General features: G+C 38.5%; 2 long non-coding RNA genes across 3 annotated transcripts; one reads left to right on the top strand and one right to left on the bottom strand.

Annotated features, from left to right (window-relative positions):
* Positions 1-2,651: 2,651 nt before the first annotated feature.
* Positions 2,652-102,279, top strand: LOC114676281 (uncharacterized). 2 transcript variants are annotated; one of them, XR_013413598.1, is made up of 4 exons: positions 2,663-2,891; positions 19,597-19,742; positions 40,338-40,479; positions 100,322-102,279. It is a non-coding gene; the product is annotated as an uncharacterized LOC114676281 (long non-coding RNA). The 2 variants fall into 2 exon arrangements; XR_003727159.2 differs by lacking the exon at positions 40,338-40,479 and having other exon boundaries at positions 2,652-2,891.
* On the bottom strand, positions 17,111-49,257 carry LOC144339040 (uncharacterized). The gene is made up of 3 exons (XR_013413599.1): positions 49,120-49,257; positions 18,426-18,482; positions 17,111-17,364 (listed from the first exon to the last, which is right to left on the bottom strand). It is a non-coding gene; the product is annotated as an uncharacterized LOC144339040 (long non-coding RNA).
* Positions 102,280-144,179: the final 41,900 nt, after the last annotated feature.

Raw genomic sequence — 144,179 nt, forward strand, 5'->3', positions numbered from 1 at the left:
TAACATTCTTTCCATATTTCCTGACCTCAGCTATTCCCTTTCCTCCGCTGTGGTTAAGGGTAAAATTCAGGAATGGATAACTTTCAGAGAACCAGGGAGACAGGATTTTGCCTGTGGTCAGGAAAAAAAAAAAGAAAGAAAGAAAGAAAGAGAGAAATTTCAGTTGCTTCAAAGCTGGTTTGTGAGAGGTCAGGGGTGGGGAAGGCAGAGGGAGGAGGCCTCTCCAGGGGCCCAGCCGAGGCTCCAGCTCCCTTTTTGTTTTAATCTGGTTTGTGGTCCTGCTGGCCCAGGGAAAACATGGACTTGCACTAATGTAGCCCAGGAAAAATACTGGAAGGAAAAAAGCTTAGACACTTAGTATAAACTACAGAAAATAAAAGCAATAAACTGCACAAGCAGATGAGACTTTCCTGAAGGAAGTACTGTGATTTCTCAAAGCCAATAAAAGAGTCCTCAAATACATCCTCAAAGAAACTTGATTGTTTATTGTGGTGTCACATTTATGACCCACATAAGTAGCAGTCAACTAATATCTTTATAAAACTCTGATTTATAGGTATTTTGATTGGGCTTTTCTGCCTACTGGGACCCCAAATGTGACAGGACCACCTCCCTATTTGCATGAGGAATTCTTGTTGTTATTGAGGGCTGTGGATGTCCAGTAACCAAGATGGTTACTGTTGATGACAGTTTTACATATTCCAGTTTTCCAAGGGGCAAAAGTCACATGCATACGACTGAATTCTTGGTAGAAGTTCTTTTCATTTTCTTTATGGTGATAATGAGAGACAAAGAATTTCCTTAGGAAAAGATCTCTAATAAAATTATGAATAAATCACTTGGACTGATCCCAAATGGAGAAATCAATTTGATTTGTAGAAGCTAAACCCTTTAGATTCTTCCGCAACATTTTGGTAAACTCATTTTTTAAACACAGCAGCAAACCACAAATTGGTCCTATAAATCATGTAGATCACTAGATTTGGGAGACTAGAGGACTAGGAAAAAATGACGACAGTAATCCAGCAAATGTTTAATTTCTATCCCTACCCCCAAAAGGAACAACTACCCTTTCAGAGCCAAGTCCTGACTTCAGGGCTGCCCACAGTCTTGCTCTCTGAAAGCCCTGTAGAAAATTAGAGGGGCGGAAGGCAATCGTTTAAAATAGATCACATTCAGTTTTATTAAAAAACCAAAACAGCTGGGGTATTGATTTGCAAGCTCTGTAATGCCATTGGTATGCCCGACCTGGCCAAGATATTAAAAAGATATTTAAGGAAATGTCAGTAAGTGTCTCAGGCACAAGCTTTGGCATATTCAACCAGCATTGTGGAGCTGTGGGTAATTCGTCTTCCTTTATGTTTTGCTATGCAGCACAGAGGGGAGGGGGACATTTACAAAATGATTTACTGTGACACATCCATTATAATGAAAGCATGTGCCGCTTGCCAGCACTCCTGGCCCATCTTCTCCCTCCCAGATGCTCGGCCATATGTCCCATGCTTGGCGTGAGCGACAGTTGTGTTGGTAGAGAAGGATCTTGGTGTTTTTAACAGAAATCCCAGAAAGCTCTGAGGTTGCTGGCTCAGGTAAGAAAAGCAGCAGGAAAGGGCCCATCGTTTGGGACTAAGTATTTTTAAAGATGCTTCAGTGGTATAACCACAGGATGGAGTGAGATTTACTGTCTCCTCAAGGTCAGGAGGACTGCTGAGAGAGGAGCTCAAGCTTCACTTGGGGAGCTTTCCACCATTGCTGGCCTCCCAGCTCAAGTTCTCTTTCCTTCCTCACCCCTCCCCAAGATAGCTGGCTGCTCTCTGCTCTATCTTCCAACAGCAGCCCATCCCTCAGTTACCAGGACCTTGCATCCACATTCGAGAGGCACACATTACTGCCCTTGGTGAAAGCAGCTGCTATTTTGACCATGTGGACCTCCTGGCTCCCTAACTATTGCAACCCTAGCTTAATTGCCTCTGCTCCTGGAATAAAATCAGCACTTATTGAACACCTACGTATGGATGACATCATGCTAGGCCCTGTGAAAGAAAGAAAGAAATTTAGTATACAGTTGGTTTTGCCTTGAAAAGTTTACCATCTAGTTGTGAATTAGTACTCCCATCTATGTCCCGGCAAACCCTGGGCAAGCTTCTTAACCTCTTTGCGCCTTGATTTCTCCATCTGTAAAAGAGAGAACAATAGTATACAGAACTGATGTAAATAAATTAATATGTATAAGATGCTTAAACTAGTACATGACACATAATAATCACTCAGTAAATGTTAGCTAAATTTGGCCCCTAGTTGGAGGAAAAAAAGAGGGAAAAAAGAGGAATAAAATTATATTTATGTGCTGTACCTTGTAATAAAATTTTATATATGTTCACTGAATTCTCATGATACCATGTAAAGTAGATATTACTGTTACTCTTTAATTTTTAGTAAATTGAGTCTCTGCTAGGTTAATACTTTATCCAGGTGTTCAGTGTTGACAACGCTTACAGTCAAGGCCAAAACTACTTAGTGCCAAAGCCCATGATTTTGAAAAGACAAATAATTTAAAATTTAAATAACGTTTACAAGACACTAGAGGTTGTCTAGCAAAGGTCAATCTCTGATTGATTTCCCAATAAATTGCATGAGAAGACATTGCCTAAGAGTTCACTTTGATATGGAACTGGCAACCACAGGGAGCTCTTCCCACCACTAGACCTGAATGAAGCATTGAGGAGCCATTCTTGGAAGCCAGGGAGGGGAGTGGAATGGAAAAGACTGCCTGGCAGGAGTTGTATCTCTAGGTGGAGGGACACAGCCAACCTGCCGGAACCAGCAGAGAAGGGGCCAGGAACATACTCTGATCTTACCTCCTCCTTCCTCTCTCCTGCCAGTACCCTTGGGTAAGCAAGCCCTTTGCTGCTGTCTAAATAGGTCATCCTCCCTGGGCAGAGAACAGGATGCAGAAGAGTAGAGAGAGGACCTGGGGGTGCAAATGTAAGATATCCAACACAGGAAGTTTGTTATAAGATTAGATAACTTATATGGCACTGTGTCTGCTACACAGAAGATACTGATCACCTGACGGTTACTATTATTTCTTATTATTTGTCCTGCTTTGGCTGGGTTGGTATTTTATGTGTCCAGCTCAGATCCTCTGGCCTCACCACAAACAAAAGAGTTTTCTAATCCCTGTAGTAGCATGAGAAGTGACTCACTAAAAAGTCAATTCAGTTTCTTGCTTACAATCTTTTGCCTCTATTTTTTTTTAAAGGGAGCTTTAAAATGGGGTTGGGGGTGGGGAACTTGGAAATGATTTTTTTAAACACAAGCTTTGTGATTTGTCTTATTGGAAGTTCTTAACAGAGGAAAGGGGCCTGTTTGTTTAGATTGCTATGCAACAGGAGGCATTGAGTAAATGGTTTCCCAGTTTTTATTATTTTAAACTTCACCCAGGAGAAAATTGATCCAAGTTTAAGAAAGAGAGGAGGAATGGAATATAGACTCTAATGTTTCCAAAATTCTAAATGGCACTGCAAATAATGGAATCCTAAAACAAACATTCCCAAACAGAAAATTACCTTTGTATTTCTCACTTTCAAGGTAAAATCCATAGAAAATATGTCTTCATCTAGTCAAACAGACTTTTTTCCAGCTAATTTATACATTACATGCTAAATAATGACTGAAAGTTGAAAGTTCATCACTTTCTACCAAATATCAGCAAAAGGTTAAGTTGCTGTAGAATAATTACTTTTTAGCTCCGTTCTTCGCCCACAACATGCAGAAAGCACAACTAGGCAGAAGCCATCATTGACCAAGAGGAAAGAGAGGCAGATGCCTTCTAAAATTCTTTTCCTATCTCAAACTCCGTCACCAGTTTTTACGAAAGCTTCAGATTCCCCCATCAAGCTATTTTTTATTAGGTCAAGAGGTTTGGGGTTGATATTCACGATGGTGCTGGCTCTATCAGGCTGGCAGGCTTAAGGCAGTTTCTGAATTTCCTGTTCAAGTTAGAGGGGAAAATGCACATGCGTCAAGTGCCCTGAACTTGGTGAAATCAGACATCTGGAAGCCAATGGTGGGGAAAGAGAGCAAAGGTTACAAGAAAAATAACACTCAGTAGCAACCAGCAAAACAAACTTTTGTCTGGAGCAACAAGAAGGCACAGCAAACACATCAGCCCATGTGGCACCAGCTCATCTTCTTAAAAACAGTGTCTTAGTGCTTTTCCTAACGTCAGTAGTTCCAAAAACATAAAGAAGTAAATAAAAATAATTAAAATGCCTCTACCCAATAATTAAAATGCCACTACCCTAACACTGTGATATATTTCCTTCTAGTTTTTTACACATACATATTCTATAGGTATATGTACATAAGTAAGATTGCAAAGAAATACGAAGAATATTTTAAAACTAAAAAACAGAATTATTTTATACTTGCAGTTTTATGTGTTGCATTTTAAGTCTACATTATTGTTATACATTTCCTCATATCATTACTTATTGTCAGAATGGCTATTTTTAAAATTAGCTACGTAATAATTCATCCTACAGATGTAGCATAATTTGACCAAGCTCTCGTTGTTGGCATTCATGCTGTTTCCAACTTTTTTACTGTTATGAATAACATTTTGAAGAATATCTTTGTAATTCTGCCTGCAGAATCAGTTCCTAGAAGTGAAATGACTGGGTGAAAAACACTCACTTAAAACATAAAGCCCAATCTGTCATCTAGAAAAGTTATGTCAAGCCTTGGTCTTGTGAGTAGTTTAGCAAAATATCTATTTTATTACACCCTATCGATCCTGGGAATTGCCATCTCTAAAACTCTTGGCCTATTTGGGAGGTGGAAATGGTGCCTTAATATTTAAAATGTTTATTTTTCTTACTTAATAGTAGTCTGAACATGTATTGACCAGGCCAAATCAGTTTTTGTCATCTTTGAAAACATTGACTTCCTTTTGACTAGACTTTAAAGTGCCAGTTCCCGCAGAAAAGTCAACTTCCATGGACATGTGAACACAGCCCTCTTAATAGAAATATTACCAACTCCATATCAGCCTTAATTTTAATAATAACGCCAAACAATGGATTCTTTTCTGTCACGTTTTGCAATATAATCATGTCAGCTTTCAAAGGCTGGCACACCCTGGAATTACAAACACAGTCTGTAGCAAGAGATATTGGCAGCTCTCCAACCCAGAATGACAAGCAAGCATCCCTGTCATTCTGAGCCCACAGGATGATGGTGCTGGGACAGGGGACCTAGTAACATGGGTATCCATTGGCAACCTGACACTCGTTGACCCCTCACATGTCAGAGTTCCTAACTTTCATGCCAAGGATCCCTCTGACAGGTGAAGTCTACAGATCCCTTCTCAGAATAATGCCTTTAACTGCTTAAAATAAATACATACATAGAATTATTAAAAAATCCAATTATATTGAAATATTATTATCAAAACATTTATGAAAATCTGTGGTATAGTAATATAGGTGCTTATTAAACATTATTTAACAAAATCTAGCAGCAGATCTAAAAACTACCATCATAGCAAAGTGATAAAAAAGGTAAAGATATGTCAAGATGCCTGCAACAGCTAATATAATGTGAAACTGTTTATTTCTATTAGTGACAAAGTCCAAGGACTGCAAATACTGTTGTGGTTTTTTGCCTACCTTCATAATGAAGGTAATGACGCATTTCAGTGAGAGTTCAGTAAAAGATGTAATTTTTTTTTCCTGTCCTGGAATGCCTGAGTTCTCTCCATGGACCCTAGGTTAATAACCTGTGGTCACATGAAGTGTTCTGAAAGTAGAAAGTTATGTAAATGCATTTATCTCCACCTCCTCCCACTACTAAGAAATGTTACATTTTCTCTGGGCCCTATTTTTTTTCTTTGCTCTAATTACTACCATTCTGGGAAGCTGTTGGAACAGTGCAGTAGGGTTGGCTACAGTGGAAGAGCTTAGTCAAAGGGTTGAAGTCACCATGTTAAAAATACCTTACTTGATGAAGTTGCAGACCTGTGCTCTCTGATCACGTGTCACACGTAGCACCATTACACCACGCTGTGATTTAACAACCTATGCCTGAGAGTCAGAAACTCAGAGTTCTAGCTACAGCTTTGTCACTAAGCAGCTGTGTGACTGTGAAAAGGCCCCTTGACACTCCTGAGCCTTAGATTTTCATAACTCAAAAAAAAAAATTTTGGAAAAGACCATCTCCCCTTTCAAGCTCTCACAATATTTGACTTTAAAACTTTTTGACTTCCATTGTATTTTGATGATGAGTGTATCCTTCTAGAAGAGTTCTTTAGCATCCCTTTAGCATCCAGAACAGATAGGCTTACCTGTTTTCTAAAATACAGTTTCAATCCCCTTCTTTGTCCCTGCCAGTCCCTCTTTTCCATTTTTCCCTCATACTCTTTGTAAAACAAACATGTTCTTTTCCTTAAAGCAACAGAACCTGAATTCTTCTGTTGGTTCTAAAGTAGAACTTAAAGTTTCTCTGGATCTTCTGTTTGTCACACGACTTCTCCAGTCAAGTCTGAATGCCCAGGCCAGCCAGTGTCAATTTCAGTTTGGTTCCAATGTTCCCAGACCTCTGCTTATAGAGCATTCTTCCTTCCTCATTAGGTAATCTTTCCTAGGTCTTAGGCAGGAATTTCTTAACTTTCTATGTGTTGCTTCACTGAACAAGGTAAAGCATTCTGTTCTCCTACTCATATAGGGTTCACAGAGTAAATATTTCTCAGTGCTTTTCCTTCCTAATCACGCAACATTTTTAAACACTTGGCATTGTGCTCTGTTCAAGTGGTCGAGCCCAGATTCAGGGAGAGCCCTGAGCTTTTGGTGTCAGAGTGAACAGGAGTGCTGGTTGAATGAGGCGGCCTGGCAGGGACACCATAGGCGTGTTGGGCCCTAAGAATACTGACAAGGCTGAAGAGAAAGACACAGAGGCAGCCTGCTCTTGGCAAGCCCGGGCAGGGTTCCCTTTGATGTGAAGTCTTGCTTGATATTGCTTTGTATGTCTGCATTTGTCCTTGGCAGGCGGAAGGCAGTTCCTTTCCAACAATGAGGTGCCCTTGTGTATTGCTGCCATCCACCAAAACAGTGATGCATGCAAGCAGCTCCCAGGGTGATGAGGTAGGCAGAGTGAGGTTGAGGCTGGTGAAGGGGGTGGGGAGGACACTCAAGGAGAACTCAAGTGCCAAGGTGAAGATGTTAGCAAAGAAGCTGTGACAGGCCTGAAACTCTGCACCAGGGCTCTCAAAACATTTCACTGATTTCACCTTGAAGCAGGAACAATTTGAGAGGGATACAGAGTAATTAGAAGCAAAATGTTGAAAGTGATTTCTTTTGATTGAAATACAAAGAGGTTTAGAAATGCTGACTGCAATTGCCTCAAGTAAGTCTGGGTCAAATACTAGCCTGTGAATGTTAATCATTACAATTGGGTCTGTGGACATCATTAGTACTGTTCTCTAAATATTTCCAGTTCCCCTTCCTTTCAAACACAAGGTAGATTGTAATTCCTGGTCTCTTTGGACAGAACCATGTGACTAGTTCTAGCCAATGAGCAGAAGTGATGTGGGTCTCTTCCTGGCTGGAATAGTGAATTATTGATGCAAGATGCTCCAGAACTCTTCCTCTTTGGAATGAGGGTCACTGGTATGGGGACTCTATTATGTCAAAGTCCTCCTGCCAACCCACAAGGGCCAAGTAACATAAGCAAGAAATCAACATTTTGGTTTAAAGCCACTAAGATTTGACTGTTGTTCATTATAGCAGCATAACCTAGATTATTGTTAACTGCTACAGGCCCCAAAGACTCCTTTCCTTGTCCAATTGCACTAGCAGAGATTAGATAGTGAAATGATCCTTGACTTCCTTGAGAAAGCACCCCTGCTTTATTTAAGCAAGGAACTCTCACAGCTAGGGAATTTCTCCTAGGGAGTAGCATTGGAAGTCAACTGTCTATGGTCGTATCTCAAATCCTCAAGCTTTGGGAAACCCAAGATGTTGTAGAAAAGAACCATAATAGATCCCAAGAAAGAAGCAAGAAGATGCTCATTGAGTCTTGCTTAGCCTAAAAGAAGCCATGAGAGAAATTCACCAACAGACTGCATTAAGTGTCTATTTGCATATATTTCTGTGGTCAGAGGTTGTAGTCCCTAAGCAGCTTTTAATGTAAGAGTGGATTGGGAGGCCAAGGGGGGCGGATCACGAGGTCAGGAGATTGAGACCATCTTGGCTAACATGGTGAAACCCTGTCTCTACTAAAAATACAAAAAGTTAGCCGGGCGTGGTGGCGGGCGCCTGTAGTCCTAGCTACTTGGGAGGCTGAGGCAGGGGAATGGCGTGAACCTGGGAGGTGGAGCTTGCAGTGAGCCGTGATGGTGCCACTGCACTCCAGCCTGGGTGATGGAGTAAGACTCTGTCTCAAAAAAAAAAAAATAGTGGAAAAAGTGAAAAAAGAAGAATATGGTTAAACTCAGACTCTAAAGGACCCAGAAAGAATACTGGCTAAAAATCAGAAGAAACACAGTTTGTACTGAACAGAAAATAATTTGCAGCCCTGGAAATGCACAGAAGAAGGGACATTGATTGGCGCTTCCTGTGAGGAGCATGAGAGCTGCAATTAATCCAGAAATATTGTTTTAAAGAACAGCTTGACATTTAGAGGGAAAGATAGAATGGTGGGTCAGAGGAAGGACAGGCAATACAGCCTGCAGCCCTTCTTGGAAAAGGACTCAGATACAGGTCAAGGTGGCTTTACAAATGGTTTTTTTCTTTCTTTCTTTCTTTTTTTTTTTTTTTTTTTTTTGAGACATGGTCTCACTTTGTCACCCAGGCTGGAATGCAGTGGCGTGATCTCACTTCACTGCAGCCCCACCTCCCAGGTTTAAGCAATTTGCATGCCTCAGCCTCCCCAGTAGCTGGGATTACAAGTGGGTGTCACCACACCTAGCTAATTCTTGTATTTTTAGTAGAGATGGGGTTTCACCATGTTGGCCAGGCTGGTCTCGAACTCCTCGCCTCAAGTGATCTGCCTGCCTTGGCCTCCCAAAGTGCTGAGATTACAGGTTTGAGCCACCGTGCCTGGACAGATCAAACTTCTATAATGACCATTTGTAGGCTGGGCATGGTGACTAACACCTGTAATCCCAGCTCTTTGGGAGGCCGAGATGGCTGGATCACTTGAGGCCAGGAGTTCAAGACCAGCCTAGCCAACATGGTGAAACCCCATCTCTACTAAAAAATACAAACAATTAACCGAGTGTGGTGGCAGGCACCTGTAATCCCAGCTATTCAGGAGGCTGAGGCAGGAGAACCGCTTGAATCCGGGAGGCAGGGGTTGCAGTGAGCCAAGATTGCTCCATTGCACTCCAGCCTAGGCAACAAGGGTGAAACTCTGTCTCAAAAAAAAAAAAAAAAAAAAAAAAAAAGAAGTTTGATCTGAGGGACTCATTGGGGTGTTACATTTTCAGATAAGTTGAGAAGAGAAAGGTCCGGTGGCCTGGGGTCTGATAGAGAAAGAATTTTTAAAATAAATAATGCTGGCCGGATATGGTGGTTCACACCTGTAATCCCAACACTTTGGGAGGCTGAAGCAGGAGGATCATTTGAGACCAGAAGTTGTAGATCAGCCTGGGTAACACAGCAAGAGTCCGTCTCTAAAAAAATAATAATCATAAATGAGCCAGGTATGGTGGAGCACATCTGTAGTCCTAGCTGCTTGGGAGGCTGAGGCAAGTGAATTGCTTGAGCCCAGGATTTCAAGGCTGCCGTGAGCTATGATCACACCACTGTACTCCAGCCTGGACAACAGAGCAAGATCTCATCTCTAAAAATAAAAATAAAAAATAAAAGTAACTAATCTGAATAGAACTAGTCTGGGCAAAATGCTTCAGGAAAAGGCAACAGGCCAAAGTGACAAAATATGGTATCAGCAGAAACATTAAGATTAGTACCTGGAATGAGGGTGGCTTTGGGACCTGAGATGCCAAGAAAGAGAAAACTGCACGCTTCTGTATGAAGGAGGACTGGCTAGTTACAGTTAAGTGAGTGAGAGTGCTAACTGTCCTCCAATACCCATGTGCACCTTCTTCTTCGGGGGAAACCCCCAGCTTTCCCCTAAGTATACAGCTGCTCAGAATAAAGATTGCATTTCTCAGTTTTCTCTTCAAATAGGTATAACCACAGGGAACAAAGGGACACAGCAAAATTTCACATGTGACTTCTTTAAAAAGAGGGGATATGTTCTTACTTTTCTTTCTCCTGGCTGGAATGTAGTATGAGAGAGTAAGCTAGAGCAGTCATCTTGATTAAAGAAGTGTAAGCGTGTGTCAAGAATAGCAGAACTATAAGAGAGAAGGAGTCTGGATTCCTGATGGCCTTAGAGCTACTATCCCTGGACTACTTACTCCTGTACTTTTTTATGTGAGAAACAAAGAATGAAATCTCTACTTAAAAAAATTTTTTTTTTTTTTGAAACAGGATCTCGCTTTGTTGCCCAGGCTGGAGTGCAGTGGCACGATCACTGCTCACTGCAGCCTTGGCCTCCCAGGCTCAGATGATCCTCCCACCTCAGCCTTCCCAGTAGCTGGAACTACACGCACACGCCACCATGTCTGGCTAATTTTTGTGGGGTTTGTTTGTTTGTTTGTTGTAGAGACAGAGTTTTGCAATGTTGCTCGTTCTGGGAAATGTCTACTTAAGTTGCTTGCATGTTGAGTTTTCTGTCTCTTACAGCTTAACCTCATCTTTACTGATTCAAGAAGTTACCCCTCCCACTAGTAAAATTACAGATGCTTTTTATTTCCTTCTTTATAATTTTCTGTATTTCCTAAGTTTTCTACAATGAGTATATATATATACACACACACACATATATACATGTTTCTACTCATTGTAGAAAACTTAGGAAATACAGAAATATATATGTGTGTGTATATATATACATGTGTGTATATATATACATGTGTGTATATATATGTTTGTAAATTGGCAAAAAAAAAAAAGTTTCTTTTTTAGGTAAGTAAGGGAGAGGCTGGAGGACAAGGGCCTGCATTGACACAGACTGAAAAGCACTTTGACGCCCTCTGTAGTATAAAAGAGCCTTGGACTTGAAGTATTTTTCTTCGGTCCCACATTGACTCGCCTTTGAATGACTTTTACCCTCTGCCATGCAAATTTCCTCATCTTTTGTTCCTGTAAAGATTTGGTGCAGGAAATAGAAAAGGGTTTAGGTATCTCGAGTAGAAAGGAATTTAATACAGGGAATGGGGTGCCACAAAATCGTTGGAAGAGTTGTAGAAATGCATGTGAAGAGGTCCTGTTAGACAGATCATGCTGATCCTAGGTTATAAGGTTATAACCCTGAGGCTATGAACCAGAGGTCAGGAAATCATTGTCAACACGCAGAGGTCAAGAAACTGCTGCCAATTTCACAGTTGCTTCACATTCATGAAGCTGGTCACTGTAGAGTGATTGTGAAGACTGTCCACTACAAAATGCATTTCTGCCAGGGCTTACCACTACCATAGAAATAAAAACAGGCTCCACCAACATTTCACTTTCCACATCTCATGGGAGGGATCTTATTTCTTGGACTTCACCTCAGACCCTGGCAGCAAGGGAGCCTGAGAAATGTAGTTGTCAGCCTTCCAGCCCCTACGACACAAGAGTGTGCAGAAGGGGGTGGATGTGAACAGTGAGTGCCAAAAGAGCATGTCTGGCTTATCTCTAAGCTGTCAGATATTCTCAATACCTTGTTTGATGGCTCTCCTGCTTATGTATTTTTCTATAGCCAATTAAAAACTATTGTTGTACAGTTATTATGTGCTAACACTGTGTTAGGCACTTCAGAGTGTACAGAATGATAGCATGGTTTGGATCACCTGACACCTCATCCACTCAAAAAACTTATGTTTAATGTCTATCAGGTACTCAAAAAACCATCAATAGCTCCTCATTTTCTATCAAACAAAGTCCAAGGGCCTTAATTTAAACATAACAGACTCTCCATGTTTTCATGACCTCAACTCATGTTTTAAACCTTATCTCTCATTTCTCTGCTTACTGAGCTCTTGTGGAGCAGGAAAACTGGATGATTTTCCATTATTTATACATGAGCCTCTCTTTTCGGCCATCAGCACTTTAGTTACAACGTTTTTCCTCCCCAGAATGTCCTTCTTTCCATCTCCCTATGGTAAAGTACTGCTGGCCTCTTAGTGCCCAGCTCAGATGTCACCTCCGCTGTGAAGCCTTTCCTGACACAGGACAGCTGGAGATACTCTTTTCTTCCCAGAATCCTGGGAACTTGTTTTAATCTCCTGTGTGAGATTTAGAACAGTCTATCCTCTATAACAGGTTTTTTTTTTTTTTGTATAAACATTATTTCTTCCAAAGTAGACCATGTTCCACAGAGGAAAGGAAATTATTTCTTATTTATTTTTGATCCCCCACATAGTGCCATAGTGCTTATTGAATGAATAGATGTAAAACCAGAGGACAGGCTTTGCTCTCAAATAATTTATAATCTTATAGCAAAAATATAAAAAGCACCAATCACTCTCTGAGTAATATCTAAATTTCTTTGTCCAGAATTTCACATTTCACAGATAGCTGACATTCCAGTTCTTAATTCTTTAATTTTCTGTGAGAATAAATAAGCGTTTTTGTTATTGCCACATGTCAATCATCTTTCATTTCCTGTTATTCTTGCAATTAAGTGTGTAATTTGTGTCATGTAATTTTCCATTTGTTACTAAACCACCAATAAGATGAAAATGTCTCCTTATGTCTATAGCAATAAAAACAATTCGCAAATTGTGTTTCTGTGTTTCTAATGTAAACCAACAATTAGTGTAAAAGATGTAGCTTGAGTATAAATGATGAAGAACATATTCACAGATGCATTTAAAAATTTCACATAGGGAAACTCCATTCACCAACTCTCTTCATTTATGAACACCTCCAACTATAAAGCAAGTCATAAACCTTAGTTCTTTGTAATCAAGCAAATACCTTAAACATAGACTTGGACATAAAAGCATTATAATTAAATTGTACCTTTTTCTTCCAAAAGTAGAATTACCCTTTATTAAGACAACAGTGTTTATAAATGTTCTGGTTTCCTTTCTCAGATATGTTTTCTATGCTCTTCCAGTTCAGCTAGTTCATAGGTTCATCAAGGGAAGGCACATATGTTTCTTCCCTTGAGCTTTTAACCGCTAGTGTCTAGTCCATTACACCAAGTATTCTGGTCTTCAAGCAGTGAGAGTTTAAGTAATGCTTGATATTAGGTTGGTTCAAAAGTCATTGTGGTTTTTTTGGCCAATATTTTGATGTCAAATAATTAGTACTGAAAATAGAATGAAGTAAGTTGTCATTGATTTCTTTGTTCAAAGTTGTCCCTCCAAATATTACCTAAGCAACTACTATTCACTGTTCAATAAAATGATATTTTTTCCAAATATTTCTAAATTTAGACCCAAGTCTGTTATATAAAAGATAACATGATCAGGGGCTACAAAATGAGTAGGCTGATAGCCAGCAAACTACATAAATATGGGCTGTACATACTATCATGGAGATAGAGACAAACTCTAAGGGAAGATAGTGGAAAGAATAATTACTTCTTCTTGGTGCTCACCTCCACCAGTCTAACCACCAGTGATTGTTTGTCTAACAGGCACATGTCTTGGTTATGCTTCTGAATTTTTATAAGCAGCACTTAACTCTACTTTCTCCCTGGTTGGTTGTCAAAGCATATGTATCTGTCCTTATCAACAATGCAGGCTTTTGTGCTCCAGGTAGGATTGTGTTAGAGATTACAGCCTTTAACTCCCTGTGGACCCATTCTTATTCAATGTCCAGCTGTGATAAATAATATTTATGGAAAGGTGGTTCAAGGGCATTGGTGTTCATACATGACTCTAGATAAGCTAAATGTTACCGTTGGATTAAACTAGATCATAACAAGGCTTTGTACTTGAATACATTGTTTTGATTTCCTGTAGACCTGCCTTCTCCCAGTTTGTGCCTTGGTCTAAGCCATCAGCCTACAGAGAGAACCATGAAACTCCATGGTACATGATAGAACTCACTACTATATTTACTGTATAGGTTGACATTAGGGCATGGTGTAATGTATCACACAGGATCTTCATTTGATGACACCCAGGAATAAGGTTGCTCAATATCAGGAAAAACTGTTCATATCCTTTGTAAAAGATACTAATCCAATGCCATCCCCAAGACCCTCCTTTGCCCTCCTTGCTCTAAAAAAGCCAAAATGGCAGATACTAATTTAGCAGTCTCTCTTGTAGCCAAGGATGTTCATATGATCCCGTTCTGGCCATGAAACATAAAAGAAAGTCTACAAGGGGGCTTTGAGGGTGGCAATTGCTTCCTGATGAAAGCTACAGATGGACAAGACCTCTATAGTCTTCTCCCTGCCTTGCTCATGGATATGATGCCACAAGTTAGCAGTTCACTTGAGACAATGAAGCTACAAGTATGACAGAGACCAACAGCCTAAGGATAGCAGAGATGACAGATATGAAAACCCGCATCATTGATAATATGACTGAACAGCTGCCTACCTCTGGGCTTCTTGTGATATTAGAAAAAAATCCTAACAATGCCTGTAAGCCACTCCTAGTTAGGTGTTCTGTTACTTGCAACCTAATGTATCCTAACCAATAATCTAACAACCAGATTAGTTTTTATTTTATGGATTGTTATTAGTCTTGCAATTAAGCCTATTTCATCTTAACTTTAGCCACCAGAAAGTTACAAAATTGTAACCTATGTCTACCATGCCACTGTAAGTTCTGCTAGTTCAACTTTCTCAATCCTAAATATGTTTTGATGTTTATTTTCCTAAAATATTTGTTATGTTTTTTGTATTATATGTACTTTTATAAGTTAAAATTTTTCCAGAGCATGGCAAGGCATAAATAAACATATAAACAAACCCCCAAAATTTAGCTCCACTGGAGGATGGAGAAACTAGTTGGTTTATTAAAGTTTCACAGGAGGATGGCATCTGGGTCCCTCTCTTTAGTTCAATTCATGAATTCCAATCATTCCTAAGGTTTTAACTGAAGTGAATTTGTATGTAGTTTAAACAGTGGCCCGTTAAAAATTATGCATCTATTAAATTCAGCACTTACTATAGGATCTTAAACGAGGGGGCCCACAATTGAACTTGAGGAAATCTATAATCTCCATGACATAAGCAAAATTTTTATTTTGCACACAAATGTGTATTTTCCTGGGTGAAGCTCTGAGGCTTTCATCAGATTCACAAAGAAGTCTATTATCCCAAAAAAGTTATGACCTACTGGGCTAAGTTACTTTTGCCTTTTTTGAGTCCCTCTCCCCCAAATCACCATTTTATTCATCTGGGTTTTTGCTTTCTGTCAAGACCCTAAGGTCTATCAGAAGGCTGATGCCTCGTTATTCTGAGATTGCACACTCAATAAATGTTAGTTGACTTGTATAGATATTTAATTATTTACACTGCATTTGGTGTCTTTTGGAATAGCAGTGTCTGGTTGATCATTCTAAAGGCTCTGAATCCTCAGCTGCATCCCAGTGGGCTTAGCGTGTTGTAAACACACAAATCAAAGTAGTGTGCGGGAGGAGAAAAATCATTCCTTTCAAGGATAATGTGTTTTTCATGAGAAACAAGTCATTACAAAATCATCGCACCCATGCGTGCTCTCATTCTACCTCTTCATCTCTTCTCTCTTTTCAAATTATCTCACCTCCTCCTCCTTCCCTCACTGTGTTACCCTTCCACTTTATTATCCTGTATTTTATTATTTTACCGTCTCCTTCTTTAGTATATTTTAATGACTTCTACATAATATATGTCTTTGAACTACTTTCCTGTCTTTGAACTACCTGACTCTCTGTTCCCTTTTTCCTCATGTGGCACCTGTCTCTTCTTCAGCTGCTGTACATGATACTGTCATGCTCCAAGTGGATCCATTGCATATTTTCACAAATTTCAAGTTCCCGACACATAAAAAGACAGTATTCATACCCTGTTTTACCATGATATTTTGATTCTCCCTGAAGATTTAACTTTACTGCCATTTTAATCTTTTTCCTATTCCCTTTCGCATCTGTGAATACAGACCCAATAATTTACTTGTACCAATTTTCTAGTTATGCAAGTTCTGTGGAAACTTCCACCCAGTTGATATATGTGAAGTGATCGATTCATCACCTTTCATAGTTCAACTTTCTCTCCCTGGTTAAAATTAAAAGTGGGTTTAAGTAAGCCAGAGATTTTTGAAGATTTCTGTCGTGAGAGGGATGACTCTATGGGGGCAAAGTCTTGGTGAAAATTTCATGTGTCTGTTGAGAGTTTAGGGTTTTTTTTGTTTTTTTTTTAAATAGCAGCTAAGTTACAATTTTAACCAACATTTTATTACATGCAGAGAGTAAACATCTGGAAATCATCCTGGGTAATCAGTGTGAATTTTTGTGGTGAAATAGAGGCTTATATTATATACTACAGCTTAGCGATTACAGTCTTAATGATCTGTACATTATTCACAAAATACTTTGTTTTAAATCTGTCTTTAAAAAATAATTAGAATTCAAGTTATTTGTGAAACAGGAATCCTGCCACTTTTTTTTAACTTTACATACAACTCCCTAGGACAGTCTGGTTGCTAGAGAAGGGAGTTTAGTATTGGTTTGTTTTTGGTGTGTTTGCTTTTTTTCTTTAACTCACTATTTGTGAAATTTAAGGAGCAGTAAGGATCCTAAGTCAGGCAAGTAAGCTAGAAAACAATCAAACTCGAAAATCACCCAGGCATGAAATCCCCTTGAACTAAGGAATGCTTCCAACATTAAGTTCTCCATAAGCTTGAACTATAAACGATAACATTTCAAAAATACTTTCTAAAGGAAGATTCATATTAGGAAACTTGATCATCTAAAATTAGACAAACTTATCTTCTCTTACTATCCTAAAATAATAGCCTACACCCTTACCCAATATGATCTAAAAATAACAGATTGTATATCACCCCTAAAGTAACTTGGCTTGGGCCCAAGAACTAATACATACATGACACTCAGAATTGCATCCAAAAAAAAGAAATGGCATTTTCCTTCTTGTGAGTTCTCACAGCACAGTAAGCCTTCATGGCATTATAATCCTAATTAATGTTCATCTTCTTCACTGTGTTCAAGTGTGAAAAATGCAAAGCAGCAACACTCTTCACTGGTAATCAGGCTCCCAAGAGGCTGCAGTTTCAGAAGGTGTGTCTCAAACTCGATTTTAAGTCTTCTACTCTAACAGGGATTATGTGTCTTCACTCTGAAAGCTGATAACCTGAGAAATTAAAGACACAGGAAAGGAAAACCAATGCAAGGAAAATGCTAGTTTTTGTTATTTTATTTTTTCACTTAATATGAAGGAGTCATATGGATATAGGCCAAATAATGCTAGAAGTAGAAGAATGCTAGGAATTACAACAGTAAAGAGTGGGTTGAAGGCAAGGAGGAGATGAAGACGGAGAGAGTAACAAAGAGAGAAAAACAGAAACTCAAAGGGGAAAGGCAACAGGGCTGCATCCTGACTTTTGTGGGCTTTTTTCTCCATGAAAAAAAAATTGAAATTTCTATTTTACTACTGCATTGGAATGAAGATGAATACAATTACATTATGTATAAAAATATTTTCTTCAACCTGAAAGTTCATCTTTTTCTTCTGATTTTGAAAGAAATAAAAACATTTTTGTGTGCTCCTAAAAGTGCTGTGGGCCTAAGCACCAGGTCCACTGTGTCTAATGGTTAAGTTGTCCCTGGCAGATAGAAAGAGAGAGAGGGAGGGGGAACGTTCTGCTTGGAAGTGAGGGACAAATTAAAGCAAGCAGAAGAAAAATTAAATAAGCACATATGTTGGTGTATTTCCATCATTAGCTATAAATTATATATTAAATTATTCATAATCATGCCAGGTAACCTTTATTGAATACTATGTGCTAAGCACATTACATTATCTCACTCATTCCACACAATAACCTTCAAACTAAGTGGAAGAAGATGTGCCTTGATGCTTTAGGGCCTCTTGGGTCATAGGCTAGAATTCAGAATTGAATGCAATCACAAACATAAAGTGCACAGAACTCCATTCTCAACCTACCTTTCCCAGGCAGTCTCTGTAACATCCCTGGCTTTAGCAGTCACCCACTGGCCGGTGACTACCAAATGTATAGCTCCAGCTGTTTTCATTAGGATATTTTCAATTGTCAATAACAAGATGCTTATCCAAATGATACAGATAGCCAGTAAGCCATCAAGGCTAACCCCAGTATCCTTGGAATCGCCCTATTTCACCTGCTTATCACTCTACTTGAATTATTGCAATACCATCCTACAAGGCCTCCTTACCTCAAGTACCCTTTGACCCACGTCCCCATTGCTACCAGAATTATGCTTCCAGGTGGCCTAATGAGGGAAGAGAAAAAGCATGTCACTATGTTGTGTAACTTCCTGTAGTAGCTCCCCTTCACCTTCTGGATATGGTCCATGTATTTTTTTATTCGGCAAATACTTATTGGGATCTCCATGTCAGGTTTTGGTTTGGTGATATGAATGAAAGATGAACTAAATAGATGGGGTCCCTGCTTTCATGGGCATGTATAGTCTAGGGGACTCCGGAGGGAATGGATGGGAGTACCTAGGGTGAAATCCTGATCCAGAGAACAGAGCCACTAACCTGTTTTTAAGGAAAATCAGCTTCATGAGCTTGGAGGGGAAGGAGCTGCTAAAGAATCAAATAGTGATGTTCCCAGTGCTCTTCAGTGTCCTCAGAATTCCTTGACCTTATTAAATGGCTCACCATAGTGTCTTCATAACTGTTAATGTTCCAGCCTTTCCCCTGGGAAAGCTAACTTTTTTTCCTAATGCCTAAAACTTCTGTGCACATTATTTCATTTCATTTTTCTGCTTATGTATACCCTGCCTTGGTCCTCCTCCAGCCCCCACAAGAAAATATCTGGGATTTGGGATTGCTTGACCCGTAGTAGAAATTCAAAAATGACTGAACACCTTGACAAGTGAAAAAACTGAGACCCAGAAAAGTTAAACCTGTAACCCAAGGCCAAGCAAATAAATTTCCTCTGAAAGACATATAAAGGTGGAAGGCTTATCATGAAAGGTAAGTTCTGCATCATAGGCAGTGTCTGACAACAGAGTGGATGCTATGGGTCATAGATCATCCTGAAGTCCTCGTGGCCCTGTTCAAGCTGTGATTCTGCAAAGCACAGAGCAAGCTGGCAATTTACAACCCCTTACAGAACTTCCTAACTTTAAACAAATATTACAACAATTTTATCTAAGTTCAAGATTTTAGATATTTTAGAGAATTTTTGGATAGTGCCTACAAATCTTTTAAAGAAGTTTAATAGGTTCTAGACAAATATACATTCTAACGAGAACCCAAAATTATATCTATCTATATAATATAATTTAGCCTTTTAGAAAATCAGTGTGCTATAATAAAAGTATACCACATTTAATTCTTTTACTTATTCATTTATTTATTTTTCTCTCACCTTAGACCTAGAAACACATTTTGTCCACGAAAGCAGTTTCAAGTGAGTGAGTTACACTGAATGCCCAGAAAGAACAATGCAACTTCTGGAAATCCCGTGGTAGCAGCCAAAGTTGTCAATGAATCAAGAATCAACTTCGAGGAATGTTTTGGTATGTAGATGCTTCTAATGAATATGCTGAAATCATGTGAAATAGCCCTCATCAGCATCAACAAATATTTGTTAGGCTTATCGTGTGGATGGATTAATGAGGATATGAAAGCCTTAAATGTCCAAAACTGACATTGCCTCAGGATGCCCTCTTGGGTTCTTAAGCCTAGTTTTTATTTAACTAGAGCCCTTAGCTTTTTATTGGACAGTGTACCTTTGTACCTTCAAATTATAATAAAAGTAATTGTAAAAATATTATTATTCTTATTTTAACTGTGCAACCCAAATTTCTGGAATATACCTGGCATAGAGCAGGATGAAATCATACTTAGAAAAAAAAACCCAAAACTTTGAAGACATTTTGGTAGGATTCATCCCTCCTGAAAATTTGTTGGTCTATTCCATGACATCCGCTGACCAGTATTGCATACGTTCAATTCTATGATTTAATCAGTTATTTTTGACCTTAACACTGAACATTTTCCCACCTCCCTAGAAATGCCAGAGAGGAATCCAATCTTTTCTAAGCTCAATAAATGCATTAATAATTTTCTTATACCACCTAGTCAAATATCTTTTCTCCCAGACACGTTCTGCTTTGTATAAATGAGTTGCAAAGACCTGTCAATTCAACTGTCAATGACAAACAAAGCCTATTTGTCTTAAAATTTTGTCACGGCAGAATTTTATCTGTAAATTTCATTTCAAATTGTGCCTAGCAGATTGCCCTATGTTTGCAGAAAAAAATCAGTTTGTTAACAGTAGGACCCAAATACTAAACTTACAAAGATAGTCCAAGAGGAAGCATCCAAGACAAACAGAAACTTCCAAAAGTTGTAAATCACCAAAGGACACACAATTGATTTGTGTTTTACTGAGTTGTCACATCATAGGCTCATAGTAAATGAGTACAACATGGCTCGAAATCTATGGGTAGAGTTTCTCCCATTACTTAACGTGTGCACATGCATATCACATTCAGATCTTTGCCTTCACTAAAAAAAGTAAACAGTGTGATGACATCATTCACAGCCAATCAAAGCATAGCCCCATGGCAAAGGAAGTCCTGGGAGATCCTTCTGCAACTGAGCACGAGAGTGAACATGCAATATGTTTGATAAGCTGTCCTAATACATGTCCAGGGGTTCTAAGCTCTATTTACAAAATAGCACTTGTTTCTGCTTCAAAAACAGCTGAGGGTGGCCAGCAATATATCACATTTACAAGAGGAGCAATTGCAGTGATAGACACAGGATGACCAGGAACAACCTTTGTTCGTCGTTCCATCACATGGCTCAATAATAAATATTACTCATCCAGTGTACACATAGGATGTGGTGAGGCAAAACCCTCTCCCAGAGGTCAGAGTACACTCCCTTTTCCAGGCAGATCCCTTAATCAAATTTATTGTCTTTACTTTGGGGAACCACAATTTTCCCATCAAGTAGAAGCCAATCTCGGAACAGTAGATTGGGGCCTATTTATTATAGTCACTTTCAAGTTCCCCTTTTTTCCTTCTGAGTCCCAAACAGTTCATGGTCCCTTGGTCTTGACTAAACCAGTCTCATATTTTGAAGTTTTGCTTTCTCTCTTATCTAGCCTTCCGTAAGTTCCAAATGATCTCACTTTGTAGTTTCATTGACTAGAGATCACAAAAATCAGAAGTCACTGATAATGTACTTGGAGGCACAGGTCCATTGTATGAGATTCTATCATTTTGGTTCTTCATGAGAACACAGTCTTCTTTCAACACAGGGTTGTAGATCCATTACTAGGAGTCAGCAGAATTATAAAATAGTATTGTGCAATACACAATATAATCAGTTTAATAGAAAGTATTGTATTATTTTAAAAACACAAATATACTGTGGTTTGACTTTTTTCCTATAAAAAAATAGCCTTTTTTAAAGAAATTCAAAGTATATAGAAAACATCACACTCTACACCTTCGTATGAAGAAAAGTCATAAAGAAAGAAAACTGGCTGGGCATGCTGGCTCACGCCTATAATCCCTACAGTTTGGGAGGCCAAGGCGGGCAGATCACCTGAGGTCAGGAGTTCGAGATCAGCCTGACCAACATGGAGAAACCCCATCTCTACTAAAAACACAAAATTAGCCAGGTGTGGTGGCTCATGCCTATAATCCCAGCTACTTGGGAGGCTGAGGCAGGAGAATCGCTTGAACAGAGGTTGCAGTAAGCCAAGATCCTGCCATTGCACTCCAGCCTAGGCAACAAGAGTGAAACTCCACCAAAAAAAAAAAAAAAAAAAATGAAATGAAGAAAGAAAGAAAGAGAGTGAACTGATAGAAAGAAGTGACACTCAAATGCCTACCTTGGACTTACCAAAAAAACCCCAAACAAACAACATTTGGCACAGAGTACATCCTCTGAACATCTTTACCAACTAGCAATAAAATCATTTTATAAATACTGCCTCAATGAGGACTAAGTCTGAGCCAAGTTAGATACTGTCACTATGAATGATACCTTTCCAAGAAGGACTACAAAGATCAGAGAAAGACCAGTCCTCATCTGCATAGTCTGGTGTGTGAAGCAAGATTTTTTCTTAGTGCCCAACCCATGGCTCTAGTCAAGTACCTCACACTTGTTCTGATCCTCCTAGCTGGAGGAAAATATTTATCATTAGAACTCACTGGGCATCTGTATTATTCTGATGATATGGTTTGGCTGTGTCCCCACCCAAATCTCATGTTGAATTCCCACATGTTGTAGGAGGGACCTGGTGAGAAGTAATTGAATCATGGGGGCAGGTCTTTCCCGTGCTGTTCTCGTGATAGTGAATAAGTCTCACGAGACCCGATGTTTTTAAAAAGAGGAGTTCCCTGCACAAGCTCTCTCTTTTCTGCTGCCTCCCATGTAAGATGTGACTTGCTTCTCCTTGCCTTCTGCCATGATTGTGAGGCCTCCCCAACCATGTGGAACTGTAAGTTCATTAATCCCTTTTTCCTATATTAATTACCCAGTTTTTGGTATACCTTTATCATCAGTGTGAAAATGGACTAATACACTTGATATATTTTAAAATTCCTCCTCTTTCAATAAAAAGCTGTCTCAGAGACAATGGCACGTAATAAAGTCTACACCTGCCACACTACGAAAATCCAGGCTGCTTCTTGACCAGAAGTCACTTAAAAGGCTGAGCGGTTTCAAAGATCGTTGAGGGCTGGGCATGGACAATTCCAGTTTACCTCTACCTTAGTCCTCAAGCTACCTATCACTGTTTACTTACCTTTACTTGCCTACATCTCTCCAGTCTCTGGGACATCTTCCTACTTTACTGATATTCCTCTTTTCTCTGGAATGTAGAGACTGTATCTCAGATCCCCAACCATACATGCAGTTGCAGTCAGGACCAACATGAAGATGCTAAGATTCCCAGGTTCAACTCCCTCCCCTTGTGTTTTCCCCCACTAGGATAGCCATTCTGAGACCCTTGTAAATTTGCCCCGTGGATTTTATTTTGGTCCTAAAGTTCAGAGTTTAATGGTGGGAAGTTAAGGAAGTGTGGGGCTTTTCTCAAGCCTCAAACCCTATGACCCCCAATAAAAAGATTCCAGATAGCTTTCAATCTTTTCCATTTATACTGTCAATCCAAGAAGAGATTTTATCTGAGCATCATAAAAATAATGCCAAACAACAAGCCCTTCTCTGTTTTGGTCAGTTCAAATCAGTTAGTGATTTCTGCACTTCCTAATATTTTAAAGGACTGTTGAAAGAGTGTCCTAACATTTCTTTTGACATTGTTAAGAGAGTTTTTTTGGAACAATTCCAGAAAATATTCCAAGTTGAGGCTGGAGGAAAAGAGCCAAGGCATAATATGGTTTGTATTTAAAGTTTCTCCATATCAGATGAGATTATTGTGTTGAAAGTTCCTTTTTCCTATGTATATTTTTAAGCTACATTTTGCCTGCTGAAATGTAGCCAGTGGAATTATTGAAGCCCCAAACTTCTTTCTGAAAAGTAGCAGGAAATGCACTTCTTAGAGAGAAATGACATTTCTGAAGTGGAAGAATTGGTGGAAATTAAGTTCCTCAGAGGGAAATTTTTTTCTCACAAAGTTGGCGGCCCAGGCTCTGGTGAGCCTCAGGCCTAACCTTTGGCAAATTTGATAAATTGCCAAGCTGAGCTTGGGTGCAACCTCCTGCACATCCACACTGGCACACACAGCACTAAACACTTTAGGTCTTTGTCTGACCAATGTCAAGAAACCCCCAGAGAGTGCCCTACTGGACTTCTCTCTTCTCAGTGAAAATGTCCTCTTAGGAGGTTATCCTATTGTGAATAGAGAAAATAGGGTCAAATTACAGAATGTTGAATGCCACTGGAGGCAACAATTTTTTTAAAAATCTTGAAAATCATCCAGTAGGGTTATTTCCAGAACTGTTAATTTTTAATATTTTAGCTGAAAATCTCTTTCTCAAAAAAAAAAAAAGTTTCAAAAAGGCCTAAGGTATAAATAAGTGAACCAAGAGCTATACTGGTTTCAACCCCTTTTCTTTCCAGAGGGAGAGCCTGGAAATCCCCAGATATTTAAAAAGCCATTACTCTAATCCAGTCCCTTCAATTCACAGATGACAAACTTCAGCCCAAAAGTAAATCAACTTGTCCAACATTACCAAATGAAGTAATGACAAAAGTCAAAAGCTCCTCAAGGGCATGTCTTTACTGTCACTGGACCTGACACAGGCCCTCAAAAGCCCTGTAATAAATGCTAATTTCCTGAATTCCACAATTTATGCTATGGTGTTAACGACCGATACAATCTTTAAACATTACCCCTTTGAGGGGTGTTTGCTTTCATTTAAACAGGATTCAGTTCCTTAGATCAAAGAAGGAATATCTAAGAGCAAATATGTAGATGTTGTCAATAGTCTTGTTGGTACACTAGAAAATTGAGGGTAGTGTAACCAAACCTCCGGAAATAGACTATCTGTCATTTGACAATAATACACAATTATATAATTTAATTGTGTGCATGTTGGGTGAGGGGCAGGAGAGGAAGGGGATAAAAGAAGTATCTGTCATTATCATAAACGTACCTAAAATAAGAAAACCTAAACCAAATCACATAGACTGGTGCAGTATGCTGAAGTTTGAATGAGAACACATTGAGAGTTGGTCCTACATTAATTCAAGTCGGAGCATGTTTGTTGGCTACTTCTGATGTCATCATGCGTGTGTGTAATTCACACTGCTCTGTGTCTTACCATGAGCAGAATGTTTTCTGTTTTAAGATGAGTATAAGTTTTATTTTCATTTAAAGTTTGCCTTGATAAAGCAAAAATAGGGCTTTTAGGCCCTATCAAGTTATGCCTTGATAACATGATAATAGGAGCTTTTAGACTTTCAAAATGTATTTGTTTCTTCTTCTATTTCTTCTAGCCCATAAGTTGAATACATCGTGATTACAGAAATAAGTGGATTATTAAAGTAAATTTGTTTAGATTGGGTAATAGTGGCGCCAGGTATTATGCTGTGAGCCAATGTGTAAATGAAAAAAAAAAAAAAGAGTAATTCCATTTGTCAGAGATCTAAAAAGCTTGACTCCCTGGAAAAAACAACTACACCACCCATCACCACTATCACCTTCATTCATTGCTCAACCAGCCTGACCAGACACTTTCCCACAGTACTCCTCATGATTACATTATTATTATTTTGGGAGTTAGTTGATGATGACAGGGAAAAAAAAAAGGAACTCACATCAATTATGGTTTCACATTTACTGCAAAGGAAGAAGTTCGATTTTCCAACATGCTGTAAATCTCAATAGTCCAAAGTGGCACTGTAACTGTCATTTTGACAGACACATGAGTCAAAATCACAAATATCTAATTTTAAATGCTATGGAGTTGCTTATTTTTCAGAAAGGCATAAATGTTGGCAACACATGAAACTTAGTAATACCGAATTCATTAGGAATTCACAAGGGTGGTGAAAGTTTTCTATCTTGAAGTTAGGAGTAAAAAAAAAAAAAACCACTTTACATTCTGCATTCTGTCAAAACTATACTTGATGAGAAAATTGAGAGGAGATTCCAAAATATTTCCTTATCCAATTCTACCATCAAATGGCAAATATCTGATTTTGCCATCAATCAAATCATTGCCCTTTTCAGCCATTTTGGTGACTTCATCAAAGGATATTCTGCTCAACTGTTTGCGCATGTGCAATTGTGACTCAGGATGGTACGGAGGAAGAAATCCTGCTTTCTCACTTCTCAGAGACTATCATTAAAGATTACAATGTCTTTAAATTTGCCCATAAGAGCAGAAATGATTAGAATACCCATGGAAGGTTCTCTAACAGTCAGAATTCTTGTGGAAAATAAAACAACAAAAGTTACCTGTTGTTGCCAAGTGTCAACTTCCACATATGGCCTAGGCATCTGCAGAAAGACCTCAGTCTTGTTCTCAGAACACCAGATTGTCTGCCTTGCATTGTGAAGATCTGCATGCTTGTCACATAGTTCTAGCCTTTGTTGAGCTTTAGGTTTGTTGAGAAATATGGTGGGTTACATTCAAGACTTGAGAGATACAGCTGCTCTGTTTTGGAATACAGAGAAAGGACTAGGAATCATTCTTCAAAATATTTAATAACTAATATGGCACAGGCACAGACAAGTCAAGACTGACACTGGCACAAATAATAGGTATCACTGAGTTGGAGCATACTTACTGAGTACCAATTAATTCACCCTTCAAAAATAACAATGAGATCGCAACATAGGTATCAACATAGAAAGATGTCCAAGTTATAGCCAAGTGAGGAAACAAATTTGCGTAACACAAGGTACAACATGGTCCAATTTATAAATGTTTAGAAGAATCTGATGAGATTTACAGATTACTCCCACAGGATTCTGGCAAATATGTGCAGAATATCGAGCAAAGAGGTCTCCTGAGAGTCTTATTCCTGAGTTCTAGTCTTAAATCTACCACATTGCTTAACCCTTACATGCCTCGGGTTCTACGAAATCAAGGGGTTAAACTAGAAAATACTTATACTATTCCAGTTCTCATTTGCTATGAGTGTAAGAGGAATTCTTTCTTAGTTTCCTTTTGTGAAAGAAAGGTTTAGAAAACCTACTTCAAAGATTATTGTAAGGCTTAAAAAGAGCAGGTTTGTGAACACGCATTGTAAACTGTGACTATAGTATAATAACAATAATAATCCATAGCTTGAAAAAGCTATGTACTACTTAAATTGTAGCCTGTACTACAATTTATTAGTTGTTCATACTAGTTCTTCTTAACTTCAGTTCACTTGGGGATATTACATACACAAATTCTTCATCAAAAAGCCTAGAGCCTTATGTTTAAGGTTACTTTAGAGGCTAAACCATATGAAATATCCGCCTCAAGGGTAAAAAAAAATCTGTTGCAGCAAAGTTGACTTAATTAAACTTCTGAAAAGTGAATCCTATTTTCCCACTGATGTCCTTGATGAAATCAGAATCACGTCTCCTAGAAAATATTTCAGTGGATTAGGTTGCAAACTCATTTTCCTATTTAAAGAATTATAGAAGTTAGATAAATATCTTTGAAGGGTCTCTGTCAACTAAAATAGTCTATGGTTCTGATTCTGCTGGATTCAGTCCAGGAGTTGCCCTTTCTCAAACTGGGATGCCAGTGGGTGTGTCCTGCTCAGATTTTCACGGGGTCTTAGGAATGTGTCTCCCCTCTTGATGTCAATCTGGTAAAGCGGGGTTTACTCTAAATTTGTTTCTTTTTTAACTGTATGGCCACCAAGGACAGAAATGGAATTTGGACTGATGTCACTGAAGGAACCATTCAATGTAAAAACAACCAGAGCTGTCTAATAAAGAAGTAGCCAGTAATCAAAGGAACTGAGTTTCTGTGGCAAGAGAAAAGAAATAGGGGGAGCTCCCCGCTTACTGGGGATGAGCATCCATTTTAGGATTTTTTTGCTCATCTTTTATCCCTTCTAACTAATTGTAGGAGCCCTGAGGACAGCTTTCTAAATTTTATTGCTTTCTGCATCTCTGGACATATTGTGCATGTTTAACAAATATATTTTTAATGATTGAAGGAATAACACAGAGGGAAATCCTGCATTTATTGAGCAGGGCATTGGAACACAAAACTTTAAGATACTTTGTGAAATTCTTGGAAGTGTTCATTATCCTGTGGAAAGCTAAATTCAATGGTAAGTGTGCAATGTGTTAGTTAGCATTTTTCAATTTTTAAGAATCCTTTTCTATCTCCAGATTGTTTTCAGTTCCTTCTTGCAATTCTCTATTTAGAAGATTTTTCTGTCTTATCTAAGGCCCCAACTTTATATTAAGAGCCCCCAGAACTGAGAAGTCACTATTCTTCTCATTGCAAAATGTCTATTATTTAAAAGAGTTTTGCTGCCAAATCGTCTTTTACCAGCATAAGCCACATACTAATTGGAAGAATACCTGATTCTGAAAAATTTGAAGTTTTACATTATGACAAACAAAACACAAATTTGGTAACTTCTGGATTCTACCAGACTTGTTTGTTTCAAATCAAATATACTTGAATTTCATATTATTCTCGAGTACAACCAGCACCCTGATTTGTTTATGTTTGTGATTCTGACTCATACTCTGAGTCTCAATTCTTTCGTAGGTGGTAAAATCAATTTAATGGATTAGAACCCAGAATTAAAAAAAAAAAATACAGTGAAATGGAAAAATATCAAAATGCATCACGCCTAGTAAGGAAAAGTATTTTTTTGTTAGTTTTTTTGTTTGTTTATGTTTTTTTTTGTTTTTTTGAGATGGAATTCCATTCTTGTTGCCCAGGCTGGAGTGCAATGGCACGATCTCAGCTCACTGCAACCTCCGCCTCCCGGGTTCAAGGGATTCTTCAGCCTCAGCCTCCCAAGTAGCTGGGATTACAGGCATATGCCACCTCGCCTGGCTGATTTTTGTACTTTTAGTAGAGATGGGGCTTCTCCATGTTGGTCAGGCTGGTTTTGAACTCCCGACAGGTGATCCGCCCGCCTCGGCCTCCCAAAGTACTGGGATTACAGGTATCAGCCACCGCCCCCAGCCGGGAAAGTATTTTTTAAATGAAACTTCCATTTCAGTAATTTAGATTTACATGTATGCATATGTGTGTTGTGATATAAAATGTATTTCTTACAGTGGATCGTGTGCAAAGAAAAGTTCTGAGGCCCTTTAAAATAATATCTACAGTATGTCAATAGTATTATGTATAAATAATATCCACAGTATATCACTATCCAATTTTTTCAGGAAATCATTTTGATAGATAATTCAGCTCATACATGTGAAATTACTCAGTTCAAAATTTCTCATTAGCACTAAGGGGAAAGATGACCCAGTTGTCAAGTTTCATGCACTTAGGTTAACTGGAATTAAAATAAAAAGAGGCGGATGCTCTTTATTTCACATCGTCCACAGAGAAACTGAAGGTCAAGTGCTTCGCAACTCAAGGGTCCAGACGATACGCCCCTGCTTCCTTCCCCAGGGTCAGTGCACAGGCATTGTTCCTTTCCTGGAGTTATCTTTGTTGTCTTCCTTCCACCTTTATAGCCCACTATTATTACTGTCTCCTTTACTCTTTTTTTTTTTTTTTTTTTTAAGCACTTGGCAAATATGTGAGGCAAAGTTTATAGGAGTTAAATATTTCTAAGAATATTGCTCTTAAAAGGTTTGTTAGAAAGGAGTCCTTTCTTCTACCCTCCTTACTTTCCTCCCCTCCCCTCCCTTTTCTCCACTCTTCCCAAGACCACAAGATAAGTGTTTAAAGCCACTTTTGTTCTACAAAGTGGTCTCTGTCTCCTTTAGAATGGGAAAGTTTCTATGTATGGTGGCAATGGTTGGAATAAGTCAAAATGAAAAAGGTTAAGAGAAAGTAAACACTTTTAAATTACCTTTTTCAATTTTCTTTTAATAGCTTTAAATAGCTATAAATAATATACACTTCATACACAGACGAAAGTTAATTCTTATAAATATTCTTTCAGGAGAGATAAAATGTTAGATGCATTTCACTTGGTAATATATTCTCCATTTACTGATTCTTTTCTAAAAGACTCCCCCTGCCCCCAATTTCTGTCTTATCAGTATAGTGCATAGAGAATATTTGACTTGAAGCTGAATCTATTTTCTCAATTTTTGAGTGACTATTCTCTAAAGAGAGTGTTATTAAAAGCAGATTTCCCCCAAATTGACTTTAACAGCAATTATTTTCTTTGAATATGAGAACGATATTTTGATTTCCCAAACGCACGTTAACTGAATTTTTGAACTGGAACCTTTATGGCTGAGTTTTCTCTATTTTTTTCTGTAATAGAAACATTACATTACATTGTCTCCCTGAGAACCCTAAAGCTGGAGGTTCCATGGTATGTGTCTTGCATAAAACAAAACAGCAGATGACAGCAAATTCATTTTTCTACTCTGCCATAGCTCCTATGGCTCACTAACTTTTGAACTATGGCTGTGCTGAGTGAATTTTTTTGTCAGGCCCTGTAAAACTGCTTTTCAGAGAGAGCAAAAACAAAAAAAAAGTTTTCTCAAAGGGACCTGTGATAGTGACAAGTCACATTGCTTTTCTGGGCATCAGTAACTTCTATTGCATAAATAAGAACTTTCAGATAGAATAATCTCCAGGGTTTGTTTTTTTAAGTCTTTCTAGCAATAAAAAAGTATTGACTCTTTTAACCAATATTTAATCATTTTAAGTCAAACAAAACAAATTTTTACATCATTGTAGTGTTACAAATGTATTTGGTTTCTTTTATACTGCCTAGAGATAACTTCTTAAATATATATTGGATTTCAGTGTTCTATATATAAATTTGAGCATTTCTTAATGAGGAAAAAAAGATTAAAACTCATATTGGCTCAATTATACTGGAGCAGGGTGAGAACATCTCACAAGGCAAGAGCAAAGACAGCCCCGAATATCTCCTCTCCTTTGTTGAAATATTACCAGCAAAACCCGAGTGATCAAAAAAGACTCACAAATTATATGGCAGTCCATGCCCACAAAACATAATACAATTCCGTCAAGGTACACTAGGTCAGTTGCTAAGAACCTTGTGTTTCTTCTAGTAGTTACATAAACAGATGTGTTTGCTTTTTTTTTCAAAGACTGAGGAAAAGGGAAAATTGCCAACACAAGTACCAAAATAATCAATTAAAAGTCAGCCCAGTCAGCAACAGCTGGTTTCAGTTGTCTGGAGTGTGCCCTGAGGCAACAGCACCTTGCAACTCCTTTCTCAGGCAAGGAATGCTGCCATTATCTCTTTCTCAATGGAAAACCACCTCCCCTGTCACATCCTTGTAAATTGTTGAACCTAAAGGGCTTTTTTCTCCACCCAGAAAAGAAGGTAATGGAAACTAAAGTAGGCTGTTCAACCATAAGTGTTGGGAAGCTTCCAAAAGCCTTCATTCCTGTCCAGAAGCTTCTAAAGAGGAGGCCTAGGATTAGGGAGATAAGCAATACTATCAAATTTTTGGAGCCTGGAAATGCTCTCCCCAACCTCATTTGTCTTTTAAGTAAGGGACCCAGAATGAGAAATAAATATTTGGGAAAGACACAGGAACTACATTTCAATCTTATAAATCCTTTTTTAACCTTACGTATTGAAAAGTTATATACATATATATATATAAAACTTCATATATATGTATGTGTAGAGAGGATAATATAACGCACTCCCGTGTATGAATCATTCAGCTTCAACAATGATGAACTTATAGCCCATCTTGTTCATTATTTTGAAGCTAATCCCAGACATCACATTATTTTAAAGGGTTTCTTTCTTTCTTTCTTTCTTTTTGTGACAGGGTCTTGTTCTGTCACTCAGGCTGCAGTGCAGTGGAGAGATCACAGCTCACTGCAGCCTTGACCTCCAGGCTCAGGTGATCCTCCTACCTTAGCCTCCTGCATAGCTGGGACTATAAGCATGTGCCACCATACCCAGCTAATTAAAAAAAAATTTTTTGTGTGTAGAGAGAGGATCTTGCTATATTGCCCAGGCTGGTCTCAAACTCCTGGGCTCAAGTAATCCTCCTGGCTTGGCCTCAAAGTGCTGGGATTACAGGCATGAGCCATCATGCCTGGCCTAGAGATAATTTTGTTAATATAAAATTGTCTTCCACTTTTCAGAGGTCAGGAAATCCAAATGAAGGAAGAACAATGAAAACTTCAGCTAAAATCATTACCGTGGTTAAGATAAGTTATATAAACTTCTTATACTCTAAGTGGACTTTTCATTTTAGCCTCAAAATTGATACTTGTCAATCATGAGTCAACAAATATTTATTGAATGTCCCTTAGGTGCCAGGCTCTGTCACCACAAAGCCTAAAAATAGATCAATGGGGAATCTAGTTTTTAAGTCTTTCTACCAATAAAAAACTTTTGATTCTGTTAACTAATATTCAATCATTTTAGATCAAAACCAATTTTCACATTGATAGGGACAGGAGACAGGAAAATTCTGGGCAGAAGAGGGCAGGTCCCCAGTGAGGGCCTCACCTTCAAGCCTGGAACTGTGGCCCAAAGTGAGAACATACATCCCTGTTTTCCCACTTGAATGTTGCCTTTTCCAAAACCACCCATGATCCCCCTGCCCCTCATCATGTGCCCATAAAAACCCCAAGCTCAGCCAGCAGAGAGAGGAGAAGAGGAGATGCAGTTGGATGTCAGAAACTACAGTTGGAGAGAAGCGGCTTGACTTCAGAGGGACAGCTTGATGGCACAGCTTTGGAGAGGAGTTTGGTCATCCCCAGCCAGACTCCAGAGGAAGCTTACCTTCCCCCAATCTGTCCGCTTTTCAGCTCCCCTTTCTGCTGAGAGCCACCATCATTGGCAATAAAATCCCCCATATTGACCATCCTTCAAATTCATTTATGCAACATTCTTCCTGGATGCCAGATAAGAACCCAGGTGTGGGTGCAAAAGGCAGTCACACTGACTCTCTACTGAGCTGTTAACACTTAAGCTGTCCATGGATGGCAAAGCTAAAAGAGCACTGACTGTAACACTCCTTCTGGGGCTTCAGGGGTCATGGACATCCCCAAAACACTGCCACAGGACCGGTACAAAGTTTGTTCCTGTTGGCACTCCAAAACACTCTCCCCAGCTCGTGCACCTCCTCACCTGCATGCTCCCTTCAGTAACGGGTTAAGCGCTGTGGGTTCGAGTGAGTAGAGCTTGCCCCTTCTGGTGCTGAAGCAGCCAACTAGTTCCAGTTCTTGCCCACAGAGGGGTCAGGGAAATTTCCTGCTTCAACATCATTGTAGTGCTACAAATGTACTAGGTTTATTAATAGTGCCCCACAAATTAAAAATAAAGTTATGCCTGTTTTTCCTATTTTTTTTAAAAGTCCAATGGCCCTGCTATATGAATACACAGTTATTTTTCTAGGAGCAGGCGTAAAAATGGGAATGCATATGCATTTCTAGAAAAACAAATTTTTGTTGTTACAAAGTAAACAAGCTTATATTATTTGTCAGAGCTCAGAAACAACATGATAACTTTATCATACATTTAAAAAAGAACTAAACCAATTCTATTGAAACTACTCTGAATAATAGAAGAGGGAATACTTCCAAATTCATTCTATGAAGCCAGTATTACCATAATACCAAACCAGACAAAGACACATCAAAAAAAGAAAAGAAAAACATAGGCCAAACCCCTGATGAACATTGATGCAAAAATCCTCAACAAAATACTAGCAAACTGAATTCAACAACACATTAAAAAGATCATTCATCATGACTGAATTGAATTTATCCCAGGGATGGAAGGATGGTTCAACATACACAAATTAATGAATGTGATACATCATATCAACAGAATGAAAGACAAAAATTACATGATCATTTCAATTGATACTGAAAAAGCATTTGATAAAATTTAGCATCTCTTCATGATTAATAAACCTTCAAAAAACTGGTATAAAGGAATATACTTCAACACAATAAAAGCTAAATATGACAGACCCACAGTTAGTATCACATTGAATGAAGCAAAAATGAAAACTTTTCCTCTAGGATCTGTGACATGACAAGGATGACTACTTTCACCACTGTTATTCAGCATAGTACTGGAAGTACTAACTACAGAAATCAAACAAGAGAAAGATATAAAGGCCATCCAAACTGGAAAGGAAGAAGTCAAATTATTCTTGTTTGTAGATGATATAATCTTATATTTGGAAAAATCTAAAGACTCCACACACAAAAAAACTATTCAAACTGATAAATTTGGCAAAGTTTCAGGATTAAAAAATCAATGTACAAAAATTAGTAGCATTTCTATATGCCAACAGCAAACAATCTGAAAAAAATTTAAGAAAATAATCCCATTTACAGTAACTACAAAAAAAACTAAGAATTAGCCTCACCAAAGAAGTGAAAGAGCTCTATAATGAAAACTATGAAACACTGATAAAAGAAGTTGAAGAAAATACACAAAAAATGAAAAGATATTTCATGTTCATAGATTAAAAGAATCAATATTATTAAAATGTCCATACATCTAAAGCATTCTTCAGATTCAGTGCAACCCCTATCAAAATACCAATGACATTCTTCAAAGAAATAGAAAAAATAATTCTAAAATTTATATGGAACCACAAAAGACCCAGAATAGCCAAAAGCTATCCTGAGCAAAACAAACAAAACTGGAGCAATCACAGTACCTGACCTCAAATAATACTAAAGAACTGTGGAAACCAAAACAGCATGGTACTGACTGGCATAAAAACAGACACATAGACCAATGGATCAGAATAGAGAATCCAGAAACAAATCTATACACCTCGGTGAACTCATTTTTGACAAAGGTGCCAAGAACATACACTGGGGAAAGGACAGTCTCTCAAAAAACAGTGCTGGGAAAACTGAATATCCAGATGCAGAAGAATGAAACTAGACCCCTATCTCTCACAGTATACAAAAATCAAATAAAAATGGATTACAGACTTACATATAAGACCTAAAACTAAGAAACTACCAAAAAAAAAAAAAAAAAAAAAGAACATTGGAGAAACTCTCCTGGACATTGGACTGGACAACGATATCTTGAATAATGCCCCATGAGCATATGCAACCAAAGCAAAAATGGGTAAATGGAATCACATCAAGCTGAAAAGCTTCTGCACAGCAAAGGATACAATCAACAAAGTGAAGAGACAGCCCATAGCATGGGAGAAAATATTTGCAAGTTACCTATCTGACAAAGGATTAATACCCAGAACATATAGGGAACTCAAACAACTCTATAGGGAAAAACTCCAATAATCCTATTCTAAAATGGGCAAAAGATCTGAATAGACATTTCTCAAAAGAAGACATACAAATGACAGACATATGAAAACGTGCTCAACATCACTGATTAACAGAGAAATGCAAATCGAAACTACAATGAGATATCATCTCACGTAAGTTAAAATGGCTTATATCCAAAGACAGGCAATAACAAATGCTGACAAGGTTGTGGACAAAAGGCAACGCTTGTACACTGCTGGTGGGACTGTAAATTAGTACAACCACCACGGAGAACAGTTTGGAGGTTCCTCAGAAAACCGAAAATAGAGCTACCATATGATCTAGCAATCCCACTGCTGGTATATACCCAAAAGAAAGGAAATCAGTATATCAAAGAGATGTCTGCACTTCTATGTTTGTTGCAGCACTGTTTACAATATCTAAAATTTGAAAGCAACCTAAGCATCCATCAACAGATGAATGGAGAAAGAAAATGTACATATACGCAATGGAGTACTATTCAGTCATTACAAGAATAATATCCTGTCATTTGCAACAACATGGATGGAACTGGAGGTCATTATGTTAAGTGAAACAAGCCAGGAACAGAAAGACAAACTTGCATGTTCTCACTCATCTGTGGGATTTAAAAATAAAAACAATTGAACTCATGGAGATAGTAGAATGATGGTTACCAGAGACTGAAAAGGATAGTTTGGCAGTGGGGGTGAGGGGTAAGTGGGAATGGTTAATGGGTACAAAAATATAATTAGATAGAATGAATAAAATTTAGTATTTGATAGCATGGCAGAGTGACTACAATCAACAATAATTTATTGTACATTTAAAGATAACTAAAAGACTATAATTGGATTGTTTGAAACACAAAGAAGGATAAATGCTTGAGATGATGGATACCCTATTTACCCCGATGTGATTATTATGCATTGTATGCCTATATCAAAATATTTCATGTACCCTATAAATATATAGATGTATGATGTACTCACAAAAATTTAAAACGAAACAAATAAATAAATGAAAACATGAATTCAGTTTATTAGAATTCCCAAACACGAATAGAAGATCTGAGATAACTCTTTTTGCCATCCTTAGACATTTGGCAAGGTTTTCTGGTAGATTTTCTACATAGAAAAAAAAAATACCTTTTGAAGGAAAAGAAGAGCCTTTATGACTTTAACAGGACACCCCTTTCCCAGAGTCTCTCAGAGGCTAACATAATCCTTTACATACAGATTAACCTGTGCCTACATTCCTGAAAAGACTGCAGTAAAGGCAAATACAGGCCTCATTATGGGGTCATTTTACATTTCAAACTACAGTTTTCTTTTTCTTTTTTTGAGATGGAGTTTTGCTTTTGTTGCCCAGACTGGAGTGCAATGGCGCGATCTCGGCTCACGTCAACCTCCGCCTCTCGGGTTCAAGCAATTCTCCTGCCTCAACCTCCCAAGTAGCTGGGATTACAGCATGTGCCACCACGCCCGGCTAATATTGTATTTTTTAGTAGAGATGGGATTTCTCCAGGTTGGTCAGGCTTGCCTCGAACTCTTGACCTCAGGTGATCCGCCCACCTCGGCCTCCCAAAGTGCTGGGATTACAGGTGTGAGCCACAATGCCTGGCCTGCAGTTTTCTTTATAATCAAAGAGTCCCTCTTTACAAACTAGCAGTAAGTTTCAAAAAACAACAACACAAACACACCCAAAAAATATTGCTTAGCAACAAACATCCTGGTATCTACAAGATTTATTTTTCTTCCCTTTACTTAAAATTCTATTTTCTGACCAGTTGCAGATTCCTCCTGTCCTAACTTAGTTCATTAAAAATATCAATTTCTTTCCATGGCCTCCAAAACATTTTTTTTTAATTTGAAAAATTTTTACCTCAGTTCTGAAAGGACTGTCTCCTGCGAACATTCCCACTTCTGAGTGCTTCCTACTTTAGAGGAACAAAAGTTCCAGCTGTCAGTATCCTTAGAGCACACCACTCTCTCTGCCTCCAATAGACCCAAATTCTCACAGAAACAAAACAGAGACGTGGGATAAGACAATGAATTCTCACTTTGCCTCATTGCCAGACTTGTATACAATCCTCTCTGATGTCTTCTAGATCTTAGGCAGTTTGAACACTTTCTTTATGGTGTATATTTAAGATGTACAGCACGATGTTTTGATACACACATATATGATAAAGTGATTACTATAGTCAAGTGAACTAACACATCCATCCTCTCACATACTCACTTTTGTGTGTGTGGTAAAAGTACCAAAAATCTCTCTTAGCAAATTTCCAGTATGTAATATTTTTAGCTGTCTTCCTCATGTTATTCATTAGATCTCTAGATTAATTCATCCTATATAACTGCAACTTTGTCCCCTTTAACCTACCTCTGCCCATTTCCCCCGTCCTCCCACTCCAATCACCATTATACTCTCCATTTCTATTTATTCAATGTTTTAAAAGATTTCATATATAAGTGAGATCGTGCAGTATTTTTCTTCTTGTGGTCTAGTTCACTTCACTTAGCATAGTGTCCTCTCCATTCATCCATGTTGTGTCAAATGACAGAATCTTTTTTAAGGCTGAATACTATTCCATCATACTATATATATCACAGTTTATCCATTCATCGGTTGACAGTGCTTTGGTTGTTTCCATATCTTGTCTATTGTGAGTAATGCCTCAATCAACATGAAAGTGCAGCTATCTTTATGAGGTGGTGATTTCATTTCCTTTGGATATATGCCCAGAAGGGAGATCGCCAGGTCATGCGGTAGTTTCGTAGTTTTTCTTTTGATTTCCTTAGAAACCTCCATACTTGCTGCATCCATCTACGTTCCCACCAACAGTGTACAAACGTTCCCCTTTCTCCACACCCTTGCCAACACTTGTATCCATTATCTTTTTGAGAAAAGTCTGGACAAAGTTTTGTTTTATGGCAGAGTCTGTATTAAGTATTACTATTCTTAGATTCACAGTCATATACATTTTTCAATGTTTACTCATTGAATCAACATAGAAATTTAAACCATGTTGGGGGAAGCTTAGTAATTTTTTCTTCCTGTTTTTATTTTCCTCAAATGTCTTGAACACAAACTGTATATTTGCTAAATAATGCTTTGCGGTCCTGAGTCAAATATTATTAAAACTTGATATGTTGGGAACTCCAAGCCAAGAGGAGGAAATACTTCTAGACCTCTCCATAAGCTGGTATGTCTTGAAATGAAATAAAAAATATAAATAAAAACTTATTTGAGGTCTATATGGAATAGATGATTTTCTTTGGAAAATAATCATTCAGACAATTACTTATGAAGAAATCTCTTCAATGCTATCTTTGCTAGTAACTACTGGGCTGTTTTCCATTCCCACCTCCAATATTAACATACCATGACATACAATTGCATAGAGTCAAAAAGATTCAAAAGTCCCCAAATAAAAGAACTTCAAAGTCAAGGCCAGGTGCGGTGGCTCACGCCTGTAATCTCAGCACTTTGGGAAGCCAAGGCGGGTGGATCACGAGGTCAGGAGATCAAGACCAACCTGGCTAACACGGTGAAACTCCGTCTCTACTAAAAATACAAAAAATTAGCCCAACGTCGTGGTGGCGGGCACCTGTAGTCCCAGTTACTCGGGAGGCTGAGGCAGGAGAATGACATGAACCCGGGAAGTGGAGGTTGCAGTGAGCCGAGATCGCACCACTGCACTCCAGCCTAGGTGACAGAGCGGGACTCCATCTCAAAAAAAAAATAACTTGAAAGTCAAAAGGGGACCAATTCTTACAGAATATTTTGATAATAAATGTAATTCCAGACACACAGACTCTTTAGGGACTTAAAGTCCTCAATCCCTAATAAAATAAATGAGAAAATTGCAACCTGAGATATTATACCAATTGTCTGAAGTTTTTAGTGGCAAGAACCACTTATTTATTTCAACAAACATTTATTGAACATCTACTCCATAGCTGGCAAAAGAAGACATTTTGGAATAAAGAAATGCAAGGCACAGTTCCTGCCCCCACCTCCAGTTGTTCACAGTCCACTGGGGACTAGGGACTAGTGAGCAGAGACACAGAGTGATAGGCTCTTTGATAGAGGTAGTCACAAGTTGAGGCCTCAAACTCACAGAGCAAGAAACCAGAACAAACTTTCTGGAAGGGGTTGGTCCTGAGCTGAGTCTTGATGAAGGTGAAGGAGCTGCTTAGGAAAGAAAGAGATCAAGAGAAAAGGGCCTGGCTCTCTAGGTCTTCCCGCATTCACATTAGTCTAGTCCACTCTTAAAATGTTTTGGTTTTGAGTTTGGTTTTGTCCGTGAATTATTTTATCTCTAGGTCAGAACATAGTGCTAAAGGAGTGAAAGCCACACCAGCCACCTTAAAATGTCTCACACTAACCACAAGGGGGAGTAGGTTAAAGATGGCTGAATTCAGGTAAATCACTCATCACCATCATTAAAGCCCACCAGTAAGTAGCCTAGTGTTGCGGGACATGGTCCGAACCTCCCTATAAAGGCAGCTTTGCTTACTGCGTTATTCATTTTATCAATCTGTGTGCTTTTCAACAATCCCTTTAACTTGTAAGCAGAAAATAAGAAATATTCCATAAAAATATGTAAAACAAATTTATTAATTCAAGTATTTATTGAGTTCCTATTATTTGCCATATAGATATTACAGTAATATTCTAATCATACATTTAAGCCTTTGTAAAGCGGTTTGGGGATTTCATTTTTTCCCCATTTACTCATTTGTTACTCTAAGCCTGAATATGGAAGTGTTCAAAGACTAGAAAGATAGGCATAGACAAGAGTATATCAATGTATAGAGGATGGGAGAAGGAGGGAGAAGGAATGGTTTGAAAGTATCTTCAGAACAGGCCGCATAAGTGACTGGAAAGTTTTCAGAAGTGGGGCTTGTGGATATCTTAAATTTGTGTGTAGTGCCACAGTTTGTAGAGTTGGAGAACGATGGTCAGAACTCATCATTTATTCATTCATGGTAGCTGTGGGTTCTTACCTCTCCTCTAGGCTGTAAATAATTGGCTATCTTTGGGACCTCTGAAAGAAAGATCACATTTCTGATCAAAATTTGGGATCCATGGTCTGCCACATATAAGTGTTTTTATAAGGAAAATGGGATAAACATTTAAAAGCAGGATTGTCACTTTTTTGGCCCAAGTGTTAAAGATGTCAAAATAAGAACATCTTGGTGAGTCCTCTGCTGAGATCTCTCTTTCTCTCTTTCTCTCTCTCTCTCTCTCTCGCCCCCCTTCTCTTTCTCTCTCTTTTTCCCTCCTGGCTCCCAGGACTAAGAAAAGGATAGATCAAAGGGACAGGAAATACAGCCTATGCCTGGAAGACTTAATATTTTAGCTATTTGCTGGGAATGGAATCTGGAGGCAATTGCAATAGAGTAAAAAGAAAAATGATCTAGGAGTCAAGACACAGGTAAAATTTCTGGCTTTGCTGCTAAATATCTGGATGTGTTGGGCAAGTCATTTAGTCAACCTAGGCCTCAATTTCTCTATCTGTAGGAAATAATGATGACTGAAATTTGTTAAACATGTATTATGAATCTATCAACAGTTCTTAGAGGCTTATTTGGAGGGGGATGAATAGATCAGTGATTTTCAAACTTAACTTTTGTGCAAGGGAATCCTTTCATAAAATGAAGTCTTGTATGGCTCCCTAATACATAGCACAGATAAAAGTAGTATACCTATTTCATAAGGTACCATGTATAGCATTTCCTCATGAGATATTTGAAGATTATCATGATCTGTGATTTCCACCATGTCAAGCTTTGATCTGTAACATATTTGAGTAGTAAGCATTTTTTAACTTAGTTTTTCAAATAATAAAATAAATGTAATGAAATGTGTGTGGATCCCTAGAACACAGTTTAAAAGCCACTGAATGAGTTTATCTTTCAGGTCTCTTCTGAATCTGATATTCTCCCCAACTGAGCCTGGCTCAGATGGCAAAAACTCCTGCCAAGAACACATACACACCAGTCACTTTTCTCCCCCATGAAGGAAGATGCCTCTTTTATTTCCCAGCAGAATCAATGCATAATATTAAAAACATGTCAGTGTGACTAGTTCTAATTTAGTCTCTCCTTCAACAAGTTTTGGGGCCAAAGGTATTGCTACATCTGTGACAGTCGTAACTGCTTTGGGATTCTACTTGGACTCACAGTGTGTACATCTGAATATTCCCAGAGGTACCTAGTCAAGCTCAATAAAACTTTGAATGTCAGTAGACCTGAAATCCAGTATATAAGAAACCTGAACTAATATTACATAGTGAATTTCAACAATGCTGCTTGGATGGTAAGAGAAGTTCTCATCAGTCTTTACCTGTGTGACCCTGGCCACTTTTCATTTGGGACCTAGTTTCTTGAACTAGAGATCAACATTATTTCCTTTCCAGCTGAAGTATTCTTTATTCTCTAGTTAGTTAACATCCTTCTGTGATCAGCTGTACTGCCTGTATCTCCACCACTTCTCATTTATCAGCTGGGCTGTTTTCATGCACATACATTCTGTACAGATTTTCCACTGTGTAATTCTGGTGATTCTACATATGAATTAAATGTTTTATGTTTGCGCTTAAAACTGGAATTGCATGATATGAGATGAATGGTAAAATTTACATTTTAATTTTTACACTCAGAACAACATTAAATAGCAAATAAAAGATATAAAATATTTATGTATAAATTTAACAAAATCTATAAGATTTCATGTGTATATGAAGAAAACTACAAAACTCTAATGAAATAAATCAAAGTAGATCACAAATAAATGAAGAGATATTCCATGTTCATGGATAAGAAGACTCAATGTTGTTAAAATATCAGTTCTTCCCAAGCTGATCTACAGATTCAATGCAATTTCAATAAAGTAGCCCAGAAGGTTACTCTGTGGTGAACAACAAACTGATTCTGAAGTTTGCATTGGGAGGCAAAAGACCCAGAATAACCAACAAAATATTGAAGAAGAACAAAGTCAGAGGACTGACACTATACTTCCTCAAGAGTTACTACAAACCACAGTAATCAAGACAATGTGGTATTGGTGAAAGAACAGACAAATAGAGCAGAGGAACAGAATAGAGAATCTGGAAAAAGACCCACACAGTATTGTCAATTGATCTTTGACAAAGCAAAGTGAATTCACTGGAGTAAGGATAGTATTTTCAATAAATGATACTGGAACAATTAGACATCCACATGCAAAAAATGAATATAGAATCTAACCTTATACTACACAAAAATTAACTTAGAATGAATCACAAACCTAAATGGAAAACTATAAAACTTCTAGAAGAAAACATTGATGTTAGATTCCATTACAATAAAAAATTTCTGCTCTGTGAAAAACTTCATTAAGATGATGAAAAGATGAGGCACAGACAGAAAAAATATTTGCAAAGGACATATCTGAGAAAGGACTGTTACCCAGGATATACAAAGAACTCTTAAAACTCAACAACAAAAAACAAACAATCCAATTAGAAAGAGAGCAAAAGATCTGAACAGACACCTCTGCAAAGAAGATATACAGATGGCAAGTAAGCATATAAAAAAATGTTCCACGTCATATGCTGTTACAAATTTGCAGATTAAAACAAAAATGAGATACCACCGCATACCTATTAGAATGGCCAAAATCAAAATGAGTTAAAAACTTATGCCCACACAAAAAAGAACTACACATGAATGTTTATAGCAAATTTATTCATAGTTGTCAAAAATTGGAAGTAACCAAGAAGTCTTTTGGCAGATGAATGAATAAACTGTGGCATATCCATACAATGAAATTCAGCAATAAAAATAAACTATCAAGCCATAAAAAATCATGGAAGAGAAAGCTTAAATGCATATTGCTAATTAAAAGAAGCTAGTCTGAAAAAGCTACATATTATATAATTCCAACTATATGACATCTGAAAAGGCAGAAGAGACAATGCAAAGATCAGTGGTTTCCAGGGACTGGGGGAAATAGTGGGGAAAGGATGCAGAAGCGAAGCACAAGGAATCTTTTTTGTTTTTTCAACTTTTTTTTTTTTTTTTTGAGTCAGGGTCTCACTCTGTCACCCAGGCTGCAGTGCAGTGGTGCAACCTTAACTTACTGCAACCTCCACCTCCTGGGCTCAAGTGATCCTCCCAACTCAGCCTCAGTAGTAGCTGGGACTACAGGTGCACCCACCAGGCCCAGCTAAGTTTTTTGTATTTTTTTGTAGAGACAGGGTTTCGCCAGGGTTACACAGGCTGGTCTCAAACTCCTGGACTCAAGTGATCCACCCTTTCAGCCTCCCAAAGTGCCAGGATTACAGGCGTGAGCCACCACGCCCGGCTCCAACTTTTATTTTAGACTCAGAGGTACATGTGCAAGTTTGTTCCCTGATTATATTGTATGATGCTGGGGTTGGGGGTACAAATGATCCTGTCACACAGATACAGAATAGTACCCAATTGTTAGTTTTTCAACCCCTCCTCAACTCTTTAATAGTCCTCAGTGTCTATTGTTGCCACCTTTATGTCCATGAGTTCTCAATGTTTAGCTCCCACTTATAAGTGAGAATATGTGGTATTCGGTTTTCTGTCCCTGCATTAATTTGCTTAGGATAATGGCCTCCAGCTCCATCCATGTCGCTGCAAAGAACACAATTTTGTTCCTTTTTTTTTTTTTTTTTTTTTTTTTTTTTGAGACAGAGTCTCGCTCTTGTCACCCAGGCTGGAGTGCAATGGCGCAATCTCGGCTCACTGCAACCTCTGCCTCCCAGGTTCAAGTGATTCTCCTGCCTCAGCCTCCTGAGTAGCTGGGATTACAGGCACCTGCCACCATGCCAAGCTAATTTTTTTGTTTGTTTGTTTGTTTTTTTAGTTGAGATGGGGTTTCACCATGTTGGCCAGGTGATTTTGCTCTATTTTATGACTGTGTAGTATTCCGTGGTATATATGTACCAAATTTCCTTTATTCAACCCTTCACTGATGGGCACCTAGGTTGGTTCTATGTCTTTGCTATTGTGAATAGTGCTGCAGTGAACATGCAAGTACAAGTGTCCCTTTGGTAGCACAATTTGTGTTCTTTTGGATATATACCCAGTAATGGGATTACTAGATCAAATGGTAGTTGTTTTAAGTTCTTTGAGAAATCTCCAAACTGCTTTCCACAGTGTCTGAACTAATTTACATTCCCACCAAAGTTTATAAGCATTCCCTTTTTTTGCACAATCTCACCAACATCTGTTGTTTTTTGACATTTTAATAATAGTTATTTCCACTGGTATGAGATGATATCTCATTGTGGTTTTGATTTGCATTTCTCTGATGACTAGTGATGAGAAGCATTTTTTCATGTTTGTTGGTGACTTGTATGTCATCTTTTGACAAGTGTTTGCTCATGTCTTTTGCCCATTTTTTAATGGAGTTGTTTGTTTTTTGCTTGTTCAATTCTTTAAGTTCCTTATAGACTCCAGATATTAGATCTTTGTTGAATGCATAGTGTGTGAATATTTTCTCTTATTCTGCAGGTTGTCTATTTACTCTGTTGATAGTTTCTTTTGCTGTACAGAAGCCCTTTAGTTTAACCAGGTCCTACTTGTCAATTTTTGTTTTTCTTGCAATTGCTTTTGAGGATGTAGTCATAAATTCTTTCCCAAAGCTATGTCCAGAATGGTGTTTCCAAGGTTTTCTTCTAGGATTTTTATAGTTTAAGGTCTTACAATTAAGTCTTTAATTCATCTGGAGTTAATTTTTGTATGTGGTGAAAGATAGGGATCCAGTTTCATTTTTTTGCATATGATTAACCAGCTATCAAAGGATATTTTTGATCAGTGAAACTATTCTGTATGATACTGTAATGGTAGATATATGACATTATGCATTTTTCAAAACATGTAGAACTATACACATTAAGAGTGAATTCTAATATAAACTATGAATTTTAGTTAGTAATTATGTGTCAATATTGGTTTGTCAAGTATAACAAATGTACCACACTAATGCAAGATGCTAATAATTGTGGAAACCTGGAGGGAGTAATATGAGAACTCCACTTTCCATTTTCTTCTTTTTCCTTCTCTCTTTTTTTTTTGTAAATCTGAAAAGTCTAGTAATTACATATAATATCACCATCACAAGCTGAGAGAGAGCATGAACGAGAATAAAAAGCTTTTTTTAAGTACCTTTAACAGCACTTTTTTTTTTTTTTTTTTTTTTTGCTTTGCTTTCTGAACAAAGGGTTCCACATTTTCATTTTGCTGTGGGGCTAGAAAATTATGTAGCCCTGTTTATCACTTTGTATAAATAATAGCTAATGTTTATTTAGCACATATTATGCAACAGGTATTATGGTAAGTACTTTCACATATTACTTCATTTAAAACTCACAACCATATGGTATTTTATATATTTTATAATGATTTGTTTTACACATTTTAAAATATTTTATAATGATATAATTAACCCCATGATAATATTTTCATGCCTATTTACAAATGAGGAAATCAAGATTTAGAGAAGTTGAGTGTGTTGATCGAAGTCACTTAGCTGATAGGAGAAAGGGTCAGATTTGAACCCAACCATCTGATTCCCAGCTCCTAACCACCAGCTATAACCACCACCATGTTAGATTTCAAGCTGTCTGAGGTACTTCTTTAGCTATGCTACTGACCACTAAATATAAACCTCACTGATTACAATGCTCAGGCATGTGCCCAAAGGGTAGCCCTGCGATTTTAATCATCCTGCGTGTAATGTGAAATATTCCCAGCCAGCAGATACTTTTAACAAAACCCCTCAAATTCTTTAGATGATGCAAGCGGCATAAATGCACAAGAGTCATATGAACATTATAAACTATACTTCTTTAGAGACTTATAAATTATGAAGAATTAATTTTCTCTTAAAAATATGCACTATGTATGTATGCTTTTATAAAGCAGACCTGGGTAATCAATTTTGAACTGAGAAGGCACACACTAGATTTGAACATCAACAGCAAAAAATCAAAATTAATCCTCTTAAGCTTCTTTGGCTAAGTTCTTTGCCATACTTGTTCCTGCTTTCTTTCTGACTTGCTCAGCACATAGCTATGGGGTTAAGCAAAGGAGACCTTTTCATCTGTGCGGGTTATGAGGCACAGTTGTCTGTACAAAGTTTAGGGCTCTCTGCCAATCCCATAGGCCTCAGCTCTGCAGCGCAGATGTATGCCTCAACTTACCAGATAAACTAGGCTCCAGTCTCTCTCACATTAACAATTGATCTTAAAAGGAATCTGAAGGAACATATCTGCCAAAGTTGGCTCTGCACTTCTGACTGAAAACCACATCTCACTGAGTGGTTGAGTCTGTCGTGGAGGGACTCGGGTCTTGGGAGGTTTGAAGTACAGTAGGGGGTTTTAGTCCTGCTGTGACGAAGCTAGCTAGTCCAAGCATCTCTTCTTCTTTGGCGCATGGTGGAAGCATGAGGGATATGTTATGATAAAAATCCCAATTATGCCTTCCACCATCTGTTAATAGCATGTGCTTGTGTACACGTTGCCAGGAAATATCGAGAACAAAGGAATGAGAGGCCCTCATTCCAGAGACATGGCTCTCAGCTCCCACTGAGGTTCACTGATTTGGTTACAGATGTGTCGATGTCCTCAGCACCCAGCCCCACATAACATGGAAGTCCACGGTCCTGGGCAAAGCTAGACTCATCCAGGTCTGTTTGGGAAGAGGGATCCAGTGGAATGCAACATTGATGTTTTTCTTATAATGTCTCAAAAATACAATTAAAATGGAGATAACCAATTAGCTCCAACATCATATGTGTACATGAGACTGACTTACAAAGTCATTTAAAAAATACAGATCTCCTTGAAAAAAAGGCACACATGGCATGCATTAAATCAAGTTTTATAAAAAGATTAAAGTTTAAACTTTAATTACATTGTAAATATGTGAGTTGGAACCATTGTACTTACATCAGGGGATTTTTTTTCTTCAAGATGAGTGAGAATAACTACAATAGACATGAAACTATTGTAGAAATAAGCAACAACTTTGTATAGATAATTGGAACCCACAGATAAAGTAATATACTGAGCCATTAGTTTCTACCTCTTTCTAACTACATTAGTGTCAGCGTTAACAACTAATAAAAACTCTACTAGGCTGGGTGCTGTGGCTCACACCTGTAATCCTAGCACTTTGGGAAACCAAGGTGGGTGGACAACTTGAGCTCATGAGTTCAAGACCAGCCTGAGTAAAATGATGAGACCACGTCTCTGTGAAAAATACAAAAATTAGCTGGCTTGGTGGTATGCGCCAGTAGTCCCAGCTACTTGGGGTGGGCAGGAGTGATCGCTTGAGGTCAAGGGGGTTGAGGCTACAGTGAGCAGGGATCACCCCATTGCACTCCAGCCTGGGTGACAAAATGTGACCCCATCTCAAAAAAAAAAAATTCTACTGTATTTTTAAGATCTTTTTTATAATGTGATCCTAGAAAATAATCTGGACCTTAAGAGATGTGTTTAAAACATTACTAAACAAAATTTATTCAGTTGCAGAGTAACTTTCTAATGAAGATTCCTGATTTTCTCATTATAACACATAATCAGGGATCTTATCATACAGACTACATTCAGAAATTCCTTGGTAGAAGTTAGAAATTTGTCTGTGAGGAGCAAGAGTTCTTTATCTACATATAAAATAAAACAAATGTGGAGTCATATTTTTGTCCCCAAACATCCCTTTGATACTACCATTGAGGTTTTACAATTAGGACAGTTTTCTTCCAGCACCCTCACTAAACGACATCCCTCTACTCTCATCTTGCACAATTCCCTTCCTTCCTCTCCAGCAAACATTCCTCTACTTTCCTTTGCCAGGTGAGTCTCATGCTGCCGCACACCTACCCTGAGAGCTGGCTGCCCTTAAGAGGAAGTTCACTTAGAACATCTTGATTAAAATGAAATTTGTGCATTGTTTTCTAGTGTGGCCTGCACACGTTGGAGATGAAACAATTGATGCTCAAAAAGTGAAATGACTATGACATGGCTTCTTTATATAGCTGCTAGGGATACAGTTTCTGATCCCTGTTTTAGTATTCCCTTTTCCTGCCTCTCTCTATTCGTCTTTTGCTTCTCTACTCATTCCCTCTGTGACCCTAGCCCAACTCCTAGCTCCAATTCAATCATAATGGTTTCTCCTCAATCCTTTTCTCACAGGACTGAATGTGTTAAGAAGAGAAAGTCCTCCTCTTCCAACCTCTCTTCCTGTAAACCCTCCCTCTGTCATTCCTGTACACAAAATTTAAAAAGGTTAATACTTAGGTACATTATTGTGAATGGTTTTTAATTAAGAAAGCAATGCTTATAGAATACTTGAAAGATATAATGCATGAAACAACAGTTACTCGTAAATCTACAGCCCAAAGATAACCACTGTGCAGACATTGATACATTTTCTTTCTTATAATTTTGTACATATAGCTATATGTTTTAGCATTTTGGGGACTATATTGGAGCTATACTTTTGCTTCCAGATTTGTTTCTCGTGTCACTAAAAATTATTGAAAAGCATAAATGTAATGAACGTGTTATAGTTTATCACACACTCTAAAGAATTTTGGACTACTGGCTAATCATTTTTAATTGATTCTGTCTTAGTGGTGTGCTGGCAAACTGGCTGTCTTAAAAAAGAGCCCTGACTTATTCTATTTGCTAGATTCCACGGTGTAAATGCTCCTATCATGGCAAAGTTCAACAATCGGCTCACAAAAATTCCTAAAAATGTAATCAGTTGTTGCAAGCTGGTATGCCCCAGTCCCAACAAACCACTGGCTATCAAATATTATAAAGGTGACATATTTTGGCTCTCAGGCAGCCTACATTTAAGTAGAGCCCTTGATAAACAAGGAAATGACCTTTAAATCCATAGTTGCCTCCATTTTCACCATACTGTATTTCATCTAGCTGTGTTCCTAGTTGACAGCCTTCACTTGAGAGTGACCCATCTCCAGTAACGACCTTGAGAATGTATGATAATGGCAGACAACTTGGAATATGCTTAGTTTTCTTTACATTCCTTACTCTGGTTGTTCAAAACCACTTTCCATAGTCTTGTGTTTCCTGCCTTTCATTGCTATTCAATCCTAACAGTTTCCAGATGTTTAACTTCCATTCAGTTACAGTTACATATGGTTTGAACATGGAAGAGGACAGTTAATCTGAAATGAAAAAACAAAGTAAAACACTAATGTGTAACTAACTTTGCAGGTAGGCAGGATGAGCTTTCATGCCATCTCTTCACTGACTGCTAACGACTTGCTCCTTAAAGGAAAGTCCTAGAACTGTGACATAAAGATCAAACAAATAGCTTTTCTGAAGGTTTTGCTACCTAAAATGGGATTCTGTAGGCCACCACCTTCAGAGTAAATGTGTCAAATTTTAATTTACAATATTTCATCCATCATCACATTATAATAACCCTTGGTCTTCTTAGCTAAGTAAAAAGTTAAGTAAAATTTTCAGATTCCATCTAAATTATATCTCTTGTTTCCCCACAAAGCTTAGTGCAGTGCTTACCTGTGGTGACAATTGTCAGTACACTTTTTTTGAGTTAATGAAGACTGACATGGGCATAAAATGTATTGCAATAGAGTAAAGGCTGAATATTATGGGGCTACTGTATCACAAATAAAGCTTAGGAATTGAAAGGACCTGGGTTGAAATCCGAGCTCCTTATTTGCCAGCTGTGTGAACTTCAGTGCGTTATTTAATCTTTCTGAGCTTCCATTTCCTCATCCAAATATCTGCATAACATCTTCCTTTGTAGGATGGTTGTAAGGTGTTTCAGTTATTTCTTGCTATGTAACAAACTACTCAAAACTTAATGCCTTAAAACAGTCATTTATTTTGCTTTTGCTATTGTTGATCAGGAATTTGGGAAGGGCTCAGCTGGGTAATTTGTCTCTGTTCCACGTGGCATCAGTTAAATTGGCTGGAGGCGGAAGGTTTGAGATACATGGCGTATTTATATACTTATATGTATTAGCTCCTTGATGTTTCCTGGCCTCTCCCTCTTATCCTCTGAGGCTGGGGGTTGGCAGACTTTTCCTGTAAAGGTCCAGATAGTAAATATTTTAGGCTTCAAGGGTCATATGATGTCTGTCACAGCTATTCAACTCTGCCATTGTAGCATGAAAGCAGCCACAGACAATAAGTAAATAAATAAGTGTGATAGTTTCAATAACATTTTATTTAAGTTTCATATACTTTTTACGTATCACAGACTGTTGTTATTCTTTTGGCTGCCCCTCCCTGCCATTCTTAGCTAGAAAGAATGTGACGAGCCAGATTTGGCCTACAGGCTATAGTTTGATGACCCTTACTCTTGCGCCTTTCCATACAGCTTGGGTTTCTCATGACATGGTGGTCCCAGAGTAGTCATATTTCTTACACAGTATCTAGGTCCCCACAGCAAATATTCTGTGAGGCAGGAAGTGGAAGCAGGTAAAATCTTAAGGCCTAGGTCTTGAAACTGGCATAATGTCACTTCTGCTGTATTCTCTTGGTCAAAGCAGTCATAGGGCCCACCCTTATTGGAGGGGGTGGAGAAATTGAGGGAGTGGAGATTGGAGGGGCTTGATGGGAGATTGGCTAGGTCACATTGCAGAGGAGCATGTGGAAAGGAGAGATTATTGTAGCTACAAATACAATCTACCATGTGACGATTAAGAATAATATTTATAAAGTACCTGCTTCTCATGATATGTACCCAATGAATGATGACTCATATTGCTATTAATAGTGTGATTATTAACTTTAAGGGGGGAGCAATTAGCACCAAGATTCATATTCACCTTCTTAGAGGAAAAAGGTAGTGAAAAATTAGGCTTTTAAGAAATTCTCACTTGGGTTTCCCTCATCTGCAGTAATGGGGCCTATAATAGTAACTGGTTTTGGGTTGTTTTAAGAAGTTTATTGAAATAAAATATGAAAAGTGCTCAAGTAGAGCACACTTGGCATGAATGTCATAACTGTCCATTATTGCTATTTTACGTCATGGTTTAGAAATAATTTATTGTTTTTGATTATCATAAGCTTTTCTAGGACTTCCAAAACCTAGACTCTAAAATGCATTGGCTGGGCACGGTGGCTCATGACTGTAACCTCAGCACTTTGGGAGGCCGAGGTGGGTGGATCACCTGGGGTCAGGAGTTCGAGACCAGCCTGGCCAACATGGTGAAACTCCATCTCTACTAAAAATACAAAAATTGGCCAGGGGTAGTAGTAGGCACCTGTAATCCCAGCTACTTGGGAGGCTGAGGCAGGATAGTTATTTGAACCCAGGAGGCAGAGGTTGCAGTGACCCCAAGATCATACCACTGCACTCTAACCTGGGTAATAGAGCAAGACTTCATCTCAAAAAAAAAAAAAAAAAAAAAAACACACACACACATAAGATGCCACGTCACAGGATTTAATAACTTTAGGCATTTTATAACTGATATACTCAAGAGAAAAATGTTTTTAAAAATTGGAACTTGCATTATTAAAAATTACATATATAACAATATAATAGATATAGGAAAATACGTTCATTCACGTTCACATCACAGTCAAATTTTGAGGTAAATTTTCTATTGAATTTACATTTTTAAACAACTAATGAACATGTCTTAGTTGCATTTTGCAGAAATAAGTGCTAGCCAAATATGATATATTGATATTGACCACTATAGGAACAATCCCATAGAAGAGAAGCACTAAAACAGAAAAGAAACTGATTCAGAATTGTAAATAGGGTGCAAACTGGGGTTTTGTTGATTGATATTGGCTTCAACTGATGAGTTTCTAAAATAAGGCAGCAAATGGATAAAAGGATCAGGACACCAATGAAAGCTCTAAACAACTGCAAATAAATTAGATTCCTGAGTAATAAATCTTGAATCTTGCTGTTTGATCACCCTTATCAGGCAGAAGCCTGAGAAAATAGAAGAGCTTTCCATCCTGCCTAGAAGGTCAAGGACACACTTGGCATCATCAGCTCCACATTCCTAAGGGGAGGACCCTCCACCGAGAATGCAAAGAATGACTTCTTGGTCTGGATGAAACCACTACTTCTGGGGCTGTATTCCCGCTGGTCCATGGCAAGGCAGCATGCAGCAATTTAAGAATAACACACTTTGATGCTATTTAGCCATTTAACGGAATCTTTGCTGACATGGGAAAACAGCCCCCAGTATGTTGTTAAGAGAAAAACAGGTTCAAAGCTGTAAATATAATGTGATACAATTTTTGTCAAGCAACATAAGACACATGAAAAAAACATTATAAGGCTTTGCCAAACATAATGGAAGCCACCCACGTGCGACAGGATTTGGGGTAACTTATTTTCCTGTTTCTTTTGAGTTTTTATTGGTTTTCCAAATTTTCTGCTGTATGTGTTATTGCTGAAGTACAGAACAGTTATTTTAAGACATAACTGAAGTAGAAGGAAGTAAGGCAACAATAAAGTGATACTGAGAGTAAATAAAACATAATATAGGCCGGGCGCGGTGGCTCACGCCTGTAATCCCAGCACTTTGGGAGGCCGAGGCGGGCGGATCACAAGGTCAGGAGATCGAGACCACGGTGAAACCCCGTCTCTACTAAAAATACAAAAAATTAGCCGGGCGCGGTTGTGGGCACCTGTAGTCCCAGCTACTCGGGAGGCTGAGGCAGGAGAATGGCGTGAACCCGGGAGGCGGAGCTTGCAGTGAGCCAAGATCGCGCCACTGCACTCCAGCCTGGGCGACAGAGCGAGACTCCGTCTCAAAAAAAAAAAAAAAAAAAAAAAAAAAAAAAAAAAAAAAAAAAACATAATATGTTTGTCAGTGCTTAGTAAATCCGTGCCCTACCTCAGCACATAATATTTCAAAGTAACCACAACATGCTATGTTAAATATTTAATTTAAATTTTTATATGAGGCTGAATTACGAGGTATTATAAATATTAGGTATTGCTATACTTCATTAGCTAATCAAACTTTATCAAGCAAAATACACATGAAATTGCATTTGCCAACATATAGACTTATTTAAAAGTCTTTTAAAAAAATACTGTCATGTTAGAGACCATGACATTATCATGTCTGAATTATGGGGTCTATTCAAAGAGGCTGTGGTGGAATCAGGTGGCAAGGTGGGGGAAGGAAATCCATTCAAATCAACCAATATACAGTAATCCCCTGTTATCTCTGGGGAATACATTCCAAGACCCTCAGTGGATACCTGAAACTGCAGATATTAATAGTACTAAATTCTATATATGCCATGTTTTTCCTATACATTAATAGTTATTATGAAGTTTAATTGATAAATTAGCCACAGTAAGAAATCAACAGTAAGGAATAATAAAGTAGAACAATTATAACAATATGCCAGCATCTCTGCTCTTGTACTTTAAGGTCATTATTAAGAAATATAGGAGTTACCTGGACTCTGCAATACCATGACAGTCCATCTGATCACCAACGTGGCTACTAAGTGACCCACAGGCAGGTAGCTTATACAGCGTGGATGTGGATACCCTAGACAAAGGGGTGATTCATGTCCCATGCAGGGCTGAGTGGAACGGTGAGAGATTTCATCACCGCAAAACAATGGGCAATTTAAAATTTATGAATTGTTTATTTCTGGAATTCTCCATTTGATATTTTTTGTCCTCAACTGACGACAGCTAAGAAACCACAAATAAGGGGGAACTACTGTATGTGTTATGCTTTTAGGGGAAAAAAAAGCCATTGAGGATGGAATTTCTGAGCTTACCTTAGGTTGTGTTGGCATGACGAAACCCCCCTTCCACAAGGCAGTTGCTACCTCCTTGATTTATTTATCTCCAGTGCCTAGTATGTGCGGCAAGGTATTGCCCAGTAAATATCCGTGCCATGAAGAGGGCCAAAGTCTTGCTTACAAGGTGGTGAATGTGCTAAAAGTAATCCCAAGGTCCATATGATAGAAATGCTACTTTGAATTAGAGTCTTGCCAACACACAGCACACTTATTTACTATTAAACTGATACAATTATCAGTATCGATAAGAAATAATTATCATTTCCTTACACTTACTCTACACTTGCTTACTCACTAACTAGTCATCAGTCACAGGCTGTAAAGTCGGAAGGAAAAACGAACTGCTGGTTCCTGCTGTAAATTCTCTAACAATACTTATGAAGTCTTTTCATTTTGTCTCCTTTAACATTTAGAAACCCCACTTTGTCCAATCAACTAAAATAAGACAGGCTTTTGGTTTAGCTTAGTATTCCCTGAATTTATGGGAAAGAGAATGGCTTTGTGTCTAACTAGATCTGTATGCCAACTTGGGAATATCAATTCTCAGAAAGCATTATTGCAGTCTCCTCACATTTGATTTTGTTTGAATCTCCTGTGCTGCCTCACCTATATGATTACTTAACAAGGGCTGCTCTGAGCTCCCAGTTTGGTTGCTGAAGGTGATTGATAAGTGATACACTTTTGTTGTTACAGAGTTTGTCCATCAAACTGTTTCCACACACTCTGTAAATTGGGAACTTGGCTTGTAATTTCCAATCCCCATGAATCCTCAAGAACAAGGAGCTGACCCTGTTGTTCCTATATTAAAAGTGAATCCAGGTAGAAAGAAACCTTCGTGTGCACTTGTCCATTTACCTCATTCCGGATGGAGAAGCACATGCTGATCACTTGGGGTCCCTTCCAACTTCACCGAAATTTGCTATTTATTCTTTTGTGCATTGTTTCAACAAGTATTTGTTAAGTGCTAACAATGTACAGAGGTCTGCAGTAGGTTCTCCTGGGATATACAGTTGTAAAAGACACACCTCTAACCCTCAATAAATTTACATTACATGCCGATTTCCAACCTAGTTAGCTCAGGCAAATTCTCTTCCAAATAAATAATACACGTAGGAACAATTCCATCCCAAGCCAGTGGCCTACCTATTTAAAAATTATTAGAAACTGCCTAATTTCGGTGAGTTTTTAAAAAGATGTATCTGCAGAGTCACATACAGGAAAAATTCAAATTGTTAATTCCTAAGTACAAAGTAAAGTTCCTGCTGTTCTTCCTTAGGAGACTAGGTTTTGGGAACCTGAGGTCAGATTTTTAAAAAGGAAGATTGACCCACGTGAATGGTGTAACGTGGCTTCACTACAGTAAATAGTAATTCATCAAAGTGACAGGTGAAGTGATATAACACAGCTTCTAGGACATTCACAGACATAAGCTTTGTGTTTCTTATCCATACTGAGATTTTCCTTAACCAATTGAACATTCCAGTTCTTTCTTTGTTTCTTAATCCCTTAGCCCACTCTCCATGATATTCCTACTCTTCTGCTTAGTTCTCTGATATTTTTGGCAACACTGACTAATTTCCTTCAGTGACCATTGAAGGCTATTAAATGTCTATTCCAGAAACTCCTCCAATGCACATGTCATCAAGGCATAGAGAGGCATATTTGCAGTGGACAGCCCCTCCACCCCCTCAAACAAAAGGAGAGAGTCCTCTAACAAACCGAAATATTGGTGGCTGATAATCTCAGCCCAATTTTTTTTACCATCTGGGTTTTTTCCCCTATTCTCTTAATTAGATTGAGCCACACATTATGGCATGTCGTAAAAGAGTTTCTGAAGGGCAGAATTTGTGGCACAGAGAGAGAGTTCCAAACTGGAAGACTCAAGAAATAAACAAAGATACCACAAATGAGAGCAGATAAAATGTTCACATTCTAACTCTTTTTTTAAAAAGAAAGCAGCAATCCTCAGAAGTAAAAATAATTATCATCGGTGGCAAAAAGCAAAACATACACACACAACAGATGAAGGAGATTAGACACTAAAACTGGGAGCAAAAAGGCAGTGGAAATAAGTACAAAAGTGCACACAGAAAATGTTGTAGTAGGCCGGGCGCGGTGGCTCACGCCTGTAATCCCAGCACTTTGGGAGGCTGAGACGGGTGGATCACGAGGTCAGGAGATCGAGACCATCCTGGCTAACACGGTGAAACCCCGTCTCTACTAAAAAATACAAAAAACTAGCCGGGCGACTACTCGGGAGACTGAGGCAGGAGAATGGCGTAAACCCGGGAGGCGGAGCTTGCAGTGAGCTGAGATCCGGCCACTGCACTCCAGCCTGGGCTACAGAGCGAGATTCCGTCTCAAAAAAAAAAAAAAAAAAAAAAAAAGAAAATGCTGTAGTAAACAGAATGAAATAAGAAAGGCATCAGATTGAACCAAAAGAAAAGCAGTGAAAGGAGGATTATGAAAAACTAGAAACACAAGTCAGAAACAAAAGGGAATTGAAAACTTCAAAATATAGGGACTTAGAAGATGAAAGGATAACTAGAAGAAATGTAAAGACCGTGGGAGTGGTTTAATGGTGTCTAAAATAATTCTTAATCTCACCTCCGCATCATATATAAAAAGAAAAAACAATATTTTGCATAGAATAATACTTGCAGTGGAAGTTTCAGAGTTACACCTCCTATATGTTTGCATACTCACTGAGCTACTTCTTTCCTTAATTGAAGTTTCACAGAAAAATTATTCCCTTCTGAAGCAATCTTTGACAAGAGATTATGGCGGTATCTACTATTTACATCAGGAAAATTATGCTACTTTTAGGAAAACCAAGGATTATCTATTTTGGGGGCTGGGGAGGGGAAAAATCTCACCACAGCTGCCTGGAATGAGACAAAAAAAAAAAAATTGCTTTTGCCAGAGTTCAGCACATGCTAATCCCATCATCGATTTAGTCTGTCTTTCTGTAGCAACATTCACTCTGAGGCATCTGCATAGGGTCTTGGTGTCATCAGTGTAACTAGGGTTGGTATTACTAGTTGTTGTTTGGATATGCCCTGTATGTCTCTAAGGTCTGAAGTTAGGGGGACAGGACAAACTCTATAGTTTAGGTTAGGACATTAGAAGAGTACAGAAGCCAATCATTGGCATGCATGGGACACTAAGGGAAATGCTTCTTTAGATAAATGTCTTCCTTCTTTCCCACTCATTTCAAGATCCAGGATATAGGGCATTTCTGGCCTACATACTTGACCCATTCTACACACTAAAACTCAGGGTACTGCGGCAGTTTGAACCTGCTTACAAGATGAATAACTGGAATGCATAATCGTTGAGCAAAACCAATCATGTCACATTTGGGGAAGCTGTAGCCTCAGTTTAAGGTTCATACTCAAAGTTTTGATGATGCCAGCATAGGTCTAGTGACTATACGGTAAATGGTGGCCTCTGGGGGCAGTGGAATGGCCAGGATGTTAGGCTTCACTAGTTCAAGTTTTACGTTGTTTTCCACTGTGGAAATGGGAGGCTTATGGGAAATCCCTAAGGCTCTGGCCAACAGCAGGGCTTAATAAAATTTGGCTAGTGAAATGAATAAATGAATATATGATTTTTATAACCTCTCTCAAAACATCAGCTAATTGCAGTCACCTCCCTCATCTCCTAACCACTCCCAGTCCACTATAGCAGAGTCAGCATAGGCAGTAATCTAAAGACAGTAATATTTTTACTTACTACTCCTGCATTTATCACTTTCTCTTACCATTTGATAAAATCATTTGATATGAAGTATGAAGGACTTACGTGCATCCTTCATGTATCCATTTTAAAAGCAGTTTTAAGTTCATAGCAATATTGAGCAAAAGATACAGAGCATTCTCATATGCCCCCCACACATGTACAGCCTCCCCAACTATCAAAATCCTGCACCACAGTGGCACATTTATTATAATCAATGAACCTCCATTGGCACATCATTACTACCCAGTCTACAATTTACACTAGGGTTCACTCTTGGTGCTGTAGAGTCTATGGCTTTTAACAAGTGTATAATGGTATGTATACACTGTTATAGTATCATACAGAATAATCTCACTGCCTTAAAAACCCTCTGTGCTCTGCCTATTCATCACTTCCTCCTCCTAACCTCTGGCAACCACTGATCATTTTACTGTCTCCATCATTTTGCCTTTTCAAACAAGTGACATGGATGGAATTGTACAATATGTAGCCTTTTCAGATTGGCTTCCTTCACTTAACAATATGCACTTAATGTTCCTCCTTGTCTTTTCATGGCTTGATAGCTCACTTCCTTTTAGTACCGAATACTATTTCATTGCCTGGATGTACCACAGTTTATTTTTCTATTTACCTACTGAAGGACATCTTGGTTGCTTCCAAGTTTGGGCAATTATAAATAAAACTTGTATAAATTTTAACTTCTTTGGGTAAATACCAAGGGGTGCAATTCCTAGATCTACGGTAAAAATGTTTGGTACTGTAAGAAACTGCCAGACTGTCTTCCAAAGCAGCTGTATCATTTTGTATTCCCAGCAGCAATGCATGAGAGTTCCTGTTGTTCCACATCCTTTCCAGCATTTGGTGTTGTCAGTGTTCTGGATTTTGGCTGTTGCGATAGGTGTGTAATAGTATCATTGTTGTTTTTATTTGCAATTCCCTAGTGACATATGATGTTAAGCATTTTCTCATATGCTTATTTTCCATCTGTAGCTCTTCATTGGTGAGGTGTCTGTCCGTGTCTTTTACCTATTTTTTTATTCATGTTGTTTTCTTATTGTTGAGTTTTAAGAGTTCTTTGTATGTTTTGGATAATTGTTACAGATTTTTCTCAGATATTTCTTTTGCAAATATTTTCTCCCAGACTGTGACTTGTCGTATCATTCTCTTGACCTTCATGTATCTTCAAATGGGAGCAACAGAAGAGACTGCGTAATCCAAAGCAGGGTTCCCAAACCTCAGTCTGCCCTATGGGCACTTTGGGCTCGATAATTTCTTCTTTGTTGGGGACTGTTCTGAGCATTGTAGTATGTTTAGCAGCATCCCTGTTCTCTATCCATTAGATGCCAGTGACAGCCCCCATCCCAGTCATGACAATGAAAAATATCATTATGCAAATATCCCCTGGTGGCAAAATTATCCCTGGTTGACAACTTCTAATCCAAAGCAATGAATCTGTAATGGCGAAATTTAAGTCATCAGTAAGGAAAGGGAGGTGCAGAAATATTTTGGCTCAACATCCTTTTCAGCCCACCAGCAATTACAATGGTAGATTTGAAATAATCTGAGCCTGTTAGGTATGGTGATTACGCATCCTAATTTGTCTAGTATATATTTACACCTATAGTCCTGGAAAAATTATTAATTGTGCCTTCTTTTTCTCTCAAAGCTATCTCAGTTTAGATCATAAATGAAAAGTCCATCTGGAACCTCTAAGAACTGTAATTTGAATTTGTGCTCCCCTTGGTGGTCCTCTGGACTGGGGTGTCTGAGATAGTAAGCAGTTGATGGGTGCAGCCACAGATCTGGTCATTCGTATGCTTTATATTCATGTGCGTTTCCATGAAGCAGTGGAGAATCAGAAACTTCCAGAAAGTCTTGGCTGTATATTTTACATGGCACTAGAGTAAAACACAAAAGAAAAAGAGTGCATCAAAGTATTTTGTGTATATATGTGTCTGATTTAATGAGTACTCATCAATGTCTAGATTCTGATTTCCTTCCTTGCATATGAGCAGCAAATTCACCATGGTGTAACTCTACACAGTGTGAAGGAACAATTACTGTGTGATTTTAACAGCTGTTGAAATCTGTAACATTAGACTATGTATACTTTTCTCCTGTTTGTATCAGAATATAACGTAGGTCAGAGCCAGGACAGGAATAAAGCAAGTGGCTCAAAAAGTTCTTGTGTATTAATTTCAGGTATATTTATTTGCAGGAACTGCCCTCTTTTAATTTTTATTTTTGGAGTGCAAAAATCAGACAATAACTTTACAAACTGCTCTTAAACATTAGCACTTTTTTCGTAAATAAATGAGAGCTATTATTTAGCTATTATTATTGCTAAACTCAGGATTGCTACTATAGCCAAACATAAACCCTTACTTTTTGACAGCCAAAGCAAAGAATAAAATAAGAATTAAAAACTAGTCACTCATCTGTGTTTATGATATTAAAGTTAAAGGAAGTCTACTAGTTAATCACATTTCTATTTTCTAGCTTGAGTAATCTAACATGAATTTAACAAAGGTTTATTTACTAGACGGGATATTAAAAGGAAAAATGAGCAGTATCTTTAAAAGTAGTTTTACAAAAATTGCATAAATGTCTTCCTGTAGATACAGTAAAGTCTTATATTGTTCCCAATAAGCATCAAGAACAGTATGCAAAAGCCTAGTGATCACAGGTAATGGGACCGAGTAGTGACTATGTCAGGCACTACAATAAGTGCTTTGCCTGCTTTGACTCATTTGATATTTACAAATAACTTATGATGTAAAGGTAGGATTCAAATGCAGAAAGTATGCTCTGGAGCCCATGTCTTGGGCATTGCTACTAGATGCTAAAGTGACCTATGGAATTCAAATGCATCACTTCCTGGTGCTGGGACTTGCCGCAGGGTCAGAAATTATTGATGCTAGAGAAGTGAATTGTTAGCACACACTACAGATTATTTTTCTAGATTCTAGAATTTCGATGCTCTCAAATATTTTTGTGAGTAGGTGCTAGCTGAAAATTCAAGGCTAAACTTTCCAGTATTCACCTAAATTGCGTGTTTAATTGGATTTTCAATTTAGAGTCAGAAGGCATTGGTTCTGACTTTGGAAGACTACTGGAGGCTCTTGAAAAGGCGCATGCGTGTCAAGAAGGCTATTTGGACATCACACAGCTCTTACGAAAGAGGGCTTTCCTAAATTGAGTGTAAATGAAGTAGAAACATAAGGATTACATTTCTTTTGAAAGTAAGGATTTAAAAAAATCAGTAGAACAATTAGTACGGGAAGGGATATATGCTACCCCAGATGGCTGGGTCATGTCCCACTCCCGAGACAAAGTCTATTTGAGTTCACTTTTAGCTGTGGCAGAGGGAAGGCCTGCCAGGCTAAGTGAAATTCCAGGACACAAAGCTGATAAAAGTAACAAAAGGGAATAATGAGCAATAAAATGAAATTATAAAAAAATTGGTAGGAAGCCTTAGTGTCGTTCGATACCTACCTGCTATGAATGGAGTAAAACTATATAAACTGTGGATGTGGGAACAGCCCTCTGGTTTCTGGCTGTTTTGGTGGTTGAATGCTAACTCTGAGAAAATAAGGCTAAGGTGGAAAGGGCAATTCTCCTCCTTAAATATCCCAAATCCCCTTCCTTTGCTGTAGCACATGGAAAAATGTTCACATTATGCTGAACTACTTTTCTGTTTATCCTCCAAATTAGCTGTGAATTCTTTCCTTCCAACTTTAAGTCTTCCTAGGCCTCTCAGTTCCGCTTGTCTTCTTGGATTAGATTCTCTTCAAGGCCAGGACCCCTGGAATCTTAGCTTTATTTCCGAGGTAATTTCTGCCGGAAGGCAAAGTTTGGCACGTCAGCTTTTAATATATGCTGTGGCAGTTGGTGGAGGCAGGGAGGGAGGGAAAGGGAGATGAAGAAGACCACAATTCTACTAGCCTTGGAAATTAAACTGGAACTTATGTTAGTTACATTTTTGAAACTTATTTATTATCCAGACATATGACAAACTCCAGTGAAGCACTAAGACTTCATACAATAAACTTTGGAAGACGACTAAAACTCAAAAAACCCTCTTTGGCAGCAGGGACTACAGAATGTTCCCCTGAGACTTTGAGGCTTTTTCAGGTAGGTGGTAATTAAAGAACATAGAGAGGGTCAATATGGGATGTGAGCACTGGAGTTCTCTCTTGTGTTCCTAGAGCCTCAGAATGTAGCGTTGGGCTGGCAGAGGAACAGCAGTGGCGAGAGCCTGGCGAAGGCTTGGCAAGGACATGAGACTCCCAAGGAGACCTTGAATTCCTAAACAATGAATGGTCTGAGGTTGAAGACAGGATTTATAAGGGAAAGAAATGGAGCGCTAAATCAGGCTTGTCAAAGCTGAGTCCCGCCCAGGGGCAGCACCCAGGTTGCATCTCAGCTGTCATCAAAGTAGGATCTAATCAGTGGGGCAAGGTCAGGAAGCACTTGGTGAGGAGGATGTGGAAACCTCCTGTGGATTGCATTCAGGCTGGCACACTCACCAAGGCAGATGACGTGCATAAGATCTTGGTGACATTTGCTCAGGTGAAAAGTGCAGGGTGTGGTGTTATCAACGCTTTGTTTGGCTGAGCAGTCATAATTCTTCCGAGGTTACAGGAGCTTGAGTGTCAGATAGCTTGGTTAGGAAAGCTAGGGGATACAGCTGCCCTGTGTTTGAGAATGTCTTTAAGGGTCATCCTGGCTGCTATGTAAATATAGTACCGGGAAAATATTCATTTGTACCCATTGTACAGTCAGTTAAGCATCAAAAACAAGATTATTCTGAGTAAAAATTAAAGCCTCATTACTAACCTATGGTAGATCTCTGATGACTAAATTTTTTTCCCTTCCATTACTTAGAGAAGTTTTTTCTTTGTTTACATACATTAAATTAACTTTTGGCGTGGGGGTGTACAACTGTGAACGTCTTAAATGCATAGTCATGTAACCATCACCACAATTAAGACACAGAACAATTCTCTCACCCCATGCCCCTGATCCTTCCCTTTTGGAGTCAAACTCTTCACCCACCCCCAACCCCTGGCAACGCCATCCTATAGTTTTATCTCCTCCAGAATGTCATATAAATTTAATTATATATTATGTAACCTTTTGAGTCTGGCTTCTTTCACTTAGCATAACACATCTGAAAATCATCAGTATTGTTGTACATATCAACAGTCCTTCCTTATTGAGTAGTATTCCATTGTATGAATGGATCATGGTTTGCTTATCCATCCACCCATTGAAGGACATCTTAATAGTTTTCAGTTGTTGGCAATTATGAATAATGTTGCTATAAGCATTTGGATACAGATGTTTGTGTGAACTTGAATTTTCATTTATCTAGGGTAAGCACCTAGGAGTATGACTGCTGAGTCATCTGATTTGTGTATGTTTAATTTCATAAGAAATTGCCAAACTGTTTTCCAGAGTGCCTGTACCATTTTGCATTCCTACCAGCATTCCATACATTCCCAATGAATGAAAACCCAGTTGCTCCATATCCTTGTCAGCGCTTGAAAATGTCAGTTTTGTTTTTATTTTTAGCTATTTTAATAAGTGTGTAGTAGTATCTCATTGTGGTTTTAACTTACATTTCCCTAATGACTAATATACTCCAGTACTTTTTCATGTACTAATATGCTATCCATATATCATTTTTTTGCGAAGCATCTGTTTAAATATTTTGCTCAGTTGTATTGGGTTGCTTGTTTCCTTTTTTTTTTTTTTTTTTTGAGAAAGGGTCTTGTCACCCAGGCTGGAATGCAGCGGTGCGATCTCAGCTCACTGCAACCTCTGCCTCCTGGGTTAATTCTCATGCTTCAGCCTCCCGAGTAGCTGGGATTACAGGCCACAACAACCAGCTAATTTTTGTATTTATAGTAGAGACAGGGTTTCATCATGTTGTCCAGGTTCATCTCAAGCTCCTGGTCTCAAGTGATTCATCTGTCTCAGTCCCACAAAGTGCTGGGATTACAGGCATGAGCCACTGTTCTTGGCCATTTTGTTGTTGTTGTTGAATTTTAAGAATTCTCTATATACCCTGGATACAAGCTCTTTATGAATATGTGATTTCTGAAAATGTTGTCTTAGTCTATAGCTTGTCTTTTCACTCTCTTTAGAGTGTCTTTTATAGAGCAAAGTTTTAAATTTTCATGAAGACCGGTTTATCCATTTTTTCTTTTGTGGATCATGCTTTTGTGTTTTATCTAAGAACTCTTTGCCTAGTCTAAGTTCATGAATATTTTCTCCTATGTTTTCTTCTAAAAGTTGTATAGTTTTACTTTCTACATTTTGATCTGTGACCCATTTTGAGTTAAAAAAATTTTTCAAACTTTTTGACAGGGGTTACTCATTAATTGAAACCAGCATGCTCATTTACATTTGGTCCTTGTGTATAAACTTAGAGCTACAAGATATTTTTATCAGAGGTATATCCAGCATTTGATGTTCTTTAATCAATCAACAAATATTTATTAGCCATGGCATTTCACTTTCATTACTACATTCTGAGCACTTTAGAACAATCCTGGTTGGACGTCCTGTACTCCCAGCTCACATCCCTGGATTTCATAGTCCTCACAGTTATTTCCATGGAACCAAAGTTACTTTCATTAGCTACCTACTGACAGATATATAGTCAAGGAGTTTGGAGTCCAAAGAGGGGAGTAAACTGTCTTGTATCTATTCCCAGGAAAATTCAACTCATTTTCCTCCTCAACAAAAAAAGACTTAGTGTACACAAGCAAAGTGAAGAACAAAATGAAAATAATTGGTTGGATAATTCAAACTTCAAAAGTTCTGCTGATCCTCTTCATCTTGACTTCATGGATATTAGAGTTTTACATAGAGCTGAAAGCAGCTTAGAGGTCACCTTGTCTTAGTCCTTCATTCAACCACTTAATCAAGTCAACAAATATTATTATTGAGACCTCCTGTGAAACAGAGGCTTAGTACATGCCAGATGAGAAAATCAAAGTTCAGCAAAATGAGGGCAGCTTCCCACAGCCCCAGGCTTATCCAGAGGGCCCTGAAGTCATGGTTCTAGAATTTCTGAATTTCTGCCTACAGCAACCTGTACACGTGTCTCCACAGCCTCCAAAGTTCATAGCTTTCTGGTTTCTTCTCTCCATGAAACAGTCCCAGCCCCATTACTGATTGTAGGACATGTGTGTCTTTCAGTTCCAAGAAGTAAACTATAGTTTTCAGGAAAGTGGATTTGTGAAAAGAAGCTGGTTTAGGAAATGAGTTTTAAATGTTTTGAAAGGGAGAATTGTGATTTGGAGGATGAGGTAACTAGAAAGGCCGGGGGTGAGGTCTGGAAAGGGAGATTAAAGAAGAGAGGCTATGATTTAGGGACTTTTTCAGAGGAGGGTCTAGAGTTATTGAGTGGTGAACAGGAGAAAGAAGGCTGTGGTTTGGAATGAGGGGATCAAAAGAAAAATTAGAACAAAGAAAAGTAGTTTGAAGCAATGATCTTTGGATTCGGGCCACAATTTACTTGTCTTGGACTCCAGGTCACATATAAAATATATACATTTCAAAAATGTGCCCAAAAGAACAAAAGTACAGTTTTGAATATTATACAGTGAGTATTTTTAAACAATAAATCTGAATGTTTCCTTCTTTAAAATAAATATTTAGGTAACATTCTGATGCCTTGATGGTGTAAGATTGCCCAGAGTTTAGAGTTTTTTCTCTTCTGACTGTGGCAGGGTGAAAATCCTGCCTTTTTCAAGACAACCCCGAGCACAGCAGTGCACATGTGAGATCTGGAATACTCCCTGCAAAATAACTGCCCAGCCTGACACATGCAGGGGGCAGCTGAACCTAGTTTACACAGGGAATGAGGGGGCAATGCCTGCTCTTAGATTAAGAAACTACCAAACAGAAACCCAGAAATGGATCCACTTCAGAGCCTGCAAAAAGAGCAAGCTGGTCAGGAGCAAGCTAGTCCTCAAAGAGTACATAAAGGTTTTTGAGAGCTGAGCCAGAGAGAAGCCCTAGAAAGACTTCCACATTCATTGGTAGAGAAAAAAATATTTGAAATTTCACTCACTCAAGTGGATACTCCTGTGTATTTATTTAAGATGCCTATGGGTAAATAAATGGTTTTAGCAGCATTATTCATAATAGCCACAAGGGGGAAACAACTCAAATGTCCATCAACTGATGAACGGATCAACAAAATGTGGTATATCCATACAATGAAACATAATTTGACCATAAAAAGGAATGAAGTTCTGATATGTGCTATAACATGCATGAACCTTGAAAACATTATGCTAAGTGAAAGAAGCCAGACACAAAAGGCCACATATTGTATGATTCCATTTATAATAAAATGTTCAGAATAGGCAAATCGGTAGAGTCAGAAAGTAGATTAGTGCTTGCCACGGTCTAGGGAGAGAAGAGAGACTGTTAATGAGTATGGAGTTTCTTCTGGGGATGATAAAAAATGTTCTGGAACTAGATAGTGGTGATAGTTGCTCTGATTGTGCACTTTTAAAATACCAACTTAAAAAAAAAAAGATACCCATGGACATATATCTCTTTCTATAGTTAAAACAAAACTTGTTAGTTCTGTAGCTGGCACTTTCCCTGCACAGGTACAGATGGCACTGCTGGGCTCCTATCTCTACCCTACCTTCCAACCAGACAGGAGCAGGTAATGTCTCCCAGCTCCACACTTTTGTTTAAGCTAATACGTCCACTGATACCCGCCCCCCCCCACCTTTCCTGCCTCTCAGAGTCCTTGACCCTCTTGAATGACATCCATTCCAGGAAATATTTTCCTCCTGTAAGTCTCCTCTGTATGCTCAGACTTTCTGTAGACACTTCTCCCACAACCCATGGCTAACTCCTTCCAATATTATAGGATTTGTGACCTATGCAACCCTTACTCTGCCTTGCTTTGAAACCCAATTGAGAGTCACAACACTTGTATTTTCCATGCTAGTGTGTAGCCTCGCACATGATAAGAACTGTATAGAGTGGATTCAAGTGGGCATACAAAGCCACACTAGTCCTGGCCCAACTCACCTTTTCTACTGTCCCTGGTTATAGGCGGATCCTTGTTTCTATCCCTCAACCCCTTACAGTTTCAATCCCCACAGGATCAATGTGGGGTCTCGGCACCACCCATACCCCTCACTCTACCCAAGGCTCCCTCAGCCTCTTGGATCACATAAAACTCCTTCTGATAGATACTCAAGTTCTGTGATTAACTCTGGAAATAATGAAGCCTCTTTCATTCCGTTCTTTGAGCACTAACACTAGGCCATGCACCTGGCTGCAGAGCATCATTCTCCTTTTCTGAGACGCCTCACCATCCACTGGCCCCCATCACAGCCAAGGCACTTATGAATGAGGGAAAGCAGCAAGGCCTGTTGGCGAGGGAGAAGGGGTGAGGTTAGGGGCAGGAGTAGCAGGGTCCCTGCGGCAGATCCAGCTTGCCAGGCCTGATAAAGATGTCAATGGGCAAGAGGCCGTCTCTGCTACACACATATCTCTATTTTGTGGGCAAGAGCTTTCCATCACCACAGTTTACTTTTCTCATTTATTGGTTCCAACCCGGATTAAAAAGCTAAACCAAAGGGCGTGTAAATAATTTTATCCTAATTTACAAAGTTTGAATTTACATTTCCCTTGTTATCAAGGCAAATTATTGAAAATTGAATCAGATATGGAGGGCAAGGGAGCACTCTATTAAAAATAACCACGTGGCGAATCTATTTGTAAAATGAATGGTCACATCATAGTTTACTCATTTTTAAGTTTAGGATTTTTGTGCACTGAATTGGCTTCTAAAGAGGTAAAAGTTTTCATTAGAGATATGAGGTAGTCTTTGAAAAATAGCTCTTTTCTTATTACAAAAGAAACAGATTTTTGTATAGTGTGTGTTTTAAAATACAAAAGAAAATACTTGTGAGAATCTGTTATGCCTCAGACATGAAAACCACTCAAACAGTATCTGAATGAAGAATAAAATGAAAGAGAAACTCCCCATATTCCACCATCTAGAGGTAACCACTGTTAACTTGGCGGTATCTATCCTTCTAACATTTTTCTGTGCATATTTCAAGCGTACTGCTGTTTTATATGCCGTTGTTTTCACTTGACAAGGTGTCATAAACATTTTCCAGATCACTAGCTGGCTGCAAGATACTCCCTGCTCAGCTGGATCAAATCTAACTGTATCTCAAATGCTGACCCACAGGCGTCCTAGCCAAAAGAATGGGAGAGAGCATTCTGAATTAAGCTCCTTTAAATGGATCTAAAATTATACTACATTAACACTTTTCTGTCCCACCCGAAAGTATTAAGCTGTCAGACAAAAATTCACAGCCCTAGCAAAAGGACTGCTAACTGTGAACACAGTCGCTGTGAGCCAGGCTGTGAACACAGTCCCAGCAGCAGGGCGTGTAGCCTGTCACCTGTCACCTGCCGTGCTCTACCTATTGGGTGACCTAGCTTTTTCTTTTTTTTTTTTTTTTCTTTGCTTCGCTGTTCTGTTTTTGTTTTTGTTTTTGTTTTGTTTTGTTTTGTTTTAGACTCAGAAGTTCCTTTAAGCCTCTGGCCGTGGGAGGAGCTGATGGCAGCTTGACTGGGCCTCTGCCAACCATGAGGAAAGAAAAAGTTCCATTCATATTGTCCCTTATCACTGGGGGCTGAGCCCCATAGATAAATACTGGTTTCCTCCCTCACTATGTGTCATGGATTACATACTCACACTGCTTCAACAGAACTCTGTGATTGAGAGGGGGCAGTTCTTTCCCAGAAGCACTAAATCTGCTTCGGGGGTCCTGCAAGGGGACTCAAAGACTGCAGTATGCCAAGCAGGCTGCTGGGTCCAGTCTTTCATGTTATTCTATTGCTAGGTGTATACAGTTTAATGTGTATACCATATGCACAGGAGGCATGCAACTCAAAGCTATCTTTCCAGGGTGATGTTCAGAAATAGTTTATATTCATGGATAAAGAGAAGAAAAAGAAGCTACAATAAATAAGTGGATCTAGCCTGCTCCTTGAGTATATTAAGGGTTAGGATTTCCTTAGGTTTGGTTAGGTTTTCCTTATGGGAGCCAAACATCTTGGTTACTGCCATTACTAGCGATGTGACCATGGGCAAGCTCCTTAACTTCTTTATCTCTCAGGTTCCTCAACTTTATAATAAGGATAATAAATACTAGTCTATATTTCAAAGTGGATGTTTTCCGTATTGAATTATGCAATGTGTACAAACACTCAGCACAGTAGTTAACCATAAGCACTCCATGAATGTTAACTATTATTATTGTCATTGTAATTGAGCTCTTTGTCTTCTTATCAGTGTAAATTATGGGTGTCTTATGATTTGAGTTTTCACCTCAGCACATATGTCTTCTAGATAAAAACATATAGACTATATTCAGTCAACCAGGGGATCATCCTATAGACACGTGAGAAGGCATAGACTAGTTTCTGTGACATAAACTAGAAGAGAATTAATGAGATGGTTGAGACCAGTCCAATGTTATTTGTAAACTGACCCAGTTTAGCAGTTTGATGAGAAAGAGGCTTGATTCTGAGGCTTAAATAAAATTTAAGAACTACTTGTGGCTTTGCTTTACCAGCCTGATTTTTGTTGCCCCAGTAACTCAGAATGTCTTGCTCCAGAGCTGCTGCCAGCCTCAGAGAATGTGGCAAATAGTTGTTGCTGACATTCATATCCTCCTCTCTCCTCTTTCTAGCACACACATCTCATGCTGCCCACCCTCCTGATGCTCTGTTCTTACCAGTCCTACCAGTTCTCATTTTGCCTGAGACCTTCATGGACTCAACAGCTGGGCCCAGGCTGAATTTGATATTGTGACTTGACAACTTCACGTTAGTAGATCCAAACTCCCCATGCAGTCAAGGGCAGGGATGGTCCTAGACTCTGATGGTTTTAGAGCTGCCAGAAGGCGCAGGAGAGCTGTGGTCCATACTCATCCTGTCCTCACTTTCCTTCTGAGTGAATCCAAAGTCACAGAAAGCAAAGCAAAAGTAATTCTCCTTGTTAAATATTGATCTAATACCTTTATTAGAGCCCATCCAGAATATAACCTGCTAACTGTCAGAGTCAGCAATTATTTAGTGGAATTTTAGAATCCCTAACAAGAGCTAGTCTCTCGTTCTCTCCTAAAATTTACATTCCTGCCATCGCCAGGAAAAAAAAAAAAAAAAGCCATTGCCACGCATGATGCCTGTAAGTCCCAACTACTCTGAACACTGAGGTGAAAGGATCACTTGAGCCCAGGAGTTTGAAACCAGCCTAGTCAACTTAGCTAGACCCCATCTCTTTAAAAAAAAAAAATAATAATAATAATAATATATATATATATGTGTGTGTGTGTGTGTGTGTGTGTGTGCGCGCACATATATGTGTGTGTGTGTGTGTATATATATATATATTTTAAAGCCCACGTTCATAAACTCAGGTGTCTTATTATAAAGGTATCCCCAAAAGATAATTTGGTTACCTTGGAAACTTCAGGTAACAATACTTCCCTTGGCAAGTCTGTCCTTTTCCTTTCTTCTTTCCCACCTTTGGGTGTAACCTAAACCTTTCCTGATGTTATTTAGGCCCATAGGAGCAGCTCATGTTAAGATTTTTATGCGATCCTTGCCCAATCCATGCACATAGAGTCCGTCAACTCTATGTTCAGTATTTTCTATTTAAATTGTTCACTGCTGACTGCTTTTATAGGCACACCGTGTGTGTTCTAGTTTAAACATTATCAAGTGGAGTGAGGATGTCTTCTTACATTGGAAGATGATCTACAACTTACCAAGTGCTCACCATTGAAATTGTAATTACTTCATGCCTCATTACAGATAACGTGAAATATCTTGTTTAGCATCTATGGAACAGCAATAATTATATCTACTTGAATATATCTCAGTTAGGGCTTTCCAAAAAAAAAAAAAAAAGATATTTAACAGTGGAACAATACTCAACAGTTATAACAGTTATAAACTAGATGTATCCTAGCCCGATTCTATTTCATTTTTTGGCAGTATATGCATGAGTTCATTTTATGATTTTCCAAAATCTGTCAATGATAAGGAAATTATTAGACTGCTTCTGAATTTTCAATTATAGTTCTTTTCCTAATGACGTGTATTCTCATTTGGTTCCTTAGCTCACCAAAACTTTTTTTCATCATAGCCAGATTCTGACATAAGTATGTTTGAACTATACTTACCTTTTATATTCTAAGGCTAATTGTAAATTTTTCGTCATCCTTTTAATATGGCAAACCTTATTGAGAGGTAAAGAATCAGTTAAATTAAAAAAATTTTAATTCTGAATCATCAGGGCAGCTGAGACTCCAATAAACCGTTCTTTACATGAATTTGGAAAGGAATTATTTCCTCCAAGCAGACTCTGCCCTCCCCTGCCTGCACCCAGGGTATAGGGCTTAGTGAGTGGAGCACAGACCGCATGTCAGTGCCCCTGAGTCCCCTTTGTAGAGCAAAACAGCACAAGCATGCCCAGCGGCTCTAGGAACAGTGTCGAAATTAGCTTTATTTACAAAGTTACTCATCTTTATTTACTAAGTTGATCCAACCAGTTCAAACACATTTCTAGGACAAAACCTAGAAGTGAGCATTCTGACCAGAATGTCAAAGTAAAGTCAAAGTAAAAAAGGAATGAGGGGTATGGTAGAATCATGAGTTAGCCAAATTGATTAGGATAACTGAAAGAGTAAAACGAAAATTAAGTTACCTACTTCTGGTATGGAAATCAATGGGGTATAGACACTTCTGCTTATCTCTTATGTTAGTTTCATGGGACTTCTGGTTTTGACTATTTTCTTTAAAAAAAATTTATGGAGATAAAAATTGATAAAGTCTTCTCACAGTGTGGTTTGGAAGCAACTCTTAGAAATTTGAGTGGGTAAATCTTTGGCCCAGGAATTTCATTCTAAAAACCTGTCCTAAAGAAATACACATATTAACAAAGAGTACAAGGATTGTAACAATATTTCCAATAGCAAAAAATAAACTGCACAAAAATTCTTCAATAATGGGTTGATAAAACAAATCGTTGTATGCCCATATTTGAATGTAATAATCATATGTTTCTATTTGAACCGACAAGGAGTAAGACCAAAGAAAATATACTAATGAAGCAAAAAAGGTAAATAGCAGAATAGTAGAAATCACATTAATGTAAGAAAAATGCGTGTGGTAAGTGTGCAGATGTATGTATGTATGTGTAAACACATAGAGAGGGATTTAGGAGGACATATTCCTAAGTGGTCATTGCTGAGGAAGAGTGTGAGATTTGAGGAGTTGGAATGGAGATGGGAGGGTAGAAAATTGGGAGAGGGGATTCATAAGGGACTTTTAGTTTCTGCTCTATATGACTTTGCAATTTTTTAAACAATAAGCATGAATTACTTTTGTAATTTAAAAGTAATTTTAAAGAATTTTAAAGATTAAAAAAAGAAAAATGATTACTCATAACTGCATCACTCAAACACAACAATTTTCATTTACATGTATTGCCTGCCAAGCTTTGAATATGAGTTTAAGTATGGGGAAAATATATAAAATTTCAAAATTACATAATAAGAATGTTGCTATTTGGTCATTATAACTTTGAATTTTGTATTTTTAATATAAACTACATAACTACAGTATATGAATTGCCATTTTGTTGCAAATAACTATCATCTGGTATTGATGCCTATACATACAATTATTGTACCAGAATGTAATCAACCATTTTATAGGTACACATGTTAGCTGCTTTGGACTTTATGCTCTTCTCATAAACAATGCAGAAAAAAATTGGTTTATAATGTGTGCTCTCTTTGGATTATATCTTTAAGGAAAATTATAAATTACCAAGGTATCAAATTAAACAAGAATTTAAGCATTGTATGACTCTTAATATACATTGCCAATTTTCTTTTCAAAAGTATAGTTTTAACCTTATTGCCGCAAAAAGTGTATTAGTTTTACTTCATCTTCACTAGCATTGGGTATTAATTTTTTAACTACTCTGGCCAAAGTACAACAATATATTTCTTGAATAGATTATAAATTTGAACATTTCCCTTGTGCTACAACTGCAGTTGATTGTTCAGGTCCTTTTTGATTTATTTAACAATTTTGCTTTTACTAATAACAATAATAGGTAACTCCCATTGAGTGTTTATCAAGTGCCATGCACTGTTCTAACTATTTTACATATATATCACATTGAAACCTCACAAAACTCCAAAAAGTATGACCATGATAACCATTTTACAGAAGGAGAAACTGGGACCCAGATAAGTTCATATCACAGGAAGTCTAACATCAAAGCTGAGGCTCTTACTGTCAACTCACTATATAGCTGTATATGAATGTATTAAATAATTAAGATGTCATCCCTTTACCTGTCATACTTACGAAAAGTATTTTCCCAGTGTTTTGTATTTTTGTTGTTGTTGTGTTTTTACATGCAGAACATATTAATGTTCTTATTATCAATTCAGCTTTTTCCTACTTTTGTAATTATTTCTATCATTTCTGAGCTTATAAAGGTGTCTGTGCTCCAGAGACTTGAGAAATTTTCAAACCTGTTTTCTTCCCATGTGTACATACCTGTGTAGTATGTACAAATATATGTATGTGAATATATTTATGTATTTTTACATGTGCATATATACACATAAACACAGACATATGCACATACTCTTTTTAACCCTTGCAGACATCGTCTTGCTATACAAAAATACAAGGCATTTGGGGCTGTTTTTCTGACCCTGACACTGTTGCTGGGCTGAGAATTACTCTGCCAGTGTCCAGATGAGCCACCAGGATTTAAATCTTTAACTTACCTTTGCTCCAAGTGATGTGATTAAGCAGAGATTACTTAACCCAAGTCCCAGTGAGTCATTCCAAACCCTTGAATCATTCTGACAAATCCACAAAGCTTCTGTTGAATTACTGCCTAGGAGAATTCTTTGCCTGACTGGTTGAACACTGGATGACTGCAAGCCTGATGATTTATAGAAATGCACAAGTCTGACCCAGTGGGCACACCTATTGTATTTCTACAGAGAAGAAATATCTTTGGAGTTAAATTGGTAGGTCCCAAATGAATCAATAGAGCAGCACATGTGGTATGCTATTACTTGTGGAAGAGAAAATATACGTCTTCTGTATATAGAAAAAAGGATAGATATAGATTAAGATATGGATATATAGATATGATATAGATTAAGATATGGATATATAGATATGATATAGCTATATGGAAGGGTGAGGACTAGCTAAGACTTTTAATTATCCTTTTGTAACTTTTAAAAATTTAATTTAATTTTTAATTTCAACTTTTATTTTAGATATGGGGATATATGTGCAGATTTTTTACATGAGAATATTACATGATACTGAGGTTTGGAGTACAAATCCTGTCACCCTTGTAGTGAGCATAGTACTTGATAGGTAGTTTTTTAACTTCACCATGCCCTCTAGTAGTCCACAGTCTCTACTGTTCTTATATTTATGTCCGTGTGTGCTCAATGCTTATGTTCATATGTTCTCACTTATAAGTGAGAACATGCAGTATTTAGTTTTCTGTTTTTGCATTTATTTGCTTACAGTTATGGCCTCCAGCTCCATCCATGTTCCTGCAAAGAACATGACTTTATTCTTTTTTATGGCTGCAGAGTATTCCATGGTATATATGTATCACATTTTCTTTATCCAATCTACCATTGATGGGCACCTGGGTTGATTCCATGTCTTTGCTATTGCGAACAGCGTAACGCTGAACATATGAGTGCATGTGTCTTTTTGGTAGAATGATTTACTTTCTTTTGGGTATATACCCAGTAATGGGATTGCTGGGTTGAAATGTAGCTCTGTTTTAAGTTCTTTGAGAAATCTCCAGACTGCTTTTCACAGTGACTAGACTAATTTACATTCCCACCAGCAGTGTATAAACTTTCCCTTTTCCTGCAACATCTCCAGCACCTGTTGTTTTTTGACTTTTTAATAACAGCCGTTCTAATTGAGATGGTATTTCACAGTGGTTTTGATTTGCATTTCTCTGATGATTAGTGAGGCTGAGCATTTTTTCATGTTTGTTGGTGTATGTATGCCTTCTTTTGAGAAGTGTCTGTTCAGGTCCTTTGCCCATTTTTCAATGAAGTTATTTGTTTGTTGCTTGTTGGTTTAAGTTCCCCATAGATTCTGGCTATTAGGTCTTTGTCAGATGTATACTTTGCAAATATCTTCTCCTATTATGCAGGTTGCCTGTTTGCTCTGTTGATAGTTTCTTTTGCTGAGCGGAAGCTCTTTGGTTTAATTAGGTCTCACTTTTCTTTGTTTTTGTTGCAACTACTTTTGGAAACTTAGCAAAAATTCCTTGCCAAGGCTATGTTGAGAAGGGTATTTCCTGGGTTGTTTTCCAGGATTTTTATAGTTTGAGGCCTTACATTTAAACCTTTAATCCATTTTGAGTTATTTTTTGATATGGTGAAAAGTGAGGGTCCAGCTTCAATCTTCTGCATGTAGCTAGCCAGTTATCCCAGCACCATTTATTGAATAGGGAGTCCTTTCCCCATTGTTTGTTTTTCTTGGCCTTGTTGAAGATCAGATGGTTGTAGGTGTGTGGCTTTATTTCTGAGTTTTCTATTCTGTTCCATTGGTCTATGTGTCTGTTTTTGTACCAGTATCAAGCTGTTGGGTTACTGTGGCTTTATAAGAGCCATCTATGAAAAACTCACAGCCATCATTATACCAAATAGGCAAAAGCTGGAACCATTCTCCTTGAGAACTGGAACAAGACAAGGATGCCCATTCTTACCACTCCTATTCAGCATAGTACCGGAATTATTAGAGAAATCAGGCAAGAGAAAGAAATAAAAGGTATCCGAATAGGACAGGAAGAAGTCAAACCATCTCTCTTCACTGATGATATGATTCTATTCCTAGAAAATCCTAAAGACTCTGCCAAAGGCTCATAAAATTGATGAATGACTTTAGTAAAGTTGCAGGATACAAAATCAATGTACAAAAATCCATAGCATTTCTATACATCAACAACATCCAGGCTGAGAGTGAAATCAAGAACACAATCCCTTTCACAACAGCCACAAAGAAAATAAAATACCTAGGAATACAGCTAACCAAGGAAGTGAAATATCCCTACAAGGAGAGCTACAACACACTGCTGAAAGAAATCAGAGATGACACAAATAAATAGAAAAACATTCCTCACTCATGGGATTAGAAGAATCTAAATATTGTAAAAATGGCCATACTGTCCAAAGTAATTTATAGATTCAATGTTATTCCTACCAAACTACTAATATCATTCTTCACAAATTTCGAAGAAAGTATTCTAAAATTCATAGGGAACTAAAAAGAGCCCAAATAGTAAAAGCAAACCTAAGCAAAAACAAAACAAAGCAAAAAACAAAAATAACAACAACAAATAAACAAAACAAAGCTGGAGGCATTATGCTATCTTTCATAATTTTGAATTTTGTTTCATGTGCCTGTATTACCTATTTATTAAAATTTTTATATCAAAAATAGTGAAGGTCAAGTTCAAGAATTTCACTGATAATACAGTAATACTTTCTAATCACCTTATGACATTATTATAGGGTTGATCACATAAAGGGCTAATAATTCCAAGGCAGTTTGGCAACATTCTTCATTACACAAAACTTAAATTTGTTGTGCTATGCAGTCCACCTGCAATTTGCTGTCTTAGGAATCTAGTACTCTGCTTTGGCGGAAAGAAACTACATTTCCCAGGTTGCTTGGACCTCTGGTCCAGCTAGCTGTAGCCAATGGAAGGCACGAGCACTAGAATGAGGGGTAAAAGGAAAAAAGAAGCCAGGGTATGTTTCTCTCTGTGTTCCCTGTGGTATTTCAAGCACCAGTAATGTCCCCTCTGTGGTCTCAGCTCCAACTGGAAAGTCTCTACTATGGTTCTAGTCCCCAAAGAATGGCCCTGGGCTCTGATAATGCCACTTCCTGCTATTGTTCTTCCGGGCTTAAAGTAAGAGAAGGTTGTTAATCTCTGGAATTCTCTCTGCATTTCATGTTTGGCTTCTCTTCTCTTCTATTTCACAGGTAATCAATTATTTATGTCAAATTTCCCATCAGAAAAACCTGGAATGACTTGTTTTTCTGGCCAGAGGGCCTGACTGATATACTTCACATTTTCTGTTTCTTGCTTTGAAACACCCTTCTCCATGAGAAAGAAAAACAGCTCAGTACTTTTTCACATAACATCTTATCTTAGATTCACATTGCAGAACTCCTAACATACTAGCTTTACATTAGTTTTTTGCACCCTGCCCCTATATTTCATAACTACCATTCTTTATCTTTGCTTAATGCTACAGAGACCTTTTAAAAGGACAGTATTTGTGGATACATGCATAGGCATAATGGCCACTGCATTCTTTTCAAAACAAGAACACTTCGAGCATTAATTGTGGAAATCTCTCTGATCAAACTCCTGGGGCCAGAGGAGTTGCCCAAGCTGCCTGGGGCCACAGAAGTCACCCAAGCTGAGCTATCAGAGAAGGCTCATATTCAGAGTCTCTCTCAGACACAGGTTTTAGGGGAAAATGACTGTGTGGTGCTCATGCGCAGACTCTACCATTTCTTAACTGGCTTTGTCTCAAGCTCTTCTGGTGTAAGAAATCAAAATCTCATTTCACTTGTTCCTCAGGAAAGACAATTATTCTCAACCAAGCCAGTGGCCTTTATTTAAAAGTCATGGGCTTATCTCTTGTCACCACAGAGTGCTCACCAGAATTTATCCTAAGCCTAACTACTGCAGATTATAGGTTCCTGTGGGGTTTGCTAACACATTGTTCTAATTCATCTGAAATGATTGGGTTTTCTCAATTCATATGCATCCAAATCACACTCTGGCCTGGTGAGTGTTATCCTTCTTCATAATTACAGGCTGTGTCTCACTCATGGCTTCTGACTTATTCATGGTCCCTTACATCATGCCTTTCTGAACTCAAGGGGACTCCACCCCTTCTTACCACCCCTGTACCTGTGGCCTCTTTCCTCCATCTGCTGCAGGTGAGAATGCACCTCCCTTGTTCCCTCACAATCCCCTTTTCTAATGCTGGCCTGATCCTTCTACCTGCTAATCACAGCAATGTGGAGCTAACCTAAACCCTACGCCCCATCCCACCTCAGCTATAGAATCTGTCCCCATCCCCATCCCTCTACTTTTCACTTTGAAGCAGTCTCACCCATCCTTTCACCAATCCTGTTAATGTCCCACATATGGCCCCATCCTGCCACCCCAAAGGTCCTGTCCCTCCAACAACATGCCCTTGACTCTGACCGTTAAAGGTCAGGGTAACAGCATCTCTGACATGGGAACAATCATAGTTGTTGAATGTCCCATCCCTCTACATTGGCTATGTTAGAGGCCTAGAGTCTATCTCTCTTAGTCCTTTAACTGCTCCCCACAGAGCTTCAACTTCCTCTGACAAATCTCCCACCCATCTATCCATTGTTACTCCTGGCCTGACCCTGCCATAGCTAAAGAGGCAGATTTACCAAGGATACCAGTGAAGCTTAAACTTCGGGTGTCCTAGCTGGCACGGGCCCTTTCCAAGGTCTCATATCTAATTTTGTATTATTCTTCTTAAAGAGGGCCCCCCAAGTTGTCTAATCTTCAGGCCACCACAAAGCCTGGACCCGCCCCTGCTTAGGTGGTAGCTCCCTTGATTATCTTGGAATTAGGGAAATGTTCCCACTTGCATTTCCATACTGCTTCCAGGAAAAATGTGCTTGTGGATAGAACCTGAAATTGAACTTTAAATGCCCTCAACCTTAGAAACATTGCTAAACCTAGTGGTTAGTTTTAATTATAAGACAAGTGCTTGGTTTCAGCTGCTTTATAGGTTAAATAGGTTTTTTGCTGATCGGCTTTGGAAACCAACCATTGAACAAGTGACTTGTAAACAAACTTCTGGAATGTAAACTACTTCTAAATTGTAGGCTTCAGGGACTTTGCACTAACAAAAGCCCATAAACGACAGCCTATGTACCCTATTTTATACCTTGTGTGGAAATTTATGTACAAATAGTGACATTTTGTCACATGAAATAAATTACTCATTAAATTCAATGAAAAGATGTAATAATATGCAACTAGGCATGATTTATAACTATAGCAATCATTCAACCTAGATTTTCTGAGGCAGTTCAATTAGAAATATTCTGCTCTGTGATCACCACGTGTGACTCTAGTTCATTGTCGTATGCTCAGAAACTAATACGGTATCTGGCACACAGTAGACATTCAAGCAATGCATTCAAAATTAATGATTGTATAAGACTATTTGGCAAACTATGTGCCCTACTTTTGATTTTAAAACTATGGTCACTGACTATAGTTATAATTAACACATACAAGCAATTTAATATTCCTTTTTATTATTTCTAAGTATAAACTGGCAATTATATAAATTTGTATAATTTTTCAAAACTCACCTCCAAATAAAATGGCTTGGATTTCAATGGAAAATGTATACATTGATGATTCTATCCTCAGTGAAAAAAATTATTTACCAAACATTTACACAGCTTCTTACATAGAATACTACATGTTTATTTTTTTATTCATGCAGAGGAATGCTTTTTATATCAACTTGGCATGTAAATCATTTTATTTTTAAAGAATCAGTATGGTTACAGCATTCTAACCTCCCACATAGTTCTGCTAAATTTTTTTTTTTTTTTTGAGACGGAGTCTCACTCTGTCGCCCAGGCTGGAGTGCAGTGGCCGGATCTCAGCTCACTGCAAGCTCCGCCTCCCGGGTTCACGCCATTCTCCTGCCTCAGCTTCCCGAGTAGCTGGGACTACAGGCGCCCGCCACCTCGCCCAGCTAGTTTTTTTGTTTTGTTTTTTTTTTTTTGTTTTTTTTAGTAGAGACGGGGTTTCACCGTGTTAGCCAGGATGGTCTCGATCTCCTGACCTTGTGATCCGCCCGTCTCGGTCTCCCAAAGTGCTGGGATTACAGGCTTGAGCCACCGCGCCCGGCCAGTTCTGCTAAATGTTACAAATATGTTACACACATTCCAATTTTTAGCCTAAGAACTTATTAACTTTTAATGAGACTATGGATCCCCTCCAGCAAGTAGATTAACAAGGTGAGTTTGATAAAGAAACCTTTTCATATAGATTATCTTAATCCTTCTAAGAATCCAAAAGAATTAACTGTAATAGAGGTATAACCAGAAAAGTCTTTGATTTCTGGATTCCTAGACTATACCAGCATAACAAACTGCCTCTCCACTGCCTCTTCTGCCTCTCCTTCTATCCCTTCACCACCACAGAATAGTCAACTGTTGGTGTTTGGGGAACATGTTTGGGAAAAAAAATAAATAAATTTTAATTTAGATCAAAAATGAATTCTTGATTCTAGGGAAATTTATAGCACTGACACTAGTTTGGGGATTGAGCTATTCATTTCTCCATCAGAATACTAGTCATTAGAACAAAGATATAGTCTCATAATACCATGTGTCCTTTTTCTCCACCTCACCTCCCACCCACCCAAGAACACTCCAGAAAACTACTTTCTCCTGTCTTTTTTTATTCTTTATTTTTTTTGAGACAGAGTCTCACTCCGTTGCCCAGGCTGGAGTACAGTGGCGCAATCTCGGCTCACTGCAACCTCCGCCTCCTGGGTTCAAGCGATTCTCTGGCCTCAGCCTCCTGAGTAGTTGGGACTACAGGCACCCACCACCACGCCCGTCTAATTTTTTTTTTTTTTTTTGCTTTTTTTTTTTTTTTTTTTTTTTAGTAGAGACAGGTTTTCACTGTGTTAGCCAGGATGGTCTCAATCTCCTGACCTCGTGATCCACCTTCCTTGGCCTCCCAAAGTGCTGGGATTACAGGGGTGATCTTTTTTAATTTCCACTACAAGCACATTTCATCCTAAGTTGCACAACAGCACGTCAGGAAATCTCTTGGTTCTCAATTGCAGCATGTGCATGAGTTCATTTCCTTCCCTGTTAAGAACACCCCTTCCACCTGTACTCCTCATCCTTGACCAAGAAAGAGACACAACCAATTCCCTTCTCCACAGATCATGGCTTGTACTTTTCATGGCTGAGAATTTACCCAAAACAGATACCAAGTACAATAGATATTACAGATTATTATTTTTATAAGTACATAAGTGCTCTCCACACAATCCGGGAAAGTTGTTGAAGTCTGGAGACGTTTTCAGAGTATCTGAAAGCCAGATTCCACTTAGCAGTTCTTTGAAGAGGAAAATTCCAGACATATCAAAGGGGCAGATCATTCAGACACCTGGTATTCCTTTTGCAAACCAGCTTCTATCCCCTCAACTCCTTTTAAACACCATCAGAGGGTCATGAGAACACTGTTTGAAATGGTGGCGCTTCAGAAAATACCAGGTTCTCCCACTTCAAACACAATCAACATAGTATTACTTCTTCCTGTGATGTTCCTCCCTACCAGACATCGATGGAGGCATTCCCGCCTTTCCCATCTTTCATCTGTCCAAGCAGAGGGAGAGGACTTTTTTCCTTCCTACTCCCATGAGCTAACTCAAAGAATATTCCTTGTGAAGAGCACTTTAGGCAAGATTTCATAAGCTCTCAGATCTACTGCTTTATTGTATGGTTGTTGGGGAGAAGTGGGAATTGTGGGCAAGGAAGGCAGAGGTGAATTTAGTGCTTTAAAAAACCAGGGCACACAATGTGAAATAACTCATTTCCTCTCTTTCCCTGGGACTTGATGCAGCCTGTTCACGACCTTGGTGTCCAGGTACAAGAGGAGAAGGGAGCAGTTTCATCTAGCTCCACGGAGATGGGCACAAAACTCTTTACTTTCAGCAATTTGGGGTCTTTAATTACCAGTTCATGCTCATAGAAAAGGAGAACTCAGCAAGCAGCTGGGAACCAGAGTTCTAAATGCTAAGTCCTTTTCAGCCTAAGGCTTGCTAGGGCATTTGATGAATTCCTGACCTTGTTCATAAACCTTTTTTCCAGCAAAGTCAAATGAAGCTGCTTAACACTATTGAATATTCTACTATATTAACCATCTTGGCTTTTAGAGCAACTTTCCACTTACAGCTGGAGCTACCATCCTTCAGCCCTGGGAGAGAGAACTAAAATCTCTGTAATCCAAGCTGGGAGAACAGAAGCAAATTGTCAGCCACCTCAGAACACTTCTTCTCAATTCTTCTTGGCCCTTCTCTAAATAACTGAGCACAAGCTCTGTGTCTTTGCAGAATTCATTCTGGGATATGGTAGGGTCTTCCCCAAAAGCTGTATGATCTTCATGCTGTTTGCCACAAAAGGAGCCACTCAGCTTACTCTTAAAAAAAGGTGGGGGCGGCTGGGCATGGTGGCTTACACCTGTAACCCCAGCACTTTGGGAGACTGAGGTGGATGGTTCACTTGAGGTCAGGAGTTCGAGACCAGCCTGGCCAACATTGTGAAACCTTGTCTCTACTAAAAATACAAAAATTAGCTGGGCCTGGTGGCTTATGCCTGTAATCCCAGCTACTCAGGAGGCTGAGGCAGGAGAATCACTTAAAACTGGGAGGTGGAGGTTGCAGTAAGCTGAGAGTGTACCACTGCTCTCCAGCCTGGGCAACAGAGTGAGACTCTGTGTATTAAAAAAAAAAAAAAAAAAAAAAAAAAAAAAAAAAAGGTGTGGGTGTCACCATTATCAGTCATCAGAGAAATGGAAATCAAAACCACAATGAGGTCCCACCTCACACTTACTAGGATGGGTATAATGGTATAATACAAAAGACAATAACAAGTATTGGTTCAGACACCTAGTGTTCCTTTTGCAAATCAACAAAAGAGAATGTGGAGAAATTGGAACTCTCATACACAGTGGTGGGAATGCAAAATGGTACAGTCACTACAGAAAACAGTCTGGCAGTTCCTCAGAGGCTAAATATATAGTTACTACATAACCCAGCAGTTCTACTCCTAGGCATATACCCAAGAGAAATGAAAACATGTCCACACAAAAACTTGTACACAAATGTTCTAGCGTTGTTATTCATAATAGTAAAAAGATGAAAAGAGCTCAACTGTCCATCAACTGACAAATTGATAAATAAAATGTGGTATAGCCATATGAGGGGAAATCATCGACCATAAAAGAATGAAGGAGTGATACATGTTACAACAGGAATAAACCTTGAAAACAAAGGTTTTCAAACATAGTGAAAGAAGCCAGCCACAAAAGTACATGAAAAGTCCAGAATAAGCAAATCCATAGAGATATAAAGTAGTTAATGATTGCCAGAGGCTGGGGATAGAGGAATAGGGAATGACTGCTATCGGGTACAGGGTTTCTTTTTGGAGTGATCAAATTGTTCTGGAAGTGGGTATTGGTGATAGTTGCACATACAACTATACTAAAAACCACTGAATTATATTGTTGATACAAAAATCATATTTCAATAAAGTGGAAGGAAGGAAAAGAAAGAAAGAAAGAAAGAAAGAAAGAAAGAAAGAAAGAAAGAAAGAAAGAAAGAAAGAAAGAAAGAAAAGAGAGAGGGAGAGAAAGAAAGAAAGAAAGAAAGAAAGAAAGAAAGAAAGAAAGAAAGAAAGAAAGAAAGAAAGAGAAAGAAAGAAAACAGAGAAAAGAAGAGGAGAGAAGAGGTAAGGAGGAAAGGAGGGGAGGGGCAAGGAGAGGAGAGGAAGGAAAGGGAAGGAAGGGAAGGAAAGAAGGAGGGAGAAAAAGAAAGAAGGAAAGTATGGAGGGAGAAAGAAAGACAAAGAGTAGGGAGCAAACTGATTGGGGTAAACACTGAGCTATTTAATCTTGCCCCTCAATGTCTCTTTCCCCCAACAAACCCTTCCCAAGAGTCATGAAGGGGAAAGGCCCTCCTTCTAGTGTTGGCCAAATTTGCCCCCAGGAATGAAGCCTTCATTTTCAGCCTCTTTGTAATTCATGAGGCTAACCCCGCCCATATCTGCTTGCATGAACTCCTGTCCCAATGCAGCTGCTTGGCCACCCCATTGAAGAAGGCATCCTTCAGAGACCTGTCCTGGGTCCTCTGCTGCCCTAAGAACTGGCTGTTGGGATGACACTGACAGAGACCTGTCAAAGTTTCCTGATCATCTCCAGACCATCAGAGCTCACCACTTCTGTACAAGTGAGAAGGGCCTGATCTTCCACCTGGGAAGGTAACCAGAGCCCTGTTGAAACTCGCCTGGTGCTGTCTCTGCTTCAGGTAGAAGACTGAACTGGCCCCTGGACTTGTGCTTCCTTTACTGACCTGACCTGTGTTTGGCTTTCCCATCATCCCTCCCTATTGGTGTTTTGCTGTGTTCATCATGTTTACACAGCCCCATTCTTCTGGGAGTGTGCTGGGAGAAGCTATCTCAGCAACATATACCCAGCATCTCCTGTTCTCTCACCCCAAGTAAATTCAGGGTGGCTCCTGCTCAACCTTTAAAAGAGTTGCTCCTATAAGCCGGATGCTTAATATATGTAATTCCACTTAATCTTCACAACAGCTCTGTAAAAAGAAGATAAAATTATCCCCATCTTTCAAGATGAGGAAACAGATTCAAAGAAGGTAAGCAACTTAATCAAGGTCATGTGGATTCAAAGACAGAACTGTCAAGGTTCACTGCCTCAAATAATAAGTTATTCCCTTCACTGAGCATCTATCATATGTTAGGCAGTGTTCTAGACAACAATATTATTTCATTGACTCTCACAACAATTCCATGAGATAGATCTTAGCATCCCATGTAATGGATGGGAAAACTGAGGTTCAGAATGATTAAAAATAGACATGCTAATCACTATAATTTGATCATTACACATTGTATACATGTATTGAAACATCACTCTCTAGCCCATAAATATGTGAAATTACATGTTAACTAAAAAGAAAACAAAAAAAGAATAAATAAGTAACTCTTTTGAGATAATATGTATTTATCACTCACTGAATGCCTGGGAGTTTGGGAAGATGTTTGCTTTTCCTGATAAATGTGAAAGATGCAACTGGTACATCTTTCATCTTCCTCTTTACTTGAGTTTGGATGTGATGATTGAAACTTGAACAACTATCTTGGAATCATGAGAGAAAAGCCAAAAGAAAATTCAGTGATCATATTTTCCCTAACATCGTTAGCCTGATAAACAAAAACCCACCTTCGGATCTCTTGTTATATAAGAAAACTGAACCTCTGCTTATTTTTATTATTTTTCAAGGCCACACAAATAGTACATGGCTGTGGCCTATTTATAGTTTTCCCTCATTCTTCTCTTAGTAACTGAATTTTCCAAATTATAGCTTAATGCATGCCTACCCAGCAAATGGTCACATTTTTCAGATCTCCTTGCAGCTTTGTGGGACAGGTGACTGTATTTTGGTTAATGGAATGTGAACAGAAGGACAGGATGTGATTAACTTCCAGGTCATGCCCTCCAGTTCCTGTTTCCTTCTTCCCATTAGTGTTGAAGGTAAACCACTGGTCCAATCACACGGACCAGGATCACACTTTAGGGGTGGCAGACCATCAAGATAGAAGGAATTTGGATTTCTGAATGACCTCAGAGGTAGGGCTCCTTTCCATTCTAGAATAACTATCAACTTGGACTTCTATGTGGGGGAGTATTTCTTTTATCTCATTTAAGCAACTATGTTTTGGTCTCTCTTAAGGCACTATTATCTTAAGCAGTACTGTGGCCAACCAATTTTCAAACAGGTCTGTCTAACTCCAAATCTGAGTAATTTCTACTGCAACTCTCAATACCTAAACTGGGGATTGCAAACTCAAATGCCTACAGAAGCTAGGTAGATAAATTAGTGAAGAAGTCTGAGTAGGAGCTATGGTGAGCTGCAGAGTACATATCTGGTTGCTATGTGCTTAACAAACTCTATTTCCTCTTCTTCCTGCTAGAGTATAGTTCCCAGCTTTCCTTATAATTAGTTAGGGCCATGTGACTGAGTTCCGGCCAATGGAATGTATATAGTAGGAATGAGTGCTCCATCCAGGCCTGGTCCGTGAAAAATCTCCCACTCAGTTATTCACTCTTTCTTTTCCCCCTACTGAAGTGAAAAAGATACCCTAGGAGATCCTGGGAGCCATGTGATGAATAGAACAAAGCTACAGATTAGAAGTCTAGGTTCCTGGGTCATCATTCAAAGAAAAGCTACCGAAATTACATTAACACATGGATTTTGACATGAATAAAAAACAATGTATTCCTCTGATGATTTATTACAGGTTTGGGTGTGTTGTTAGGACAACACAGGATAGCCTGCCTGGACTAATACACAAAGGAAGCCCCTATAGAAATGCAAGCCCAATATTGCCAGATCTTTTGATTTATATTTTTAAGAGAAGACAGAAATTTTTAATATTATGAGGAAGCTATTCATTCGGTGTTAGCCAATACCATGAAGGTCAAACTATATTCCAGACTACATTCCAGCTTCAGTATTACCCTGACCCTGAGACTTTAATCAGCCTCCCTTACTGGTCCCAGTTTCAACTGGTACAGATTCAACTGCCCCTGAAAAATCCAATTAAGGTTCCCAAGTCTTTCTTCCATTAGGTCATGCAGGTTTATTAAACTTTAAGCTAATGGCCTTTGGAGTATAACTGTGAAAAGTAGAAACTATCTACTGTCTGCAGCTCTTCTCTCATTTGATAAAAGTAGCCTTGCCAAGCAATTGCCTAGAGCTCCAATGTTGCTTTTTCATTCATATATTCTTAAAATTAGAGCTACTAACCCTACGTATCCAACTACATTCACCAAAATGAAACTATTTCCAAATGTTTCTCTATGTTAGCCATCTATCAAATTCTTTCCACTTATCAAGGCCCAACTCAAAGGTTATCTCCTACATGGGGTATTTTCCATAGAGGTCTTTGCCTCTTCCTAGGTGAAACTGACTCATATCTCTGCTATGCACCCCTGTGGGGCTCCCTCACCCTAAGTAAAGAGCATGTTCCCCTTCTAAGGTGTGAGGTCTTGGACAGAGACCAGAATAATATTATCTTTATATTATCAGTTCCTGATCATAATAAGTGCCTGATACTAGGGCTCAATATATGTATTAGATGTTTTGTTGTTGTTGTTGTTATGTTATTTTGTTGTTGTTTTGTTTTGTTTCATTTCGGGTACACTTTAATCAATGGTTCATCATAACTGTGCCCTGCACTGGGTGGAAAGAGGTTGGCAGGGAGAGTTGGAACCAAGAGCAGTATCTACAATAATTGAATTTAGAGAGGTCAAATACCTTAGCCATTTAGGAAGACAGAATTTGGAAGCAGACTGAGTTTTCATCCCATTTACTAGCCATAAACTTCGGTCTTTTGTTTGTTTTGTTTTTTGAGAGAGTCTTGCTCTGTTGTCCAGGCTGGAGTTCAGTGGCGCGATCTCAGCTCACTGAAACCTCCGCCTCCGGGGTTCAAGCAATTCTTGTTCCTCAGACTCCTGAGTAACCGGGATTACACGTGCTGGCCGCCACACCTGGCTATTTTTTTCTATTTTTGTAGAGATCGGGTTTCACTATGTTGGCCAGGCTGGTCTCAAACTCCCAACCTCAGGTGACAGGTTATCCACCTGCCTCAGCCTCCCAAAGTGCTGGGATTACCAGTGTGAGCCACCATGCCAGGCCAAACTTCAGTCTTGTTACTTAACCTTTCTGCCCTCAGTTTCCTCAACTTTTAAATGGGGACAATAATAATAGTACAATTATGTTAGTTTATAAGAGCCGCTGTAACACAGTATCATAAACTAGATGACTTCACAGAAGTTTATCTCACAGTTCTGGAGGCTAGAAATCTGAATTAAGGTGTAGGTAGGGTCAGTTCCTTCTGGGGGCTATGAAGGAAGAATCTGTTCTAGACCTTTTTCCTTCGCTTGTAGATGGCATCTTCTCTCAGTATCTCTTCTGGTCATCTTCCGTCTACATGTGCCTGATCTACCCTAGTGACCTCATTTTAACTTGATTACCCTTGTAAAAGCTCTATGTCCAAATAGGTCATATTCTGAGGTATTGAGGGGTTAGGACTCCAGCATATCTTTTTTGTGTGTGTGGGGAGGGACATAATTCAATCCATAATGACCATATTGTCTAATCAGGTTGCTGTGAGGATTAAATAAATTAATACAAGTAAAGTGTTTAGAAGACTGTCTGGCATGCTGCAAGCACACAAACACATTAGCTGGTGTTATTCTGTTTCTGAAACTCTTGTTATACCAAGATGTTAAGATATCGCCCTTAAGAATAAGCCAATAAAAATTACGCTGTTTGAGTATATTTGTTTGTTTTGGGGGAGTGGCTGGAGAGTGGGAGGTTTGCAACCCTTGCTCTCAGAATACAGAAAAACAAAAGAAGCCACAGTACCTGACACTGACAATATATTTTTTTAAAAACGTATGACAAGACATAACAAGTCATTGCACTCATCATAAGCTTGAAAATGACTCAACTTGACAGGTATGTTGTATATTGAGAGATATATCACAGTTAGTGTTTGTCCTTTGATTTATTGTTAGGTATTGTTAATTCATTCTGAGCAATAATCATTAAGTCAGTTATACAATATAAGATTGTAGTTTGATTTTGCAATTCTTAAATTTGACCTCTCTTAAAGTTAGGGGTTGGTTTCAAAGTCTTCTTAGATACTCCAGGCTTAGAATTTTAAAGTAAGTCTCTTAGGCCAGTTGGTGGTTGTGTGACTCAAACATACTAAAATATAGCCCAACAAGCCATTCAAGGCACAAGATTTCTAAACACTGGCATTTCTCAATAATGCCCATGGATGCAAATTCCTGAATTATAGGGATTCCCAAAAAGAATGGACTCTTTCTAATGGATAACATTTATCCTCCTTTTAACAAAGAGAGAATACAAAAGTCAGTTTTGTATTCCGATGTTTTGCTCTCATTCTCTTGAGAATACATCAAAATTTTACTTTCAGTCCATCTTCCAGATCATTCATTAATGCAATTCTGTGGTGATGTGGTTTTCACATTCCGTTCAATCCTGACAGCATTTTAAACTCTGGGCTCTGAGTAAAAATCTCAGTACAGGTCCCATTGCATTTGTTGATTTTACAAATGAATAGATCCTCAGTAGGGAGAAGCCAGCCTTCTCTCAAAAGCCCTCTTCAAAGCAGAGGCTGCCTGGGTGGTATGGGTGATCTGAATATTGCCTGTTTAAATGGGCAGTCAGTGATGCACATACCATCCAACCACATGTATAACTTATTTCTGAATTATTATACTAGGGCAGAAACCTACCTCATGAGTTTCCACCACAGTAATACTGAAAATTCAGATGTCCAATTTCAATTATATGCCATCTGCAAATCCAGACTATATCCAAAGCCATGATTCCATCATTTGTGAGCGTTGAGGGCAGAAGAGTATATACCTGAGGCCTCTTCTCTCTGCTCCCACCTCCTTCTCTATATCTTCCCCACCAATATTTTTACCCACTCTCCTTCCCCTTTATCTATCACATTCTTGGCCCTTTCCATTGAAGGATTTTAATCTTTTCATCTCAGCTATGGTCATTAGCTCTAGAGTTAAAATATTTTTTTTTGCTTTTTTTTTTTTTTTTTTTTGCTGCTTTCAACATAGTAAATGGAGATTCAGAAGAAAACTTCATATATACACTTTAAAAATAAATTATTTTCTTATTACATAAGTTATGTTCATTGTAGTAAATTTAGAAATAAGGAATTGTTTTTGTTTTTGTTTTTGCAATGGGGTCTTGCACTGTCATCCAGGCTCGAGTGCAATGGCGCGATCTTGGCTCACTGCAACCTCTGCCTCCCAGGTTCAAGAGATTCTCTTGCCTCAGCCTCCTGAGTAGCTGAGATTACAGACTCCCACCACCATGCTCGGCTAATTTTTTGTATTTTTAGTAGAGACGGGGTTTCACTTTGTTGGCCAGGCTGGTCTCGAACTCCTGACCTCGTGATCCACCCACCTTGGCCTCCCAAAGTGCTGGGATTACAGGCATGAGCCACTGTGCCCGGCTGCATATATATATATTTTTAAAGGAAAGGTAACACCCCATATCCTGAAACCCACAAATAAGCATGGCTACTATTTTGGTGCATAGTTTATCAATTTGCATATACTTTTAAGACTCTGAACAACCATGCAATTAGATCACCCAACTAGTATATCTGGAGGAAGGCAGATGCTGAAAGGGTCAATTTCCAGATTAATGATCTTTCTCCCCAGCCCTCCCACTGCATCTACATTCCAGGATGACTCTGAGAGGACATCAGTTTCTAAACACTTGCAAGAGTTTCTGTCCCAGCTACTAAGTATTCTCATCTGGTTCTGGTCATACATTACCCAGTATTGGTCCCTTGGCTTCAGATCATCAACTGACATGTGAGATATAAACATACAATAAAAAAGAAAAGAACTCCCAAATTTTTGAAAGAAGAAAAACAAATTTCTCTAAAGCAAATTCAATGCAGCAGCTGGTCTAGGTCAGTGAGAAAGTACATACTCTGAACATGTGAACTCCATATTTTGAAAATTCAACTTACACTGAAGAAAGTTGCATTCTACTAAAGGGAAAAATAACATCTCCTAGTAGATTTTTAAAATACCAACCCTTGAGAAATGTATGTCCATGGACATATCCACACTCATTACCCATGCAAGATATGCACAAATTTGCACATTTTAAGAATACATACTAGAAAATGATATTTTAACTATCAGAATTATCTGTGACAGAATTTTTAAAATATTAAGATTGTAATTCAAGAACTGGATACTATAAAAAAGGAATGACCCAAAATAAGAAAGACCTCTTAGAAATTAAAAGTATAGTGATTTAAGCAAAGTTTTAATAAATTGATTGAAAGATAAAATCAAGGAAATCTCCAAGAAAGTAGAAAATACAAATAGATTAAAAATGAGAAAGAAAGGCTAAATTGTAATGTACAAATCCAGGAGGCTAATGTTCAGTGAATAGATGGTCCAAAAAGAACAAACAAAATGAGAGAATACAAACAAATTTTTAAAAGGGAATTTATCAGAGCTGAAAGACATGAGTCTCTAGACTGAAGAAGAAAAGGAGAAAAAAATAGTAGAATACTACACAAAATGAAAGAAAAATGACCTAGAATGGTGAAATTTAAGAATATCAAGATTTTTTATCCAAAAAAATTCGAAGTGAAAAAAGCAAATTGCCTTATTTTCCAAAAAACCAGATTGTCATCTAATTTCTCAGCAATACTGAATTCTAGAAGACAATGAAACATTGCCTTCAAAGTTCTGAGGAAAAATGATTTTAAATGAAAAAATCAACATTCAATCAAATTATCAATATAATTGGAGAGTAGAATAAAGTTATTCTAAGTCGTGGAAGGACTCAGTAAATTTACCTCTCATATACCCTTCTTAAAGAAGTGATTCAAGAATGTGTTCCAATAAAACAAGAGAGTAAACCAAAAAAGAGAAAAATATGGAGTTGAAGAAACAAGCCAAACAGGAGAAAAATGGAAGGAAGACATGGTTTAATTGTCTCTTCAGTTTTAGTTTTTCAATAAATCTAGAGAAGAACAGTCCAGTTTGGAGCTGGTGGGACAAGGGCTTTGAAAGGCAGGTACCTGGGGAAAAAATGCATATGACCTGAGGTAATCCACATATTTGATACTATCTTTAAGAAATTGGAATATCAAGTTGTAAAAAAAAATCACAGCAATGCAAAAGATGGGGATGGAGAGAAGGAAATAATTAGAAATTCCAAGACAATCACAAAGCTATGAAAAAAAAAGACATAAAATCAGAGTGTCTTATGCAGCTAAGCAGTGAACAATCTTTCCATAGTCATAACATTATAATCACTGCTGATCAATTTTCAACTCTTAGAATCAACCCACAGGGTCAGCCTAAAAAGGAAGACTTACGGGTAGTTGCAGAATGAGGTTCACGTTTTTTGTTTTCTTTTTTCTTGACAACATAAGTTAAAATTAAGCATTTGGTTGAGATTAGGAGGAATCAAGAAATGAAGGAAAGGGTAAGAGCTTTCATACTTTCACCTCACAAATCAAAGAATTAAGAGGTACTGTCAAATGGTCGATGGAATTAGAAGTAAGGATGTGAGTGTATTTTTTGGTAGTTACAAAGGTAACTGTTAATAGCAGAAAACATCTAAAACTAGTGGCAATTTATGGGGAAGTGGAGACAAGAAAGGCCAGATTTGGAAGATGAAAGACAAGTGAGTTAAATCCATAGCCAACATTATGGAAATCAGCAGATAACATCTAAACTTGTTGACTAAAGAAACAGGAAACTAATAATAATGTATTGAAGAGTTTATAACAAGTAAAAGCAAAATATATGGCAACCATAGCACAAAGGCTGGGAGGGAAAAAACAGGTATACCGGGGGTTCATACACTACACATGAAGTGGTATTGGATCACTCAAAGGGAGATTACAATTAGCTAAAGAGATATGTGATAATTCCACTTCCAGTTGAGTGGAGTAAGAAGGATTAGATTTACCATACTGCCTGAAACAACTAAAATACCAGATAAAATATATGAAACAATGGCACTCAAGACTTTGGATACCCCATGATAAAGTACAATGATCATTGAGAAAGGAAAGAGAAAAGAAAATGTAAATCTATACAAACACTTGTGTAAAAATGTTCATAGCAACTTTATTTGTGATAGCCCCATACTGGAAACAACCCAAATGTCCACCAAAAGATGAATGAATAAACAAATCATGCTGTATTTATACAATGAGATATATTACTTGGTAACAAGAAAGAATGAATTAGGTACATGCAACTACATGGTTGAATCTCAAATTAATTATGCTGAGTGAAAGAAGTCAGGAAAAAATAGCACATACTATAAGGTTCCATTTATTTAAAATTCTAGAAAAATGAAAACTAACCTATAGTGACAGAAAACAGATCAGAGAGTATGGAGAGGTGGTAGGGGGTATTAAAAGGAGCATGAGAAAACTTTCAGGGGTGATGAATGTGCTCACCCCTGAAAGTTTTCCCTTGCCCTTTTTAATAGCTTGATTGTGGCATATATAAATGTCAAAATTCATCAGACTGCTCACATTAAATATAAACAGTTTATTGTGTGTCCATTATACTTCAATGGTTAAAAAAGAAAAGAAAGATATGGCATAAACATATTATGGAAACAAACATATTACATATATTTATATGTATATAACAAATATCTAAAATATATATCAAATAAATAATAAACATGGCATAAACTTATTATTTTAGGAGTGTGGAAGTAACTGCCAAAGAGCTATAAGAGAAACTGTTGAAAGTGTTTCCTCATGTGAGGAAATGCGGGGAAGGACAGAATGAGGGGAGGAACTGTTGCTTCTTCGTGTAAGCCCTTCCAGATTTGCTCATTTTTAACAGGGAGTACGTATGTCAGTTCAGATGCTCAGAGAAGTACATGCTTAGATGGGACTTGATGTTTACTTACTTGATGTTTAATGCTTAGCCTGTGAAGGATAAAGGAAGCAGGAAGCAGGAGTAGACAGGGAGAGAGCTGGGATTGAGATCAGGTCTGCCACCTGTGGAGAGAGAGAGGCAAGGAAAGGCTGGATAGGAATAGCCTGGGAACCCAGAGCAGTTCTGAGAAAGACTTGCCAGGCTGATAGGGACTGTCTAAGCAAAAGTTGCCCATTAGCAGAGTTCTGTGTCAGGCGGGATGGGCCTGTGCTTGCACCCTAGCACCACTGCAGTGTTCAGTCACTGGCTGGGAGCAGCCCAGAGGGCTATGGCTCAGCATGAATGTCGCAGTAGATCCAAAGATGTGGCAGCTAGGGGCATCATTCTGCTATGTGCCCCACAGCAGGTTTTTGTTTTTGTTTTTGTTTTTTTTTGAGACAGAGTCTCGCTCTGTCGCCCAGGCTGGAGTGCAGTGGCACGATCTCAGTTCCTGCAAGTTCCGCCTCCCAGGTTCACACCATTCTCCTGCCTCAGCCTCTCGAGTAGCTGGGACTACAGGCACCACCACCATGCCCGGCTTTTTTCTTTCTTTTTTTTTTTTTTTTTTGTATTTTTAATAAAAACAGGGTTTCACAGTGTTAGCCAGGATGGTCTCGCTCTCTTGACCTCGTGATCCGCCTGCCTCAGCCTCCCAAAGTGCTGGGATTACAGGCGTGAGCCACCGCATCCGGCCGCAGGTCCTCTTAAAGGGACATCTGAAGAGCATATTTTCCTGGTTGCTACAGCAGGCATTGATTTGATTTTAAAATTTCAAAAGTTTTTTTAAAAGAAGGATAAATTCCTCTATCAACAAGTAAAGTGAATAAACATTCAGGGAGCAGCACAGTTTTTTTATAGAGTTGAACTCTCACCTGGTTGGTGCTATATAGTCTGCATTCTTTTTTGTTCAAAAGTGTTGAGTTGAGTAGGTTAAATCTATTTGGTTCTTTCCTAGTTGAAGGGTCACAGTGGACAACTGAAGAGGCAGCCATTTTCTGCAAAAAGTATCTACAGAGTCAGTAAGTGGGGTTTTGTGAACACAGGGAGGAGCACCTCTTGAGAACCTATGAATTCTGATTAAACAACCCTGGGAATCACATAAAACCACTTAGAACATTGAACTCATTAGAAATCCCTCATTCTGTAACCCTCACGGCTCTGAAATTTCCTCTGACTTAACAAATAAGGCTAACAAATAATAAATAAATTATGTTCACTGTACAAAGAATTAAAAAACTGTTAAAATATATATATAAATACACACAGATATCTATTTATATTAAAAATATATTACCTATATATTTGCAATTCAGAGACGAAGAGGTATATCCAGGTTTTTAGGTCCTGGAACTGACACAATTTTTCAGGCTCTGTTTAAAAAAAAAAAATTATAACAATAAAATGCCCTCACATGACCACTCAGCACCACCCTGCATAAAGGAAAGTGTATGTGTGTTGGGTTGGCGGGTGGGGCAGAGTGGAAAGATGTAGCAGTCTTAACCTATTGTGATTCAAGTTTTTTTATTTTTGCAAATTTTACAAAAACGTATGACCCTCTGAACATTTTATAGAACCCTTCTCAGGGCCTTGGAGAGGGTCCTGATGCCTACACTTTGCCAGCATTGCAGCCTTATACGAAGAGCAGAGAATAAGGAAGTGTTGATTTCCTTAAGAAATTTGTGGATATAAATATAAGTTAGTGGGGGACAGGGGTTGGCCCTTCACACACATGTCAGTACTGAAAATAAAAAGAATATGCACAGAGGAAACTGCCTGTTGATGTAAATCATCTTCCATGTGTCTGGCATCCCCGGCACTGGTCACTCCCTGCCAGGGCCTGGCTCCAAACACACGACACCCTCATGAGCCATCTGCACGCTCAGGACATAGTTGCATCTGATTTCTCTGAGAACCTGTCACTCGGAGCAGGGAGCTGAATGACAAAGATGAGCAAAGCACATTATTGGGCTCTGTTATTTAAGGAAGTGGATTTGACTTGGTGAAAATATGGTTATACAGCACATGATCACAACTACTTTTTTAAACACCCTGAAAGAAAACATGGGGAAGTACACTCAAATGTGCTAACTATAGATGTCTTTCGGTGTTAGAACTATCAGTAACTTTTTTTAATGTTTCCTCACATCTTCTTTAATAAGCATATATTGTCTTTAAAATGGAAAATGAATTTCAAAAAATGTTAAGAAAAAATGCATTAACTTTATATATATGGATACACACATGTATATGTATTAATTAATGCAAGCAATGTGCAGGAATCCAGAGAGGTTTAAAACTTCCCATGGCTTCCAGTAAGAATATTTCACAAGGCAGCTATTACCAGTGTGGCATGAGAATGAGAGAATCAATTAATCTCACTTTGAAAGGGTCTTTGTTATCTATTGCTCCATCACAAATTACCCCAAACCTTGGCTGCTTAAAACAATAAACATTTATTATTTCACATAGTTTCTGTAGGTTAGGAACCTACGAGTGACTTAGCTGAGTGTCTCTGGTTTAGGGTCTCTGATGGGGTTACAGTCAAGCTCTGAGCAGGGGCTGCAGTCATCTGAAGGTTTATACAGGGCTGGAGCACATACTTCCAAGATGGTCATTCATATGGCTATTGGCAGAAGTCCTCAATGCCTTGCCACATGGGCCTCTCCATGGGGTTGCCTGACTGTCCTCACAACACAGCATCTGGCTTCCCCTGGATGGAATGATGTGCGTATGTATGAGAAAGAGAGAGAGGAGCCACAAGGTCTTTTGTGATCTAGCCTAGGAAAAGTCATACCATCATTTCTGCCGTTTTCACAGACCAATCCTGATGCAGTGCGGGAGGGGACTACACATATCCAAGGCAGGGATCATTAGAGGCCTTTAAACACCATCATGTCCAATCCCCACGGGATCCTTGAGAAACTAAAATTTTTCCATAGAACAAGAAATATTGAGATTGTTAGTCACAGTCATTTAAACTTATCAAAGAAATAGGTATTTGAATCCTATTTTATATTCTGACTCAGCAGAAATAGCTCTTCTGAAAACAATGTATTAGAGGTTATGAGTGTAATGTGACTTTAAAATGTTAATTGGTTTTCACTTCTTGGAAAGTTACAAAATTTTATTTCCTTCCTTTTAGAAAGGTTTAGATAGGCAAAACAGATTTTTTTTTTTAAACAAGCCTTTATACTTTGGTTGTGTGGCTGCCAGGCAAAAACAAGTAAACAAACAAAAACCTTTTCATGGTTGTTTTCAGCCTAGTTAGATGTCTAATTGATTTAAAAACAATAATAATCCATCTCCCCCAATAGGTCAAATGTCTTTCTAATACAATCCATGGATTTCAACAGATGGAAAAGGAGGCTCATGAAATCAATACAGAAACTAAATTGTTAAAAAACAACAATGAATCTGGGAGCAGTGGCTCATGCCTGTAATCCCAGCACTTTAGGAGGTTGAGGTGGGAGGATTGCGTGAGCTGAGGAGTTCAAGACCAACCAGGGCAACATAGTGAGACCTGGTCTCTACCAAAACAACAACAACAAAATCAGAATGAAAACTCTGGCTGACTTGGGGCAATTTTCTTTTTTAACAAATGAGTTTATTTAGGTTTAAAAAAAAAAAGCATTTCAAATAACATCTTATGTATTTAATGAATTGCCTTTACTAAAAAGAGTAAAATTATATGAAATTTGAAATGTCTTTAAATTAGAGACATAAGATTATAGAAATATGGGGCAATGCATCTTCCAGGCTGCTCCTCCTAATAAGAATAGGAAGAGGAAATTTGTCAGTGTTTGAAATTACCTCCAGACTCTTTAAGAGATGAATTCTCCTGTATTCATTTTTGAATCCCAAATGCCAGCAGAGTGCCAGGCACAGAGAGGTCATGAAATATTTGCTGAATGAATGAAGAAGGGAAAAGCACTAGACTGTTTTGGAGAAATGATACCACTACAAAGCCCGTTCTCACCCTAATTTCCATTCCTTCCTTCACCCCCTGTGTTCTCAACATCTCCTGACTTCAAAGAGAGTCCCCAGGAAGAGAGCTGGCCTTGGCATCGGTAAATGACCAGTTTCCCTAATGGCTCATGACTTGTCATCCCAGCAAGTCCAGTTAATTCCCTGTTCAAACTGACACTTTAAATTCCGGTCCATAATACAAAAGAAAAATGAATCTGCCCGATTTCTTGTTTGGGCATCTATTATATTTTCAACACCATCCCATAAATTCTATTCATTCACTCCCTCCCCCAGTGCAAGAATTAAACACGGATCTGCAGCTGGATGGATTCTGTCTCCTGCCTTTTGTCCAGCTGGAAAGCTACTTACTAGTTCTTTATCATCTTTTGGTAACAGATCTTCTCCCAGGAATCTGTACTCTCGCTGTTAAACTTCCCAGCAAGTTCAAAGGGGCTCTCATCTCTCCAAGATCTGCTAGTTAACTTACTGCTGCTACATAGCATTGCCTTTGATAATTTAGCCCCTCCCAGAGGCACATTTTTCTCCATCTCAGGATAAAATACGGTGTGATTTTTTGGTTTTGTGTTTTTTTGTTGTTTGTTTTTTTGTTTTTGAGACACAGTTTCTCTCTTGCTGCCCAGGCTGGAGTACAATGGTGCAATCTCAGCTCACTGCAACCTCCGACTCCGGGGTCCAAGAGATTCTCCTGCCTCAGCCACCTGAGTAGCTGGGAACATAGGCATGTGCCACCATGCCTGGCTAATTTTGTATTTTTAGTAGAGACAGGGTTTCACCATGGTGGTCAGGCTGGTCTTGAACTCCTGACCTCAGGTGATCTGCCCGCCTTGGCCTCCTAAAGTGTTGGGGGATTACAGCCGTGAGCCACCGCACCCAGCCTAAAATAAGGTTTTATCAAGCTGTCAAAGCCCTGGACTTTGGCACTGTTTCCAAAGGGTGTTAAAACATTCCCAAAGGATGAACCCCATTGAACTAAGGAATCACTGAGGGGAAAGGAATGCAAACAGGTCTGACTGGATCTGCAGCTTTCCCCTGATTTACTGCACCTTGCTTTAGAGGAACTAAATGCTCATTCTGATGAGTTTAGTGAATATGAGACACTCTCTGTGGATCCAGGATTTCATCATATGCTATTGGGTCATACGTCTCAAAACTCAGGTGTGCTCATCGTTGAACTAATAACCCCAGTTATTCATTTAGTTTCAAAATGCTTATCCCAGCACGTACAGTTGTGTTTTCTTTTAGGGCCGAGATTTTATCTAACACAATTACAGTTTCTGATAAGCTATTCTGTGTTTAAAGCACATATTTTTTAAAAATCAGAGGTCTGCATCTCTAAGCACAGGGCAGTCCAGGATAAATCAGACCCACTAAAAATATAAGGACTATAGCTGATCTGGCGATTATTGTTGTTAGAAAGGTAATTATTCCAAATTGCAGAAAGAATGAAAATAGAAAAAAGAAAAATATAACAAGTAATTCTAGGCTATTCTTTTGATGTGTTTCCTTTTAGTCTTTAAAAAGAAAGATAAAATTTTGGATTTTTTTCATTTAACTTATTATCACAGATATTTTGCCTTTATTTTGCTATAGAGTCTGCTTTACAACTATGGCTTTTAGAGATCACTTCTCACAGGGACATGTTTTAGTGAACTTTATCAAGCTGGTAATTTTAAAAAGCAAGAAATCCAGATCATCACACATTTTTTCATTAAATGATTTTTTAATTATCAAATTATTTTTCATGTGTATTTCAGAGGATTGCTCTTCCAAGGAATACTCTGTAATACACTGTATGTATTAGAGAGGAAACTCTGAACTTGTTCTTAAAGTTTGTATATTCGACCAGGTATCCAGGACACTTTTTCATCTTTTTTTTTTTTTTAATTACTAAAGAATCCAGTCACATCAAGGATCATGAACTTCCAGAATTCTGAGTTCTAAAGGAAACCAATTAGCTTGATCATCTTCCCCAAGATACAAAAATATTTTGCCAATCCCAATATAGGGTGAGAAGAGCTTATGAGAATTGAATGAGTGAAACAATGCAGATAGTCTCTCACCAACGTCCCCCATGGCCTCACAATTCAAATGCAGCATTCCACTCACTCGGCTTTAAAATTTAATAAAGAAAAGTAAAGCAATGGGTTGGAAGATTTTGGAAATTGAGCAAAGATGAAAGAGGCAGTATTGTACATTTGTGTTTCTTTTATATTTGATGTCCTTCCATGTTAGGGAGAAAAGGAAAATATGCAAGAGTACGAAGGACAATGTTTTTAATAAAACCTTGGCTGCTTTTCTGTAAGAATCGATGCAAGTAATTTTATCTCTTTAGGGGTGGTTTTCAAAGCAAGGGGAAGAAACAAATTGACAGGATCTCATAACGTACTTGGGAAATGCACTCTTTTTGTGCTTTATTTAACTTAGCTAGGGGAAAAAACTAGGTGAAAAGGCAAGATTTCACTCAGATCTAGTTCTGCTTCATATGACTTTTAAAAAGAAAGGAAAAAAAGGAAGGAAGGAAGGAAGAAAAAATCCCTCTCAAACCTTATGCCCTATATCCTAGTGTTGTACAGATGACTTTTAAAAGGATAATAACATATTTCAGTATTTTTCCAACTGAAATTTGGCTGACTGTACAAATTTGGGTTATGGGTTCTTTAATGAAGGAAGATAATTATATTTATATTTTTCTGACATGATATAAAAACTTAAGTCAGCCTAGAGCCCCTGCTGTCAAGCTAGGCTGCTATTTGAGCTCCTAAGGAAGAAAATCCTTGGGAAAGATTGTATTTTATAGTCCTGCCCTCAGCAATTCAGCTGTACCTCATTCCAAGATACATTTTTGCCTTATGTGCCATAATGAAAGCAAACCTTCTTGCCCCTTAGAGGGGCACGTTTGGAAGATCAAGAGGAGAATGTACTTGGGCCATATTCTCTCCTAGGACGACTGCAAGGCAAGCTGTAAAAGAAACCAAAACAGGGCACATCTAACCGGTTCTGGGTTTTCTCCTGATGGCAGGATGTAGACCAGGCTTTTTGCAAGGGTCACTGAAGTTTGCAAAACTTTTTCTGCTCCTGGCTGATTGAGCGAGCCAGAGCCAGCTCATAGCTTGGACTGGAAATCATGTGAAACTTATTTATGCCATTTTTTATTTTCTCTCTTTAACTCCCTATCAGACATTGAGCCGAGTTTGCATCCGAGTCTGAAGTTGGTTTACAAGCATACTGGAAGTAAAACTCAATTGGGAGTGAGAATCCAGGTGAACCGAAGTAAACGTGAACTCTTTGTGAACCACATACTACTGTACACCCCTCTTCCAAGCCTACAGGCGCCTGAAAATCTCCCATAAATCCAAGCTGCATTGAAAGGATTTGCTCCAAGTCTTCTACCAGTAGCTTGCATCCACATGCATCAGACTCAGCTGTCTACTAAATCTGTAAAGTGTTATCTGCCTCACCATGCACAAACTACTGTCCCAAACTGTATTCAATCCAGATGGGAGGCTTTGTCACTTCCTGACTTCCCTTCCATTGTAAGAATGAATATTTTGAAACCAGGCAACTAGGAAAACCATACCCCACTAAATGGGAAGCATATACTATTTAGGGAAAACTTTCTAGTGGTCCCCCAGAAAATGAAGAAATTATGCTCTTCTTGTACCCTGATTGTACAAAATGTTCAACTGCCTGGGATATGCACCAGATCACATTTACAGGAGAATCTACCATAGATGTGTCCAGTGTCATGCACAATTCTAGGTGAAACAGCTTAATCTCCACACCTTTCTGTCTCAGTTATAAGCAAATTAGGATGCAAGTGAGGTCGATTATCACAGGAATACATATTATCCGATGTTAAAAAATAATTTTCAAATACTGGCACTTCACTATTAATAACAACAATTTACTTGTGACAGCTGATAAGACACATTGATATTTCAATCCTGATTCAGTCAAACCACCACCCCGCCTATAAGTACCTCCAATCAGGGAACTTGTCAATCATAAGGTGGAAGTTGGTTTATGTTCTATTTCCTCCTCAGGGACAGGGCCCAAGTCTTGATCATCACTTTATATAAACCAGTGCCCAGGCTATTGAAGGGATGCGATAACACTTATGTAAACCAAGCGAAAGGCACATATATGCCTAGAATATCTCTAGAAGGATCCTACAAGAAACTGCTAGCAGTGATTGTCCCTCAGCAGAGAAACTAGCACATTGAGGTGAGACACTTGCTTTTCACTGTTTTTTTTAACTAATTAAACTTTTTACCTAGTATTTTGTATTTTATTGGGTACATTACAATATTTATTGAATGAATCAACACGTAGATGAATGAGCAAGCTATATCCAGGAACACAAGAGTTGACACCCAAATATTTTTGTCTGTACCAACTTAACAGCAGTGGCTTTTTCCAACCCTAAGTTTCAAATCCTTCTAGTGACTCATGTCAAGTTGTGTGCCAAGTCAAGAGAGTGCTGACACGCTCAGTGTGTGCAGAAATTCTTGGCCAAGGAGGAGACAAAGAACTGTCACAAAGGCTAGACTTTATTGGTTTAGTTTCGATTCATTAATCAGAAGTGGAAATGCTCACAGTTTTTCTCAATATTAGATGTTGCTGTATGTTTTCTGTGAAGAGCAACTGTGGTTACTTCTCAAGATAGAACTCTATCCAAGATCATGAAAACTGGCAATTCTTTAGGGGAAAAAAATCCATTTATCTCATGTCCCTAGGTTTGTGTCTCCTTTCAGCTGCAGAGAGGTGGCTTACTGCAGTGAATTGAAGTGTGCTAGCTTTGGGATCAGGCAGAACTTTCTAACTATCCTTTGTCTCAGAGTTAGCAGTCATATATAAATTGGAGACAAAGCTACCTACCTGACAAGGCTGCCATCAGGCTTAAATTAGCTAATATATTTAAAATCCCTGTAACATAGTGCTCAAAAAGTAGTAGCTATTATTCTTACCATAAAATAGTCTCACAGCCCTTTTCACCCTTCAAATTGACTGAGAATCAACACCAGTCTTTGCTTTAAAGCAAAGCTTTGAGGCTTTAAGGCTTACCTATGAGGTGCAACTACATTATAAGCTTAAGAACATTTTGCCTCCTCCCATAATAAAAATGTTCTGTGATATTTTTGACATGTTACTTCTTTTGCCTACAGTGTAAAGATTAGAAATAAGCTTGCTATTAATACTTCCAATATTCACCGTGTCATCTGTCTGACTGTCATAATCTTCAATCAATCACCTTTTTGCTAGCACCACTTTTTATCCAACCAGGTCAAGATCATGCAATTTGATGGCTGCTTGGGAATTTGTCAGCACTGTCATTTGAAGGGTGTTAGAAAGACATTGGCACTACAATCAGACTCTGTAGCAATCTGCCATGCCAAAAGAATTTTTAATGAGGTGGATTTTTTTTTTTTTTTTGAGTTGGGGGATCCCTTGTCCCCAACTCAAATTCATGCTTCAGTCTGGTTCCAAAAGAGACCAGACTTTTTGGAACCACAGTCCCCAGATTCCTCAATGTTTGGCAACTTTGCCAAGAGGTGCAAGCTGCCCTCTAGCTCATCTGGCTGCTGCTATTGCCCAGGCTGTCTGATGACTTGCTGGGCCACCAGGGGCCCTGCCTTTCCCAGCATGGAAGTGTGTGACTCTCCCCACACTCCCTGCCCCAACAATGCCAAGAATTAGAAACAAGGGCCGGGAGTGTTAGCAGGCCCTGCATGAGTGGCAGCTTAGAGGGCTTGCATTGTGCTTGGTGCACCAAGAGCAGATTGTTATTCTGCAGGCATGAATTAGAGCCTGGGCAGAAAGCGCCATGGTCTTGCCCCGGCGGTGTCTTGCTGCTGCTGGAGAAGTGAGAGGACTGTGGTTGTGCAGAATTTCTGCGGGCCATGTTCCAGGAATTGTCCTTAGAGGACTCATCAGAAGGGGAAGCATTTGCTTTTTGAATTCCTAACATCCTGAAATTCCATTAGTCTATTATTTTCCCCCTACCTTCCCCACTTCTCCTGCTGTGAAATGGCATCGATTCATTAATTCTGCTCAAAGACGATTGTATTCTCATGACTTCAATGTATCATCATTTTAAATTTTTTATATTTTGCATAGGCTTTACTAATACATATTCAAGTTGGAATGATTCCCCACTGTCTCTTCAGCCGTCATTCAGACAATACTTCCTTGCAGGTTAGCTACTACAGATTTAGCATAGTTACTGAAAGAATGAAGATAGTCTGATTTTATAGACCTTTTTCTAGACTATAGGGCTCTGAGGCATCAATCCGTGCAATGACTGCCTCTTTCCTCCAGGTATTGAAAAACATAACTCTTCATGCTTTCTCACTGGCATGAATCCATAACAACTAGATTTAATTGTGTAAAAGATCTCAACTTCAAAGTCAGCTAAAAAGGCCTACAAAACCATCCATTATACTGCAAAGTTAAACCATCCCTGTTTTTCAAAGTCTTCCTGATTTCTCTGCCAACAGAGATGTGCTAGAATCAATATTACACTGTTCTGGTGGTGGGGCGCTGAATGGCTTTGCAACAACAGAAAATAAACACATCTGGGCAAACTGAATGGCAGGAAATGGTGACCAATGAGATTTGCAGAGACCATTTGGGTGAAGTTTTTAAAGGACTCAACATGCATATATCATCTCCCCTACCTCACCCTTCCTACTCCCTGTACCCTCACACCCTCACACCACAAAAGTGGAATTCAGTAGCATTGAAGGAATAAAAATATCAAGTGCAAAGGATTTCCGTTTTTTTCTTTTTCTTTTTTTTTTTTTTTTTTTTTGAGATGGAGTCTTGCTCTGTCGCCTAGGCTAGAGTGCAATTGCATGAACTCGGCTCACTGCAACCTTTGTCTCCTGGGTTCAAGTGATTCTCCTGTCTCAGCCTCCTGAGTAGCTGGGATTACAGGCGTGTGCCACCACACGCAGTTAATTTTTGTATTTTTAGTAGAGACAGAGTTTCATTATGTTGACCAGGTTGGTCTCGAACTCCTGACCTCAGGTGATCCTCCCAAAGTTCTGGGATTACAGGTGTGAACCACCACACCCAGCATTGCAGAGGATTTTCTAAGATGGAGTCTGCAGCATTTTCCTTGGGGGGTCATTTACTCACTCCTGCCTCCCCAACCCCTATTCCATCCTGAGCCTGGAGTATCAAAGATACCAAAGATATTGAAACTCTCCTCACACTGTCTTATACGTCATGCGTCAGCCTCACCATTGCTGGGTGGGGACGTCAGGGAAGTATGCATGAATTTCTCTGAACCATTTTTCCGGTTCAAGCAAAAAGCAAAGGAAATGAAGGAATCTGTCTCATGCACAAAGCACAGACTATGATTCTCCTCTAAGACATGTGCCCACAAGTAGACTATCATTATTTGAGGTAACGTTGAGTATAATTAAAAACCTTTCAGCACTCTAGTCATATTTCCTGTCACAAGGACAAGATGATATACTGAGAACTGATCAGGCTTAACTGTACCAGCAATGAAAGTAAACAGGGCATTATATGAACATATTCCCCTGTATATACAATTGTGTATTGGCAAAAATTAACGTCCTTCAACCATTCGTGGAAAATATACTTTATTCAAATGATTTTTAGAAGGAGCAGAATTAGGGAGATATAGAAATCTTTCACTCATGCATTTGTGATAAATTTTTTTGAATACATAATACAGGATACATACACTTTGTTGAGTAAATGAATGAATGGTTTCTGTAATTCCCCAGTTCTACTCCTAAACTCATACACTTTAGTGGCCCAGTATTTTAGAGTAACATTGACAGTCAGTCACAATCAAATGAAATGTAATCATAGGCTGTAGTAGATTTTATTCTCTCTTTCTTTCTTACACAGTGCAAAAAAAAAAAAAAATGTGATGACTGGGGAAAAAAACTGCTTCATGTAGCTTTTGTCCAGAAAGCCTGATGTGTGTTTCTTATGGCCTTCCCTTCCCTACTTAAGTTGGATAAAGACGGCCTCTTTTGAGAAAATTCACTCACCAAAGCTCTAATGCCTGAGTTTATAAAAGGAGATCTATATCACAAGTGGAAGATGACAGAAGAATGTTAGTAAGAGTACCAGAGTTTCAAAGCTTCGTCCTTCCTCTGCCAGTCTGGAATCCAAATCTAGAGCAACATGCTTTTGCTTGCAATGTCTTCTCTTCAAAGTAGGAAATGAAATTTTAAAAACAAGTGAACTAATCAAAGGTGGGATTTACTTGTCTGCTTTCAAACTAAGAGATAACAATGATTCCCTCCCTCAAAAATTTGAAAAATTGCACACAATTAAAAAGACCATGTATTTTCCACTTTTGTACTTTATCTAATAGTTAATGCCAAAAGGTATTAGATCTGATAACAATGACTATTACTGTACTATTTTGTAATATTCACTGCACATTCAGCATTTTACGAGTTGGAAATATTAATAGTATTTTAAAAGCATGGTTCCTACCTTGATGGAGTTCACCTGATTGGAGAAAAAAGGTATTATTTGCTGGTAAATATGTAGGCCTGCAGCTCAGTAAAGAGATGTGAAGGCCACATAAGCAAAATGCCAGGGTAAGAGATTGGTCAGAAACAAGGACTTTCTAGTATCATCAGCGCTGAAGCCCAACACTACAGAGGATGAAAATGGAGTAAAGCTGACTCTACCAACCTATCCACCTAAGAGAAACCAGCACGTGGATGAATGGATGTCACAGCCTGGAGCAAACTCTTAAGACTTGTGTTCTCCAATAGGTGAGCCACTAGAGCCACAATTGGCTATGAGCACTTGAAAGTTGGTCAATCCAAACTGAGATTGAGATGTGAGGGTAAAATATACACTAGATTTCAAAAACAGTTAAAAGACTGTAAAATAATTCATTAATATTTGCTTAATAATTACACATTGAAATAACATTTGGTATATATTAAGCTAAAAATATGTTATTAAAATATATATACTTGTTCCTTTTTTAATTTGGTAACTTGAAAATTTAAGATTACATATATGAGTTATGTTGTATTTCTGTTGGACAGAGTCTAAGGCTTAACACCACCAATGGACAGATGTACATCCTGGTCTTGACAGAATGCAGAGCTTACAGGAATTTGTCTCTTCTCGTATGAATCATGCCAAGTGGTGTACAAATGTAGTTTTATTGTTTGTGTAATAGCCCTCTGCACATCCAGAGAGTCTTTTATCTATTAATGATCTCAAACATTAATTCTCACTGAATAGCTGAGGAAGGCTGGTATTCTTAGCTCTATTTTACAGATGAGAAAACTGAGGCATTGGGGAGATTTAAACGATTTTCTTAGGGCTACCTAGAGTGGGTGTCAGAGCTCAGAAAAGAAAATATGAGTCATTGTTTCCAGTAGCACTTAGGAGATTAGCAAGATGGCAATGAAAGATGCTCCAGAGAAAATAAATAAATAAATCTCCCCCACTTCTTCCATCCTCACAGAGGGATATCTTGAGACATTTGTGGCAAAGTCCCTCTCAGTTTTCTACCATGACCCCCAAAACACACTTGGCATCCCGCAGAAAATACACAGAATCACATCATCATCCCTGAGTCTCCACTTAAGAATATTATGTCAATTTTAAGTGGTTCCCAATAAACTAGAGTTTGAAGTGCAATAAACAAAATATTTTTTGTTTGCTTGTTTTGTTTCATTTCGTTTCTTTGGGGGGTAGTGGCTGCCATTGTTCGATTTTTGGATTTTTTAGTTGATTGGTAGTTCTTTTAAAAATATTTTTTACTACATAAAATTATCATGGACATGACCCATTCTCGATTTTAGCCTTTAAACTCATTTGCTTTAGACAAACTCTAACTCAAAAACAATGTTTTTTTCAAAGCCAATTTGAAGCAGCCAAGCCAAAACATAATTTTACATAATGGCTTGCATAGTACAAAATACTTAAAAAAGAATATGCCTTACATGGAGACATGTTGGCCATCTCACTCTTCTCACTGATCATTGTTGAGAACCTCTGTCCTTGCTAATCTCCAAATTTCACACTGAAATCCTGTATCTTCTCTGTTTCTACCCGAGCCCAAGTCTTGAATGCTGCCTAGTCTCCTGCTCTAAGCTTATTATCTGTGACCTTCTTCACTGAAATTGCCGCATTATCTTGAGGTCATCAAATGTTTATTGAACATCTCCTTTGGGCAAAACCTTGTACAGGGCACCACAGGGAATGCTAACATACGTATGAGGAAAGACCTATCTTCAAGCTGCCTATAATCTGGAAGGAGTGAAAAGAAACATACACTAATAAAGAGAGTGAAACAAAAGACCCAACCCATAGGAGGAATACAAAGAATCCCTCATACAAGGCTATACTAGTCAGCTCAGGCTGCCATAATAAAATAAAATATCATAGACTGGGTGGCTTAAACAACAGAAAGTTTTTTCACAGTTCTGGAAGCTAGAAGCCCCAGATCATTTCTCTGAGGGCTCTCTTCTGGCTTGTAGACAGCTGCCTTCTCACTGTGTGCTCACATGGCCTTTCCTTGGTGTCTGCGCAAGTAAAGAGAGTAGTGTCTCTTCTTATAAGGGCAGTAATCCCATAGGACCAGGGGCCCACTCTCAAGACCTCATTTAACCCTCATTACCTCCCAAAGGCCCCATCTCTAAATAACACAGCACTGGGGATTACGTCTTCAACATATGAATTTGGTGGGGTGGGAGAGACACAAATATTCAGTCCATAACAAAGAGTGTAAGAGTAAAGAAGCCCTACCCAGTTGGATTGGTAAGCAAAGCTTTTAAGTGGAGATTGCACCTGAGAAAGCTATTAAGGTGCCCTCTCTTCTGAGTACTAACAGACGTCATGCATCAAGGGCCAAATAGATGAAATAGCATTTGTATATCAGTGCAGCTATTTCTGATCAATCTCTTACCCTGGCATTTTGCTTATCTGGCCTTCACATCTCTTTACTGAGCTGCAGGCCTACATATCAATCTGTTCATTGGATATCCTTTATGACCCAAAAGTATCTAAAACTCACCATGTCCAAAGCAAAATTCTCTTCCACCATCCCACTTGTTCTTGCTCCTGTCTTCCTCATCTTGAATCTAATCACCAAAAAGGCCTGTCAGATCTACTCCTTATATTTCTTATTCTCACACCCTCCTCCACTGCCTGACCATCACTATCTTTCTTTTGAACTCCTAAACATAATAATTATATTATCTTTTAATAATAATAGCTAGCATGTATTAAGAGCTTCTATATGACAGGCTCTTCCCTGAGCACTTTTAACCACCTACTCTTCTCAGAATGTGCCACTCCATGATGTGCTCCAAGCTGACACATGTGCTGTTCCCTCTTCACAGAGTATCTTTCCTCATAAACTCACCACATTCCTTCCCACTCAAACTCCTATGTGTTTTTTTGCTTTGCTCTGTTTCATTTTGTTTTTGAGGAGTTTTGCTCTTCTTGCCCAGGCTGAAGTGCAATGGCACAATCTCAGCTCACTGCAAACTCTGCCTCCCACGTTCAAGTGATTCTCCTGCCTCAGCCTCCCAAGTAGCTGGGATTACAGGTGTGCACCACCACACCCAGCTAATTTTGTATTTTTAGTACAGCCAGGTTTCACCATGTTGGTCAGGCTGGTCTCGAACTCCTGACCTCAGGTGATTCACCCACCTAGGCTTCCCAAAGTGCTGGGATTACTTTGCCTGAGCCAACGCACCTGGCCTTCCTATGTGTTTTTTAAATCCCAGCATGGACAGAGTTTCTATGAATGTACCTTGAGATCAGCCCCTCAAAAAAACAGGCTGATTAGGTGAAAATCATCTACTGAAAGTGAATTCCTGAATGATCAATTTGTCAAGTGACCAACTTACCAAATTTATCAAAAATTTAAAATGTTCAACTATTTCAAAGGTTTACAATAATTCATCTTGGATGGAATGGTTTATACAGCTTTTTAAAGATTTCTGTGAGGCTATAGTTATCCAGATAAATTAATTGATCCAGGGTCCTGACCCTAAAGTTATCTACTCTTTTCTCTCTGTGGCTCTGTACCATGTTCACACTTGTCTGATGCATTTATCACTCTGTGGGATAATTATTTTACATGTCTGAGGTCCCCAGAAGATTGGGAGTCCCGTAAGGGTCTGGCCTATGTATTTTGCCTCTCATGCTGTACCCAGTAGAATATGGTATATGGTGAAGTTTCAATAATATCATATTAAATTGAACCTTAGCCAGTCAATAAATGAGCACTCATGTAATACTCCTTTTCATTCATATAGAAAGGTAAATTATTATATAAAACAATTATTATACATTCTAGAAATTTAGAAAGTATATAATCTGTGTATTCAGGCCTGGTCCTGACATTTTTAGGGGCCGCCTCAAGTACAAATGAAGGACAGTACACCTATCACGTGCCAAAATGTTTTAAAGTTATGAAAGTAAACTACTAAATAAAAAATATTCTCTCTTTTTTCCTTAAAAAATGTAAGCTTCAAAATTATCTGGAAGATGGGATTAAATTTAGAATTCTCAGTGGCAATGTGGGTCTATCCAGACACTGGCCTTTGGTTCCTGGCCCAGGGCTGTAGTTCACACCTCTTTCTATCCCCAGCTCAGTTCCACACTGTGAAGTACCATACACACATGCACACACTCACCTAGACACCCAGCAGACTTGAACAGTGACCTTTGACTACCTTTTGATGTCACAGTGGTACAACTTATCCTCAGGAGGCCAGGCCCTGGGATAATTAAGTTTCAATTTAATATAAGATCTTTGGGGCAAAGAATTCCTGGTCCTATTCAGCTAAAATATTCCTGGCTTGCAGCCATTAAATATTATGTTGGAAATTGAAAGGTATTTATGGTATATTAAATTTAAAAGCAGGGTTTGAAGATTTTAAGACATCTATATGATTTATTTTTGTGAAAAATTCTATGCATGTATATAAGTGCATGGAAAAAAGTCTAAATCAGGTATACATCAAATTTATTATGGTTGCTATTATCTCCACATGGTGGGATCAGGTATATTTTTCTTTTTACTTATCTGCATTTTGTATGTTTCCATTATGAATATACATTATGTATGTTATTTTAAAAATAATAGAAGTTTAAAATCAAAAACATAAAAATAGTAATGCACTTATACTGGGATAATTTCTACACACCTAAGTGAAATATGGTATTTGTTAAAACCTCAGAAATTTAGTACTTCCTATCCAAGAATAGTAGAGGATTGATTAAGTATGCCAGAGAACTCACTGGCTAGTGAGGAAAATGCATGAAGCTATTGAGACCCCATATTTTCAGACATGCGCTCATGAGGCTATGAATGTATACATTTATACTGAGTCATATAAAAATACTCAAAGTCTACAGTGCATATGTGTTCGTCCTGGTGCCCAGAATTCTGTGGACAGAGAAGTGCTCTGTTCTCTGCAGAGCCTGTCACTAACTCACTGTTTGAGTGTCAGCAAGCTGCTGTGGCCTCAAACGGTGGTGTCAAAGGATAAAACTAGTTATCAGCAAGATGCTTGGAGGGTCTCAGAGAATAACCTTCTCTCTCTCTAATATTATTGCACAAACATCAGATGTGAAGGATATTATTTGTTAATATTCCACGTAATTTTAAGGATTGTGCACGCATGCAGACACACACACCCTACCCACATACATATGCAAATTGAAAATGAACCAGGATGCTTATATGCATTTCAATAACCTCAGCTATAGCTGAGTTTTTATCCACTGAGAGTAACCTTGTGCCTTGAGATGGAATCAGAATAGTCATGATATAAATTTTCAGCAAAATTAGTGAATAATAAATTAATCTAAATATTACCTCAAAGTATTCAAGCTATAAATTAGTTCTAAACTAAACTTCCCTGAACTCGTGTGTGTGTGTGTGTGTGTGTGTGTGTGTGTGTGTGCGCGCGCGCGCACGCGCGTGTGAGACAGTCTTGCTCTGTTGCCCAGGCTGGAGATAAGTGGTGCGATCTCAGCTCATTGCAACCTCTCACTCCCAGGTTCCAGTAATTCTCATGCCTCAGCCTCCCAAAGTGCTGGGATTACAGGCAAGAGTCACCGCACCTGTTCTGAACTCATTTTTTAAAGTTAGTTTTAAATTACCATTTCTTGCCATTTGTAATAAATGTTACATATGAACAAGAATGTGACATGTCTTATTTTCAAGAAATTCTACCCCATAAGTATTCACTACAGAATAAACATCTGAAAAAATATACAGCTCAGTGGAGATTGGACTGCTTATTTCCTCCATATTCTGAAAAATTTATCTGTTCAGAAATAAGAACATATTATACATTCAGGAGGTTAAAGCAATGTTATCAATTTTGTTTCTCACAATGCTAAGTTAAATATGTAATTGTCTTATAAGCTACACAAATAAGCAAATGAGAAATCAAAAAAACATTCCATGGTGAAAGAGAATTAAAAACATTGAACATATTGCCATAACATGCCACATTGACACTCAAAATACTTCATTTATTCACTATACTTACTTGTCTAAGTATTTCCCTACTGACTGTAATGATGCATTCCAAAAGTTGGAGATTAGAACACATACAGTGGGATCCATATTAAATTTGGTAGTTGAGTTTATAAAATATGACTTAGAAGCCTGTACCTAACCTATGACAGAACTGGGCTAGCCTTGGAATCTCGGCACTGTTTGTAACATTGTTACTAAGGAGAAATACATTTCAAAACACAGCTCAGAAAGTCACTTAACACCCTCCCTCCACACTTTCATTCCATTTGGGATACAAAGGAAGGGAACACATGGCTGAGGAATGCTCTTGCACTCCAGAGTTGAGCTGGCCTCTCTTTGTTTGCTTTTTCTTTTTTTTTTTTTCAATTAACTGTATTTTGTTTTTCTGATTGTAAAAGAAATGTAGTTGTTGTTTTAAAAATTAGCCTTCTCTTGTATTATTTTTCGAAATTTTCCTAGCCTCACCTCTTTTTGTTTTGTTTTTTCTTTTAGAGGAACGAACTTTCTATTCATCTTATTGATTTTCTAAATATATCTTGTTGGGATTGTAATTGAGATTGCATTTGATTTCTAAAATATTTCAGGAAGAAATAATAATTACATAATACTGAGTCTTCCTGTAAGATCTCAGCATACATCTTTCCCTTTTTTTTCAAAGTTTTTTAATGCCCCTCAGAAGAATTTCTGATGTTTGTTCTTATAGAAACTGTACATTCTTTATTAAATGTATTAACAGGTATTCTAAGGCTTTGTTGCTGTTATTGTGTCATTGCTACTATGATGGGGAAATCTTCACCATCACATTTGCTAACTAATTATTTTTGTGGGAGAAGATAATTTTTGTATAACTATTTTATCTAGTCCCATTGCTGAAACTGCATATTGCTTAATTTTACATGAATTACTTTAGATTTTTCTACATACGTAATTATATCTTCTGTAACCAGTGACCATTTCATTTTCTCTTATGTACAAAGACATTTGTAATTCAAAAAGTGCCTTAATGAATTTATAGAATTTGTGTGTTGGAGCTGGCTCAGGCTCATACTGTTCACAAGAGCTGATTGTTACATTTTCAGGATTTTTGCAAACTGGCTGACAGACATCAAGTCGGTAGCTTGAAATCGGTAATGGATGGGAGTATTCACATCATGGTAATAAGCAACGGCTACAAATCAGAGCTCCTCCTGCTACCCCCACCCCACTGTGGCACCCCTAATTGGTTGTCAACCATTTACCAGCACATCACTGAATTTACTCCATAACTATTATATCCTAGATTAAAAACAAAACCGGGCTGGGTGCAGTGGCTTGCACCTGTAATCCCAGCACTTTGGGAGGCTGAGGCTGGCGGATCATTTGAGGTCAGGAGTTTGAGACCAGCCTGGTCAACATGGTGAAACCCCGTCTCTACTAAAAACACAAAACTTAGCTGGGTGTGGTGGCACGCACCTGTAATCCCAGCTACTTGGGAGGCTGAGGCATGAGAATTGCACAGGTTGCAGTGAGCCTAGATCACACAACTGCACTACAGTCTGGGTGACAGAGCAGGACTCTGTCTCAAAAAAACAAAAAACCAGCCACAACAAAAAAGCCCTTGTTTTTAAAAGCTTCTAGAGGTGAATACCCAGATGATAATTAAAATGCAATCCAGTGCGTTACAATCTTATCAACATATTCTTCCTTACTTCTAAGAGCATGAGAGAGATGGTTTTGCACGGTGGCTAAAACTCTGGCTTTGGACCTGAACTTGATTATGAATGTCATGAATTTCAGCTCTGAGGAAATGCAAATCAAAACCACAATGAGATACCACATCACACTCCTAGGATAGCTTAAATAATGTTAACAAGAATGTATAGAAATGGGAACCCTCATACACTGCTGATCGATTGTAAAATGATGCAACCACTTTGGAAAACAGTTTGGCGGTCCTCAAAATGTTAAACGTAGAGTTACCACATGACCTAGCATTTCTTCTCCTAGAAATAAACCCAAGAGATCTGAAAACATATGTCTACACGAAAACTTGTACATAAATATTCATAGCAGCATTATTTATAATAGCCAAAAAGTGGAGACAACTCAAATGTTCATCAACTGAAGAGTGAATAAACAAAATGAGGTTATTCATACAATGGAATATTACTCAGCAACAAAGAGAAACAAAGTACTGATATACACTATAACATGAATGAATCTTGAAAACATTACTGAAATTACAGAATAGGCAAATCCATAAACAAAGAATGTAGATTTGTGGTTACCAGGGACTGGCAGGGATGAGGGGAATGAAAGGTAGAAGCTAATGTATACAGGACTTCTTTGGGAGTGATAAAGATGTTCTAAAATTAGATAGTGGTAATTTACAAGTATGTGAATATGCTAAAACCCCCTGAATTTTATATTTTAAAAGGGTAAATTTTATGGTATGTGAATTTTATATCAATAAAGCTGTTATTAAATATATATATGTTGTGTGACCTAGAACAGATTATCTAATATCTCTAAGTATTGATTTTTTTATCTTTGTAGAGTTCTGTGAGGCTTTATCAATATATATGAGTTTAATAAATGATAATATATAATCACCATTTTATAAAAATATAAAAATATGTAAAATATATTTATGTAAATTTTTTAATGTATAAAATAACACCAGGCTGGGTGCAGTGACTCATGCCTGTAATCCCAGCACTTTGGGAGGCACAGGCGGGTGGCTCACTTGAGGTCAAGAGTTCAAGACCAGCCTGGCTCACTTGGAACTCCGTCTCTACTAAAGATACAAAAATTAGCCGTGTGTGGTGGTGCATGCCTGTAGTACCAGCTACTTGGGAGGCTGAGGCAGGAGAACTGCTTGCACCCAGGAGGCGGAAGTTATGGTGAGCCGAGATTGTACCATTGCACTTCAGCTTGGGCAACAAAGTGAGACTCAGTCTCAAAAATAAAAAAATAAAATAAAATAACACCATGCTTGGCACAGAGCAGGTCCTCTGACTATGGTAGCCACTACCTTCAATTCTTTATGCTACAGCAAACTTCCTTTTTTATGTCTTTTTTACAGTGTACAATATTCTCCTCTACATAATTTATTCATCTCATACTTGAAAATCATAATTATTAAGCTACCTCTCAATTCACCTGTCTTTATGTTGAGTAAACCCAGACTTACGACACTTACCTGACTGGTAACTTTACATTCATATGCTTGACTTGATTAATGTGTGTCTTGCACTAAACCATGCATGGCCTATGCCTGTTTTTGTTCAACCCTGAGTCACCAGTGCTAGCCCATAGCCATACATAGTTAGAGCTCAAGAAATAGTTGTTTAATGAATGAATAGATATATCTGCTTATGAGTGGCCTTCCTGTAAAAGGTGGTTCTCATTGAGAGACAGGGTGTGGAGAGAAGGCAAGTTATCTTACAGGATACAGGTTGTCATATCTGAATCACCTGGAGTGATTTTTAAAAGTTAGCTGACTCCTTCTCCCCAGGGCATACCATACCAGAGCTTACAAGGTGCTACCACAGGGGCAGCAAGGCCCACCTCACCCAAAATACACCTCAAACAACCAGTTACTGGTGATGAAAATTTCTTTAATAGAACCCAAAACCTTTCATTCATAATCAGAGATCAAGGTTAAGGTACAAATACCTTCAACCAGTGTGATATGATAGAAACACCCCTGACTAAACCAGGAGTCAACAAAGCAGGACTTTAGACCTGCCTTGGCTTTGGAAATGGGTAGATGACAGGAAGGGAAGAGGGATACGTACAGAAGTACACAGGCTGCTGAGAATCCAAAGGTATAGAAAAGCAACAGACTGCTGAGAATCCAAAGGTGTAGAGAAGCAGAGCAGGGGGCAAGCACAAACAGGATAAGTTACTTAAGGCTTCATCTTCATAATTTTGCTGGCATCAAGCCTACCCTCTCTTGGGCCCAACTGCTTTCTGCTGTCAAGGTGAAAAACTTATAAGTCATACTCCTCAGGTTTAGGAACTGTCTTGGCAATCAGGTTCAGACTACTGACCCACCCAGTGATGTTTAAAAAAAATAAGCCAGGAGATAGTTTATTGTGGGTTACCCTAATTCTTATGTCCCGACATGTGTTAGTTGTTTTTAAACAGAACCCTAATTGCTAGTTCATGTTCACCTTTTGATCCAGTCTGATTTTCAAGATCCTATGCTATATTTATACTCTACTTTTCTTTTTTCCTTTCTGTGGAGAACAGCATCTTGCTCTGTTGCCCAGTCAGGTCTTGAACTCCTGAGCTCAAGCTATCCTCCTGGCTCTGCCTCCCTAAGTGCTGGAATTACAGGCATGAACCACTGTGCCTGGCTATACTCTACTTTTGACCTTTTAAACTGTAATATATAACAAACAGTGCATAGAATACAAATGTATGGTTCAATGAACTTTGTAAAGTTAACATCTGTGTAACTGATACACAGGTTACATTATATATTACATACATATATTAGAAGATGTATTATATATAATATATAAGCACATACAATGTATTATATATAATAGGGATATATAATATATAAGTATATATTTTACATTATATATATAATGTTACATTAATTTTATTTTATTTTATTTTTTTTTTTTTTGAGACGGAGTCTCGCTCTGTCGCCCAGGCTGGAGTGCAGTGGCCGGATCTCAGCTCACTGCAAGCTCCGCCTCCCGGGTTCACGCCATTCTCCTGCCTCAGCCTCCCGAGTAGCTGGGACTACAGGCGCCCACAACCGCGCCCGGCTAATTTTTTGTATTTTTAGTAGAGACGGGGTTTCACCGTGGTCTCGATCTCCTGACCTTGTGATCCGCCCGCCTCGGCCTCCCAAAGTGCTGGGATTACAGGCGTGAGCCACCGCGCCCGGCTTACATTAATTTTATTAAATGTAAGTTAAATTTCAATAGGAATGATTTTTTTGTTGTTGCTTTTGTTTTTGTTTTTTTTCTGAAACAGAGTCTCTGTCACCCAGGCTGGAGTGCAGTGGCTCAATCTCAGCTCACTGCAACCTCCTCCTCCCAGGTTCAAGCAATTTTTGTAACTCATCTTCCTGGGTAGCTGGGATTACAGGCGTGTACCACCATGCCCAGTTAATTTTTGTATTTTTAGTAGAGATGGGCTTTCGCCATGTTGGCCAGGCTAGTCTTGAACTCCTGGGCTCAAGTGATCAACCCACCTCGGCTTCCCAAAGTGCTGGCATTACAGGAGTGAGCCACCATGCCTGGCCAATAGGAATTATTTTTAAAGAAAAAAAAAAAAGAAATGATATATCGTAAACACCTCCGAAAGCCCCCACCCCATATTCCCTTTCCAATCACAACCTCTATATTCCTCCCTAAAGAAACCATTATTCTGACATTTATGGTATTCACTTTTCTTACTTTTCTTTATGGATTTACCACCTAAGTAATCATCCCTTAAAAAAAATAGCTTATCACAGGAGATCGAGACCACGATGAAACCCCGTCTCTACTAAAAATACAAAAAATTAGCCGGGCGCGGTGGCGGGCGCCTGTAGTCCCAGCTACTCAGGAGGCTGAGGCAGGAGAATGGCGTGAACCCGGGAGGTGGAGCTTGCAGGGAGCCGAGATCGCGCCACTGCACTCCAGCCTGGGCGACAGAGCGAGACTCCGTCTCAAAAAAAAAAAAAAAAAAATAGCTTAACTCTGCCTCCCTTTGAACTTCACATAAATAGATTCATACAATATATATTCCCTTGCGTGGGACCTTTTCCACTCAGCATTGTTTTTAAACTTCATCCACATTATTGTCTGTAGCTGTAGTTTGTTGATTTTCACTTATGTACGGTATTCTAGTGAATGAATCTTCCACAATTTTCTTATACATCTTACCATTCAGGGATACTTGTTTCTGGTTTTTATGAGTAATACTGCTATGAACATTGACATACATATCTTTCGATGTACATGTGCACTTATTTCTGGTGTGTGCACATATAAGGGTAGGATGTTGATAATCTATCTGGTAGTATGTGTAACTTCACCTTTACTAGGTAATGCAAAACTGTTTTCTGAAAATGATTGTACCAATTTATGTTCTGACAGCAGTGTATGAGACACTTGGTACTATCAGACTTCAATTTTAGCTGATCTCATGAAAAGTAGAATCTTATTATAATTTTAATATGCATTTTTAAATGCATAAAAACATATCCATGGTTTTTTTGGGGGATGGGGGTATACTTTCTTTCCTAGTATTAATTCCTCCTGAACATGTCTCTGATGATTTCCTTCCTACCTGCCAGCATGAATTCATTATCTATTACTACATGACAAATTATAGCAAACCTTAGTGGCTTAACACAATAAACATTATCTCACACCCCCATGCGTGTAGGTCAGGAATCGGGCAGTGTCTTAGCGGGTTGGTTCTGGCTCAGGGTCTCTCATGAGGTTGCAGTCAAGATGTCTGCCAGGACTGCAGTCACCTGAAGGCTTATCTGGGGCCGAAGCATTCTCTTCTAAGGTAGCTCATGTACGTGTTTTGCAAGTTATGGCTGATTGTTGGCAGGAGGACTCAATTTCTGCTCACATGGGCATCTCATAGGGCTACTTGAGTGTCTTCATGACATGGCAGCTGACTTCTCCCTAAGTGAGTCATCCAAGAGAAAGATCAAAAAGTAAACTACAATGCCTCTTATGATCTGGCCTTGGAAGCCACTTCAGCTATATACTGTTCACTAGAAAAGAGGTGCCAACTACTGTACAACTCACACACAAGGAAAGGGGAGTTAGGCTCCATTTTTTTAAAAGACAGAATATCAAAGAATTTATGAATACATTTCGAAACTACCAGACAAAAAATTCAAAATCTCATGATTTTCATCATTTGGCAAGCACTAAAATAATTATTAATTCAAGCATCAATAAAGTAATTTTAATTCAATAATTTTTAAATTAGTGGGTGAAAGTTTGATGAGAAACAGGAAATGTGCATAGTCTCAAAGTATCTTCTCAAAAAAATGAAAAAAATGTATTAGTTACAAAGGAATCACAATAACTTTATAGTGTAAAACTTCATAGTGTAAAACCTGGGCAAAAAAATTTTGACCAAGTTATCAAAATTAACATTACAAGTAATGAGACATATCAATACCATCTGATTTTCAATACAATGGACTGAGAACACATAACATCATTTCTATGGTATTCTTGCCAAAAATGCATAACTAAATTTAGTCATGAGGAATATTAGATAAACTAAACCCAAATTGATGAACATTCTACAAAATAACTGGATAGTAGTCTTCATTAGCGTGAAGGTCATGAAAAACAAAGAAGAGTTGAGATATTGATTAAAGGAGACTAAGAAGACGTGACAACTAGAAGCAAGGTATGATCCTGGACCAGAAAATGTACACTAATCAGACAACAAGGAACATCTGCATAAAGTCAGTTGATTAATTAAAAGCGTATCAATCTTAATTTCCTGATTTTATTTATTTATTTAGAGACAGAGTCTCACTTTGTCACCCAGGCTGGAGTGCAGTGGCGTGATGATGGCTCACAGCAGCCTCAATCTCCCAGGGTCAAGTGATCCTCCCACCTCAACCCTCTCCTCCAGTAGCTGGGACTACAGGCACACACCACTATGCTTAACTAACTTTTTAATTTTTTGTAGAGATGGTGTCTTCCTATGTTTCTTGGGCTGATCTCTTAACTCCTGGCCTCAAGTGTTCCTCCCACCTTGCCCTCCCAAAGTGCTGAGATTACAAGTGTGAGCCACCGGGCCCAGTCAGTGTCCTAATTTTTAAAATTATGTTGTGGTTATATAACATGTTAACATTTGAGAAAGCTGGGTAAAAAGTATATAAGAATTCCTTGCAGTATTCCTGAAATTCTTTCATAAATCTGAAATCATTTCAAAGTGAAAATGAAAATAAAACTATTATGTCTGAATATGAAATACTACATAATAAATATATCTTGGCCAAGCGCAGTGCTTCCTGCCTGTAATCCCAGCACTTTCAGAGGCCGAGGCAGGCAGATCACCTGAGGTCAGAGTTCGAGACCAGCCTGGCCAACATGGCAAAACCCATCTCTATTAAAAATGCAAAAATTAGCTAGGCGTGGTGGCGCACACCTGTAATCCCAGCTACTTGGGAGGCTGAGGCACAAGAATCGCTGAACCCAGGAGGTGGAGGTTGTAGTGAGCTGAGATTGTACCACTGCACTGCAGCCTAGATGACAGAGTGAGACTTTGTAAAAATAAAAATATATATATATACACACACACACACATATATATGATCAGTGAAAAATAGGAGTGATATAATCACATCAGAAGCTCACTAGTCTCTAACATGGGTAGCTACTGTGAAGAACTACAGTAGTTTTCTATATGGCCTCCATCTTTCCTTGCCTCTAATTCTACCAGGCCCTCCTTGTGATCCAACACCAGCTGTTGGTCTAAAACATATATCTGATTCTGTCAATCTCCTCATTAAAATCTGTCAATGGCTTCTCATATCTTAGGATAAATTGATCTTCCCTAGCAGGGAACCCTCATACGAATCCTTAGCCATAGCCATATGGAATTGAACACATTCCCTAAGGCACACCATGGGTCTCCCACCTCTGGGTCTTTGTATATTTTATTCTCTCTTTTTTGCCTGGAAAAGTCCTGATTTTTCTTGGAGACTAATTGCCAGTGTCTATTTGTGAAGCTGTTCTGTACCCCTTCTCTCTCCAAATAGAGTGCATTATTATATATCTCCTGTCTCCTATAGCACGTGTAGGGATTTCCCTTGCAGCATTTGTTGTACTGTGTTGTAAGTAGGTACTTATACACCTGGGTTTTGTTTTGGTTTGTTTAGTTTTGACTTTTATTTTTTCCCTGAGTACTGTTAGCTTCTAGAAGGCAATTCTTAAACTATATTCATTCCCAGTACCTGACACAGGAACAGACAAATGGTAGGTCTATTAGTTGTTTGTTGCTATGTTAACAAAATACCCCAAATATTAGCAGCTTAAAGCAACCAATATTAATTGTGTCACACAGTTTCTGAAAGTCAGGAATCTAGGAGCAGTTTCAATGAGTGGGTTCTCAGAGTCTTTCACAAGGCTCAATTCAAGGTGCCAGCCAGGGCTGCATCATCCAAAGACTTGGCTGAGGCCACTGAATCTGCTTCTAAGCTGGTTTACTCACAGAACTGTTGACAAAAAGCCTTGGATTCTCTTCGGTTGTTGGCGGAGGGCCTCAGTTCCACATGGCCCTGTCTATAGGTCACTGAATGTCTTCATGAGATGGCAGCTGGCTACCTCCAGGGGAAGTGATCCAAGACAGAACAGGGCAGAAGCCACAATTTCTCCAATCATCTATCTCAGAAGTGACATACCATCACTCTGTCGTATTCTATTGGACCCACAGAACACCACTGACAAATGTCCAAGGGCTCTATACCCAGCATGCATACCAGGAAGGAGGGGATCATCAGGGGCCATCTTGGAGACTGACTACCACAGTCGGCACTCATTCAATATCTGAATGAGTGAGTGAAGTGATCTCCTCAGGACCACATCCCAAAGCACTTGTCAGTGAAGAACCAAAGTGAACTCATTTATCTTGCAGAAGTGTTGGGTATAAAAATCCATCCCCAGACACTGATTAGGACCACAAACAGCACATGAGAGAAGTTCCCACACATTATTTACTGACTATCTGAATACAAGGACCTTGTGATTTTTCAGGAATTTAAACTCAGAGCAGGGAAAATGGGATGATTCACCTGAGGTCACTGAGAAGATCAGATGACCCAGGAGGTCATCTGATTAGGGCCCAGGTCCTAATCAGGAGTAGACTCCCTGCCCACTGAGAGTTATCAGAGTGAACTTTAGAGGAGTACACCTTCTGGGGACTGTTGAGTTGCTTATAATGCTGAGTCTACTTCTATCTTCATTAGAGGGAAATGCATGGGTCCAGGGGATGGCCAGTTCATAGCACATTAAAATGTTAAACTTTTCCCCTTCTAATTTTAAGATGGGACCTATTTTCACACTACTTCCTATTCTCTGGTATAAAAGCAAACAAATCCCTGCATATTTTTATAAAATATTCTATATTACTTAATAGCTATTTACCCTCAAGGAGGATTCATGGCTTCATCCCTTATTCTTGTCTTTTTGTATCACTCTAATTCCCTGTATGGGCTGTCCTTTCCTTAACGTCTAATATCAACCTTTTGTTGTTCTACCAGTTCTCTTAGCTCCAGCCAAGTCTCTCCTCCTTCAAGAAGATTCCCTGATAATTTGCTTCAGGGGATTTGCTTCCTTATTAGAACAACCCTGTCTTACCATTTGTTTCACTCTTAGGACATTTGACTTTTCTTTTTTTTTTTTTTTTTTTTGAGACAGAGTTGTGCTCTTATTGCCCAGGCTGGAGTGCAATGGTGCGATCTTGGCTCACCGCAACCTCTGCCTCCCGGGTTCAAGCGATTCTCCTGCCTCAGCCTCCCGAGTAGCTGGGATTACAGGCATGCACCACCACGCCCAGCTAATTTTGTATTTTTTTCAGTAGAGACAGGGTTTCTCCATGTTGGTCAGGCTGATCTCGAACTCCTGACCTCAGGTGATCTGCCCACCTCGGCCTCCCAAAGTGCTGGGATTACAAGCATGAGCCACTACACCTGGCCTTGACTTCACTTTTTAAGTATTTAGGTACATGCTGGATGTGTCATACATATTTTTATTCTCTGTGTCCCCAAGAATAAATGAATACATTTGATTTCCTTTAATAGAATAAGAATTTAAATAAACCACAGGGGCTCTTTATACTTAAAAACTCTGGAGTAAATTCTCTTGCAAAATTCAAACTGTTTTTCAGTCTTTGTCTGTTTGTTTTGCTTTTTATTGTGATTTCAGATTTTTAAAATTATTATATTTTTGAAGGCAGGATGCCCATACTGTGAAATTAACAGGTTACATATGTGCAGTATTGATACACTTCCCCTTTAACAAAATGTAATTCACTAATCACATGCATTTCTAAAGCCCTTTGAAAATGTGTGTCATGCTTATGGGTGGCCGCATTCCAGAGGGCTGAATATGTGCTAGAAAAGGAGAGGAGGCTTGGGGGTGGGGAGGAAACCCTTACAAGGCAAGAGAACTGAGCATGTGCAAGACTCCTTACTAAACGAAGGAGGGCAGAGGAGTGCCGTTTTGGAAATATCAAGGGAAATGAAAAAAGAAAGAGAGAATTGACGGGAGAGAGAGGAATCTGCCCACACTCAGAGGATCATCCAGAATTCACAGATGAACAGGGTGTACTCAAGAAGACTGCCCCTCCATCAGAGCACCATCCCTCAGTGACTGCTGACTTGTAAGACACTTCCAGCATCTTTTTACCAGGCCCCACCCTTGGGGATGCCCAGACCAAGATACTACTCTTTGCACTAAGTGACTCCTGAGATACCAGCCCTTTACAGACTTATATTCTGTCATCCTGCATCAGAATTATTTCAAGTTTTTAGAGGTAGTGTGGTGTAGTGGTGTTCAATGAAGTCGGAAGAATTCTGGCTCTGCTGCTTAGAAACTGGCAAGTTACCTGATTTCTTGGAACCTCCATTTTCTCATCTATAAATTAGGACTAAAAATACTTACAATGCAGGATATTTGTGAAGATTACACATTAGTTGGTACTCAATAAATGGCAGCTATTGAAAAGCAGCATAGTATGGTCGTTAAAAGCATGGAGTCTGGATCTAGACAGGGGTTGAATCCTTGCTTCGTTACCTACTGTCTGTGTGACTGATTTTCTATGTGTCTCATTTTCCTAATCTACCAAGTGGGGATAATAATAGTACAGCTTCTACCTCATAGAGTTAATAAAGAGATATGATGGTTATAATTCAGAGTCTGTCAGATAAAAAGCATTCAGTAGATGAAAGTAGCAGTGGTAGTATCAACAGCAGTAGTAGTAATAATTGTTGTTATTATTATTACAAAAGATACAGTGGAAGGCAACAGTTAAGACTGTGTGCCGTGGTACTGAACCACTTGGATTCACATCCTGGTTCTACTCTTTTCCAGTTTTGTGATCTCACAGTCTCCGTTCCCTCATCCTTAACCTGGGAATAATAATAGTATTGCCTTCACAGGATTTAATGAATTAATATATTAAATTACTTTGAACCTGATAATAAACAATAAATAGTAAACATTAATAGCCAGAACAGTGATGGTAAACAATAAATAGTAAACAATAAATTTTAGCCAGAACTGTGATGGTGAACAATAAGTAGTAAACAATAAATGTTAGCCATTATATTCTCAAATTTCAGTCAGCTATAGCTCCAGGTTTTAGGCATTTCTGTGGGTAGTTTTAAAGCTTGATATTTTATACAATTAAATAAACTTAAAATGTATGTATTATGTGGTAATTAACTTGTACTACCAGTTCCCTGGAAAATAAACGGGCTTTCAGCCATAAAAGGTTTTCAGCTGGGTCCCAGCTGACCATCTCTTCAGTTTCGATGTGTATAGCAGATGGTGGACTGCATTTTTTTAAAAGTATTGCTTCTAAAGGGAAGACTACAAAGTTCTTAGAAAAATAAAATGCTCTAATTACAAGAGAATGCCATTGTGTCGGCTGTCTCACTCCATACCTTAATGACCGATACTGTGGAATATGACACAAAGGGAAGAGATCTCATAATTAGGCACATTGGAGAATCTCCCCGTGTGCTACAGGCTGTGATTTCCAATGACACACCAAAAGCCAGCCACTATAAATCCCTTTTTACTTTTCTCTCTGGCTGTACCGCAGTAACAGCACAAGTCGTTCGTTCAGATACCGGAAAGGCTTACAGTCCAGGAAACTTTTTTTTCTTGTCTACAGCCAATAATCTTGTAGCATGGTGATGTCACCCCACAGTTATGCAATATGACTTAACTGTTGGATAGGTGACAGGAATTCCACTGACACCAAGATCACAATGAAATTGCTTAGCTGCTAAATTAGTCATATTGTATATTACAGATAAGCCACTTTTAAAAAAGCTGTGACTAACTGCCAGTTCAAATAGTACTATTGTTTGGGTAAGGAAGTCAGGACCCCATCACTCATAGTTTAAATGATCACATCCAGCTATTCCAGCATCTGAATAATACAAACAAGGTAGTTATCGAACTTCACAATATCACAGGCCACTTGAAAAGGAACCCAGTGTGAAAAGGAAACACTTTCTATCCTCTATATTTAGGAGGAATTTTGTACAAAATTTCCCTGTCTTCCAAAATTAGTAATTTTAATCTCTTGATGACTTTCCTAATCTAAATAGGATGAGAGTAGGATCCTGTTCCTCAATGATGACAAGGATTGTTTAGTGTTGTTTTCTTTTTCTCACACAAACTGGGCTCTGTCCTACAAGTCAACTACACTGTGAAAGGGGACTTTTTACTGACCACAAGTCATGATGAGGTAGATGTCACTTATTCTACAATATCAATTGTTAAAATAATCCTTAAATCTTCCCATTTTTAGCACACGTGTTAGAAAAACTTAGAAAATACTGAAAAGTACAAAAATAAGGAAAGCCCTCACAGTCCCACTCTTCCCAAAACAACCATAACTGAAACTTGGTTGTAATTTCTTCTAGCCTCAATAAAGATTGAATATATACAACAGTCTAAGAAACTCCTTGCCTGGCAGTGTGCTGAGTGCTGGGCATAGAAAGATAAATAAGACTTCATCCCTGCTCCTCAGGAAGTACACAGCTTACTGTAATGGGGTATGTAAACACAAAAGAGGCATTTAGCACAGGCTGCAGAGAAGGGAATGTGGGGTGGAGAAGATGCAAGGGATTATCAGAGCAGATTAAAGAAATCCTAGAGTGGGACTATTCAAAGTTTTGTCCACTAGGTGACTGCAGATTTTACAAGCAACCAATAGAAACTGAGAGTCCTCATTTAAAATTTTCAGAGCAATTTGACAGAGTAACTGTAATTCTGTTGAATCTAATAATTTTTAAAATTGGGTTTGTCTTTTATATATTTTTTATTTCATTTTTGTTGTATTTATTTTTATTGTATTTTCAAAAATATCAGTCCACAATGGATTGGAGGTTTTAAAATATATAAAACTCTGCTCTTATGATGAATAGTTTGAAAACCACTATCCTCAGAGATTCGATAGCTTAGCCAAGTGTAGGGTGACCAACCATCTGGTTTGTGCTAAAACTGGGAAAGTTGCAAGCAAATCAGGCGAATTGGCCACCTTAAAAGTGTTTATTTCCAAGAATTAATTATCTTCATGAGAGAATAGATGAGATGAAGGGGAAGCAATCATCATAAAAGAAATAATAGAAGAAAAATTCTCTCAACTGAAAAGAGGTCAGAGTCATTAGGTCAAAAGGGTTCACTAAGGGGCAGCCAAGATTAAAAAGAGTGCTGCAGCTAGCTGTACTTTCTAAATTTCAAGGGTCAAGACAAAAATCCTACAAGATTACACAAATTGAGATGAACAAAGTAATCAGGTGGTGAAATAGTATTTTCATTTCTAGTGAAATAAAATTTCTAATGAAAATGCTACATTTCTTTAACAAAAAAAGATGTTTGCTTTCACTTTCTAAATTGAGAGAAAAGAAACAAGGAAGAATCGTCCTTTATATACGAATGTAACAATGAGGGTAATAAAAAGAAAACAGAAAACAAAACCAGGAAAGAGTAACATGGGAGGATGCCAACATTAAGAATTAACATAATTTTTATGATTTGCCTTCAAATTTGGCTCTAAGCTTCCTGGTTGGGGAAGAAGAGGTTAGAAATTGCAATCATTAAAATTGCTGCTATGATGATGAAGGAAGAAGCATATATGTTTCTCAGCAAGACATGTTTTCCTGGTACTGAAATCTAAAACAAATTCAAAGAGTTTAATATTGGGGGCATTAAGTGGTGTGGCACCACTACCCTCAATAGCAGTTTTACAGTAAATGTAGGAGTGAATTTCACATGCCTGCTTCTTGCAGGGATCCTCAGGTCAGTGAAATCAAGATGTTTAAACACATTATAGCCTATACACTTTATATGATTCAAGGATAAAACTTAAGAGTACCCTAGAGAAGTAGGTAAGTGACATGTCACTTAGTATTCTCTGATTATTTCTCTCAGTTGGGCTTGTATAATAATAGGTAATTTGAAGTCTCCTAATGTCTGAAAGTAAGTTACTCTGGTGCTCTCTATTGCTGATTGAGGGTATACAAAACTTCCAGTTTCAAAGGAGATACAGTTGGACTTTGCCTACTTTCAGCACTGATATTAGCATTGGACATCAATTCTGTGTGAGATTAGGCTATTACGCTTCGCATAATGAGTATTATTTTAGTAGGTATACAAAGGCTTCAACATTCTTATTGGTTTTATTCCTCCTCTGGCACTCTCAATAAATTTAATAAATATTGTAGCACTTTCATTAATGCAAATGGCATTGTTTATCAAAATATTGCTATAATACCCAGTTCTCATAATTTTAAGTTAGAAAAACTTTCTTCATATGTAATCTGTTTGAATCAGCAAGAATCAGTTTGCAAATCAAGTATGTACATTATGATCACTTTTCATAAAGTATATATTTGTATGTATTTCATAAATTGTATAATATCTACAAATATATAACCACAGAAAAAGCATTAGAGAGATACCTAATGTTAGCCCTGATTATCTCTGGGTGACAAGATTTAGATGACCTATTTTTTTCTTTTTACTTTTTCATATGCTTAAGTGTTCTGCAATTAAACTAGTATTATCTTTGCAAGAAGAAAAATAATATCATTATTTACTTAAAGGCATGTAGGGGCGAAAGCAATTAATGTCTCTATATCATCCCTAAGGCAAAACAGTCAGGTGATCATTCTGCCCTTTCAGGGCTTATATGACAATTTTAAGAATTGCATGGCTTAAGAAACAACACAATTTGGACTGGACACAGTGAGCAACTTTGCCACTTTTGCAGCTATTTGACTTTGGGCAAATTTTTAAACTTTTGATTCTCTGGTTCTTCATCTTCAAAATGGAAACTGGATTGTTTTAAGCATAAATGAAATCTCTGATATAAAGTGGCTGGAATGAAATAGGTGCTCAATAAATATTATATGCTTATTCGCTTGCCCCATTCCTGAAAGTGTTAGACCTGGTTCTTTAAGTGTTAGTGCTCTTCCCTACAGTGGCTTTATGCAAACCTGGCTTCAGTCCAATACAAGTATTGGAGGAATAAGGAGACTCAGTCTCGTTTTTCCCTTGTTCACTACTTTAGAGATGAGAAAGGGAGGAAAAGGAAGATTTACTGCGAATCTACTAAATATCAGGCACTATGTTACGTGTGTTACTTTGCTTAAGGAAGGTTCCATATTTTTCCCAAACACTTAAACATCTGTGAAGTGTCTCAACTTTCTACCTTATTAATATATTTATCTCTTGAGAACTATTTACATTATATCACCACTCATACTAAAGCAGTTTCGTTATTCCTGTTTTTATCCTCAAAGACTCTTAGCTGTGACATAGAGGTTTGGTGAGTTAGGTCACCATCACAGTTAGGTCACACTTTTAGAACTTCATCTCATAGCATCTGGGACCCTAGAAGTATACATTTTATTTTTCTATCCCTTTATTTGCATGTCAGTATGTCTCCCGTCTTTATTTTTTACATTAATTGGGCACTATTCTGTCTCTTTAGTATATGGTAAATGTGCCTTGTTTAAATGAAACTCATTCTATGTGGAAAAAGTTAGACAGAAAGCTAATGAAATGGGTATCTCTAATCACCAGTCCTTAGTTTTGAAAATTTGACTAAATTAACCCTACTAAAAAGAACTGAATCTCATCAAATTTACAACACTGGAAAGCATTCCAGTATGAGAATGTTTCTGGGTCTGTGACAACTCATTTTCTTTATAACTTTGCCTCAATATTTCAGACAGAGACAGTTAAGCAATTGTAGAGAGGCCTGCAGCATTTGGGAATGGGGCCTCCCTTCCTAATGGTCTGTTGCAGTTGTATTGCACATGGATTGCACAACAAAGGTTTCTATTTTCCTACTTTTTTTTTTCTTTATCATGTGCCAACTAAGCCTTTTTTTCTACACTCCCTTAAAACCTGACCCTTTCTCATCTTTTATGCTTTTGTCTTCCTGACATGAAAACCCTAAGAAGGCAAATTACTAATTGCATCCCTCAAAGTCTCAAATAAATATGATGTAATTAGCCACACAAACATGACCTGCATCTTTTCCCCTGAAAGCTTTCCCAGCTATTTGTCCACTAAAGCGTGGTTTTCTGCAAACTCATTTCCCAGGAAATGTCCTTGAATGGCATGTGATCTTTCCATTTTAGACAAACTGCCTTGATCAGGTGTCACCTAACTGACCTGCTTTTTTCTGCCTTTATTTCCAACACAATGTTGTCTCTACAGACTATCAACTAAGTCCTGGTTTTTCCTCACTGAATTCCATTCTCAGCCCTATCCCTACACCACACTTGACACATGCACTAGTTGGTTAACATACGTTTTATTATTCCCTCAGGATTCTGCCTGGGCCTCTGAGTGACCTTGAAATGCTGTGGTCATTTCCCCAGTGCTCTCCTCCAATACTTTGGTGGTATGGAGCTTGGCTTCAGGTTTGTCGTCGTCTCATTTACTTGTTTAGTTTCCAGTTTCCAGCACTTTGCACTCTGCTCCATGCTTACATTGTAAGCTACTTATTCAGGCCACAATTTTTATTTATATGTCTCTCACTATTTGAGGGAGTAAATCCAACACAAAGCAGTGAAGGTGAATGACAAGGGAAGAAATTAACAAGGGCTCCGGGATGCTTTTAGAGCATGAATTGCAGAGCAGAAGGGGTCCTAGATGCCACCTAGTCCAATTCTATCATTTTCCAGGCAGAGTTGATACCTCCGAGTTTAAAGTCATAAGCCATTCAAATAAATTAATACAAGAGCTGCCAGGAGGAACATTTCCAAATGGTTAAAATCTTTGACTTTGAAATCATGCAGACCTGGGTTCAAATCCCAAGCTGTGTGGCCTTGTACAATTAATGTAAACCCACTAATCCATAGTATTCTTGTCTATTAAAATGGAAATGATAACAACTGTCTTACTGGGTTGAGCTGAATATATGATTGCTATTAATTTTTAACCAGAATCCACCTCTATTGATTTTTAGTTCAAATGCTTTTTACAAGGTAATGCTACTATTATGGTTCTAGTGCCAATCTTCCAAGATTTTTAATCTTTACTAATAGCGGTCTGACTTTGAACAACTTATTTACAAAACTGTGCTTCAGTTGATTAATCCATAATATAAAACTAATAATGATACCTAGTAAATAGGTAGATGTAAGAATTAAATAGATAATCCTTGTAAATACAGCATTTCACATGGAGTTTAGAATGTAAAAAGCAACAGAGCATTGAATAGTTCTATATAGTCTCAAATGCCCAGAACAAATGAATGACAGGATACTCTCCTCCCATATACTCTCAGAAACAGATCCAAGGTTATACATTCGGTTCTTTTTGGCTCACAGTGCTTATATTCATTTATTCAACCTGGGGCTTAAACAATAGGTAGCATTAGACCATGTAGAGATGGAAAAAAAATGTTTTCCACCAAAGCAACCACTGTGAGCAAAGAAGAGAAAGGGGAAGGTACATGACAGGTCTCTTAAACAGTAAGTAAATCTGGTTGGTTTCAAAGTTCGAATTGCTCTCCCCACCTGTAGACTCATCCCCTCTTTGCTGCTACCGGAAACAAAATATCAATTTGAACATGATTACAATTTTCCCAATTTTACTGTGCCACATCAAATTCAAAATAAAGTCCCAACCCCTTAGCACAACCTCCCAGGCCTATCACAATCTCTCTCTGCCTAGCTTGCCAGCCTCAATTCCTCTACTCTGCCAACTGCCCTCCCTGAGCCATGTGCATTTATCTGAATCATCTGACTCACCTTCAGCCCTTTGCATGAGTTGTTTCCTTGGCCAAAAACATTGCCCTATTTGGCCTTTAAAACTTAGTTCAGAGGTTGTTTGTAGGAAGTCTTCTTTGACACCCTTTGCCTATCCCTGACACTCCCCCAACACAAACAAGAGCAGAGTTCCTCCGCGTAGGTCCCATAGCATCGCATGTTTACCTTAAGCAAAACTGGCAAGACATGGGATTCCGTGTTTGTATCTCTCTTCCTCTAGAATGCAAGTTCCCTGACCACAGAGGTTGGGTCTTTCAAAGAACCTACTGTGTGCTGAGTGCTGTTGTAAGCACTGAGAAATAAAGAACGAGAGAGGCAAAGTCCCTGATGTCTCGGAGTTTATGGTCTTATGTGGTAAGTCAGACAATTAACAAACAGATAAAAGCATAGTGACAAGTGCTACTCTAGTGTACTAAAGGTTAGTAAGAGAGAAAAAGGAAAACATAAGATAATGTGGTGTAATCACGGTAGAGAATTGAGGAGAAGCCAGTGATGCCTGGAATCAGGGCAAGACTGCTTGATGCTGAGGGCAGAGTAAGAGCTCAAATATTTGTGGAGGAAAGGAAGGAGCTGGTTGAGATCTATTTCAAGGATATAAAATGGATTCAAACCCCTTCCATATAGAAACCAGTAGTACAGTAACTTTCCAGTCCAGGAACAAAAGGCAGAGAAAAGCGCCAACATTTTCAAGTCTAGTTCAGAGTTGGAGACTTGGAAGGTGATAATGGTTTGGATCTGTGTCCCCACCAAATATAATGTTGAATTGTAATCCCCAGTGTTGGAGGCAGGGTCTGGTGGGAGGCGATCAGATCATGAGGACGGAGTTCTCATGGATGGTTTAGCACCATCCCCCCTTGGTACCATATAGTGAGTGAGTTCTCACGAGATCTGGTTGTTTAAAAGTGTATGGCACCTCCCCTGCCCCATCTCTTGCTCCTGCTCCAGCCATGTAAGACTTGCCTGCTTTCCCTTTGCTTGCCACCATGATTATAAGTCTCCTGAAGCCTCCCCAGCCATACTTCCTGTATAGCCTGTGGAACCATGAGCCAATTAAACCTTTTCTCTTCATAAACAGTCTCAGGTACTTCTTTCTTTCTTTTTTGAGATGGGGTCTCACTCTGTCATCCAGACTGGAGTGCAGTGGCACTATCTCAATTCACTGCAACCTTCGCCTCCTGGGCTCAAGCGATTATCACACCTCAGCCTCCCAAGTAGCAAGTAGCTGGGACTGCAGGCACACACTACCATGCCTGGCTAATTTTTGTATTTTTGGTAGAGATGGGGTTTTGCCATGTTGACTAGGCTGGTCTCGAACTCCTGGACGCAAGTGATCGGCCTGCCTTAGCCTCCCAAAGTGCTGGGATTACAGGCATGAGTCACCGCACCACACCTGGCCTATATTTTTTATAGCAGTGTGAAAATAGACTACTACAGGAGGGGTGGCCAGAGGCTATGCTGAACTAGTGATGTTAGGGCAAAACAGGTTTTTTTAAAAGAGATGAGATCTTGCTATGTTGTCCAAACTGGAGTGTAGTGGCTATTCATAGGCCCAATCATAGTGCACTGCAGCCTCTAACTCCTGGGCTCAAGTGATGCTCCTGCCTCGGTCTCCCCAGCAACTGGGACTATGGGAAAGTGCTACCTTGCCAGGCTTGATTCAGGTTTTTATAAGCCAACGTTCCTTGAAGAATAGCCCAGAAACACTAGACTAAGCCCTGGAGTTGCTGGGAAGCCTCAGTTTGGGAAATACTACTTTCCCAACCCCCATCTCGCCACCATCTGGGCGCTCACAATGTACATTAGCATATTTAAGGCTCTGAATATCTCAGCATGTGGAAAACCTGGTACACTTTTACGTTCCAAATTAATTTGACCACTGTATGCTTTTTGTTTTGTCTTGCTTTGTTTTGTTTGAATACAACATTGTTTTAATCCTATGAACCGGTATTTTATAAAACATACTTTAGGAAACTCTGGTCTAAATCATTCTCCATAACCCACAAGCCTAATTGTGGTAATGTCTAGCTTCCAGCTCCATTTTGTTCAGTAGAAGCATTAAATAAATAAGGTAATAGGATTTTTGAAAAGATACAATAGTTTGGTTTGCACATGTGAAAGTAGAAGGTGCAAGAGTCTCAATAGTCTAATTTCACCACATTTATTCATCGTAAAATAATTTCTACAGAACTAAAAATGGCTAATATGTGTAAAGATAAACATGTATAAATATATACTAATATAAGTTTTATGGAAAAACTAATTACTAAAGGTTAAATTTGAATTTGAATGCATTTTTATGCACTGAAGATTAGTCAGATTTCTTTAAGTAAAATTAATCATTTCTGTTCAACCAAGTGCAAAACAAATTAAGTTTATTCATCACAAACCCATCTTGCTTATTTTAATTACAACTATTTTAAATAGCAGAACTATTAGGCTCCATAACATTATTTTTTTTAAATTAAATACATTAGACTTCATAACAATGTAGATACTTAATGGAGAGAAAAACTCCATGTCAAAGGCTAATTAATATCACTGACACTTTCCCAGTTGCTAAAAATAAGACTAATAGCAAGTTCATCCAATATCATGCTATATTATAATATATGCACAGTCCATTGGTAAATTGACTTCATACTTCCTTCATTAGAGTAAATCCAACCAAGGCTGGGCGTGGTGGCTCATGCTTATAATCCCAGCACTTTTGGAGGACGAAGCTGGCGATCACTTGAGGTCAGGAGTTTGAGACTAGCCTGGCCAATATGGCAAAACCTTGTCTCTACTAGAAATACAAAAACTAGCCAGGCATGGTGGCTCGCGCCTGTAGTCCCAGCTACTTGGGAGGCTGAGGCAGGAGAATCGCTTGAACCAGGGAGGCAGAGGTTCCAGTGAGCCAAGATCCCACCACTGCACTCCAGCCTGGGCGACAAGAGCAAAACTCCGTGTCAAAAATAAATAAATAAATAATAAATCCAACCATACAAAATTATTGTTCTAGCCATTCAAAAATGTTAGATTTATAAAGTTCACATATACATCATTACTGTATACAGAACTCACTTCCTAGCTAAGTTTGGATTATAGCCATCTTTGTCAGATTAACTCTTCCTAAGTTTCCATTTTTCTAATACCTTTAAAATTATGGGGCATCTTAAATAAAGCTACCTCAAAAGAAGTCACTGAGTGAATGACTGCTAGTAGTTTAGTAACAATAAGTTTCAATGGTGTAATTTATTCTCAAGTCAAGTTTTATCAATAATTTGCTACCTTCCCCAAACTAGTCTTCAGATACATTAAAGAGTAGTTCAATTATTCATCTGCTTAATGTGCATCTAATAAAATAAGGCCAACATCACCATTAACTAGAATTAACCTAAGCCCCCACAAATATTGATTTATGTAAGTCTCCAGTCATGGCTCACTTTTTAAAATCTACCTTTTATTTGGCTTCTAATAGTCAACTGAGAATTATAACTAAGAACTTTGCCATATTTTAACAAATGCTTGGCTGTTTTTAGCATTTTGATACTTATTCTTTATAGAATAAAGTAATTTTAGCACTCATTTCAATAGATTTTTCTTTTAGATCACTTGGGTCAAATATCAAGGAAAATAAATAAGAAAACGGTCAACTAAAATGCTCTCTTGACTCTTAAATGTCACATCTATATGATAAAATACCATAAGCCCATTAAAACTCACATTGCATGGGGAGAGAATGGTCTTTTCAATAAATGATAATGGATCAATTAGATACACACATGAAAAAAGTTTTAACTTTCTACCTCAAACTACACATAAAAATCAGTTTTAGATGTATTGTAGATCTAAATGTAAAAGGTAATATGACTTTTAGAATAAAACATAAGAAAATATCCATGACCTTAAAATAGGCAAAGATTTCTCAAACAGGACACAGAAAGCGTTAATCACAAAATAAATTGATAAATTGGACTACATTAAAATTAAGAACTTCTATTTCATGAGAAGTCACCATTAAGAGTGAAAAGGCAAGCCACAGAATAGGAGAAGATATTTCCACTACAAATCTGGCAAAGGACTCATCCAGAATATTTAAAAAGGCTCTTCTAAGTCAATATGCAAAACAGACAACCCAACTGAAAAATAGGCAAACGATTTGAGCAAACATTTTACAAAACAGGATATCCAAGTGACTGATAAACATACGAAATGAAAACCACAATAAGATGCCACTACCTAACCACCAAAGTGACCAAAATTTTCCAGCATTTCTTTAAGTGAATATATCATCATTACAATTAAAAATACACATTTTGGCTGGGCGTGGTGGCTCATGCCTGTAATTCATCACTTTGGGAAACCAAGATGGGTGGATTACCTGAGGTCAGGAATTCAAGACCAGCCTGGCCAACACTTTGAAACCTCATCTCTACTAAAAATACAAAAAATTAGCCTGGCATGGTGGTACACACCTGTAATCCCAGCTACCCAGGAGCCTGAGGCAGGAGAATCGTTTGAATTTAGGAGGCAGAGGTTGCAGTGAGCTGAGATCGCGCTATTGCTCTCCAGCCTGGACGACAAGAGTGAAACTTTGTTTAAAAACAAAAAACAAAAAACAAAAAAACACACATATTATCTATATGCTCCTGCAGAATTTACATGAAAAGAATAAATATACGTGTCTTCTCTGTCTAGGTAAAAGAAGAATATCAAGTAAACTATTACCTTCAATCGACTTGTCTTTTTAGACTGTGCATATGAAGTGTCGACAAGAATGTGAAACAAGTAGAACTTTTAAAAATGACTGCCAAGAGTGTAAAATTGGTATAGCCACTTTGGAGAACTATTTGGCATTATCTATTAAAGCTGAACATATGCTCGCCACATAACCCAACACTCCCTTTCCTAGGAGAGAAAGGAGTGCACATATCCACTAGAAGATATGTATAAAGATGTTAATAGTAGCACCATTTATAATGCCTTAAGATGAGAAAACACCATAAATGTCCACTAAAAATGGAATGTTTAAATAAACTGTGGTATATTCATACAATAGAATACTATACAACAACTAAAATGAGCCATAGGCTGGCTGCGGTGGCTCACGCCTATAATTCCAGCACTTTGGGAGGCCAAGGCAGGTGGATCACTTGAGGTCAGGAGTTCGAGACCAGCCTGGCCAATCTGGTGAAACCTCATTTCTATTAAAAATACAAAAATTGGACGGGCGTGGTGACGGGTGCCTGTAATCCCAGCTACTTGGGAGGCTGAGGCAGGAGAATCACTTGAACCCGGGATGTAGAGGTTGCAGTGAGCCGAGATCACGCCATTGCACTCCAGCCTGGGCAACAGAGCGAGACTGTCTCAAAAGGAAAAGAAAAGAAAAGAAAAGAAAAGAAAAGAAAAGAAAAGAAGTGGAGCGGAGCCATATACAAAAACCGACTGACTCTCACATGCATGATGTGAGGTGGCACCCCGCCAAAAAAAAAACTACATACTATTGTATGATTCCATTTATTAAAAAGTCTAAAACCAGAGGCTGAGGGGAGAAGATCTATGCTTTACAAGTCAGTATCACTTTCAGCATAGTGCCTGGAAGAGGATATGAGGGAGGCTTTTGGGGTGCTGTTATGTTCTCTTTCTGGAATGCTGTTCTAGTCTGTTGGTTACATGGGTATATTCACTTTGTGGCATTCATCAAGCTGCACACTTACAATTTGGGCATTTTCTGTATATTATACTACAATAAAATTTATATTAAAAAATCTTTTTTATACGTATTTGTGTATTTTCTTTTTTGTACTTTTTCTGTATTTCTTAGATTTCCTTAAGTGAACATATCACCATTGTAATAATAAAAGATAAACACTGTTTTTATGCTCCTGCCAGGATTTATACAAAAAGAATAAACCAGATTTATCAACATATAGGTGGTCTTGCCTGCCTAGGCAAAAGAAAAAGTTTTAAGCAATTTCCTTCAATGGTTTGGAAAATTGTGTCAAAAAGTGCCAACCTGATATGAAATACATCTTATATGAAATAGATTATTGAGGTGCTGTGAAGTCAATATGGTCAATAACAAACTGCCTGTTCGATATCAGGAACTTCTTGCTTTAGAAAGTATCTGAAAAACTACCTCAGTTTGCCTATAAATCCTAGCATAGCAACAGTTTAGCTGCCAATTGGACATTTTAAATACCTCATCAGAAGTCCAGTGAAGTGCATTTTAATAAGTCACAGGATATCCCAGCTTTCTTCTAATGTAAGAAATAAATTAAAAAAAACAAAAACAAAAACAAAACGCCTGGACAACACGGCAAAAGACCGGTATTTACAAAAAATACAAAAATTAGGCGGGCGTAGTGGTGTGTGCCTATAATCTCAGCTACTTGAGAGGCTGAGGTGGGAGGACTGCTTGAGACTGGGAGGTCAAGGCTGCAGTGGGCCATGATTGCGCCACTGCACTCCAGCCTGGACAACAAATCCAGACCCTGTCTCAAAATAAATAAATAAATAAATAAATAAATAAATAAATAAATAAAAATAAAAGAAAAAAAGAAATGGGAGTAAATGTTTTCTCATTCTGTCCTTTTCTTCTCCTTCTGTGCTTGTGTCTTCTACCTCTCTCCCTTTTCTTTTCTTCTCCTTCTCTTTTTCTTCATTTTCCCTATTTAATCTCAGTCATGCGATCACCAGTGAGGCTAGAAAGTTTTAAGCTTAGTTCTCCTAGTGTCTGAAATACAAGCTGAAGTGAAGGCCCTTGTTATAACTGGGAAATTAGCCTCCAGCCTCTCTAAAATTGGAAGTGCAAAGAGAGAAGGGAAAGTGAACAAGTATCTGTTTCTTCTTCCCTCTCCCGCTCCAGTCCCTCCCGCTTAGTTCTCCAACCTAGGCCTCACTATAGGTCAAAATGAATGCAGCTGCCCAACACTGTGATGCGAGCTCGTTCACATTGACGGACACTTTTCTCATGTTCACGTGGTAGGTCACAGAGCAGTAGGGGAAAGGGAAGTGGTGATGCAGTATCTCCTAGCCACACTAGGGGTGGGGGACCAGAAAGTTGTTAGGGGAAAAAAAATACTCAAACAGTGAAATGGAGCGTGTATCAAAGTGGAGGACAGTGGCTCTTTGAACCGCTATAGTCACAGAAAGAGCAAATCAGGTGCTGTACACATTACAAAAGAACAGGGAAAAATTGTACAAGTGAGATGGTGTGTATCCAAGTTATCTGAAGACCCTGAAATCCTTCAAATATTAGAGATTACAGCTATGATGCTAAATGCCTTAGGGACTTTCAGAAGAACTTGTACATTTAAAAGGGGTGCAAAACCTCGAAAATTTATAGGCATCCTAGAAAGTCCCCCAACAGAAACTCTGAAACCTGCATCAAGACTTCCCATTTTACAGGACGAGGAAGGTGGGGGTAGGGGATGGGGTGGTTTCCACCAGGCCCAGCAGAAAAAATTAGAAAGGTCACCTTCTCCCAATCTGCAAGTATTTGAAATCCCCTCATGGAGGATTGTGACATGAGACTGGAAGACTCAGAGCACCCAGGATGGGACCTCAGGCCAGAGCTAGGTCAGCTCGCAAAAGAAGGGCAGGAAGTCCCTACTCTGGTGCTGCTGGCACACCATCCCCCAGAACAGAGGCAGAAGTGGGAGGCAGGCTGCCTGGCAGAACTAGGTGGAGAGGGGAGCAAATGGCCTGAGCATGCTGACTACATTTGAGTATTTGATGTCTGAGGGGGATTTGGGGCGAGGCAGAGAACAAATGACTTAAGAAAACCACGAAGGCAGATGAAAGACACAAGATAGAAGAGAGGAGGCTAACTATAAGAAAGTGATTGTGGGCAGGTTGAGAGATAGCCACTGGGACAAAATAAAGTCGTCAGTGATGGCGAGGAAGGAAGAAATCAGCCTCAGAAGGAGCAGAATTCACACCAATCTGAAGCCCATATCTGAAATAGATTCGCACATTATTCAAGGCCAAGAGTTGTGGTTTGGGGTGCCCTTATATTAGGCTGGGGGGAGGTGGCAGAAGGGGTTATTTTTAAATAAATGAACCATAAATGATTCAAAAGGGTTTTTTTAACTTATTATGAAAAATTGAGCATACAAAAAAGTAAGCAGAATATAATAATGACCTTCATGTACCCAGTACTCTGATCCAACAATTGTCTAATCCTGGCCAATCGTGTCATTCAACCACATCCATTTTCCCCGTTCTCATATTAGTTTTTTTCTTAAATTGTTGTAGTTAATGGCCGGGTACGGTGGCTCACGCCCGTAATCCCAGTACTTTGGGAGGCTGAGGCGGGCTGATCACGAGGTCAGGAGCTCAAGACGAGCCTGGCCAACATGGTGAAACCCCATTTCTACCAAAAATACAAAATTATCTGGGTGTGGTGGCGCACGCCTATAATCCCAGTTACTTGGGAGGCTAAGGCAGCAGAATTGCTTGAACCCAGGAGGCAGAGGTTACAGTGAGCCAAGATCGTGCCACTGCACTTCAGGCTGGGTGACAAAAGTGAAACTCTATCTTAGAAAAAAAAAAAGTGACCACAACGTCATTATAACTCAAAAATTCTTACCATCGGGGAACATTTTGGTGGCATTTCTATATTAAAGTCTCTCTTGTTACTGTACCCAAAAATGCTTGTGTGTTTTAGAAGAATTTGGAAGGGTGAGAAGAAATTTTACTAAGAGAAGGGATCAGGAGGTAAAGCTGTATCAGGAACCCTGGGAAGGACAAAGACCTAGGAAGAAAGACTGTTCTAGGCCCGGCACGGTGGCTCACGCCTGTAATCCCAACACTTTGGAGGACGAGGCAGGCAGATCAGCTGGGGTCAGGAGTTCGAGACCAGCCTGACCAACATAGAGAAACCTCTACTAAAAATACAAAATTAGCTGGGTGTAGTGGCGCATGCCTGTAATCCGAGCTACTCGGGAGGCTGAGGCAGGAGAATCACTGGAACCCAGGAGGCAGGGTTGTGATGAGTTGAGATCGTGCCATTGTACTCCAGCCTGGGCAACAAGAGCAAAACTCCATCTCAAAAAAAAAAAAAAAAAAGAAAAGATTGTGTTCTGTGGTTGGTCATAGAATACAGCTGTGCAGTGGAGGACATGCGTCTTATAAAACTCCATACTTAGCTCTAGAGAAGTCTGTAGCAATCAGCAGACATCAAAAAGCCAACGTTGAAACTGCTCTCATTGAAAGCAGAGAATGAGGGGATCTATGTAACAGGAAAAATGGTGTTTTCTGTTCTGTCTCCCCTCCCCCAATCTATTGTACTAATACATTATGTGCATCATAAAATATTTTAAAAACATATCATTAAAGGATGTGATTAAAAAATAAACTTCTCATATTTTTCTCACACTCTAATAGATCATCTTGGACCCCTCACTTTGGAGACCACAGAGCTTGATTATCACTGTTACCCCAAGTGTAGTCTTTAAGTGGGTGATAGAGAAATCCGGTTTGGCAGGTTGAAAAAGAGCCTACGGACACCTATGCAAAGGACAGTAGAGGCCAGTGGTCTCAACTCTACTGTACATTAAAGTCAGCCTGGGAGGTTCTGAGAAATGTGAACACTTAGGTCCCACCTCATATGAATTGGATTAGTAATTCAGAAGGTGAAATCTGTGCTTTTTTTTTTTTTTTTTTTTTTTTTTTTTTTTTTTTTTGAGACGGAGTTTCATCCTTGTTGCCCAAGCTGGAGTGTAATAGCGCAATCTTGGCTCACTGCAACCTCCGCCTCCCCGGTTCAAGTGATTCTCCTGCCTCACTCAGCCTCCCCAGTAGCTGGAATACAGGCGCGTGCCACCACGCCCGGCTAATTCTTTTTGTATTTTTAGTAGAAACAGGGTTTCACGACGTTAGCCAGGCTGGTCTCGAATTCCTGACCTCAAGTGATCTGCCTGCCTTGGCCTCCCAAAGTGCTGGAATTACAGGCGTGAAGGTCTGTGCATTTTTAAAAAGTTCCTCCAGTGATTCTTACAGGCAGGTTGAAAATCCACTGGTGTAGGTGTTTAAAAAAAATAGTTGCTTAACGTGCTTAACGTGAGGATATTAGTTCTGATTTTAAAACATTTTATTCTGCTATTTTCTCGTCTAATGTCTCGTCTAGTGGGACAATGTTTCGCAGGGAAGTGAAAGGAAAAGGAGGGTAGAAAAACTTTAAAGTAGAAATCAGACCTAATAAAAGAATAGTGAAGTTCTCTCGAAAAAGGGTGGTTTTCATTTCCATATTCCAGGTTCTAATTTACTACATTTTAAACTGATCCAAAATTTTGACAGACCTTATTTTCATTCAACCAAAGGCACTTACCCTACTAGATTATTAAAATTATCTAATGACTATTTCATATTGCGATCATGGTTATTTCATATGTCAAAATAATTAATCCTGGCTACTTACATGTTTTCTTTTTAATCAAGTTTATCTCTCAGTTGGGAAAAGAAACAAATCTGGTCTTAAAAAAATAGAAAGACATTTTCTATCTCTGAGGAACTGACTTCATCAAATTATCCTGGAGGGAAAAGCAAGTACAAAAATGTGAACTATAGGCAGCTGGAAAGCAAAATTCTCCACAGTGAATGACATACCAAATCCTGCAGGGAAATATGCACCACAATACATTGTTTCCTGTGGCTTCCTGCCTGAGGAACACTGAAGAACAGTAAAAATTATTCCAGAAATGATTTCCTCAGCTGTCTCATGAATGAATTTAGCACAGGTATTTGGTCAAAATGTTAAATCACTGTCAACTCCAAACATGTATATTGATAAATGTTTATATATGTAATCACGGGTTCCTAAAAATGAAGGTTAAAAGAAACTTGAACTGGATTCCATTTTATCACAAGCCTGGAATGCTGAAAATGCTGTGGCAAAGTCATCCATTCATTCATCTAAGTGAAAAGCCTATAAAACCATGGGTATCTTCAGCCATATCCTTAAATTTCACCATTTTACGTTTCACAAAAGTTATATTGGCATTATATTTTGTGCTGGAAACAAAGTTAATTGTCTTCTGCAGCATACTTAAAATAAAATGGGCAATCTCAGTTTATTTTATGATATTTAAGAAGCTAAAATGAGCTTGTTCCACAAATAGCCTTCCTAGTAAATCCTGGGAAGTCATGAGAAGGCGTGTAATGGTAGCACGTGCCTACTGTAGATGGCATTGTGCATTTGGCTTGGCCACAGCAAGTATTTACTAAACTAGGGGTGGGTTGCCACAACAGACTCCAAGGTCATGCAGAAAAGTAATATCAATAATTAATATCTTTGTATGGTTTTACATGGTAGTTCACATTTTTAGATGATTTATAATTAATTATCATCCATCTTTGATATGTTATTGCCATAATTTGGGACCTCCACATCTCTTACCTGGACTAATTCTTTTTTTTTTTTTGAGACGAGTCTCACTCTGTCGCCCAGGCTGGAGTGCAGTGGCACAATCTCCCGCTCACTGCAAGCTCCACCTCCCGGGTTCACGCCATTCTCCTGCCTCAGCCTCCTGAGTAGCTGGGACTACAGGCGCCCGCCACCATGCCCGGCTAATGTTTTGTATGTTTTTTAGTAGAGATGGGGTTTCACCATGTTAGCCAGGATGGTCTCGATCTCCTGACCTCGTGATCCGCCTGCCTCAGCCTCCCACCTGGACTACTTCTAAATAGGCTCTCATCTCACTCCAGCCCATCCTTGCCATCATATGTTCTCTTGACAATGCATCTGGGAGCCTGTCACTCCTGTTATTTATCTATGGAATGTTCTATCTCTTGTTTCTTGGTTCTCACCTCCTACTACCTTCCCACATTCACTGCTTAACACAACCACATGGAGCTTTGTGCCACTCTGCAAACATACTGTTTGGTTCTAAGCTCTGTTTCTTCACTGTCCTTCATGAGTATCTTCAGTGTCTCTGCCTGACTGGCAAGCTCTCACAAGGCCTGGGAAATCAAACCACAACTTTATCTCTTCTGTGTAAGCCTTTTTGGAAAGCTCCGGGGTTGGCCTTTCTATCTTTTGTGTTATCTTAACCTTTGTACATACTTTTATTGTCATTCTTATCACCTTTGTCTCTTTCCAAATCTGGGTTCCCCTCTCCCCACTATCACTCCCGAATAGAAACTGAGTTCCTCCAGGGAAGATACTCTTTCACAGTCATCTTAGTATCCCCAGAATCTGGCAAGTGTTCAATTAAAGAAACTGAGGAGCTCAATTGATTATTAAAAGAATTTTTGTTCCTGTTTGAGGTAGAGAAAGTAGAATAATATAAAGCAGAAACAAAGTTATTTCACCTAAATCAGAGGTGAGAAATCTATTTTACTGTGAGCCAATTATGGAAATTTAAGATGCTCACTGGTTATATTTTTAAATTATTTAAAACAAAAAACATTTCTACTGAATGAAAGAATTTCAAGGTGAAAATAGGCACTTCCTGTTATAGGCACTAAACTGTGAAAATGTGAGCAGATGTCAGACGCAGCAACACCGAGATGGTTTTCTGATCTTTGATCAAAGCTTAGAAGTGGCAGATTGCTCTTCATCAACCAGGATCATTTATTCTTGGCACTAAGTCTTGGCACTTAGATTACAGAGGATCACAGGACCACACGGTCCTTGTTCCTTAGGGAGGCCTTTCTTAAAGGTTGACTTTCTTTGCCATCCTCTCTCTGCAAGGGGTCTCTCTGGCCTCTGTAACTTAGCGGATTTTTCCTTCCCCCCTCCCTCCACCTTTGTGAGTCAGGTGTTAGAGTTAATACTTAGCAAAGAAAATATATACACATATTTAAGTTGATCTTTAGCAACCTCATATAAAAAACACCCTGGGGAAAATGCCTATATTTATGAATAGTTGCTTATAAACTATGATTCACAGGGTCTCAAGGGGTTATGTAGCAATTTGGGAGACTGGCTGGATGGGGCATATTTTGACTATTCCATCACCTACAGGCCTTGAGCATTTCTGAAGTCTTCTCACAGTACTAGGCCATATGTGAGACATAAGCACTCAAGTTGTGTCTACGGGACATCAAAATAGTTATCTAATTGGACTAAATAAATTATATTTAAAGCATATCTTTCTAGGATAGGAAAACTGGTTGTTTTGTATCATGTAAAAGTTAAAACAAGAAGATATTTAAATATGTATTTTAATTCCCTACCTGATTGCATTAGAGATGAATATACATTATCATCATATGATTCAAATGATTACTGCTCTGAATCTGTGAGGAGATTCACTACTTCAGAGAGGAAGGAACTGATATTTTTTGAGCATCTGCCAGATACTTTACAAACATAAGCTCATTTAATGGCTTAGCACATGAGGCGGATATCACATGGCCCCATTTTACGGATGAGGAAATTAAGGTTCAGAGGGGTTGGGTCACTTCTGAGGTCACATAAATAGTATATGATTGAGCTGGCATTTGACTTGGGGTCTGTGTGTCTACAAATCCAGTGCTTTGTCTTCACACCACACCACCGCTGGAGGCCCACA

Source organism: Macaca mulatta, chromosome 2 (genome assembly GCF_049350105.2).
Source record: "Macaca mulatta isolate MMU2019108-1 chromosome 2, T2T-MMU8v2.0, whole genome shotgun sequence".
NCBI lineage: Eukaryota > Metazoa > Chordata > Mammalia > Primates > Cercopithecidae > Macaca > Macaca mulatta.